Below are 130,350 nucleotides of genomic sequence, written 5' to 3' on the forward strand. Positions count from 1 at the left end.
TCTTCCTCAAATTTCATATGTAGGTTTCCCTCAGTGCCTAGTTATGCATATTGGGACCAATCCGAAAACAACATGGCCGACAGACAGCCATTATCGCTAAATCTTAAATTCTATATATAATAGGTTCCCCTGGTTTGAAAAGTACTAGCTATAGAGGGCTGTTTCTGAATTTACACAGATTAGTAAGACTTAGAGGAAGGGAAAAGTAGAGAAAAGATCAATCTGACATGGAACCTATAAAGATCATTCAATGGTGGGCGCCAAGATCCCTCTGGGATCTCTTGTTCACAACCTCATTTACTTTTTTTGAATTACTATTCGGTTTTCAACAAAATGAGAGTGAAACACATTTTTCGGAGATCAGCACAGTTAATATCTCAAATATATTACCTTTCTGAAGATATGTATTGGGGTTATTCAAAAAGATATTATGATAGCCCGAGTCCCCTATGACGATGACACCTTCACCCGACATCTAGCTGTCAGAATGTCCAAGTCTGGTGTCGGGGCAAGATGAAACTCGGGCTAATATTATGGATGCCTACACAAAACATGCATGTATATACTAGCGTGTCTTGCTTGATGTCGTTTTATTTGCAAAATTTTAACCATATTAAAAACTTGAGTCGACTCTTAAAAGCCGATAATTGAAAATTTACATGAAAGTGCTCCTGGTCATCATCTTAAGTCTCTCATTGTGTAATTTAAACTCAATTCTACATTTATACAAAAATAGATAAACATAATGTGAATCTATAAGGTTTGAAAACCGTTCTTGTCCTTTACTCCAGGATCTATAGCTTACACAACCTATCTACCCAAGCATCCGTTTTGTCTCTGAAATAAAAACACCATAAGATTAGTCTGATCTCCAAATGAGTTCACTTTTTCAGAGTTATGAAATAACAAGGAACCATGAGTTTATATCTGATATTGTATGTTACTTCTAGTCCCTTATGATAACATGATACGTATATCTCGCCAATTCACATATTCAATCACTAATTAACAGAGTTTCCGTTTCTGACATCATTCATTATTAGTGTCAAGTTGAACCAGAATAACATATACATATGAAAAGAAGAAAAGCTATTTACGACTGGTGATGTAAACATTAACTAAAAGAAGAAATACATCTGGACAGTGTAACATTTAGTTCAAATTTCTCCTTTTTCGGTAACAACTTTGTGCTTAAAATAATAGTATGAACATTTCTTGAATTATAAGATTTTGAAAAGTGTAGTCTTCTTAAAAAAAAAATCGAAAAATTTGATTAGTTTATCGTTTAACATTTTAGGTGATTATATGGATTTTACTTAAAAGGTAAATATTAATTGGAAATTATAAAAATCCACTGTTCCACTTACTGAATCTCACTCTTTGATATCTTTAGACCTTTGGCCATTGCTTCGGCGGCTTGGGACACTAAGGGGTCAGAGTTCAAACTTGCTACTGCCACGACGTCCTCGCCCCTAAAATGGAAAAAAAACCGTTGTATTTCTCACCAACATATAGCTAGTAACATCCTGGAGACATATGACTTACATCATTAACCAGTAAATGACAATTGAGAGCAAGGATATTTCTTACAAAGTTTAACGATATACTAAGCGCTGTACTATCCGTAAGCGCCAGGACCCATGAGCGTCAGGAGGGTGGGTTACCGACGATGGTTAAAACGAGAAACTATTTCAAATTATGTTAAAGAATCTTTTTCTTTTCATTGTCTATAAGACAATTTGTTATCAGAAGGCCATGTTCCAGACAGTTAACTAATGTTTACATGCTACTGTATCAATACTACTCGGATTATAACAGACTGAAACAAAAAAGGCGAAAAACAACAAAACATTCAAAATTCCGCAAAAGGGCGTGACCAAGAAGTCTTGCCAAATCCAGGAAAGCAAGTCATAAGAACGATCTTGGACATCGTTATAGGGGCGTTATATATGATAGGAAATAGGGTAAAAAGCAGAAAGCACAGAAAATCGTACATTAATACAGACTAAGATGGAGTGAATTACTAACAATGTATCAGAAAAAGCCGGAATGTTACTATTGAGAAAATGGACGTTAATGATTCTGAAATAAAGCCGTTTCATTTGTTACTTTCGAGCAGCTATGTGATTAGACATTGCTTTGGATAATGACGGCGAATAAAACTCTTAATCACGGGTAAACTGTAAAAGGGCTGCATTCCTTACAATTGTTTCCTCTCCGTCTGCCCGTCTGTCATTCCGTCTACTCAGTTTTCCGCAGTCTGCCATGCTTCAAGGTATGTTGGTGAAAGTTTGTATGTTTTGGGTCAATATCAAGGTAACTGTTACTATTTTTAACGGGGGTCGGTAGGGACATGTATTGCTCAAGTAATACCATAGGAATACTTGTTTGTATATGAATGTATTCATTATGTACGTCAGAGTGGCGGCGAAAGTTCTCAAAGTTGGTGTGTAATAATGCAACATGTCTCATTAACAGTATCTACCATTCCAACATGACCACAGGCATACCTGGTATAAAAGGCGACACATTTCATGTTTTCTTCATCCCAGTGGACGATGACGTCATCGTAGCCGACACCATAGCCTGTTCGAGACATTGTATTGATGAGAGATAACAAACATGTGTGAAACGATGTTGGATAGAACATTTGACTTTAACTATGTCGTTTTCTTTGTGACCAAATTATGCAAATAATGATACATTAATTGTTTAGAATATCATTGCATGTCATATTTTATCCTGATTTGTCCTTATCAAGTTCTCGGAATTAAGTTTTGTTTATATTAAAGTAACAAGAACAGAACATTGCTGATACAGACAATTTTTGTATTCTATAATACTAGTTAATCTGTCCTTACCTGAGTAAGTGATCCACTGTGTTCTTACTTGTGTAAGTGACACTCTGCCCTTACCTGTGTAAGTGATACCCTGTGTTCTTACTTGTGTAAGTGACACACTGCTCTTACCTTTGTAAGTGACACTCTGCCCTTACCTGAGTAAGTTATTTAAAGCATGCTTACCTGTGTAAGTAACACACTGTCCTTACCTGTGTAAGTGACACCTTATCCTTACCTGAGTAAGTGATCTGCTGTATTCTTACCTGTGTATCGGATACTTTTTCCATACATTACTGTCCAGAAGTACGGAACACTAGAAATCTCTGTCTTTTTACCGACAATACTCAAAGCTGCCGTCCGTCCTGTGGAATGAATTGATAGATATAACAATATTAAAACGTCATGAACAAGATATATTAAATCTAAATTTATACCAAAACAGCGATTAAAGCTCATGCGGACACGAACAAAAGGGAAGCGAAACATGCAAACCGAGGACACTCTAAAAGAGATGAACCATTTTGAAAATTATAGTTTTATCTCTTTGCTAATGTATATCTGAACGTAATCTTTATTTTCGCTCCTAATTAGAGATCAGTTGTTAACCCTTCAACTAATTACTCACCATGCGCATGCGCCATTTGCCAGTGCTGCACATTAACGATTTTATCCCCTTCAGTAAATAGAGGGAACTCCACAATGTCTCCGGCAGCATACACACCAGACTGACCAGTCTCCATAAACTGAAGCAATACAGTATTGTTATGACAGTTATTTAAGCAATGAACAGTGGTTTTAATGTTGTTATAGTCGATATGGCAGTATAAACTGAAACAATACAGTATTGTTATGATAGTTATTACCAAATAATCTTATCATGTCTCAGTTTTTTCTTCTTAACATTTTGCCTATTGTCGACCAGGTGTCAGTCTCCGATGATGTAACAGAATTGATTATATTTGGTCATTTTTCTACTCTGTTAAGTACAATTAACAATCTGGGCCCAGTTGTTCAAAAGATGATTAGGCTAATCACATTTTAACAACATTTTTCAAATCCTGATATAATAATTTCTGGTAGAACTAGTTTGTCAAAACTTTATGAAATTCTGTAATTCTTAATTCTCTTCCAACTGGCATGATTCAAAGATGATATACTCACAGGTTTTGCAACAAATGAGAAATGAAAATTTCACTAATCAAGTGATTAAGCTAATCACCTTTTGAACAACTGGGCCCTGCTGGTTACTATACTATATTACTATAACTACTATGAAGACACACTACTGCTGCAGACGAGCACTATCTATTGCTGCTTAATCCAAATATCAGCTGTTAGATTTCTTTCTGCTAAAGCCAACCTTATGTAACAGTAAATAACTTTAATGAATAAAGGTATACAGTTGTACAACACTGATTACAACACACATACTAACGTTTCGCATGCAATACATTAAGGAAAAGGTCCGAAGAACCAAAATGAATGGAACTGCACCATGCAGCTGTTTCTAGGACAGGTATGTAGTGCTCAGGACCTAAAGTGTTGATACTTAGCAGTCGACCAAAAAAAAGTTCGAAAAAAATGCTAAACTTCGAATGGGAAGGTACAATTCCATCTGTAAATCATAATGTATATTGTCAAAATATTCCATAACACCATATGTTTAGACTGTCGAGTGATATGTTGAATCGCCGTGAAGATGATGTATTTAGGCAGCTCAATATGAAATTGATTTTGTATTTGGGATGAATTGGTTTGGTAGCTATGTGTGTCTTACCTTGTTGACGGGTATGAAGCCCCTGTTCATTGTAAGCCCGGATGACTTAAGGAAATCTGTTGCTGGAACGACACCTGTCAACACGATTTACAAGTATTTTATTTCCAAGGCAGAAACATAGAAACAGAGGTCAATATTCTATATCATGCACTCACCAAGGAGCATCCCATATGCTTAAGTTTGATAGCCTAAAGAGTTCTTCATATTGCGTTAGCAATTCAATAACTCAAAAATACAATAGAAGTGTTTACTTCGGCTTCAGGTTTGTTTTTACCAAACGAGTTCCAAATGCATTTGTTGAAATACAATAAAATGTACATGGTAACAAGTACTATTGTTCAAAAACCCAAATGACAGATTCGGAAAGCTACACAAGCTATATAGGCAAATAATGTTCCAGTAGAAATACTTATCTTAAATAATGCTATTAATATTGTGAAAGAGAAGTGACCAAAAGTGGACAAACTTCTCGTTCAACAGGGTTACTCTTGACAAAAGTAAAGATTTAAACCAAAACCACTGGGGAAAACCAGTTGTCCCGGAAGAGTAAGCGGTTTTTGCTTCATAAACGACACCAAAATTTTTAAAAAAATCTAAAGCTCACCCACTCCGAGAATACAGAGGTCTGCGGGCAATCTGGTGTCATCGGAGAGTACAGCTTCAGTAACGTGACCATCATTTCCGGAGAACTCTTTGATACCTCTCTCTAGGAAAAACTTGACGCCGTTGTCCTCATGCATCTGTTGATATGCGTACATATACTTGCCTTTTTAACATACTGATCAACTGTATTGTATTGGTTTCTATTAATAAATAATCTACCTTAGTTGAACATTTTGATAAAATTGTCATAGAAGTGTTACATTTGCATTTAATAAAGAACATATTTGACTAAATAGACATCAATGAGAAAACGCCATTTGATATAAGGAAACAACCTTTAAAGTCAGTACCACATGGCAGGCACGACTTTTATTGTTGTGTTACCTTGAGAAGGAAAGATCCAATTTTTTGGCCTAGCACATTCTCAAAAGGGACACATCCTCTCACGACTACAGTCACAGAGCGCGCGACTTTCACCAAACTTGCGGCCACTTCCATTCCTGGTTGGTAAACATCTCATTGTCAACATCAAATTCAGATTCGTGTATATTCAAAACCTCCCATCCAGACTTATGTGAAGATGTTTAGTAAAAAAAAATGCACTAACAATTCTAATGTTTATTTAAGATTCCTATATTGACTATACAGTGCTTTTGTGCTTCAACAAAAAGCAGAGAAAAAGCAAAACCCAATAATCTATATCACCCAAAATAGTTTCGTGGGTATCCATGGTTACACAGAGGAAAATGAGCAAGCATGCGTCATGCAGGAGATTGTAGATACTAGACAAAAATGTTATCAAATATAATACACGTGAATAGTAAGATCAGAGTGGTACACACCTTACTGACCCTTATCAGCTATCAATTATGCTTGAATTGAGATTATCCTTATTATATCACAGCTGGAAGAGAAGTACGTACGCGTTTGTTTAATCTAAATACAGAATTGTATTTGTCTTCACCATGTTTTCTTGTTTAGTTTTTTGTTACATGTACTTCGCTGTAGATTACAAAGAAGGATCTGGCACTGCATGGAATTATTGTTTCATTTTCTGTATGCATTTGACAATTAATCTGGCTCAAAATGTAACAAAAGATTATCGAGTCATTCCTTATTAATCCTTTTAATGTCCAAGTACAACCACTATGATAAGTTTGGATTCCAGAGTATTAGGTATAAAACACTACACGCCGTATGTTATTCGTAACGTACCATTTACCAATATGTATATATACGCCAAATCATGTCAATACAGCACCAAAGGTCTCGATCAATTCAGAGCTAAGATGGCCATATTGGAATATATAATAATAAAAAGAAAAAGAAAACCTTTAACATCTAAGTAAATTTTGCTGGAAAATATTGCTAAAATAAAACAAAAAATATAGCCATGCAATGTCTATGACAATCGGAAAGAATGGTCGGCGGCAACATTTAGGGATACTCTCAATGTGGATTAAGGGTCATCTATATAGCAGAATAATGTTGAATTTCAAACAGGAATAAATAGCTTAAAAATTGCACAAAAATAGTCATGTGATATACCAAAATGTTTGTTTTGACATGTAGTGTCTTAAAATTACAAATAAATTGATGTAGATGCTAACAATTTCTTCCATAAAGTTACTTTGTGGTAAGTTGTAGCATGGAATAATTCTAAGCCACAAAATAACCAAACCTGAAAAATAGCCCAGATGTCATGCTCACAGGTGTCTATAGCACAGGGTAGGAGCATTTGTTTGACCGGATTTGACTTTATGTAGGTATAAACACATATTTAGTTTTGACCTTGAAATGCAAATGGCGGCTGTGGATGATATTACACAAATATGGCATAAAGGGAGGCATTTCAGCCATTAAAAATGCTCCTATATAATACATTTAAGACATCTGATTATAGTAAGAATGACCATTTTAAGACAAATTGTCAAACTGGTGAGTTTTGGGCCTTTTTCAGAAATATATATCTTTTACCCCAAACTCAACGGATGAACATTTTTTCCTAAAAACAGTCTTCCTGCCATGTCTAGAGTTCTCTATAGTATCTAATATGAGCATTTTTGACGTTTGAAATACCTTCTTATATGCCATAATTGTCTGATCTTATTCACAACCGCCATTTGCATTTCAAGGTCTAAATAAAATCAGTGTTAATACATATCATAAAGTCCAATCTAGTCAAACCAATGCTCCTATTTTGTGCTTTAGACCCTTGTAAGCAAAACGACATGACTGTTTTGCACAATAAATGAGATACAAATGCCTTAATTATGTCCCCCAGAAACATGCATTTTTCTCATGTTTTGTTGAAATTTACGAACTACTGAACAAATTGAATGTCAACAGTAAGGCCCACAGTTTGACATGATACATATCAAAATTTTATCAAGTTATTTCTATTAAATAACACCCTAGTAGGGATGTATAGCCTTGTAAAATATCAACTGTTTTGGCTGGATTTGCTGTTTAGATGCCCCTTAACTAGCGTAGGCTATCCGTTAAAAGTAATTGATAATCGTAAACGTTATACAACTGTCATTCCATCATAGCATCACTGATTTCATTCTATTATCATACACCATCAATCTACACACCTACTTTCATACGCTATCAATAAAAATCTACCGACATGTTCTTTCCATTATGAATGATATATAAACTATTTTACTGATGTAAGGTAACCACATTTAGGTGCATGTAAGTTTCACATGATGCAAATAATGTTTTATCGGTATATGTATTACATAAAACTAATCATAACCAATCGCACTCAAACAGCCGCCTACAACCTACATACACGTAACCAATCACACTCAAATAACCTTCAACCTACATACACGTAACTAATCATAATTAAATAGCCTACAACCTATATACACGCAACCAATCACAGTCAAATAACCTACATACACGTAACCAATCACACTCAAATAACCTACAACCTACACAGACGTAACCAATCACACTAAAATAACCTACAACCTACACACACGTAACCAATCAGTCAAATAACCTACATACACGTAACCAATTACACTCAAATAACCTACAACCTACACACACGTAACCAATCACACTCAAATAGCCTAAAACCTACATACACGTAACCAATCACACTCAAATAGCCTACAACCTACATACACGTAACCAATCACACTCAAATAGTCTACAACCTACATACACGTAACCAATCACACTCAAATAGCCTACAACCTACATACACGTAACCAATCACACTCAAATAACGTACAACCTACACACACGTAACCAATCACACTCAAATAGCCAACACAGACGTAACCAAACACGTTCAAATAACCTTAATACGTAAACAATTGTGACACAATCGCATATCACACATATGAAAATAAATAGTTATATTCCAATAACAAAACAGCCTAAAGCAAATACAAGGAAAAGACGACACTACGATCGACACTTACACCACAATATCTCACAGTCATCGCACCACTACACAGCCGACGCATACGTGACAAATTGGAGTTGTCAGACGCCTTCAACCTTTACCTGTTTAAGCAGTTCGCCTACTTTCTCTCCCAAGACAAGTTGGAATGGTGTTTTTATGATGTCTACAACGGAAACGCTTGCTGCTTTGTCTGCCAAGTAAGCCGCTACCTCCATGCCTGGGTACAGAGCATTACTCTAGACATTTTATCATAAAATGTGCTGATACTATTCATTTATATTTATACCAGTACCATATCTAAGGGCACAATCACCTAGAAAATTGTACCGTTGTTCAAGCTATTGAACCAATGTCGCAATAAGGCTTAAAAATACATGTGTTTCCGCTAACCCTCCCGACCTGTATTTTTGTGCCTACCCTGAAGTTGTTTTTCACCATTTCCAAGGAAGGACTATTAAAGTCCGGATTTCTTGTGTATATACTCTTAGTAAAAACTATTTAAAAAAAAATCCCTATCTACCTTATTTTGTTTCCCTGGCATGTTAGCGGAAACACATGTATATTTCTTAAACTCTGATAATCTCATTCTGTAAGAAGTTCTGTCATGAAATCTATTTCCCGTAATAGAAATAACTAAGTTAGCTAAGACAGCAGAGAGAAAGTGCACACACATTGGTAGCATTCCTACTTTCTACTCATGCATGTGTATTACACATTAAAGCCGGAAATGGACCAAGATATTAAATACGATATAAAAGCAAGTCCAGGGCTGTTTGATAAAATTGAAGAATATGTTGAAATGTTCGCTTGGCAAGAAGGAAACGCAGAGAAGAAATATGAAAAATAACTTCTAAAACATTGTAAAATATGGATTAAAACTAAAGCTATAGGCGACGTGTTATGTAATACTGGTAAGTGTCAGACTAAGATTACACTACGTAATATGATATTAAAGATACACATTATGGATGAAATTGTAAGATACATCAGGATTAAGACATGGTGTATACTATTTATCAACATAAGAATAATTTTACCAGGTTTTCAATGTAGGGGTAAATGTATATGGGTATCAAACATACCATACAATGTATCAATAAACGTTTTCTGCAAATGTAAACAGCGTTTACTGTACCGCCAACATATTGCTTAAAACTACAAATCCTTTAGACAATGATTCTTTAGGGAATATGAATGCATATTTCTTTTTCTTTTCTTTTTTATTATCTATTTATTTATTATTATTATTATCATTTTATTTTCAGTTTCAATAAAACTCCAAAGACCGCTTGTGAACTCATATGGTACGTCTAAACCCAACAGACACTTATAATAATCCTAGGAAAGGATACATGGATTTTCTATTGTTCATTCATTCAAGAAATCGTAAAATGATATACAATGGCGTACATTTGCAGTAGACTTATATCGTATTTTGTTGCACATTTGCACATATTGAATAAGTAAAAAAGGACACCACGATGTGCCTTAGACGACTTAGGAAACTAGTAATGCATTATAATATATGTAAATATATCATTTGAGGTCAATAGGAAGTTTATGTTTTAACTTGGTTGACATATAATGTTTATATTTTAACTTGGTTTGCATACAAAGTTTATATTTTAACTTGGTTTACATAAAGAATTTATATCATGTACATACCAATGAACGAGGACCCTATAATCACGACGTTTTTGCCTTCAGCCTTTTCAGCTATAAAGTTGGCATCGGATGGTGTTCGGAGCATTCTTACGTTCTCGAGATCTATGCCAGGGATAGGCAGGACTCTGGGACTAGTAAAGAGAGCGGTGACATTGTTATTAAGCAGGAGGACCAACACAGATAATACCAATCACAATACAGCTTTAAAGATAGAACAATAAAACTAAAGCTTCGGAGTTAGAAAAAAAAACAATCAAAATAAAGCTTAAAGAGGTAGATTAACCAATTAAAAAGAGCTTTAGAGGTAAAATAACCAATCAAAATAAACTTTCTGAGATAAAATAACCAAGCAAAATAAAAGCTTTAGAGATAGAATAGGTAGAATAATTCCAATTGGATAAACGTACCTTCCTCCTGTGGCCAATACAAGAGACCCGTATGTCTGTGTGCTTCCATCTTTGAATTTAACAGATTTGTTCTCCGTGTCTACTGCTTCAGCCTAAAATTTACAACATGAATTATCTCAAATCATATCCCATGCTTATATTGTCACGTGATCAACTAAAGAAACATAACATGCGCAGTATTATTTTCAGAAGTAACAAACTAGGCTCACTTCGATTACAGTAAAATGTCTCTGAACAGATATTTCTGATGAGATTCGTCCTCCTAAATAGTACACAACAAACACAGAGTTTCAGACATGCCTACGGTATTCATACACGAAACAGGGAAATCCCCAACCTAGTTATGAATGTCTATCATTATAATGTTATAGTTAACACCACATTACACCTAGGTTTGAATCCAGTGAACGGATTTATATCGTTATTTCCGCCTACCTCTTTTTGTGTAAGAATGTCAATGTCCGCATTCTTGTAGAAATCTTCTCCGCGGAGTGTGATGGCCGCTGGCTTGACATCCATGGCCTTCAATAAGAAATATTGTATTACGCTACATACGTTTTTATGCCTGCTTGAACGTATTACATGCATGTTGTGATGGTAATAAATTGAAAATAGGTCGAAAGGTCATATTTGATGTCAGGGTTGGAGGTCTTCAGCTCGATCTTATTACAACCGTTTACACCTCGATGCGACGAATATAAAGTTAAATTTCCATCGATTTTGCAATTATTGGATTTAGTTTATTATTCTTATTGATCCAAAATACAAATGCACTTTATCAATTGAGCACTTTAAATCTTAGATGTTTTGCATGAAAAATGTTTTCGTAATTCAATATCAACCATATTATACATTGGTGAATAAACACTTGCATATCATACATTTCTTGGATTTGATTATCAGTAGGGAAACTTTTGATTACTATAAACGTACATATTTTAGCGGTAATCTTATTTTCGCCCTGGAACATTGTGCTAAATCATGATTGCCCTAATTGTAGTTGATCTTCATTGGTTTCTATGGCAATCATTGTTGATGAGCTAATTCATCATTCCGCTAATATGTTTTAATTTATTTTTGCGCTAAAATTTGAGCTCGCCAAAGTAAGTACGTTTACAGTATTCAATAAGATACGTAATGAACGATTCCCTGTTAAATACATTTTAGCATTACATATATATGTATACTGGCATGCAAGTGGTATGATGACCCTACCTTACTCAGTTTAATTCTATCGTATGGTAAATGTTCTTCTTTGGTTGCTATGGTAACCTGTCCGGTAAATCCCTCCTGACGAAGGGTTTCCGCACATACCACCGAGGCTGGACCTGTAACTCGCATAAATATCATACAACGTCATGATGATCCTTATTGGTGTATAAGATTATACAAAAATTGGATAAAAGGCTTCGTACATGAGTTTTCCTGGTTTTTTTTTACACAAATTTGGTGGACGATACATTTATAAACATCATAGGCATTTACATATTTAAGCGAATATCAAGTTGTGTTTTGTTACTCTTACCTCCTCCGATGATAAGAACGCTGTCAGTGTTATCTCCCTTTGCCTTACACATGCTACGTTGGCGACGGAAAGTTTTTAATGCTGACCTATTGGCTTTGACCTTGACCTTTCCATCAGCTACTGATACCTATTAGCAATAAAGCTTGCGTCATTATCATATGTAACGGAAGCAATAAAAGTGTCTTTGAGGAAAAACAAAATTAGATTTGTGAGGAAAAATTAGACTTTCTCAAAGCAAACAAGACTGTAATCCACTATAGCTTTACTCCCACCTGTGAACATTGAAAATGTAATGATCCTGTTTAATTCTTCACATTTTAGTACATGAATGTACTAAGAAAATATGTTTTCACAAAGCATGCATGTTTCTATCTTTAAACCTTACATCAAATTTGTGAATACTGTCCAATCCTGGGTAATCTTCGATATCTCCAGTTTCCACGTCAAAGCACGCGCCGTGCCAGGGGCAACGCACACGGCCCTTGCAGTATGCACCTACGAAGCGTAGAAAAACATTCGAAGCTTTAGAGGTTTTTGACTACCTACGGTATTTTTCCTTGATTTAATTAGCATTAACGGACAACAGGTCTTTCTAACAGTAACAGCTTTGCATTGATAATTTACTTTACAAACATAAACTAAAAAAGCAGAAAATACCTGTATAACAAGGAAAATATCATCAAGTAACGATAAACCTAGGAAGAATGCGAACAAGATATGAAACATGAAGTCACTTGGCAAGATAATAAGACAAGGTTTCCCCGGAGGGTACGTGTAATGTGTGTCTTCTGCTTCTTCGGCGACTCTCGTCAGTACCCTTTACATGACAAGATCTGAACTCACCCAATCCAAGCAGTATGCGACTATGATAATTAAACCAACTTGGTACTGACCTTTGACTAGAGGGGCCCCGTAGTGAGTACATTGCGCTCCTAAAGCATGGATATCGCTTCCCTCCTTCACCAAGAGGACTTTTCCATCGCCTAGAGCCACCTCTTTCATTCTATATGACGAAAGGTAACCAAAGGGTTAATACTTAATTACTTATCTCTACAATCTTGTTTACACACTATAAATCACCAGTAGCCAACTATTTTTCATTAACTATGACAACTATTCAAACATTCAAACCATATATGTTGGGAGACATTGTGTACATCATTTGACAATGCAGGATTTGCTTTGAAGAATGCATCAGATATAATCATGATAAATTAATTCGTTTTTATTGCAAAATCTGAACGGAATTGTCGCTCTTCGCTGGATGTTTCCTAAATACAAAAAAGATATGCAGTAGCGAAGGCAAACTAAACATGTTTGAATGCTGTTATATATTGTATATATAGACATTACGACGACTGCTCACCCCATTTCTTCAAAATAAAACGAGGCAAATCAGAAGGAAATATCACTACGGATTTACTTGTTGACATGATCAACCAAGAATTGAATCTAAAATCTAACAGTGATGATTTTTTTCGTCAGCTTCATTAAAATAACAAAAAATAGAACCCGGAAATGCAAATGGATCTCTTCATCTACAATGCAACATTTGATTATCTATTTCATTCAAAATATCAAAGCTTATGTGACGTTCCTCAATGATATTTCTGTATTGATGTTGCCTTCATGAGGATCAGGAAGTTTATTTTGGCGTGAAATAACTTACACATGGAAGATAGTTTTCTACACTATCATTCTACGTTTTGCGGAAACATTTAAGGCTAAATTCGATTGGTTGTTGCGCGCTGCCAATCAGCCAATTATCTCTACTCGGGCACTTTCACAGAAATGACTTAATCAATTATTATGTTTTATCGCGGACCTTGTTTTTGTCATGAAATCTTTTGGCAATTTTGGAAAATGTTCCGGAGCCCCTGTATAAATCATGTGGATTCTATATTCTGCACCCCCCCCCCCCCCCCCCCCCCTCCCAAAAAAACCAAACAAAAACAAAACAAAACAAAAAAACAACAAAAAACAATGTCGTTATGCTTTAGTGCATATAGGATGCAAAAAACGTTAATTGTTTCGCCAGCTATGTCTCTATAAAAGCTTACACTTGGACTTAGTTGGGAATCTTTAAATGCCAATGACGGTTGTGAAAAGTATTAGACAAATATGGAAATTTAAGAGGCAATTCCGTCATCGTAAATGCTCCAATTGGATACCACCGATGTACATTTTAGGAAGACCCGTTTTAAAGACAAATTGTTAAACTATGCATTTATCTCTCTCTCTCCTTATGTGCTATAACTGTATGTTATCATTCACAATCGCCATTTGTATTTCAAGGTTAAAAGATATCCGGTCAAATAAATACCCCCTAATGCATTTTACGACACTGATGAGCATAATAAAATGGTTATTTCGCGCAAAATGTGAACCATACAAGCTGCACATGATATTAAAGAAAATATGCCCCCCTTTCCAATGTTTTGTAAACAAACAGCTTAGCAAATTGCCAATCTGCTTAAAATCATATTTTGAAGCAGAGTGTAGTTTTTGGAACGGGAGCGGCGACCAAGCTATGATGAAAATCTGATTGAGTAAATATAATGTAAAAGTGAAGTCCATGGTTAGCCATGCTACATACTAACAATTGATCAAGATACTTCTGTTAAATTGTACCAAAGTAGTGAATTTGCTGTTTAACATGCCGCTTAACATGCTGGTTAAAGGACATTCCAGAAGAGGTTAAACAATTTATTGGATTTAACAATTGAGTTCTACTATAATAAATTATTTGCAATAGGAGTATGGAAAAGAACATGTGAAATTATTCATTATTCCATGTTGGTATCAACACGTTATGCTGTTTCGAACTATATATATGTACGTATGACAGCCATTCTACTGGATTTACTAAAAAAATAACAGTATTTACTAAATAACAAACCTGACAAAAACAAAAACATGCATATTTGATATTCTGAAGTACATGGCATATGTTGCCATACATGTACAATATAAGATATATATATAGCAAAACAGATCAAATTAGCCTGATTTGAATAAATGTAAGATAGATCTAATTTATTACCTTGCTAAATTTAGAGTAACACATCTCGTATAATGATTAAGTATTATTTTAAAGGAACAGAATATGTATAATTTATCCATTCTCGAGTTAATAATTTTGAAGTCAGGTGCTATATTTGTATGAAATAGACGGACCGTTGACGGTGGATCTATTAGAATCCTCTACTACGCTCATATTCCCCTTAAATGTTTACATGAACAGGCAGCATGCTCCATCAGAGTTAAATCCCCCCCCCCCCCCCCCCCCCCCTCCGCCCTTAAAATAAGTATTACATGTAATGCATTTTATTTTCAAAACAATTTTGTAAAGCATTGTATTTTCATTTTTACAAAAACAAAAGCCGCGTTCTTCCTTTCACGGAAATGTTTATTATTTACCGCTTAACGCCAAAAGAGTCTTCTGTGTATTTGTCTATATAACAGCTTACCATTGATATTAATTTGGTGTGGTATATTTCAGAAAATGTGGGATTAAAGCATATAGAGAGAGCAGCAGATTATCAAAGAAACGCTTACACTCCATCCTGGAGATCGTCTGCATCGCAAACAACAGCCTCTACGACCTCACTGTCCGACATGTCGTTCTCTAGTTCAGCAGCGTCTTCGGCAGTTTGGGGCGATACTTGAGCAACGACTATTTCAGAGTTAGGGCCTTTTTGCTCTGTGACGGTGACCACAGTGGAATCCTCTTCAACAGGAGATTGGGTTTGTGGAGTACCGTTCGGAGTGTTGTCGTCAGGAGACTGGGATTGTTGAGTACCGTTCGGAGTGTTGTCGTCAGTCAACGTTGGAGTCCAGTCCCATGGATTTTTTCCAGTTTTGTATTTAGACACGGGTTTCACTGGGCAGCTGTTGGATTGCTTAACAACACTCTTTTCCGGTTGTTTGATGACTTGTTTTTCCACAGGTTTGACCTCCTCTCTGATCACTCTCTCTCTAGTGTGGTACTCTGGTGAGCTGTTCGCATTGGCTGTAATTCAAAGTGAAACACGACCTATTAACACACAGTACTCTATATTAATGGTCAACTACAATAAGACATGTGACCAAACGTACCTGACATCAGGCCGTACAATATATATACCACGATTGAAATAGTCTATCAACCACTGGCCGAATGTCTAGGTTGCTATGGGTGACAAAGTGCGCAAATATCGTATAAATCACCATATAAGCATCGAAACATCCAAACGAAGAAGCAGAAGAGATTTATGACCTGGCCGATTTATTGCTCAATGATTTTACAAACACTTCAGAAAATGAATTTACTGCTCATACAAATTTATAGAATTATTTCTAAGTGCTATCCAGTGGTAAACTAGACTTGAAAATTGCATGATTCTGAATTTTCTTAGTGTTCTTAACGATGGGCAATTTGAAATTGAAAATTATTTTAACATTTACGTAAACAATTTTAAACAAGTGTAGCATTAGGAACTCCCAGTGTTCACATGGGAAACACTGTAATGTATTTCCTTTTCCTGTATAAAGTATATGTTGTATTTATGTGAATGTTAACACGCGGACAGCCATAAAGTACATGTATGTGAGGACAATGTGCATATAGGTGTTCTGGGCCATCAATAATACAGTACAGTCGACGGCTATACACAACCCAGTACATATATATCCATACCAGCATATTTTCCATATGGCTAATGTATGTATACACATGTGGAGTTTGATTTATCAGGCTTGATAACGATAACAAATCGGCGAAAACTCGTTTTAACAGGTATAGATAACAGAGCGACTCAGGTACAGTTCAGCCAAAAGCAACCTTCTATTTCATAGCTTTTTAATACTAGAAATACATACATCTCGCTTTCATACGATGGCCGATATCAGCCGTCACGTTACTCGAATTTATGTGATGCGAGTAACCTGACATAGTAAAAATCACATGACGGGTTACTAGCATGTGATGCGAGTAACCTGACATAGTAAAAATCACATGACGGGTTACTAGCATGTGATGCGAGTAACCTGACATAGTAAAAATCACATGACGGGTTACTAGCATGTGATGCGAGTAACCTGACATAGTAAAAATCACATGACGGGTTACTAGCATGTGATGCGAGTAACTGTACACAGTCGCAAAGGAGATGACTGTACACTTACAAAACCCATTAACATTCAAGAGTATAGTTTTACTAGACCTTTCAAAAGAGGTTATCATGGCGACTGTAGAAATGGTTTTATAAGCCAAGGTGTGGCATGTCTATACAATGGAGCTCTTGTAGTCTTGTCAATTCATTATTTGACCACAGACTAATTGCAACAGATTTTTTTGATTTTTCCTGTAGATTGGTATATTTATGTAATAGAAAAAAAATGCCCTAAAATCTAAATTGGGGGAAATGGTTTTATTCACCAAATAGAATTGAGGAAATAAGAGAAATTGACCAATATTATACACTTGAGTGACATTGGACGAGAGATTTTGTATGCAACACAAATAGACTAAAATAGTCAATTGGAACCATATGTACTATAATGTACAAAGCCACCTGTCATGTGATTTTTACTATGTCAGGTTACTCGCATCACATGCTAGTAACCTGTCATGTGATTTTTACTATGCCAGGTTACTCGCATCACATGCTAGTAACCTGTCATGTGATTTTTACTATGTCAGGTTACTCGCATCACATGCTAGTAACCCGTCATGTGATTTTTACTATGTCAGGTTACTCGCATCACATGCTAGTAACCCGTCATGTGATTTTTACTATGTCAGGTTACTCGCATCACATAAATGCGAGTAACGTGACGGCTGATATCGGCCATCGTACTTTCAGCGGGGATGAGACAGTTCACTCCCTTGGGAATGAGATAGGGGGGTCTCACGCTGAGGGGATATTCTTAAGTTGACAGGTACGCGTCATTTTGACTGGCAACTTAAGAATCCTTCCCAGGGGTAAATATCCCCGATATCTCACTCAAGGATGATGAAGGATTACGTTTCCTTACCCTGTTAGACCCTGTTCGCATATTCTATAGTGGTGTTACCTCATTGCAGGAAATGTTGACGTGACGTTATTCGAACTATTTGCGTGACGTCATTGCATTGTTGCTGTGACGTCTCACAAAATATATATCATGGAATCGCCCGTCTAAACCCCCATACATGTGAGACAAAGCGACTTTCACAATTTTTGTAACGCGGAATCTCCTGTCTTATACCTCAGTTGAGAGGAGAGAATTTCACACCAGTAAAATATACGAGGCACAGACGGATATAATGTGTCTCGTTCCTGTCGCACCTATAGAAGGAATATCCCCGTCAACTATATATATATTTATCAGGTAACGAACATACACGTGACAGGACAGAGGAAAAGGAAACGGAACATGTAAGTCTCGTGGATGAGATGAAGGAGCTCTCCTCGGCAATATATACACCCCCTTCTCCACTCCAAAGTGGTAATACCCACAAAAAAGGGAATAACTGAGTGCATATCCAAGCGTTCCACAAAAGATCCAAATATCAAATATGTACTTTGAAAGACACAAGTAAATATGCATAAAACGAGACTGTAGATCTAAAGCATTTATATAAAACCGAGAAAGTATATTGCTATGACGATCGAATTTTGTTTACCCTATAATGCTTTTAACGCCTATAATACATGTCATTTTCATTTTTTATCTTTCGATTGCAAATGTGTATCGACCGGCGACTATACCCTCGGGTCCCACAAATATATGCAATTTGTGTAAGAATAACTTTACATGCTTTAGAAACGACATCTGTAAGTCAAAGGGTCAGTAACCGTATATATCTAACTTCAGTCTTACCTCGCAAGTTGTGTGCACTGGTCAGGTGGTAAACTCCCTACAGCAATGTGACATCTAATGCATATATAATTGAGGAACTGTGATATTGACAGTATGTGCTAGTATATCAGCCACAGGATGGGACTGTGTACTAAGTATTACACTACGATGAGTGATAGTACAATCACTGATGGGGTCAATACAAACGTTATTAGTTTAGAGAATAACATGAGAGTTTATTAAAAGTTTCACTGAAAATAAAAATGATATGAACATTTAATCCTGTCGTATAAGGTCACTATCGTGTTATTTCATTGGTCGGAACATTGTGTAGTGTCGTGGAAATAAGACCAGTAACCCGGAAATTTAAATGATTAACACTTAGTTTAAAGTTATATCTAAGCAATATTGCCGTCTCATACTTGTTCACAATTATTATCCGATGTAATTGGGACTTTACAAGTCAGCCAATGTCTTATCTCAACTCCATGGGGAGCTTAAAACGGAGCTGCCATTTCCGCGCCAACAGCTTGCATACGACATTTCTTGCACCACCCTATCACGTCATTTACAGCCGAGTCGACTGGAATATAATATGATAAAGTGTCAATCTAGCTAGTTCAAATGCAGTTCTCAAAAAATGAATCGGCGTAGCGTAAAACGGAATCACCAGGAATTGTATCAATCAAGATTTGAACTAGATTGACAAGGCGCAAGTAATCGATAAGGTACAAGTCCTTTACCCTCCTTGTGCACACGGTCTTTCATCTCGGTGTAATTTCAATTCTCTTCTTGCTCATGTTCAAATTGATTTGTAATTATGGCTTCATTCACGCGTTGATATTCTGTCATTTTTACTATCGGCGGTTACAAAATGCCGAGGTTTTGTTGTTTTCGTCCACGATTAACGATTAAATGTACTATAGTTCGTGTTGTTACCATGAGAACTACACAGGTACTATAGTTTGTGTTGTTACCATGAAAACTAAACATGTGCTATAGTTCGTGTTGTTATCATGAGAACTACACAGGTAGTTTGTCTTGTTATTCCACAATTATGGACTACATATTGTTTTTCTCTTTTTTTTTCGACGTGGACGACCAACGATGGCGGTTTTTGCTATAACTGTCAACCATGTTGGATGTTAATTGATATTATCCACGACTACGAATGGCAGGTTATAACTTGATTATTACAAAGGAATGCATTGGATATATAGAAATGTACTACTGTTAACGAACAAACGGCATAACTTCCTTCTCGGTCGAGACCTGTACTTTTTATTTAATTCAAGAGAAACAGTATATATTTTCTCTGGTATATTTAAGCGGCAACTAAACTTTGTTTATAATCGTTTTGATGAATTGATGATAATATTTGTTTGGGTTACATAAAAAAATCCAGGAAATGTGTTGATTATATCCTAGACTATGGCCAGTAGAGCTTGTAGGTAGGTAGGTAGGTAGGTAAAGTGGACTCAAGAAGGTCTGCTCTTACTTGTAGTATCCTAACCGACATGTTATCGTTGACAATAGCATACATTACTCACATACATGTACTTGAGAAAGTGTCTATGTATACATACTCGTGGCTACACCTGACTGTATCACTTCTCATCTATTCTACAAATGTCTCGATTTGTCCTAACACGGTTATCAGTGTAACATACATATGAGGTAAACATCGATGTATATGTACACTTGCTTGGCGAATTATAAACGTTTATATTTACAAAATTGATAAATTTATCCGGTTGGTGCACATGTCTCCTCACTGCCACTAACTGATACGAGTCCTAGATTTATGAAAACAGCTGTATACATAAGATTTAACATCTATATGAGTTACATGTACGTGTCATTCGCAGTCCTTTGTATTGTATTGTAACGTGCTTCATGTTGTATTTTATTTTTTATTGTATTATATTTTGAATTGTATTGTATTTTTACATGTATTATATTTTGCATTGCATTTTGTATTGAACTGTATTGTATTTTATTTTGTATTGTATTCTGTATTGAACTGTATTGTATTTTATTTTGTATTGTATTCTGTATTGAACTGTATTGTATTTTATTTGGCATTGTATTATAAAGGTGATTACCATAGTATAGTATCCTCGGAAGTGAGAATGATAAAGATGTCCTAAATTATGACTGAATTCTGGTGTTGTTGACTTGAGAGCAAAACACAACTTTACCTGTTCTAACTATTTTTCCTTCACTCACGTTCAAGGTCACACGGATACGCAGTTTATGTTTACAAACTTCACTATTTTGTCAATTTTTCGATTCGGACATTGACTACCAGTCTACAAACATACCTCACCTCCCACACCTCACGAACAGCTAGTATTTTACTGTATACACTAGATTGTCGACACAGATATCACATGTATATGTTTGTATATGGTAATACTATACTTAAACCTGCCTCAGCGGCCACCTCAATTAAGCGACTCCCTCTCATATGTGACCGTATTTTCCCTCCCAACATGATTTACTTTACTAACTACCATCAATATTGTGCCCCAAACACCGAAATGCAACCTTTTGAGATTTAACATGAAAGTACAAGTCACAATCAAGACGAAATCGGACGGATCAACGCTTTTAAAGATTAAAAGGTGCATGCAAAAGATATCTTATTGAGTCTCAAAAAATGCCATGCATTCCGATTTTCGCCCTGATAGCACCAAAGTGCAATGAAACACTACATTATTTGTGAAAAAGGAGAGAGGAATCGGGGATGGGGCGAAAAGATGATCTAGCTAAATTACAAAACGTGTCGTAATATGCTTTGCTATATACGCACTATTTTTAAAAAAATCAAAAATATTTAGATTAAAGCCTATTGAATTGAATTAATAAAAAAACTTTAATCACTTTAGTATAAATGTTGCTGAATAATTATGAACTTTCCATTTAGCGACATTTTCCTTGAAACTGGATTAAGAGACCACCTGTCATATTTCTTCTTTTTTATTGGCTCCAATGGAAGGTCACATATGACAGGTTTGACTGTGAATTACTTTGGTCGTTTGAACCAATTTCATTGACAACCAAAAGTGGTATCCAAACTGTAACAACTCCTCCTTGGCACCGCCCGAAGTCATATTTGTCACGTCTTCTTCCCTCTTTATCACCGCCCAAACTCCTATTTGTCACCTCCCAAACTCCTCTTTGTCTCCTTCCAAACTCCTATTTGTCACCTCCCAAACTCCTCTTTCTCTCCTTCCAAACTCCTATTTGTCATCTCCCAAAACCCTTCTTTATCAACTCCCAAACTCCTGTTTCTCTCCTTCCAAACTCCTATTTGTCACCTCCCAAACTCCTCTTTCTCTCATCCTAAATCCTTTTTTTCACCTCCCAAACCCCTCTTTGTCATTTCCCGAACCCCTCCTTTTCATCTCCCAAGCCCCCCTTGGTCACCTCCCAAACCCCTCTTTGTCATTTCCCGAACCCCTCCTTTTCATCTCCCAATCCCCCCTTGGTCACCTCCAAAACCCCTCTTTGCCATTTCCCGACCCGCTCTTTTTCACCTCCCAAGCCCTTCTTTGTCATCTCCCAAAACCCGTTGCATCTTCCAAACCCCCTTGGTCACTTTCACAACCCCTCTTTATCATCTCCCAAACCCCACTTGTTTACCTCCCAAACCCCTTTGTCACCTTCCAAACCCCTTTTTGTCATAATTACTTAGACAAATGTGCCCTGACTGATATTGTCACAGATAATCTCACGGGGTGACTTTTAAGAATTATTCCTTGGGACTGCAATACGGAGAAATATAATGGATACTTACAATTTAAACACTATACAAAAGATAAAGATTCTATACTTTACTGAGGCCAACATTAAGTCAACAGTAACTGAAAAGTAGAATCTAAACCATTTATTTCTGCATATACCATACTGTGGTAATATCGTTCTGATGATCAGGATACCACCGCGGGGGTTTTAATATAGACAGGCTGGAACTAGTATTATTCACTAAAGCCTGACGGCGGTGCAGTTGATAGTATGCATATTTTTCGCACGACTTGAAACCGTGTGTGAAATCTGTTTATTTTCACCGATTATGATCAGTACGAATCATGTCGTTATTTTTATCCAATGCATTTGATCTGATATCCTTACAAAAATGGCGACGAATTGTGAAATATAACACAACTGATCAGTTTTAATTGTGATAAGTTTAATGGGACAGCTGATGATTGTCAATATATCAAAATATGTTGATATAAAGGTTTATTATGGTATGACTTTACATAACTACGTTACACGACTACACGACAGCCTTACAGTCAACTATTTATTGTTGGCTGTTTATTATTTACTTTTTATGGGTTAGTTCTAATGTTATAGACTAGCTATACAATGCTGTTTGATATGACGACTTGTTTATTTATTACTGTTTGATATGACGACTTGTTTATTTATTACTTTTTGATATGACGACTTGTTTATTTATTACTGTTTGATATGACGACTTGTTTAGTTATTACTGTTTAATATGACGACTTGTTTAGTTATTTAAGTTTGATATGACGACTTGTTTATTTATTACTGTTTAATATGACGACTTGTTTATTTATTACTGTTTAATATGACGACTTGTTAATTCATTACTGTTTAATATGACGACTTGTTTAGTTATTTAAGTTTGATATGACGACTTTTTATTTATTACTGTTTAATATGACGACTTGTTTATTTATTACTGTTTAATATGACGACTTGTTTAGTTATTTAAGTTTGATATGACGACTTGTTTATTTATTACTGTTTAATATGACGACTTGTTTATTTATTACTGTTTAATATGACGACTTGTTTATTTATTACTGTTTAATATGACGACTTGTTTATTTATTACTGTTTGATATGACGACTTGTTTAGTTATTTAAGTTTGATATGACGACTTGTTTATTTATTACTGTTTAATATGACAACTTGTTTATTTATTACTGTTTAATATGACGACTTGTTTATCTATTACTGTTTGATATGACGACTTGTTTATTTATTACTGTTTGATATGAGGACTTGTTTATTTATTACTGTTTGATATGACGACTTGTTTATTTATCACTGTTTGATATGACGACTTGTTTATTTATTAATGTTTGATATGACGACTTGTGTATTTATTACTGTTTGATATGACGACTTTTTATTTATAACTGTTTAATATGACGACTTGTTTATTTATTACTGTTTAATATGACGACTTGTTTAGTTATTTAAGTTTGATATGACGACTTGTTTATTTATTACTGTTTAATATGACGACTTGTTTATTTATTACTGTTTGATATGACAACTTGTTTATTTATTACTGTTTGATATGACGACTTGATTAGTTATTACTGTTTGATATGACGACTTGTTTATTTATTACTGTTTAATATGACGACTTGTTTATTTATTACTGTTTGATATGACGACTTGTTTAGTTATTTAAGTTTGATATGACGACTTGTTTAGTTATTTAAGTTTGATATGACGACTTGTTTATTTATTACTGTTTAATATGACGACTTGTTTATCTATTACTGTTTGATATGACAACTTGTTTATTTATTACTGTTTGATATGGCGACTTGTTTATTTATTACTGTTTGATATGACGACTTGTTTATTTATTACTGTTTGATATGACGACTTGTTTAGTTATTACTGTTTGATATGACGACTTGTTTATTTATTACTGTTTGATATGGCGACTTGTTTATTTATTACTGTTTGATATGGCGACTTGTTTATTTATTACTGTTTGATATGACGACTTGTTTAGTTATTACTGTTTGATATGACGACTTTTTTTAGTTATTACTGTTTGATATGACGACTTGTTTATTTATTACTGTTTGATATGACGACTTGTTTAGTTATTACTGTTTGATATGACGACTTGTTTATGTATTACTGTTTGAAATGGCGACTTGTTTAGTTATTACTGTTTAATATGACGACTTGTTTATTTATTACTGTTTGATATGACAACTTGTTTATTTATTACTGTTTGATATGGCGACTTGTTTATTTATTACTGTTTGATATGACGACTTGTTTATTTATTACTGTTTGATATGACGACTTGTTTAGTTATTACTGTTTGATATGACGACTTGTTTATTTATTACTGTTTGATATGGCGACTTGTTTATTTATTACTGTTTGATATGGCGACTTGTTTATTTATTACTGTTTGATATGACGACTTGTTTAGTTATTACTGTTTGATATGACGACTTTTTTTAGTTATTACTGTTTGATATGACGACTTGTTTATTTATTACTGTTTGATATGACGACTTGTTTAGTTATTACTGTTTGATATGACGACTTGTTTATGTATTACTGTTTGAAATGGCGACTTGTTTAGTTATTACTGTTTGATATGACGACTTGTTTATTTATTACTGTTTAATATGACGACTTGTTTATTTATTACTGTTTGATATGACGACTTGTTTATTTATTACTGTTTGATATGACGACTTGTTTATTTATTTATGTTTGATATGACGACTTGTTTAGTTATTTAAGTTTGATATGACGACTTGTTTATTTATTACTGTTTGGTATGACGACTTGTTTATTTATTACTGTTTAATATGACGACTTGTTTAGTTATTTAAGTTTGATATGACGACTTGTTTATTTATTACTGTTTGATATGACGACTTGTTTATTTATTACTGTTTAATATGACGACTTATTTATTCATTACTGTTTGATATGACGACTTGTTTATTCATTACTGTTTGATATGACGACTTGTTTATTTATTACTGTTTGATATGACGACTTGTTTATTCATTACTGTTTGATATGACGACTTGTTTATTTATTACTGTTTGATATGGCGACTTGTTTATTTATTACTGTTTGATATGACGACTTGTTTATTTATTACTGTTTAATATGACGACTTGTTTATTCATTACTGTTTGATATGACGGCTTGTTTATTTATTACTGTTTAATATGACGACTTGTTTATTCATTACTGTTTGATATGACGACTTGTTTATTTATTACTGTTTGATATGACGACTTGTTTATTTATTACTGTTTAATATGACGACTTGATTATCTATTACTGTTTGATATGATCTCTCAAACCTTCCGTGTGAAACTTTGTTGTTTTACACACACGATAAATACTAACTACTACAATTTATATCTAAATGGTAGGTAGGTACACACTTCAATACTTCTAGAAGTCTATATCAAATGAAAAATGAAAATAGAAAGATTTGTTTAGTTATTACGACCTGTTTAGTTATTGCTGTTTAATTTACGTTCTTTATTATTAGACGACTCAAAACCTTCACCCCAAGTTCAGAAGGTAAAATAACAAAGATAAGAAAAATTCAGTACATCAGAATCAATTAGAAATTCCAATTCCAAAACAAAGAATAAGACACAGGATTGACAGTTGAAGCCAACCTAAAACAAAGTCGAAATTAAAGGTAACAATTTGCATATTGTGTTCCCAAATATTTAATAATATTAATATTGTATTGCCTGACTAAGCTGTAATGATGAATATAGTATGGAGGTGTTGTTTCTGCGGTACTGGTTTATACTAAATCATCACATCTTTTTTTCACATTAGCGGTGATGACAGATAAAGACCAAAGTACTGTTACAGTAATGAGATACAATTCGTTTTTTATACGGGCTATGAGTACGACGTCCCCTACAGTCGATAAACCTCAACCAACGACAGTATCCGTTCTGCCTGAAAATATTTCAACCACAAAATGAGAATCCATGTTGTTTAATATATATATATAAGGAACAACTCCCTGTCGCCTCAGATGGAAATGTGTATATATCTTAATATAAAATAAATGTTTTTCTACCAGTAATTTTCTGGTAAGCTTGATTTAGAAAATGATGAATAACACATTTATGGTCTAATGGGGTTATAGTAAAGTAAATAGTTCATATGCATGTTAGAGTATTAGCATATATCATCAGTTAAAAGGTACAACTTAACAAGAAAATCCTAATGGTTTATTCTAAAGAAGCTAATTTATCTGGAACTTGAAAGATAATAAAACACCTGTTGGGATTATATACTGTATATACAATTTGTCAAGGTAAATGCGTACTAGCTGTATAGAAATAAACGTATTCAGGAAAATGCAAATACAATCAAATGAGACGGAGACCTCTAATTACAAAGGGCATCTAGATATATTTTACAAGTATCACAATGTATATAGGGAAGCATCACAGGTAACACAGGGCTCACAGAATTTCAGGTAATACGGGCCACGCAGAATTACAGGTAACACGGGATTACAGTAACATGGTGTAATTATAGGTAACACAATTACCCAGACAACTATAGGTAACACAATTACACAGACAACTACAGGTAACACAATTACACAGACAACTACAGGTAACACAATTACAAAGACAACTACAGGTAACACAATTAAACAGACAACTACAGGTAACACAATTACAGGTAACTTAATTGCACAGACTAATTACAGGAAATGTAATGAACATATGATTACAAGACATCAGGATTACAGATAAAAATGACAAAATTACAGTTACATAATGATGCAAACAAGTACAGGTAACATAATGATACAAAATAATTACAGGACATACAATGAACTTGAGATTACAAGACAATCAGGGCTATGGATGTAAAGGACAAAGTTACTGGTAAAATAATGACACAGATAATTACAGGTAAAATAATGACACAGATAATTAAGGTTAAATAATGACACAGATAATTAAGGTAAAATAATGACACAGATAATTACAGGTAAAATAATGACACAGATAATTACAGGTAAAATAATGACACAGATAATTACAGGTAAAATAATGACACAGATAATTACAGGTAAAATAATGACACAGATAATTAAGGGTAAAATAATGACACAGATAATTACAGGTAACGCACGTGACACAGGATTACTAGTACATTATTACACAGCGTAAGTAGAATTACAGGTAACACAAACCAAATACCATAACAGGTAGGATAACAGGTAACACAAGTCAACTATCATTTCAGGTAGGATTACAGGTAACACAAGTTAACAATCAGTACAGGTAACGCACGTCACACAGGATTACTAGTACATTATTACACAGCGTAAGTAGAATTACAGGTAACACAAACCAAATATCATTACAGGTAGGATAACAGGTAACACAAGTCAAATATCATTACAGGTTGGATTACAGGACACACAAGTCAACTATCATTTCAGGTAGAAATTCAGGTAACAGGCCAAATATCATTACAGGTAGAATTACAGGTAACACAAGTCAAATATAATAACAGGTAGGATACAGGTAACAGGCCAACAATCATTGCAGGTAGGATTACAGGTAATACAATGATTCAGATGTACGTCAATAAACATTATCAATATAATTTATTTCCGACGATATTATTCATTTTATTTATCACATGCATTCGTGCTTACATATACTTACCTAAGTCGTAGGACCTTGACTGCGTTTTCCCCATGATGAAAACAACAGTTTTAAAACTTCTTCAAAAATAGTTTAAGAACACTCTCTTCCTTGCTGTGTCCGATCGGAGACTTGCTCTTTCGTCCAAAATAATAAATTCAGCTTTTGGTCCAGAGCTTTCCTAGGTAGAAGACAAAGAAAGACGTAATATAATCTATCTTCCACATTTTATGTAGAAAATACTTGAGAGCAACAGATTTTAATCTATGATGTGTTAAGATAGTGAAGGAGACAGTTCTATCGGTAACAGTGAAACCTGGATAGCATCACGACCTGGACTTCCTTCTCACACATTTGTAATATACAACACATGTAGGTGATATAAGAGTGTAATACTTACCCTCTCCTGTAGCTCTACAGAACGACAAATTCTGACTAGTGCATGTTAATCACGACGACGTTGATTTCGAGTAACAAATGACATCCCAGTGCAAAATAGCATACAAGATGACATCAGGTTTAGATATCAAACCAGTTTCATGAACGTTGAATGATATGCACATGATTCATCACAGGTTAGCGCTCACAAGCCGAGACATAAGTTATATACGTTTTGTAGACAATTTAAGACAAACGAGGTTACGTAATACCTGGACTACTATACTGTGTCTAACGATTTAGGATCGGAAAGAAAGATAAGTTTTACAGTAGTACAGGTACGTTAACAACCACAAGGAAATACTGTGTTGCTAATGAACGATATATAACATAAATATACAATTTAGGTCAGAGTGGATGTTTTATGTATATTCTAAATATTCAACTATCTTGTCGATAATAAATGAATTATATGTCTTTAAATATGATAACCTATTATCGTCTTGGTTTTTACCAATTATACTTACCGACAACCAGAATGACCTTCTCCGCCGTTTAATTTCACGAGCATGTTACACACCCACTCGCCTACCTCGAACAGGGCACGAATAATCACAGGAAAACTTGGACTAGACACAAATTCTGGAGGAACGTATTGCCCTGACTAAGCATTCATATCATATTTGATAGACATAGACAAGTATCAAATAACACATCGAAATAATAAAAACAAAGAATGAAAAAACGTTATTTGCCAATGACATCCCATCAAGAAATGCATGATAATACTAGATAAATGTTATAATAAGAATTGCTTTGTTAGTACTTACAAACATAGTAACACATCCTAATGATGTTATTCCACAACTTACTTGCTAAATAATTTCCCGTTGAATTTTCCGGACGATTAACTCAAAAAGATCATTGATATTCCATAGATGTAAACCTTTAGAAATATATCTACCAACCTGATTGAAATTTTTGTGAAAAGACTGTTGACTAAGAGTCACATAGATAAATAACGACTTTGAATAAGAATACAGTAATATATACATAGGGTGTCGAATATTGAATATAGATCTGCATCGAATAGCCGTTACGTTTTTCTGAATAGTTGTCATTGCTATTGCTAACGTGCTAACATGTTCTTTTGATGAAAAAGTCTCTTTGAATTTGTCTTAGTCCTGTCCATTGATCTCCATACGTATACCGTTTTTGTTTCTTCGATAGTTGATACTTTCGCGGTTTTACCAAAAGCAATATCATTCAGGGGATAATTTTTAATCTTAAGTTTTATATTCAGTGTGTTACTGTAGAGTTTGTAATACTCGCGAAGGATTTAATTCTGCTATATTCACGGTCATTAAAGATAGCGGGAAAATGACTACCTCACAAATAATCAAATAATAGAATATAAATATGAATACGCAATTCATGATTACGCGACATTTAAATACCGCGAGCTAGGAAAGGAAAAAAATCGAAAAGGAAAGTCGCGAAATATCATCGCCATGAAAGTAACAACTTTACTGATTGTTTCCGTGTTTTATCCTATTCTCGAAATCACACGTTAGAGTATTCATCTAAAATACAACAACATCACTCACCTTCCGTCAGGCAGTCAACTAGGATGTAAGTAAGCCTGCATTACAAGTCCACTCCACCTTTCCCATATCACAATAGACATGCGACAATGACAAGTCTCAGGTAAACAATTAGTGGCGTTAGGTCACCCACAGAGACATATATCACTGGTAAGGTAAGGTCTTACTGTCTGTCTGCTATTATGTACGATCGAGCATTTAGTTTGCCAGCAGGTTAATAACATACAATTCGAAAAAAACAATCTCGCATAATCATTAATGTGTCACAGATTATCTCGGTCTATGTTAATATGGACGATCCATGATCCAATCTCTCCAACTAAGAGCAGATTTAAAAACGTTTTGGCCACCTGCATCACTGCTAATATGTCTTAGAATGACAAAACAGCTGTGTTATGTTATTCTGCAACATGTTTATTTATTAATAAAAAAAAGTGCTCGCATCTGTGTCCTGTAATGATGATGTTAACAAAACTATAACGTGGCTCTATTTTTAACAAGTCACAAAAACCAACTAAAACTGTAAAAAAATAACTGTCATATTTATTGATATCGTATGTCAAATAAGCAAACAACATTTGGGACCAAACATTTAATTGTATCATAAGGCCGTCGCGTCCGTCTAGAAAAAGTCAGTGATGCCAAGGGCATAATGTAATGATTCCTAGGTGACGATTAAAGAACTCAATATAAGGTCGAAAGAAATGTCAAAATCCGGATAGGGAGAAGCGTAATTTAATAAATCATAATTTTACATTATGGACTTCAAAAGAACGTCATGCACATGTGTCTATCCCGAACCGTGTCACTATTAAATTGAATTGAAAATGTAACATGCAGATTGCGGCAAGTATAGCCTACCAGCAAATAACATGCAGATTGCGGCAAAAACGGCTGCCAGTAAAGTCTACTGCCTGCAAGCCTGAAATCTTTAATGATTGAACAAAAGACATACAAAAAATACACGTAACCAGGCCAGCTTGTACAGCACCAAAGATGAATTAAACCATAGTCCAGGTTTAGACAACAGGCTCGAAGTTTGAAATTGTGCTAAATATTAAAACAGTATGGTAATTGTGAACCAAAAAGGTCTTCCGAGTATTTTTTTATGGAACGAGACCTGTTTACATTTCTAAAAATCTCGGAAGCGAATGCTTTCTGTATAGAAATAAAATAGGCCGGTGATTAATAAAGAAAGTTTTGTATGCATTTTTCCATTCTTGTCGGAATGTGGTTTAGATAAGTTTTACAGTGACAACGTTGATAAAAAGTAAAGAATTGATTGACTGACATCAGGCTAGTTCTCGACAACTCTGAAATACTTTGAGAGACTATACACCCTTCCAGATTAATCAGATTTCATCTCCATTTTCAAGAACATACTATCTTAAAAGTACGAATACGCCTCTTCTGGATATTCATTTTCTAACCGGTGTCAAGTTAGTGCTTCAATATTTTTTTTACATCTGTATTACAAAGAAAATTCGAAGATGTGAAAACATTTTAACATATCATTCATAAACCGTACCTATTTCATTCATCAGTTGTGTCAGGTAGTTATTTAAAGTTCTAGATTTCTACCCTAGAGTTTAAACAAAGGTTACAATGTCACACTGACCGACTGCCACAAGGTCAGGCTGGAATTGATATCCACGTAGCGTTATAATACCCAAGCAGATTATGTAACTTCCCACGTGCACAGATTAAAGTGAGAGGCTGTTGACCTCGAATCTTTGTTTTGGGTCACGTCGGTTGACATGAACCATCACAGAACCATATTTGTACCATTGGTCAGTTTCAAAGCCTTCACCAGATTTGTAAAACGGAGGAAATTTAATGTTTTTGCTATAAGGATCTGTCAGCCAGTCCAACTCTTCAGTTAGAAGCTGAATATAGAGCTGTTTGAACTTTTTTGAAGGTAAGAGCTCTGCATTTGATTTAGTATTGTAACATAGTGTTAATGTACATAGTAAACAAGTAAACAAGTAAACTAGTAATTGTGTATCGACAATAAAGCATTGTTTTCAATATCAATTATTAAGCTAAATGTTAAATTGTATAAGCCTTATGGAGATATTTTACAATCGTCGATAACTCCATTGATCAATAACTGACGTTCTAAGTATTGTGCCAAAGTTTATAGAATATGTAATTATTACAGTTATTGCAACAAATTGCGTTCAATAAAAATTAAATCATATTAACTTAGTAATTTGTTAATCTTATGTATTTTGTAATGTTGTGTATTTAATATGAGTTAGAAGCTGTCTACAGAGCTGTTTGTACTCTTTGAAGGTACCAATCCAAGTGAAGCAATTTCATTAATTGAGTCATCGCGAGCTAACAATTCACCTAGTGATAGCTGAATGCTCGGACAATAACATTGATATCCTCAACACGAATCTCCAGGATAATTGTTCTGTGCAATAGAATGGTTAATGAAGGAAAGTTAAACATTTAATATATCCCATATTTCATCCAAAATATTCGAAAACAAATCGGGTACCTGTCGCATATCTAAACCGTGCTTATCATTAAATTCAAAATTTGCGTTCCTTCTGTTGCAGTATAATTTTAACCTTGTATGAGAAGGTAATTTTCAGGAGATATATACTGACAGCATGCCTTTTTAATGATATAATTCTATATCGAAAAAGGCGAAGTTTGCCCCCACAAACGACTATGTAAATGAGTAAAAATTTGTACTGTGTACTCGTAGACTTTTAGTTGCAAATTTAGAGAGGGTATATGAACAATGGCTTTATGAAAGTGTAATTTCTATGAATTGAAGAAACATAACCATATCACATCTGATTAATTTTAATAGCAATATAATAACTATTCTAATATACATACATTACATCAATCTTCTATATATAATACATTGATTTTTACAACAAAATCTCAATCTGTTATACAATGTCTTTAGTATTTACAAGTTGGCCTTCAGAAAATCTACTAAATCGTCCATTGCTCGTATCCCTACTTGAAATGGCATAGGACCTTTAAAGAAAAATATCATCCCATGGAACCCTTCAGGATAGTGTGCGAGACGAACTTTTACTCCCGCTTGTTTTAACCGCTGATAGTATATCAGTCCGTCATCACGTAACACGTCATATCCGGCTGTTAACACATAAGTAAAAGGCAAATCCGTATTTTCTTTGTCATCCACCATCAATGGTGAAAAATATGGATCTAAAATTGTCTTTTCTAGGCTTGCTGACAATTCTTCGTCTCCAAAGTCAGTCGGCTGATCTGCATTGTAAAGATCCTGATTTCTTATATGCTCCTTCATCAGCCATTGTTTACCGATATACTTAGCATATTTCGACTTTTTAAGCGCTGGGGATGTATGCTGATTGGTTAAGATCTTCTCAAGATGGTCGTAACTGATGTTCCCATAGTTTAGCCAGTAGGTCAACATAGATACATCATTCAACATTCCCGGAATGTAGTTCTTATTTTCAATATAAGATGGTGTCTTCATATCAAACAGCTGAAGGCATGGATATATTGGAATTTGAATTTTGATTTTCTTTTTCAGGCGGAGTGCTACCGCGGCGGTGAGGTGTCCACCTGCACTGTCACCGGAAATAGATACGCGTGATGCATCAATTCCTAGCTGTTTACCATTGTTCAGGACGTGTTCTGTAACTGCTAGACAATCGTGAAATGGTATCGGGTGAGGGTGCTCCGGGGATTGTCTGTATCTGAGAAAACATACAAACATATTAAAGAAAATGTAAAAATTTTTTTTAAAAAAAATACAAAAGGCATATAGGCATGAATGCTGAAAAAGGATGTAATATCTTTGCCTCGACCCTTTTCTGAAAATGTGAAGCCTGTTCCATAAACAATAAAGTATCGAATTCATACAATTTTACTATAGTTACGAAAATTTAGAAATACTTACGCAACAGAAACTACCACCATTCCAACCCTTTTTGCCAACTCTCGTGTTGCTTGGTCATACACATCTGAAATGATAATGGGGATTTAGGTTACAATGGCAAATTATATCCTTATAATTCAACAAGAGATTTTAGTGTTTTTATTATTTGGATATCATTGTCAAGACACATTTGACTGAATACACACGTACTCTCACACAATTCACTTTCAATTAAAAGCCATTTTTACCGACATACTTAGGATAATTGTACTTTTTAAGAGCTGAGAATGCATGCTGATTGGTTACATTAACAAAAGAAAGAAAAAGATAAGAAAAATCAAGATGTATCATGAATACAGGGTCAGTTCAAATAATTAATCAACTGAATGAATTTTCAATCTGCCTTCATTGATAGGAACTGATCAGAAGCACGATCACAGTGGTCCCGGCTGGACCCGAGACGTACCAATTGACAGCCAGGACCAGCCTCCACCATGATAGTATATCAGAGCACGACGAGACGTGTGGGGACCTTTCGTTGGCTCGTAAACTCGGACCCCAACACCAGCATACTCTGTATCGTATATCTGAAACAAAGCAACGGGTTTATACCTTTACAAACTACACAATGGGCTGGAACTGTGTTTGACGTCCTCGCAACAGCCAGGAATAATGGGTCATTGGAGGAGGTCAAGAAGAAGAGCAGAAAGACAGATCAGTGAGGAAAGAAAGGAATGGTTCAAGATCTCGAGTGTTGCATTGGGGACAGAAGATCAATTTTGGTCTCTTCAATGTTTTCTGAATACCTGTAAGACATGGAATAAAATCACTGATTCCTCAGGGGCCGTTCTAAGGTCAGCGTACAGTGGTATCCAACGGGTCTTACTCATTGAGGAAGTAAAACTTCACAAACTAAATCACGGATATGGAAAAACGAAGGGAAGGAAAACGTACGCAACCTTTACAAACAACACGGAGGCCATGAAACAGCATGGACCGAAACTACAATGACGGAGAAAGAAACGCAAAATTTACATATAACACAGCGAGGATGGATACGCAATCTCCACAAATAGCATACCAAACAACGGAGAATAGTGGCTGTGAACCAACCATGTGGAATTGGTTACAAACTATATCGTAGAGCTTTAGACAGTGTAGTTGTTGGACCATACAGAGCCATTACAGCCAAAGATACTTGCAGTTCTATATGAAAATAAATATATCGAGGAGGGCGAGAACCACCACACGGAAGCAGCTTCTATAACTCTTTCAGTACTTAGAAGGGAGAACCTTATTCGGGTGAGTTTGTTGAGGCTGGGGATAACATCCATGCAAAATCCAAGTCCACGTGATACTACAGCAGGATAACACAAAAAGATATGATGACATTTATTACAAGAGTTGTCGATTGCAAGGATGTTTTAAATCAGGCCCCGCCTTCATCAACCATCCCTAGCTGGAGGATTTTTTTTTACTAAAACATTCCGATAGGAAATCATTATTGGATTTAAAGGTAAAATCATAGAACTATATAAGGAACTTTCCTTAAATTATGTAATGCATTCCTATGGGAAATTTTAATTATGGAATTATCTTAAGTTAATGAATATTGATGAAACTGGGAGCAGGGCAATTTTATATCATACCTTCAATTCGGGATCTGATCCTAGTCCAAGCGGACTTCCGGTGATCATGGTTGTCAGGACAACATCCACAAGTTTCCTGGTGTACCAACTGACTCCACCAGTAATACCAAAGTTGTGAAGACTCAATATCTACAGATAAAGCTTCTAAATGAAATGTAAATACCAAAATGCTGGTGGGTTATACCATTAAATTGTATACGTTCGAGTCTGGTTTCAGAATCGTTATCATTTGAGCTCAGTTTATATATTCACATTTACATCAGAGAGGTCGAAAACTGGATTGGCCAGAATCGAAGAAAAGAAACGTATTCCTGATATACCAGTTAGCACGTACGCCGTTTGACTGGAAACAATGCCATTATGCAACTACGGGAAAAAATAATACAGTGTCGGGAAACCATCACTAAATAATAATTGGTGAGACTGCTAGACCATGGTACGTTTCGGAGATACACACCGCCTTGCCGTTAAACCTGAGTGCGGTGTCCAGTATACGCGCACTCCAAACCTCGGTGACTCCTTCAGGGACCTGAGTGTCCATATACTGGAACAGTCCGAATGACAGGAAAGCTGTGATAACAGCTGTCACTATGACCTTTAAAAGACTCAGTCCTCGTCTCTCTGACTGGAATAAATATGTTACGGTTAGAGTGAAATCCATCAATTTTTATGACATGTGATTAGTGGATGGCTAATGAATGATTAGTTGGTTGCGATATTTTGCTTGGTTGTTGATAGGCGCGTCCTGGTGTTTTTTCTAATAGCGAGTTGGTTGCTTGTGATACTTTTTGAAGAATGATTTCTGTGTTGTGATGTTTTGGGACAGCTGATTGGTGGGCCGCTGTGTCTTTGTGTAATCATGGCTGGTTAGTTTATATAACGATTATTCAATACTCAAAATGGCTTGTTGGATGTAATGTTTTGTGAAGTTGTTGATTTGTTGGTGGGTTATGGTGTCTATCCGATTGCTAATCGATTGTTTGTGATTTGTTTTTTGTGGGGAAGGTTGATTCCTTGGTTGTGATATTTTGCAGTAGCTGATTGGTGGGTGTCTTTGCTATGGCTGATAAGTTAATTGGTTGTGATATTTTGCGTGGTTGGTGATTGGTTGGTCGTGGTGTCTTTGCGATAACTGATTGGTTGATTGCAATACTTTGTGGCAGCTGATTGGTGGGTCGTTGCGTTTTTGATGCCCAAATCGTTGGTCCATGGGAATAATAACGTTACACAGACTGATGATTTACCAGCGAGTTTTGTTCATTTACAACATAGTATGTTCTGTTGAACTAAGAACAACGGAGACCCACTAAGTCAACCACATTAAACTGAGGATGTATAAAAAGTGCTGTACGAGATTTTAACAAAACAGTATGTTCACACCTTGACCGTGTGTTCGGTTAGGAACTTCCCCATTGCCGTCGCATCCTTCTTCTTAGCTCCCTTATGTACGTGTACCATGGCTGTCCAGTCAGCAAAGCTGAGGTAATGTCGTACGGTTCACACGGCGTAGATTACGGTTATCTATTTTGTAATGCAGGAGAAACAAATGGTTATCAGATCTCTATTGAAATAAACGCGATAGAGCAAATCAAATGTAATCATGTTATATTTAGGAAGTATAAAGTATCCGGTCTCCGTGATTTCGTGTACGCCGTACCCGGACCCGGCCCGATCCCCGTACCATGAATATTGATATTCTTATTATTTTCTTAACAACGACTCAATGAATAAATATCTCTTTTTTTGATAAATTTATATTAATAATTGAGAATATGACAGCTTAAATTGAAAGAAAGCAATCCCTAAAACTTTAGTAATCGTTGATTTACATTTTGCAGAGGGTGATTTTTGTGAACGCCGCACTAAACCGTGAAAAAATACGGTTTTTGGCTATTTATCCGTAAAAAAAAGTTTATTTTTGTGATATTTTCGATTCCACTTTTCATGTAAACCTAGATGTTAATACAAATATAAGTTTTGATTACAAAAAGGACTAATTTCATTTCAAATCTTGCCTTTTTTGAGATCGCGGCGATGATCACAGGTTTTTTTTTTTTTTTACGCCCGGTCCAGTAACAATTAAGGGCACACTACTCCCGATCCACCGCCGCGTGCTTAGACTAATGGTTGTGTAGCGTGTATTCATGGTATTGCCTGCATGTATACTTTTAATGACTTTTCTTCCAGATACATTATCAATTATATCAGACAATATTTTTGTGATGTAATATAATTAAACAAGTTTATTGTTGTTGTTTTAAGGTGGGGTTTTTTGTTTTTTCCCCCCCATTTTGTTGGTCACGCGGTGAAATCCATATCAGGCTAGATTTACTCAAGTCTCACTATGGATTTTAATTGTTTTGTTTGGATTTTGGAGGATGATCTTGACATAATTTACAACAGAAAATCATTAACATTTAAATAACGTGAATGTTTTGTGTACGTTTTAAGATCTTGATAATTTGATAAATATTTCGAATCACAGATTCATATAGATCTATAATGTTAATGCAAAACAATTGTTAGTCATCTATGTCTCTGCACGATGTCAAATCGCTTTCAATATAAATTTTGTTAATTTTGGAAAAAATCCGACCGATGGTGGCACGGTTAATATTGTTTTCCAAATATGTAACGGAAATGGCGTGGGTAACGGGGGAATGCATGCGACGGATCAAGAATACATTTTACGTGTATATATGATGTTATTGAAAGAAAAAATATCCATTTTTTCAACGTTCACAACTACTCCACCAATGTTAGAGGTTTTACACGGCGAGATACTTTTGACAGGCGTCGCAGTCGGCAAAATCATATCCGATAGAAAAAGAGCCAACCAGCGGCCTCTTATGTTATAGGAGTACGATCACAACCACATTTCTTCATCAAGAAACGTAGGTGGGGTCGATTTTTTGTCACAGGGTGCTTTCCTCCCTAATAATTATGAACACCGGGGGTGTCATTTTTACCGAATTTTAATCTAGCCCCCTAAAACGTCTCAAAATGGGCTATATACACCGGGGAAGGTTCAAATACATGTTGACTGTAACAAATTCTCAAGTCCCTGTGATTAAGATTAGAACCAAGGCGGATTAATTATCCGAAACAAATAAAATCAGCAATGGAAGGGATATAACTCTTAACGAAATAGTAAAAATGTCGAGCAATGTGTTACTTTTTCACTGTCCGGATAACAATTTTAATGGTCTTCAGTTAACAATATTCGGATTAATAATCTACACGTATGAACTAATATATAGCAATATCCGGATTAACAAGGTAATACACTTTAACGCATCAGAAACAAGCATTATACTGTAGTTTACAGCTTGAGGACTGTAACAATACCTTGTTTATAGTGACCGGACTATTTAACTAAATGCAGTTTAAAATACACACAGTAACTGGAACAGGCTATATACGTGAATATATATTTATACATATTGAGTATGAGCATACAAGTTACCAAAAACAAATTATATTATAAAAAAAAATATTTAAAAAAACTTTGACATCTGTTGTAAATATTTAGATAGCAACTATACAAAGATAGCATAATCGAAAATTTTCTCGAACATGTAAATAAAACGCCTTACCTGTGCTGCCCGCGCACGTGCGTACGGTGAACAAGAGCTAGAATGACCAAATGTGGATTGTCCGTTCAATAATGTCCAGATGCAGACTGTCTGGTCAACGGATAGCCAGATGTGGAGGGTCCAGATAATCGCATGAGAATGAAGCATGTGTCAAGGGTTATGGTTCAATGTCGACGAGATAAGCGATTCCGCTAAGTCCTTGACGGAACAGTAATCTGTTGTAGGGTGATATTAATGATAACTTGGCATAACCATCAGGTTATCTTCCAACAAATTATCTGTTTTCTGTGCGTGGTCATTTCTTGAGCCTTTCAGATAAGTTTCCCCTCATGTATACGATCGATTTACGTGCCGTCTACATTATATAACTATTTAACAAATTAAATTCAAACACCCAAATAAGGAAATTGTAACGCGACAGCAAATATAAACGCAATGTTTATTCAATAGACTATGTACGTATTTTTTATTTGAATTCTACATTGAACGGCCTTCCACGGACACCCAATCGTTCATGTAACGTAGTGAAAATGACCATCTAGATTTCAATTCGATTGACGGACACCGACACATTTGACGAACTTGTCGGGGGACAAAGCGGGAGGTTGTGGATGGTCTATAACTCCTTTTCTTGACTGTTCAGAAAGTTATCCACTGCATGTATGACGTCATCATCGGACTAAAAGTGGGTGCCTGAAATAGCTGTTTTCAGTTTTGGAAATAGATGAAAGACAGATGGAGTGAGAGCAGGTGAATAAGGCGGATGCTCAATCAATCTAAAGCCAAAATCGTGAATGGAATTTAGCCATGGAAATGAGAGACTTGATAACACCTTTAGCGAGCTTTCCGCGGCGCTTAAGTTAAATATTTTCTTGTGACTGCCTCAGAAGTGAAGCATAGTATGTGCCATTGATTGTTTGTCCCTTTTGGAGATAATCTATCAGCAGAAAACCATCTGCATCCCAGAAAACCGAGGCCATGACCTTCCCAGCTAACGGAACAGTCTTCGCCTTCTTTGGCGGGGGAGAGCCAGGGTGCTTCCATTGTTTCGACTGTTGTTTGGCCTCTGGGGTAAAATGATGGACCCATGTTTCATCCATAGTGACAAATCTCTGAAGAATTTGGCAGGATCTTCCTCAAAAAGGTTAAGATTAGCACGCGATAATGTGCGCCTAGTGTGCTTCTGGTCAACTGTCAGAAGTCTTGGTACCCATCGGGCCGAAAGGTTTCTCATTGCAAGATCCTCGGTCAGAATGGAATGTACTCTCTCCTGTGAAATGCCAACTCTACTGGCTATACATCGGTGTACCTAATGAGTGACCAGGGAGTGTCCAGGGACATTTTGCACGCCCAGGAATTCGTTAATGAAGATTTTTTAATAATTTTTTCTGTAACATACTTATGAGGCCATTATCTAACACCATGCAAAATTTCACTTCGATCGAATGATTACATAATATGGAAATGCACCTCTGAAGTTGCAGTGCAGCGTGCACTCGGTTGTCGGGCGCGCCCAGGAATTCGTTAATGAAGATTTAAAAAAAAAAAATTCTGTAACATATTAATAACATCATTATCTAACACCATGCAAAATTTCACTTCGATCAAATGATTTTATAATACGGAAATGCACCACTGAAGGTGCATTAAAGCGTGCATTTGAGTGTCCGGGGCGTATTTGACACGCCCAGGAAGCCGTTATTGAAGATTTTTTTATTTTTTTGTCGGTAACATACAGATTATACCTATATCTAACATCGTGTAAAATTTCACTTCGATCAGACGATCGCATAATACGAAATTTTACCATTAAATCTTACGAAGTTAGGATGAAGTTGCCCTGTTTACGGCTGCGGTCGGCACATGAGTGTCCGTGGAGGTTTTTACAAGCCCAGGAAGTCGTTGATTTATATTTTTTGATTATTTTTTCTGTAACATACAGATTATACTTTTATCTAACATCATGCAAAATTTCACTTCGATCAGGCGATTGCATACTACTAAATTTTGCCATTAAATCTTACGAAGTTACGATGAAGATGGCCTGTATTACGGCTGCGGTTGGCACATGAGTGTCCAGGGAGGTTTTTACACGCCCAGGAAGCCGTTAATTTATATTGTTTGATTATTTTTTCTGTAACATACATATTATACCTTTATCTAACATCATGCAAAATTTCACTTCGATCAGACGAGTGCATAATACTAATTTTTACCATTAAATCTTACGAAGTTACATGGAAGTTGCCCTGTATTACGGCTGCGGTTGGCACACGAGTGTCCAGGGAGGTTTTTACACGCCCAGGAAGCCGTTAATTTATATTTCTTTATTATTTTTTCTGTAACATACAGATTATATATTTATCTAACACCATGCAAAATTTCACTTCGATCGGACGAGTGTATATTATTGTATTTTGTTACTGAATCCAGCCTTAGGTGATCACTTCATTGTCCAGGCCATTATATCTACCTGTGATCTGACAAATTAATCCCGTAGCGCCGCCCACCTGCGGTGTGACCGGTAATTGTATTGGTTTACATAACAACTTGACATGTCCCTGTTAATTGATATATAACATATTGCAACCCGGAATAAAATACAAATAAAAACTTACTATTTCATCAGTTACGATTATTCCTTCAGTTACAGTTTCAGTTCCGTAATTAGAACGTTTAATAACATCGTAAACTTTGAATACGAAAATCATACATTCCAAGTTAAATACTAACATTATTTTTTACAATATAAATAGTTTTAATGAGTGACAAACCCGCGTGTTCGGCTAATCTAGCTAGACACTCGCTAGATAACGTACAATCAGAGGCAAAAATATATTGTTTTAGTATTCTAGTACAGTTAACGACTTAAAAATAAATATAGCAATTATTTATCAATCTCCTGCAAATCAAATAGAATATAACGCATTATGACAGAATTAATTGTAACGTTATAACTCTGTTGCCATACCTGATAAATGTATTAAAATCGGCTATGGACTTATTTAACATGCCCGTATTCTGGTTCGCCCAATAGGAGAAAGTCGGAGGTTTGATTTTTGCGGAAAGGTTATAACAATGTAAATTGTAAATAGAAAAACAACCAAGGACCTTTAGGGTCGTTCAAGGATTACCACACATATAATCAGGAGAATTAATTTTAAAATTTGCTCTGAAAAGGTCATAGTTAAGAGAGCTAGCACGGTTCTTCAAACGGCTATGCAGTATTTTTAACAGGAGGGAGCCACACATCAAGATGCCTTTATTATTGGACACTTCCTAGGTATATTTCTTTTAATGAACTTCTAAGTAGACGAATCCTTTAATATCTGGATCGTTCCAGTTTGATGGACGACGGAAAGAAGGAAATACGCATATTTTCTAATCGACAGTTAGGTTGTCTCAGATGATGGGAATCTAAAATATTACGGATTTCTGCTAATCTTTCTGGCATGATGTCACAAAGAATATTTATATCTATACCATTTTTGGTAGAGAAGAATAAAGACATTCTCTGCGTTTCTTCTATAAATCGGCAAAAGTTCCATCCTATCACAAGGAGACTTAACACGAACACACCGCAGCCTCCCAAAACACACATACGCAATCACCACACGCATGTATGTCGCACGCACGGGAGGCTGTCCTTAAATGACCTTAGCTGTTAATAGGACGTTAAACAAAATAAATCAAACCAAATTATGTACACGTCTCTAATATGTCAATTTGTCAGCCCAATATGGTCGGATAAAAAATAAAATCGGTGGCCTTTTTATATTGGATATAAGGGACTTAAGATTTTTAATTGATCTGTCCTTGGTTAAACAAATGTAGGAGTATAGTATGTCCCTGCATGTACAAACTTGTACACATTTATCTTCCCGAAATGGCACGAATTATCACCTTTTATTTCAGTTAAAAACCATCGACCGTTTTTTCTATTATTTGATACGAATCTCGTATCATGATTCACAATTTGGTTGCAGACTCTAACTTTGAAATACTGCAATACATTTTGACAGATTATAATATTTTTTACACGCGGACTCCTCTGTACACTCTATGTAAAACATTTATTTCATACAGTTTTCGATGCCATTTCACATTCTTATCCCATATGCACGTTCTTTTTATCATTATATCAACAAGTTTTTATCAGTATTTCATTTCGAGTTTCAAACTTTGAAATAGATTTTGAAGAACTGTTTATTGGATATAGGACAGTTTCCAATGCCAGTTGACTGTTTTATTTGTATTTCATTTCAGATTTCAAACTCTCTAATTTATATGATTATAATATAGACCCATTTCAAAAGAATCATTTGTTAGATATGACTTTTTTTCTTCCTTTAATTTCTCTTAAAACTCTGTTGTCTAATACCTTTATTTAATACATTAATGTATCATTTTCTATGTTATACTACTTGTACTTATACTTCCTTGCTGTGTTAACAATCAATGTTTGAAATGAGAAAATAAATAAATAATATACTTACACGAAAGAAACATCTACATATGTGTACATGTATTTGTTTCAATTTACTTGTATACTTTAATTCTTACAACGTTGAAACAGAATCCCATTTTTTAGGCAAATATATCTTTTATAACCAAGAACATCAAAAACTTTATAATCATGACAAAACAGTGAATGCTGACTTTCTAAATTACTGTTATGATTCTAAATTTTATTTCTTAATAACAAAGGAGGAAGTACAGCCGGTTTTAGCTAGCACAATATTTAACCTTTTAAAGAAGAGACAGGACAGGAAAAAGGGTAAGAAATGCCAAGACAACTGCCAAAAAAATGAAAGTTTAGGATACTCTAAAAGTAAAATTTGTTTTTTTCAAAAGGTTTCATACAAAGTTTAAACACTCTAAAGGGAATATTGCAATAGAAAAAATATATACAAAATAAATTGATTGTAAGCTCTTATAAGATTTGTAATTATACTGTTAAAAGAAATAATGCTGCATATTAAAAACAAAAATCACACTGTACATAGCATTATTATCAGGCAATCCTGTCAGAATTTTTCACATCAGAATAGTTTTATAGCAGTTTATTAAAAAATGTAATTATATAAATATCCAATTGAACAATTTATCAATAACTAAGTAACTAACAACAACAAAAATTAACTAAAAGTCTAAAACAGTTAGTATATATAACTCATGTAAAGGCATTCAATAAATAAATATCATAAAAAATAATACATTAATAAAGATGAATAGATCATGACTTACAATAATTACTATGCAAATTAAAATGCATGAATTGGTTAAGATATTAAGTTATTATCAAACATTTAATAAATAGATATCATAAAAAATAATACATGAATATAGATGAATCAATTATGAGTTACAACAATAACTATTATGCAAAGTACAATGCAGAAATTGGTTAAGATATTAAATCATCATCAAACATTGTGACATTATTCAGTAAAAAATACACATAATATAAGTTTTATAATAAATTACATCTTCATCTATAATCAAATAAATAATGTTTTAATGCAAAGTGAGGAAATTATTCCAAATAGTATATTCTGATTTTATACTTGAAAAACTTTATCATAAACAATATCTTAGTGTTAAGAAATAAAATAAAATTATGGAGAGTCAAAAAAAATAAAGTAAATGTGTTACATATAGCCAATATATTAGTTATACTCGTTATAAAATAAATAAATAATGGACTCTTTGTAGAACCGCGTCCTCATCGCAGTCTGGTAACATTCTTGTTTTAACAATAGAGTTACTTCCCTTCCAATCTTTGGAGTACACTACTTCGTAAGATTTAATGGTAAAATTTAGTATTATGCACTCGTCCGATCGCAATGACATTTTGCATGGTGTTAGATAAAGGTATAATCTGTATTTTACAGAAATAATAATAAAAAAATATAAATCAACGGCTTCCTGGGCGTGTAAAAACCTCCCTGGACACTCATGTGCCAACCGCAGCCGTAATACAGGGCAACTTCATCGTAACATCGTAAGATTTAATGGTAAAATTTAGTATTATGCACTCGTCCGATCGAAGTTAAATTTTGCAAGATGTTAGATAAAGGTATAATATGTATGTTTCAGAAAAAATAATCAAAAAATATAAATCGACGACTTCCTGGGCGTGAAAAATACGCCCTGGACACTCACGTGCTGACCGCAGCCGAAATACAGGGCAATTTCATCGTAACTTCGTAAGATTAATGGTAACATTTAGTATTATGCACACGTCCGATCGAAGTGAAATTTTGCATGATGTTAGATAAAGGTTTAATCTGTATGTTTCAGAAAAAATAATCAAAAAATTTCAATCAACGACTTCCTGGGCGAGTAAAATACGCCCGGGACACCCGAGTGCACGCTGCACTGCAACTTCATCGGTGCATTTTAATAATATGCACTAGTCCGATCGAAGTGAGATTTTGCATGGTGGTAGATAATGGGACAATATGTACGTTACAGAAAAAAAATTCAAAAAATCTTCATTAACGAATTCCTGGGCGTGGAAAGTATCTCCCTGGACACTCATTACTCCCTGGTCACTCATTAGGTACACCCCTATACATGTGTATCTTTCTGTGACTCGTCTGTCAGTCATAACAATATCATGAACTTTATTGGCAAAATAACAGGACTTGCAGAACGGAGGTCATCCTCAAGGTTGAGCCGGTCGCACTTAAATTCCGCCACCCACTTTTTAATTGTAGCATATGTAGGAGCATCTTTCCTTAGTGTTGCTACCATATCATTATGGATATCCTTAGGCGTTAACCTTTTTTTATGCAAATATTGGATCACTGCTCTTTCACCGATTTTGTCCATTTTGCAAAAGCCGCGTGTTTTGTTTACTTTAGAGTGCTATCTCGTCGCTATAAACTAACCAAATGAGACAAGTCCTTCGATACACGGTCCTATATAGTCAGAGAATAGTAGAACTTAAAAAGAACATCCATGAATACTTCATTCAATACGAGGCTCACAACACACCAATCGTGCCTCGTACTTACATGTAGTTTAAACATATTACTGTTAACTCCGAATTCAACTTTTTATCAATTATTTCATATATTTAATTTATGCCCAAATTTGGAATCGCTTACAACCACGACAACAACTACATTCATTCCTTTGAGATATGTTGCTACATTTATTCCTATAAGACTTGGAGGTTCCTATTGTGATTTTCAACATCAATTCCTTTAATAAAAGACTTTTGAAGGTTCCTATTGTGATTTTCAACATTTATTCCTATAATAGAAGACTTTTGAAGGTTCATATCGTGATTTTAAACATTTATTCCTTTAATAAAAGATTTTGAAGGTTCATATCGTGATTTTAAACATTTATTCCTATAATAGAAGACTTTTGAAGTTTCAAACCGTGATTTTTACCATTTATCCCTATAATTTATTATGAAGTTTAAACTTTTGTCTAATACTTACAATTTCAACGAAGTCTGAATAATTTCTAACTGAATACAGATGTATCCAAAAGTGTCACTTCTTAATCTCCAACAATGAACTATGGTAAAGCTAACACCTTCCACGGGTTGGGAGAAGGGATTGGAGTTACATGTTTTGACCATTGAATCTTTGAAGAATATTCGATTCTACACTACATGTATCTTGTAATCTTGGTTAAGTTTTTTTTTAAAAATCTGTTTCGACTCATTCTGGCCTCAATAATCTCCCCACATGGTAGGCAATGATTAAAATAGTCATACCATCAAAATGCTATGTCCTGTTTATAATTCCAACTGGAATATCCCTCTTTGTTTTCAATAACACTTCAAACCACTTTTGAATTCCAAATTCCATAACAGTATGTCTGACTGTATGTAGATGAAAATGTGTGGTGAAAATAAGTCAGAAATATGTATCAATTTTTGTTGAGGTCATGCTCATTTCTTTATATATTACACAACCACACATACATCACAAAACAGCAAGTGTGTTACTTGTATGTCTACCACAATACCCTGTGTTATTCAATTCACAGATCATCAGTTAATCATTACAGCTGTTGATTAACAATCTGTTTATACCACATGTGGTATAAACTCTGTACGCATTTTGATTGGCCCAACTTTGACCCAAGCTGCAATTGTTATTGACGTCATCAATAATCTAATGACGTCACATCACCGGGTCCCGGACGTCACCGGTACACTTTATTTGCATACGCAAAATTATACTTGGCCACGATTCCCTTTGATTCAAGCTGGTATTATTATGGTAGAAACAGGTCACACGACTCGAAATTGTTGGATATGGAATTTATTTCACACTCGTAAGTTATTTTTTAAAAGTTGCCAAAAACACTCGCTAAAGCTGGTGTCTTTTGTAACTTTTAAAAAATAACTTACTTGTGTGAAATAAATTCCATATCCAACAACCTCTCGTTGTGTAACCTCTATGTACAGTATGATATATATCTGAAGAAAAATATTCTGAAAGTTTATCCAATTTTACATCTGCTTATTTGTGGATCACTTTTCATATGTTTACAGTGGGACAATGGACAATCGTGGTCAAAAGGTCGTCACATAAGGTCACTTGAGACTTTTTCTCGGATGGCCTAAAAGGTCTGTGTAGCAGAGGTGAACCAACCCCCTAAATATATTGACCTTTGACCTATCACTTAGTTTTGAGGCCTGAATCACAACAAAGTGAGCCATTAAATGAGTTCATGGATGTGAACAAAACAAGAGTATCATGATACAAGTGTTTATTTATATTATTGTTACATAATAACAAGACCTGATTATTCTCTGTGTCACCATAAACTGGCCGTTCCTGTTTTAGGACACAGGAACTAAGTCGTATTGGTGAACATGTTAACCAGACATTTTCAGAAATAAAATTTCAATAACGACTTATTGCTATTTTTCTGTTCTTTATAAAAATATATCATTATAAGTGAATTTACTTGACAGAAAGCAAAATAACATAAATATGTATACATTGTACATGTATATCAACTACTTTGTAAATTCATTTCCAGACCAAAAACAAAATACAGCATACATACATGTATTTATGTGGATGTATTAAAAGCCATTCATATTTTTATTTTCAAATAGGATTCAAGGAATTTATTTCATTGTTAAACCATTCAAGGATATTTTATTATGGAAACCAGTTTGTTATTTTACAAAAACCAAAACAGTATGTAAATAATGTATGATTTAGAGTTATACATTGTACTACATTGTATGTATACCACATTTATCCTGAAATAAGCCCAGTGGTCAATGCATAATCTTTGACTCAATGTAGGGTTGGGCTACTCTGCAATTTAGTGATTAAAATGTATGAGATTTAAGAGATTACATTTTTGTACTTTTAAAAATGCTTACATACACATTTTACTCTTCAGTGAAAAGTAAAAAGAGTTTATTAAAGGTAATTAATTTTGATACGTAATACACCAATTTGAAAATCTACGCCAATCTGAAATCTATAAGTACGTGTAATGTGAAACCCAAATTGCACTGCCTGTGGATACCTGTCGCAATTAAACTAAGGTATACACATTAATAGTCACTGTAGCATGACATTTCAGCATTATAGCTTTCAATGTCTGTATCACAGTATAAAGTATGTAATGTATCTGGAAATAAAAAAGGTAAAGTTGGGCTTATTGCAGGACGATGATACAGCCCCTATTAGTATCTTTAGTATATCCCACTATATACAACGGGCTTATTACCCGTCATGGACTTATCGATGGATCAATGTACTAATAATATTAACAATGTAAATTACATGCACCACAGGGGTTTGACACATACAGATACCCACTGATGATTACATTTATTTCAATTAAAAATAATTTATTCATTATTTTATACGACTTAGGAACCTTTCAGTTCGACTCTGGAAATGCAGTCCTTGACGCGGTCATCAAACCTTTAATTTTATGTTACGTCTTCAACAGGTTTACTTTAACAATATTACTTTGAAAATGACACTTCCTTCTCATATTACCAACAAGTTCATCACTTTAAAACACATTTGCACAGGTTTCAATGAGCAAATAATCTTGGACAACATAAAAGTATTTAGCAATAAATGACACCACAGGTTCAAATGACCTTGATGAGAACAACCAGTAAAGGTCATCAGCAAAAATTCAGATTAAGTTTTCGGGCCTCAACATCATACTAATGTTTTAAGGTGAAATGGAAAGAATTTAGAATTTAAATTGAACTTTTGAACCACAAGTCTGCTATTGTGAACAACAGTATTTGATACCATTGTTCCATCAAATTGCCAAAGCATTCTCTTATTATCCTTGCTGTTGTATCTTGTCAGTTTGACCATGCTTCCATGAGCTACTCCTTGGCACCGCCCCCCGTTTGACTGAGATGACGTATTATGTCAACCCAGTCATGGCCCCGCGGACGATCTCCTTGGGAATTCAGTTTTTCATACAGTCTGCGTTTTTGGTTTTTAGTGAGTTGTTCTTTCTTTTCTTTCTTTTTGGACGTCTCAACTATACTAATACCATTAGACTCTGTCCTGTCTTCACTCTGTCAAAAGTAAATTAAAAAAACTTATATATATTTATATACTAAGTAAGTGAAGTAACGTATGAAAGCTTCTCAAACTATTTCATTGCCAATTACAATGTTTCAAATTTGTTTAAAGTGACAAGGTTTTTAATAATTAGATAGTTCAGTAGATTATATTGACTTCATACTTTCCAAGGCCATCTAAATTGGAGATTATCAGTTACTTCAGATAGAATATTTCTCAATCCCTTTAATCATCTTCTTTATAGCAACATCATGTATTGTGATGTTAGTTTTAGTAAGGATAAAATAGATTTGATACAAGTAAGAATAATAATATTTTGCTATTTTTTCTCGCACAAAAATTCAGTAAGATATTAATCTGGAGAGAGCAAGTTTAATGATTGAAACATCACAGTATTTCAAACTACATCACAAAAATGATTTTCATTTCTTGGTCCAAACAAGTTCTCCTGAAATTTCGTGATTCTTGACTATGCCTAGCAACATCCACCAAAAATTGTGTGAACCCAGACAGGCTAGAAAGTAAAGATAAGTTGAAGTTTATAAGTACCTGTATGTTAGGCTGTGAATCTGGCTGATCTGCTACCAGGTCATCATAGTTTTCCTTAACCCATTCAAACAGTGTGAAAGACATAGCACATCCCAGTAAATCTGGTACCTAAAACATCAAAAACGGGACTGTACAACCACAGGAGTTTCACATACAGCATCATTACACACATCTTCGCTAACCAAGGGTTACTCTACGCTAAGCTCCATTTCTGTGAAATGGAGCTTAGCGTAGAGAAACTTTGGTTAGCAAAGATGCATTACACAGGATATACAATACATGTATACTCTTTCTGTGAAATGGCGCTTAGCATAAATTAACCCTTGGTTAGCAAAGATGCATTATACAGGATATACAATATATGTATACTCTTTCTATATACTACCAATGTACACACACTAAATCAGCTTTATGATTCAATATAATAGTAAGGGAGGGAATTTAGATTTTCTCCCACTCCGTCGGTCAATTGTCCACTCAGTTTTCCGTACTTTTCTTAGCCATGCTTCAAGGTATATTGGTGAAGGTTGGAATAAAACTTCAGTATTAGAAGCTACAAATCAAGTATGTGTTTCAGGGTTTTTGAGTCAAGGTCAAGGTCACTGCTACTATATTTAGCGGGGGCTGGTAGGGGGCCCAGTCTGCTAGTTGTAATAGTTACACATATCTGACCATTCAGAAGACATAGCTTTTGTTATACAGATATCAAATCTGTAACTTCGATGAGGGTACACAAGTGATGTTATTTCATAACAATAGGGACACATATAATATTAGTATGAGGGATACATTAAAGGAGTTTAGATGATTGAAAAGTCTGGAAGCAGGGTGTTCTGCTGTCAAATGGAGGCAATTACCTCAAGGCCTGTAGTATTAAATAAAATATGTATATACTAAGAAAGATGACTATAAGATAAATACTTTTATTGCATTTTTGCCAGTGAAATATAGAAAATTATAAAAACTAATAAAATTTATATTTTCACTGCAGCGATGAACAGTGAAAATAAAAGATTTTGCGGTGAAAATATAAGTTTATCGTCTTTGATCAATCAGAGCGAACCTTTGTCCGGATAATCACCTCGTATAACAGAATATTTCAATATTTTTCACTTGTGCTATGCACTCGTGAAAATATTGATATTCTGTCATACTCGTGAAATATATGTTATATAAATGGGAAACCAATCAATATCCTCTATTTATTTTACTAATTTTCCTCACCCCAGATTTAAACAAGAGGCCCATGGGGCCTGTATCGCTCACCTGGTTGAATTAGACCAAATGTCAAAATAATGTTCATATTCAATTTGTTTTATTTGTAAATCTCAAACAATGCTATATATGGTTATAGTGTGGGAATCGGAACTGCTATAAAGATTAATGAAGTCCAGACTATCTAAGGTATGAAAGTCCTCAAGAATTGTTTTTAGAGCATGCATTCATCACTTTATTACTAGTAGCAATTTAAAGGAATTACCTCTATTTCCCCTATGGGGCCCCGCCCCTTTGGCCCCTTTGGGGTCAGAGTCACCATTTATGCAAAATCTGTTCCCCTTCCTCCAAGGATGTTTCTGACCAAATTGGGTTCAAATCCATTCATAACTTAATAACTAGTAGCGATTTAAAGGAATTACCTCTATTTCCCCTATTGGGCCCCTCGGGGGTCAGAGTCACCATTTATGCAAAATCTGTTCCCCTCCCCCCAAGCATGTTTCTGACCAAATTGGGTTCAAATCCATTCATAACTTTATGACTAGTAGCGATTCAAAGGAATTACCTCTATTTCCTGTATTGGGCCCCGCCCCTTTGGCCCCTCTGGGGTCAGAGCCACCATTTATGCAAAATCTGTTCCCCTTCTGCCAGGATGTTTCTGACCAAATTGGGTTAAATCCATTCATAACTTTATGACTAGTAGCGATTTCAAGGAATTACCTCTATTTCCCCTATTGGGCCCCGCCCCTTTGGCCCCTCGGGGGTCAGAGTCACCATTTATGCAAAAACTGTTCCCCTTCCCCAAAGGAAGTTTCTGACCATTTTGGGTTCAAATCCATTCATAACTTAATAACTAGTAGCGATTTATATGAATTACCTCCATTTCCCATATTGGGCCCAGCCCCTTTGGCCCCTCGGGGGTCAGAGTCACCATTTATGCAAAATCTGTTCCCCTTCCCCCAAGGATGTTTCAGACCAAATTGGGTTCAAATCCATTCATAACTTAATAACTAGTAGCGATTTAAATGAATTACCTCCATTTCCCATATTGGGCCCCGCCCCTTTGGCCCCTTGGGGGTCAGAGCCACCATTTATGCAAAATCTGTTCCACTTCCCCCAAGGATGTTTCTCACCAAATTGGGTTCAAATCCATTCATAACTTAATGACTAGTAGCGATTTAAAGGAATTACCTCTATTTCCCATATTGGGCCCTGCCCCTTTGGCCCCTCGAGGGTCAGAGTCACCATTTATGCAAAATCTGTTCCCCTTCCCCCCAAGGACATTTCTGACTAAATTTGGCTCAAATCCATTCATAACTTAATGACTAGTAGCGATTTAAAGGAATTACCTCTATTTCCCCTATTGGGCCCCACCCCTTTGGCCCCTCAGGGGTCAGAGTCACCATTTATGCAAAATCTGTTCCCCTTCCCCCAAGGATGTTTCAGACCAAATTGGGTTCAAATCCATTCATAACTTTATGACAAGTAGCGATTTAAAGGAATTACCTCTATTTCCCCTATTGAGCCCAGCCCCTTTGGCCCCTCGGGGGTCAGAGTCACCATTTATGCAAAATCTGTTCCCCTTCCCCCAAGGATGTTTCAGACCAAATTGGGTTCAAATCCATTCATAACTTAATAACTAGTAGCGATTTAAAGGAATTACCTCTATTTCCCATATTGGGCCCCGCCCCTTTGGCCCCTCGGGGGTCAGAGCCACCATTTATGCAAAATATGTTCCCCCTTCCCAAAAGGAAGTTTCTCACCAAATTGGGTTCAAATCCATTCATAACTTTATGACTAGTAGCGATTTAAAGGAATTACCTCTATTTCCCATATTGGGCCCCGCCCCTTTGGCCCCTCGGGGGTCAGAGCCACCATTTATGCAAAATATGTTCCCCTTCCCCAAAGGAAGTTTCTCACCAAATTGGGTTCAAATCCATTCATAACTTTATGACAAGTAGCGATTTAAAGGAATTACCTCTATTTCCCCTATTGGGCCCTGCCCCTTTGGCCCCTCGGGGGTCAGAGTCACCATTTATGCAAAATCTGTTCCCCTTCTGCCAAGGATGTTTCTGGCCAAATTTGGTCAAAATCCAATAAGAACTTTTTGACTAGTAGTGATTTGAAGCAAATGTTGACGGACGACGGACGGACGGACGGACGGACGACGGACGGACGACGGACGCTGCGCCATGACATAAGCTCACCGGACCTTCGGTCCAGGTGAGCTAAAAAAATGGAAAATAACAGAAACACATATTAGCCCCAACAACTACTAACCTATAGAATAGATACCGTTATTTATAGTGGAACAGTCCAAGTTCACCTTACCTGTTCCTTAAGGCCACATAGTATTTTGTCCTTTACTTCATCAAGTCTGAAAAAATGTCCAGATTTAATAAAATCATTAATATTCAAACACATGTATAGGACAACTAATCAAGTTTCACAGGACAGATGAAATGGAGATTCAAGAGTCATTTTTTTTTGACAGCATGATTCTTTCAGATTAACAAGAAACAAATTGAAAGCTTCTAACTTTTTGTATTTCAATGTCATTAAACTTTGATTTATTTAAAAACAGGAAATTTAATTTCAAAACAAACATAACACAGATGTTTGGTGTAGTCAGTGTCGATACTACCACATCAAAATCAGGATAATTCCAATAAATAGCTGTTAATTTGATAGTATAGTTGCATGAACAGCCGGTGTCATTTAGAGGTGAGCTTTCCTTGTAGTAGGTGCTGAACAACTCTTACATGCCATCTAGAGCAAGTAGGGTAAAGTGTCTTGCCCAAGGACATGACCAACAGCACGTACAGACAGACCTGTTTCTCAGCTTCCCAAGGAACACAAGCCAACAAGGGTAGGGATTGTCAAACAATGCACCTGGTATCTTCACCTGAGGTTATGTGGCCGGCGCTCTAACCGACTGAGCTAACACGGCCCCCTCACGTATTGCTCTACCATCTGATAGAGTGGAACAAAAGGAAGTAACTCTGGTAGATTAAACTTCAAGTTTTGTATTATTTGTAATGAATACATACATATGTTTATTGTAGAAAGTATCCAGGTTGATGGCCGGACTTTCCTCAGGATAATCATCCCCCCAAATAATTTCGACATTAAACGCCTTGTAGCTACCTTCCTCTCCATACTACAAAATAACACAACAAAGATATGGAAAACTGGATACAGGGATAAATATGATTTCCTCTCGGTACTAGTAACATAACAAGGCCAATTAGCATTACCTACTACAGGGAGAAAGACAAAGGAAATTCAACATAGATAATTATATAAACAAATGAACAGCAGTGAGTTAAGTGGTAGAATAAAATTGGGCTTAAAAACAAAAATCAGGTAAAATAACACCTCTCAGAATTAATTTTTAAAATCATTCTCTATCTTTAGGCAATTTTTCTTTCTTGATCAAACACTGGAAATTGAAATCATATTAATTTATATCATTTTTAGCCCTTTCACTAAATTCTTTGTGATTTCAACTTCTTTGAACTGTTGTTTTCTTTCAGTCTGTTTACCTTGTATTGAAATGTTGTAGGGTTCACTTCCTTAAATAACTCATCTCCCTCATAGATGGAATGTAGTACCTCCAATTCCTCCTGAAAGTACAGAAAAAGTGTGAATATGGGGCACTGTATGAAAAATAACTGTACATATTGAATTTGACCAGGTGATAAAAGGGTTCAAAATTTATTGAAGCTAAGTTACTGTATCTTTGATTCCAACAACAAAATTCTTAAGGTTATAATGGAAACAATTTAATTTATTTTCTCCAGACTATTCCATGCTGGCTAGCTTTATAAAATATTCATAGAGGACATTATATTATATTGGCTTATTTTCTTTGGTGTAAGAAAGGTGCATTTTTTTTTTTTTTTATCCTATCCAGCGAAACTAATACACTTTGCCTTAAAAACTTCATATTTGAAGCTGTTCTTTCTTGTGCTTTACAGATAAATTATTCCAAAGTTAATTTGGGCAAACAAATGAAATTCTCACACTTAAACCGGGGATTTGAAATATATATTCAAGGTATGTATCGTAGCTGGATGTTATTACCTCTTGCTGTTCTTCACAACTCATCCTGATGTTGTCCAAGCTTGTTTAGCTGTAGCAATAGTCTTATCCAGCATTTACATCATCTCATATTTACCTCAGTGTTGCTGAAAGTAAAAAAACATGTTGACAATAAACTACTGTGTTTATCCTGGCCAGAGAACAAATGGTAACAATCTCATTCTTAGAGTAGGAGTTGTTGGCTTTCAGGGCTTTTTCTGAGGGCTTTTTGGGGCCTTTAATGGGCTCCATTCCCGATTGGAATTATTTCATTTTAAAGCCAAATTCCCAAAATTTGCATTTTACTAAGGAAAAAATCTTTCCCAATTAATTCACAAATTTTCTTCCCAAAATGAGTCAAAAATGCTCTTCCCAAACCAGTAAGTAAAAGCCCTTGCTTTGTCTTATTACAGGAGAGTGAAGTAGTGAGAACTGGTACACCTACTAACAGTAAAAAATATGATGATCTTTATCAGTTTTTATCAAGCATAGCCTTATATTTGTGAAAGAATGTGAAAAACACATTCCTGCAGTGTCCTGACAGGAATCAAACACAGGTCTCTGGTATGATAATCCATGGCTCTACATTGGCCTCCTGAGCCAAAGAAGCATGCACTGCAGTGATTGCTCCATCAGCAAAGTGACAGAGACTGTAAAAATCACGCTTGTTGGCACAGATTGAAGCATGCGAGTGGTCTTAATGTGGGAAGACTTGTTAACAATCTTTTTACACTAATCCCCTTGCTTATTCCAATTTCCTGTCACAATTCCAAATACCTGTGAATGATCTATCCAAATTAATTAAGAACTGTCAATTGAAGAAGAATACATATGGTTAGGATGAAGTGTACTTTTCCCGTATCGCTATGATAAAGTTATCGGGTATGAAGTATAGTACGTATACATTGTCATCTGAATGTAACGTTAATATAGATCTAATACGTCACTTTGTTTCATTAATAATATGTTTAGTTGTCTTTGTCACACAAAGGTTAATGGGACTAAAAGTGTATACTTGATAAGTGCATATTAACTTAACATAGAAAAAACGTCGCCCCTACAACACATAATACTATTCTAAGCATACAAAGTATATGTACAAATAATCTGGTACTTACTCATGCCACATCATGGGCGCAGACATCTTGGTTTTCACCTAATATTAGAAACGAATTCCGGATTGAAATTGTATTTTTTAATATGCAATAAAAATGGTCTAAAACAATTTCCATCAAAGCTTTGATATCACAGAAAGTCATATAATCAAGGTATTATTTTATCACTACAAGTATTATAAAGATTCGATAAATAATTTACGGATTCTATTTCTTGTTCGGTTTTGTAGTTTACAAATGTATATCCACTTCCTGTAAGACGCCTATGAAATTTCTACGAAATGTCAAGGGAAAATATTTATTGCATTTGATATTGACAGCGTAATAGTCATCTATGTAAGTATATTATTATTTAGAAAGATATTAGTCTCTTTCAGCAAACGAAGCTTCAAGAATTGCATAGAACATTGATGTTGTGTATACGTATCTACCACGAATGTGTGCAGAGGTTAATCTAGATTGATTTTACCTGTTTACTACAGGAATTGGGTAGTATTCCCCACTGATGAATTTATGCTTCCCCCGTTGAATAAAAACAAATTCCCCATCAAAAAAATCCCATAAAACAGAAGAAAATTCTCCAAAACAAGGGAAATCCCCCAAATTTTAATGAAATATGTAAGAATTTTAGCTGTAAAATGTCAAACGTTTAAAGAATAATTCAAGACACTGTGGTCCTTCATTTCCCCTAAATTTCATAATGGGTAGTAATCCCCAAATCCTAGATTAACCCTTAATGTGGTGTGGGTTTTCCTCCCTAAAATAAGCATTAGCCATTACACTCTGCTGGTACAGCCTTTACAAATGTTAAACATCTAGAGTCGACTAATATTATAATTATAACTCATGATATAAGATAAATTGTAAGTTTATTTTACAAAATCAACAGGAATCCCTTTTAAAAGTTCAATTCTGAATGAGCTGCTTTATATCTGGCAACTCACTGGTATTACTTTTATATGAAATCTCTCTATGGTATTAATTATAATTAGCTATTTTTATGTTTTTCAGATGAAAGAAACCACCAGCTAACCCTAATATGGCCTGGGCAAGTAATCTTCCACAAGAACTTCTTTGTCGTCCAACTGCCTTGGTGTCCCTCACCGGACTAGACGTAACATACAATGCTATCCATAAACTAATCTGGGACTCCTTCTTCAATAACCGTCGATCTGATCGTGTCCCACTACAGTTCAAGGTCACTGCTGGAGATCACGAGTACCCAAAGTGTAGAACTAATAAGGTGTGTTTAGATCAGTAATGTTAATAACTAATCTATAGTATATATATATGCATCAGTGAAACAAGATATGCAGTTCCACCACACCTGTAATTGTGGGGAGTATAGCTATAGGTCACCTTACTAACTCAGGCTAGTGGAAATATCCCTTTAACCTTGTGGTAGGATGTTTGCCTTGAAAGTGAAAGGTCAATATTTCAAGCCCCAGTGTGGCCAGAATTACTCCTGTCCATTACAGATTCGGTACTGTTGACCACCTGAATTGATTGAGATTCAGATGCTTCCTTAGAGCTAAAGAACAGGGTTGTGGTTGTCTTTGGGGGTGAAGACTTTGTGGACAACGGATTAATGTAAAAGTGGAGAGTATAGGTCACTTTACTAGCTCAGGCTAGCGGGAATTTCCCTTCAGCCTATCTGTACGGGATAGTAGTAGGATATTTGCCTTGAGAGCGAAAGGTTGCTAGATCAAGCTCCAGTGTGAGCAGGATGTTTTTCAGTACTCCTCCTTCCTATGACATAGCCAGCTATAACTTTTCAGATTTTGTGTTGGGGTTATAATAGTAGGTATACTTTCAAAGATTCTCTCTCTATTCTGATATTGGTTTCTCTTTAGCCCAAGTTTCCTCTGGCCCTGACATCATGTCAGATTGTCTGGTGTAGGACATGGTGTCAGCTTGTTTCTTTTAAGCGGTATGAATTGATTGACAATGTACATTGCACTATTCTTATATTCTTACATATTATAATTAAAATAAGAATCCCTGTTTCTCCCACAGCGCCAGTCTTATGAGTGGTACATTCCCAAAGGTGCACTGAAGAAGTCATGGATGAACAAACACTTAAATCAAGTCCCTGCTGTTGTTGTTATTTTCTTTGACCTAGACTGGGATGAACACCTCTGGAAGGAGAAGCAGATGGAGTGTGCCACACGTGTGGAAATTGTTAGGTAAACATAAAGGATGTATATACTGTACATTTATATACATATGTATCCAGTTGACCCTTGATTTATAGCTATTTTAGAATCACAGTCCAAACACTATTTTTCAGGAATCTGAAGGATCAAAACAAAGTCAAGATCTATAAATGTTCTTACATGTATAATATATGGAAAATTTTATGTCACACAAAATGATAATTATAATAATAATTTGGAATTGTGTGGCAATTGTCAGGTATTAAATATTGTGTATGTACATGTATTATCACTCATGTGAATATTGTCTGGTAAACATTGAGTGTGTGTAGGCAACTCATGTAGAAAACATCATGTTAACATTCAGTGTGTGTGCCACATGTGTGGAAATTGTCCGGTAAACATTGAGTATGTGTACTACTTATGTACAATGTATAGTCTGATAAGTGATTCAAGTAACTATAAGAGGGGCTTCACCAAATATTTCTGCATAAATTATTGTAATTGCAACATTCATACTGCATAATTAACTGAATCTTTGTTTATATTTTTGTTCTCAGAATAAACTGTTTTTATTGATAGTAAATCATGTATTTTAATTCTTATAATCTCAAATCACAGGAACAGCCTTCTCAACAGAGGGACAAAGGTGGCTGTGGTACTTATCCAGAAAAATGCTCCCCTGCCCCCTGGGGAGGATGTAGTGGCTGCAGAGAGGGCCGCCTCACTGTGTAGTGCATGTGATCTGTCTGCCAAGCAGCTGTATGTTCTACCCCACACTGACCATCTCATTGGCTACACCATTAGGTATGACATATCTAATTGGGTCTTATTTCTACACTCAGAGGCCTAGGATGTTACCTGTCATCAGTGATAAGATCATTGAGATATCATCTAGAAACTTTTTGATTCAACTTGAAGAAAAAGGATACATTGTAGTTACAAAAACTGATCCAACTTCTTCTTCTTCTTCTTCTTCTTCTCTTCTTCTTCTTAAGTTCTAGTACTGACAGAAGGGAATGTGGATTTCCGTTTCATATGTCTGTCAGTCAGTTTTAATAACTTTTAGATGGTGAAGTGGCACTTTTGAGTATTATCTCTTTGTACAGTTTGACTACCAATATAGACACTGAGTTTCTTGTGATGGTTCCCTTTATCATGTATATTTGTGATAGGGTTAGTTATTTCAGTTTTGAATTAGTTCATATGTCTTCTATATCTAAATCAGGTCATATTATATGCATAGCTAGTTACATTAGTTTATTTCAAATTGTTGATCTTATTGAACATTATAGGTGATGATCACCTAGCTTTTTGAGTATGACCTGATTTAAATTAATATAAAACATTCAGATTAAGATAGACACATGTTTATTTCATGAGTACAATTCTTTCAGATTGGAGAATGCATTTTATGAGTTGGCTCAGAGCTACTATCATGGAGAGGCTAGGAAAGTCAAGGCACACAGAGACTTCCTTAACAAAACGACCCACCAGGTGAGAAGTACAACAACGGTCAGACAGCAGTGTAGACTCAGTCAGAGTCAGTGGCATAACTTCACTAACTGGTATATACTATGTGTCAGTTGTTTAACCACGGTCAATAGACTGAGTCTGTAGTCAGTGGCATAACCTCACTAACTGGTATACTTTGTGTCAGTAGTTTAACCATGGTCGATAGACTCTCTCCGTAGTCAGTGGCATAACCTCACTAAGTGGTATACTCTGTGTCAGGGGTTTAACCACGGTCAATAGACTGAGTCCTTAGTCAGTGGCATAACCTCACTAACTGGTATAATCTGTGTCAGTGGTTTAACCACGGTCGATAGACTCTCTCTGTAGTCAGTGGCATAACCTCACTAACTGGTATACTCTGTGTCAGTGGTTTAGACATGGTCGATAGACTCTGATTGTAGTTAGTGGCATAACCTCACTAACTGGTATACTCTGTGTCAGGGGTTTAACCACGGTCAATAGACTCTGTCCGTAGTCAGTGGCATAACCTAACTGGTATAATCTTTGTCACTGGTTTAACCACGGTCAATAGACTGAGTCCGTAGTCAGTGGCATAACCTAACTGGTATAATCTTTGTCACCGGTTTAACAACGGTCAATAGACTATATCCGTAGTCAGTGGCATAACCTCACTAACTGGTATACTCTGTGTCACCGGTTTAACAACGGTCAATAGACTCTGTCCTAGTCAGTGGCATAACCTCACTAACTGGTATAATCTTTGTCACTGGTTTAACCACGGTCATTAGTAAAGCCCTGTATTACCTCTGTCATTGGTCAACTATGTCTCTGGTGATGTGTTAATATACCTCGGTAATGTATCAATCTGACCAATCAAAGCTGTGCAAATTGAAAGAAAATTGACTATTTTTGTGATAATATAATATTACTTGTTCAACCTTAGACTTTCTATATTCTTTTCCAGCTTTTGTTTGTTCGGCATCAGTTTAAGATAGCGTTCTTCAGTGAACTAAAGCAGGACAGCCACACAGCATTGAAGTAAGTCTTTTATGTCAGGTGAAAGTCCCAATCCCAACATACTTTTATATTCCCAGATGTAAATATTACAATAAGTTATAAAACGAGAAAAAAAAATTATTTCAATATTATATGTACCATTTAGACTCTCTAAACTTCCAGCACACACTTGACATTGTTTGAGAAAAGTGTATTATTCAAGAAAGGCAGTGTATAGCATGTTTTAATTTCATATCACCTAGAAAATTACTCAAGGTCCTGGATCACATTCCATGAATATATCTTCACATTACAAGTCTATTGATGTTTGTATAATATCTAAATTATCGACAGGACTTCAATTAGTAGTTTGTCTGTACATGGTAGAGACATTTGTAGTAAGTGTAGATAATATCTGTGTTGTATGTAGATGTCTGTAGGAGCTGGGAATAATACTATGCATGCAATACAATGTATTTGAATGTACAGACATGATCACATACTAATATAACCACTTCAGATGGTGACATGATATATAATATTGATCTACAGTCGTCCTGTATTAATCCAGAGATTGTTATTCTAGAAAACTTAAAAAATCTTAACAGGAATGTTAGAGAAAATATATTGCTTTAATTCTATGAAATGCAGTAGTCGGAAAAATATCAATTTTCTGGGCCATTATTAAATAGTGGAAGTTGATTACTTGTAAATGTCTTGCCTATATAGACATTACAAAATTTAAAAGCAAATGGACATCTTTTACAGCTGTAATGTAACTTACCTGTATTGTCCGGCATTGTCCGGCATTGTCTCTCTTTATTTAGGCATTACAAACAGGCATACGGACATCTACTAGAATTGAGGATGCATGATACCAACCTTCTGGAGATTAAGTCTATAGCTGGTTTTATTAACTACAAGGTAAGTTCACACTGGATTATAGTACATTGGATATATATAGTCAACTGTATCTCGGATCTTTTGGGTATTGTTCAACAAGTGCAGGCAAATAGTCCTCTCTTGTAGTATATCCAAATTTCACTGTTAAGCATGACATACTAACCTTACAGTTGTGAAATTTTATTTGAAGCCTTTTTATGCCCCTGCCATGAAAATGGGGGGGGACCATATAGTGTTACCCATGTCCGTCCTGTCCCGTCCCGTCCCGTCCCGATGCAATGTAATTAGCTAATCTCAGGAACTGCTGAGGTTTTGGGGTGTCAAGTGGCAGCTGGGGCATTAATGTCTTACAGACATTTTCTAGTTTTTTTTAAATGTATTCGTTTTGTGTGAGTGTAGTTATGATATTTAGGCTTTTGTTCTATTTCCTATATTTTTAGTACATTGAGATGATTCACCTATGTATAACATATTTTTTTTGCGGGCAGATTTGTCGACTCTCATTCCAACACAATGCACCTCTGGACTCCATTGCTCAGTTCAGGAAGCACATTGACTTTTTCAAAAGTAAAGTTGGAATAGCTGAGCTTGCTTTTGAACACAGTGCCTGGATGTCGAAACAGTAAGTATACTTCTGTTATATGGGGAATTTTGATGTACAACTTTGACTGGATTAATTAATGCTGCTTTGCGAAATATTTTTTTTCATGCTTTTTTAGTAAATAAGAATATTGCATCCTTGTAGTAGCAAAGGTCTTAAAATGAAGACTAGTACACTTGAACTATTGATGCCATTTTGTGTGAATTATAGCTTCATGTTAACATATTAAGAATGGTATAATATTGTACAGTCAGACCTTGTTGTCTCAAAGTTAATGGGATCACGAGAAAACTTTGAGATATCTTAAGTATATTCTATACAGAAATTAACTGTGACAGTCAGAGCTGAATTTTTGCATCTGAGTAATCAGATAATTAGATATATAAGAGTTTGAGATAAAGTTTGGGTGTATATATGTATACACATGATTAAGAATCTGCCAGGTTCCAGATGGTTGGTGACCTCCCAGGTAACAACGTGTCTGACAATGCCTATTACTAACAATATTATTGTACTTAAGAGAATTGTGTAACGACCAGGTTTCAGGTATTTGGAGATCTGTTTGATGAGGCTATCAAGCTAGGTCTAACGGCTATTCAGACCCAACACCCTGGCTTTTACTATCAACAGGCTGCTAATCACGCTGTCAACAGGAAACAGCTCTGTCGCAGATTCTGTAAGGTAATAGCAATGTTTTAAGTTTGTAGATTTTACTTCAAGAAAAGCAATAAAAATGTTTTAAATACCGATATAAAAGTAACATAATTTGGTTATCTAAATATTTGTAATTTTGATTATTTATACATTGATATTGGTCTGATATCAGCTGTCTATCAAATTTAATTAGATATGTAATTGAGTAAGTAATATATACGAAAATTGAAAAGTAATATATTCTCAATAATAATTTTTCCAGCCCCTGACACAGTTGGTCCACCCAGATCCTCTAGAGTTTTTGGACAACTTGGATTTTTATGGCCAAAGGCCATGGCGTCAAGGACACCAGAGTAAGCTCCCTTGTTTAACTTGATCTCAATATTGGGTCAGATAGTACTTATAAACCTAACTATGTACTAAGCTTTATTCAGAATGCACTTAGTTTATGCTGACTGGGCTTTCAATATGCAAAGAATTTTGACAACCAAAATATAATTTGATATCAATTTTAAGTTAAAGACATTACTATGAATGCTTTGCCTGCTTTATTGATTAAAAAATCTGCTTTGTGTTTACCTTGCAGGCTTCATTGCTTTTCTTGATGCAAATTTTATTTAAATTTATTAAAACAGTATTTAATTACAGATGCATGCTCTAATTCATATTATTTTAAAGAAATTCAATAAAATTTGCAATTTGGTTCCTGCTCTTTAAGTTTGTTTCTCGGTGATTTATAAATCAAGAATAATTATTACATCTGAGTATAGTTGTGTTGAAGAAAATATCGTTTTTGTGTTATGCACAGTTCATAAACCATGGTTGAAAAATAACAATACAGAATTGTTTTCTTAATTTTCCATTATTTCAGCTGGTAAGTCCATGTTGTTTTATAATGTAACTCCATGTTTCAGTATCATCCAAAACCACTATACTTAGTTTAACACAATACATTACACAGATACAAAGTATATCACTATACATTACTTAGATACAAAGTATTACACTACACATTACACAGATACAAAGTATAACAATACATTACTCAGACACAAAGTATAACACTAACATTACATAGATACAAAGTATAACACTACACATTACACAGATACAAAGTATAACACTGTACATTACACAGATACAAAGTATAACACTACACATTACACAGATACAAAGTATAACACTAACATTACACAGATACAAAGTATAACACTATACATTACACAGATACAAAGTATAAACTATACATTACACAGATACAAAGTATAAACTATACATTACACAGATACAAAGTATAACAATACATTACACAGATACAAAGTATAACACTATACATTACACAGATACAAAGTATAACACTATATATTACACAGATACAAAGTATAACACTATATATTACACAGATACAAAGTATAAACTATACATTACACAGATACAAAGTATAAACTATACATTACACAGATACAAAGTATAACAATACATTACACAGATACAAAGTATAACACTATACATTACACAGATACAAAGTATAACACTATACATTACACAGATACAAAGTATTACACTATACATTACACAGATACAAAGTATAACACTATACATTACACATATACAAAGTATAACACTAACATTACACAGATACAAAGTATAACACTACACATTACACAGATACAAAGTATAACACTATACATTACACATATACAAAGTATAACACTAACATTACACAGATACAAAGTATAACACTATACATTACACAGATACAAAGTATAACACTACACATTACACAGATACAAAGTATAACATTACACAGATACAAAGTATAACACTATACATTACACAGATACAAAGTATAAACTATACATTACACATATACAAAGTATAAACTATACATTACACAGATACAAAGTATAACACTACATTACACAGATATACAGTATAACACTATACATTACACAGATACAAAGTATAAACTATACATTACACAGATACAAAGTATAACACTATACATTACACAGATACAAAGTATAAACTATACATTACACAGATACAAAGTATAACACTGCATTACTTAGATACAAAGTATAAACTATACATTACACAGATACAAAGTATAAACTATACATTACACAGATACAAAGTATAACACTACATTACACAGATACAAAGTATAAACTATACATTACACAGATACAAAGTATAACACTACATTACACAGATACAAAGTATAAACTATACATTACACAGATACAAAGTATAACACTACATTACACAGATATACAGTATAACACTATACATTACACAGATACAAAGTATAAACTATACATTACACAGATACAAAGTATAACACTACATTACACAGATACAAAGTATAACACAATACATTACACAGATACAAAGTATAACACTACATTACACAGATACAAAGTATAACACTATACATTACACAGATACAAAGTATAAACTATACATTACACAGATACAAAGTATAAACTATACATTACACAGATACAAAGTATAACACTACACATTACACAGATACAAAGTATAAACTACACAATACACAGATACAAAGTATAACACTACACATTACACAGATACAAAGTATAACACTACACATTACACAGATACAAAGTATAAACTATACATTACACAGATACAAAGTATAACACTGTACATTACACAGATACAAAGTATAACACTACACATTACACAGATACAAAGTATAAACTACACAATACACAGATACAAAGTATAACACTACACATTACACAGATACAAAGTATAACACTATACATTACACAGATACAAAGTATAACACTACATTACACAGATACAAAGTATAACACTATACATTACACAGATACAAAGTATAACACTAACATTACACAGATACAAAGTATAACACTCTACATTACACAGATACAAAGTATAACACTATACATTACACAGATACAAAGTATAAACTATACATTACACAGATACAAAGTATAAACAATACATTACACAGATACAAAGTATAACACTATACATTACACAGATACAAAGTATAAACTATACATTACACAGATACAAAGTATAAACAATACATTACACAGATACAAAGTATAACACTATACATTACACAGATACAAAGTATAACACTAACATTACACAGATACAAAGTATAACACTCTACATTACACAGATACAAAGTATAACACTATACATTACACAGATACAAAGTATAAACTACACAATACACAGATACAAAGTATAACACTCTACAATACACAGATACAAAGTATAACACTACACATTACACAGATACAAAGTATAACACTACACATTACACAGATACAAAGTATTATATAACACTAACATTGCACAGATACAAAGTATAACACAATACATTACACAGATACAAAGTATAACACTGTACATTACACAGATACAAAGTATAACACTAACATTACACAGATACAAAGTATAACACTGTACATTACACAGATACAAAGTATAACACTCTACAATACACAGATACAAAGTATAACACTCTACAATACACAGATACAAAGTATAACACTCTACAATACACAGATACAAAGTATAACACTCTACAATACACAGATACAAAGTGTAACACTCTACAATACACAGATACAAAGTATAACACTATACATTACACAGACACAAAGTATAACACTATACAATACACAGATACAAAGTATAACACTAACATTACACAGACACAAAGTATAACACTACACATTACACAGATACAAAGTATAACACTATACATTACTTAGATACAAAGTATTACACGTCTATATATTACACAGAAACAAAGTATTACACTACACATTACACATAAGAGAGTTACAGTATATAACATCCACACACTTCAGCTGTGCCATGGAGTTACATTGTTTGTGTTTTATTGTTGTTTGTTGTAAACATATTCAAATTGTAAAAACTTGATTTTATACCGATCAATCCTACATCCATGTGTACCTGGTATTGAAATAATTCTTTTTCTTCTTACCTTTCATCAAGAATGGTTTGAATAAAAGGTTTATATATAGCTGTTATCAGCTAATTTCTGCTGATACACGTTTCATGATAAAGCTATATTTACCAATTAAGATTCATGAGGAATGTTAAAATGAAGAAGAGTCTTCAAAAATCTTGTGCAGGATTTTATATTATGATCATGTTTATTAGAGTATAATTCTACCCTGTAGTATTAATGTTTTAAGTCGTGTGTTTTTATTTATGTACCTTGTTTATAATATTGTTTGTTTTTACACTTACAATCACTTTACAAGATGGTGTAATTTAACAATCATACAATGTAGCTTAGATAGTGTCTGTCACATCAAACCTTTCACGGATTGTCTGTTACCGACTGTTTTCTATCTAGAAATGGAAAATTAACAATAGGGAAAAAAGTGTTGGAGAATTAAGGCAGGCTGGAATGCTTCTATCTGGAAATGGAAAATAAACAATAGGGAAAAAGGTGTTGGAGAATTAAGGCAGGCTGGAATGCTTCTATCTAGAAATGGAAAATAAACAATAGGGAAAAAGGTGTTGGAGAATTAAGGTGGGCTGGAATGCTTCTATCTAGAAATGGAACATTAACAATATGGTAAAATAGGATGGAGAATTAAGGTGGGCTGGGATGTTTATATCTAGAAATGGAAAATTAACAATATGGAAAAATAGTTTGGAGAATTAAGGTGGGCTGGGATGTTTATATCTAGAAATGGAAAATTAACAATATGGAAAAATACTTTGGAGAATTAATGTGGGCTGGGATGTTTATATCTAGAAATGGAAAATTAACAATAGGGAAAAATATGTTGTAGAATTAAGGTGGGCTGGGATGTTTATATCTAGAAATGGAAAATTAACAATAGGGAAAAATATGTTGTAGAATTAAGGTAGGCTGCGATGCTTCTATCTAGAAATGGAATTTGCTTCACAGGATGTTCTGTTAATGTTTAAAGTTACGAAAGGGTAGCTGTTGTTGCAATTCTGTCTGTTTAAATAAAAATCATGTTTAATGGAATTTATTCTGTAATATTGTCGTGTTTAGTATGCCAAGTGCAACATTTTGTGTGATACTTTAAATGGACCATTAAATTGTACGAAAAATTACAAGAGTGTTAAATGAGAGGTGTACATATGTGTCAACCAGGTTGTCAACTTCTTTTCTTAAACAGAAAAAAAAATCGAGAATACACTTTAAAACCAAAGGAAGAACAATTTTCTTTTTTAAAGTCATACAATCTTATCTTATCAGATGATGAAATTCATTGATATTGTTTTAACTTATTCTAATGAAGATGATAATTGAATGATTTTGTTATTAATTCTTCATAGAGGGTGACATAACCAACCCCTACATTTGCATCTCCAATGAATATACTTGAATGTAATGTAACTGATTTTGCATATTAATGTGCAAATAATATTTCATTAAGAATAGTTTTAATTACCATAATTGATTTTGATTCTCATCTTGTTATATAAATTCAATTAAAAAAATTACCTCTTCATCAACTTAGCCTATGATGCTGCTAAATTACAACAGCTGTGAATTAATTATTCAGGCATTGATCCACCTGACATGCAAAGGGAAAGAGATGGAATCGCTGCTCTTCAGAACATGGAGATACAAGTTGATCACTCTGTGAGTTTTTACTGCAGTGTACTCTCATGTTCTTGATAACAATTGTTTGATAGACATGTATCTCCTAAACTCATTAAGATATCTGTTAGCTATACATTGTACATAAAGATGGAAATTTATTGTTCTATTTTTTTCAATTGCTCAAAGTATTGTGGTTTTACTAAAAATTTGAAGCAAAAAATGTGCATATTTTGAAGAAATTGTGAAAAATACTTTTATTTATCATCAATATTTCTTCTTTCAATGTACATATATCTATTTCCTTCTATCTTAGAAAGATATTAGGAAATGAATCTGAATTAATAGCACTTAAAAATAAGACCCTTATTAGGAATAACATGTACCTTATCAAAGATCTTGGAATAATTATTACTGTAACTGAGAGATCTGTCTTCTCCAAAATAAGGACATATAATTATACACATGTCTTTGTTTATTTAGTGGATCATCATCCCCCTATTGAACAGTGCTGTAGCTCAGTTTAAGAAATACAAGTCACCAAGGATGAAGCGATACCTAAGTAAGGTTTTCTTTAATATCACATCATCTATAATTAATTTTTATCCTCATCAAAATAAATCAAAATTAATAATTGTAGCTGACCTCAGCTGTAAGCATCTTTAATACAAATAGGTTTACATTAATACATGATAAATGTTGTATAGAAATTTGAAAGTCAATAAAATCATTTATATAGAGTTTACAAATGTGAAATAATACCAAGTATGAATTATAGTAGAAAGATAAGGAATTTAAACAAATCTCTTACCAAGACTGTTTGCACCAACAAAATAGTACTAAATTTAAACTCACTGCAAAGTATTTAGATTTTTTTCTCTCTTAAATATAACACCAGGTGGTTGTTTGAGTAGATTGGTTAAAGCTTATCATTGGTAATATGTTTCAGTGGTACAGATGGGGGAGGAATATTTCCATGCCAAAGATTACAACAAAGCTCTCATGTAAGTATTTGCTGGTATACCTGGTAAATTGTCAGTGAGCAGGGATGCACATAAAAGCCTTATTCCAAAAATGAAGGGCTTCACTACTTCAGCCTTTGGTACATTGATATTTTACCTTTAAGTCCATATTCCATGTGTTTCCATATATATAAGCTACATTCAAGCATGCATTCTCCAACTGATCGGTATTCCGTATTTTATATGCACATAACGTAAACACATGTGCCTTTAGCAGAAAAACGTTAACGTAAGTGTGCATTGTACTTTTGTTTTATCTATAAGCCGGGATATAAGTGCTTTGTAACATATACATAGTTTGTTTAATTAAAAAATGCTAAGGTATAATTGATGAAAAGTATTTTTATTTTGTTGGGTTTGGGGTAAATTAACTAAACATTTCGATGTGAGCCTGACAGGCGACGATCAACACGAAGACACCGAGGACATATAACGTTAACAGATATGGTCATTATCAAGAAAACATTGATCTATTGTTAACCATGAATAATTCGAAGTCCCGCTGTTTCGAAGTTTTTCTGTTAGTCCCTTGAACTTCGAAACATCGAAGTTTGACTGTACTAAGTAACAAGATAATTATCTCATATTATTAATAACTATTTATGTAATATTTAACTGTTATTCAGGCTACTAAACAAGGTGATGTGGGATTACCGAGGGGAGCGATGGTGGCACCTGTTGGATTCGATATTGGATATCTCCCTTAAGTGTGCCTATCTGACATGCAAACTCCAGGAGTATGTCTCAGTCTGTTTGGAGCTTATTGGTAGCTGTATCCTTGGCTTTTATCAGTTTCTATTTATATTGCTTCTGGAATTTCTGAAACTATAAATGTTCAAGTATTTTATCATGAGCATGATTGAAGTAGGGAAAAACATTATGTGTGTTAAAAATGACCATTGTGTATTCAGAAATTAAAGCTTCAGCTTTAACTGAATCAAAATATTAATGGAGTCAATTTATGTTTGGAAAAAACTAACAATTGCAATGATTGAAACCAAATGATTTATTCTGGTAAAATTAGGATATTTCTGTCTTATTAATATATTCTGTATGCAAATAACTTATAAATGTATTTTGATAAACCTTCCCAAGGGCTTTTTCCCATGAAGCTGAATGTAAAAAAAATATTGTTAGATAGAAAGTCCTCTTTTAAAATATATTTATTTTAATTTTATTGTCGTTAGTGTAAGATTTAGTTTGAAGTCTGTTGCACCTTGACTTAGTGTTAGACAGCATGCGTTCACCCGAGGAGAAGACAAGGATACAAATGAATCTAATAAGAGTCATATCAGTAAGTATTTGTGTTCTGTCTCTAAGTGACTTACCCTATAAATATTGTACATGTAATGTAAGTATCATCAATTTATAGAGGGTTAGATAAAAACCATTTTACATATTGATTTAACGGTAAATTTTACAATTCTTCTGCTGTATCCATCATGTCAAAATATTGATTTTGTCCATCAGAAAGCATTGAAAATATGTACTTTATACTACAAATTGTCAAAATGATGTTGTCATTACAATGTAGAAATGGCTCATGTCTGACTCTACTGTGTGTGAGTACCATAAGTTTAAACTATTGTAGTAGGAGAGGATTTCAGGGACTGATTAAAACTAAGCATCGTAAAAACAACGTACAGTATTAGATATTATATTATTTTGTTACCAGTCAGCTGGATAGGTAGCAGAGGGGTACGTAAGCTTAGGCAGGGTCATAATGTTAGGTGGCGCGAGAGTCAAGCTCCTGTAAGATCATGACCAAGGGAGGGGTCCGTGGGCGGATATAATGTATATAGTTATTTGTGTGTGAGCGTATTTTCATCTGTACATAATTCATCGACCCTTATTAAATATCCTTAACTTTAAAATGATGTAGTTTGTTATCTCTTCAATCTCCGACAAGTGTTAGAACCTAACCGAACCTGGGTTGATAACACTAGGCGATGCGGGACTTCGGGACATACTAATAGCCGGAGCGGTGTGTGTTACGCCCGGAGCCCCGACTCGTCCTACTACACTATTACAGTTATACAACAGTTGTGTACATAAAGTGAATAATCATTTTTTTCTGTACATATCATGTAAAGTACAAATACATACAATATGTAACAGGAAAAAGTTCAGCTTGATTCCAAAGAGTAAACAGTAATACCTGCATATGTTGTAAACAGAACGACTCTCCGGAACCAGAGCCAGGTTTAGACCCTATATGTGTAGACAATGCTCGACGCCTGTGGATCAGCTGCTCTACAGAACCCTGTGTATTCAGTATAGACATGCAAAATATTGTCCCATTTGGTAAGTAGGAAAGTTTGAAACGAAAAAGTTAAATTGATTCGTAAATACATCTCCAACCATTATTATTATATAAAATCTAGGTCACTGTGACCATTATTTTCTGGTTCATTGAATTTGGATTTAGATCTGTTTCTATAGTTGTTAAGATTAAGCACCACTTCTTTGGCATATGTATGTTTCATATCCATTTTCTGATAAAGTCATATGTAAGATAAAAAACATATTGATGTATGTTGCATAATGGCATGTAAAACAAATTATCATGTAAGCATCACTTCATTATGACAGTTGAGTGTAAGGCCTGCTTCAGTACAGAAACAGTAGCTGCTGATACAGAGGTACAACTGGAAGTCTTCATAAGGTAGGTATGCTGAAAATGTACCTATGTAATAGGAGTGGAAAAATGCACGGCCAGACCGGGGTTCGAACCCGGGACCTCCGAACACTAGCCGGATGCTCTACCGATTGAGCTACCTGGTCGCCGATGATCGACCCGGTCCAGTTCCGCTACACCTACACAAACGTATAACTAGTGGTTGATATTTGTTGATAGATGATAGATGTTCGATCTCTATTTGTTTCTGACATATTTTGTTCGGTTTATTCCAGAGTGAACTGTCCATTTCCTGTGAGGTTCAGCAAGCTGTCGGTGTTCCTGAATAACCAGGTATCTGATTCTTTGTTCAGCTCGTATCTCTATATGTCTACTATTGCCTAGATACATCCAAATTTGGTTTGTTTTTGTTTTTGTTTAACGTCCTATTAACAGCCAGGGTCATTTAAGGACGTGCCAGGTTTTGGAGGTGGAGGAAAGCCGGAGTACCCGGAGAAAAATCACCGGCCTACGGTCAGTACCTGGCAACTGCCCCACATAGGTTTCGAACTCGCAACCCAGAGGTGGAGGGCTAGTGTTAAAGTATCCGGACACCTTAGATACATCCACAGTGTGTTGTGTGCTTAACAAGGGGTATATCCAGAACCATGTTGCCTACAAGTAGATTTGAGTTGAAAATACCATATCATTGGTTTAAATTAAACTAGCACCCACCTTACATATCAAATAGGCACATTTACTCGTGTTGCCATCATACATCTCCATTAATATTGAAAGAATCATGGTCTTTGATTTATACAGCCTATTAGAGTCTTATACAGTCTCCTCATGTACAGTACTGGTATATTAAAGAGAAATTTCTATGAAACTTAACACACATCTTTATAGTTACATCAAATATAACCTTTTATATTTCAGTTTAAAATTAGTTTCAACATACTTTTAAAAGAGTTATGTTCATTTATGCTGTATGTTTTAATGCATAAACAATCTTCATACTAATATGTGTTATTTAAATAAATGAAATTCTAATAAGTATAACAATTACTTGATCAATATACTCCATATATATATTATATAAATATATCCTTATCAACCTGAAACAGAGAGTGAAGACATTATTACCAGTCTAAGACTTATGGTCAAGGAAAGCCTATCATAGGTGCTTTTTTAGTCCATGTCTTAGAATACTAAAATTAGTAAATTCTTAATTTATAAACAATAACAACACAGATAATGAAATTAAAATGATGTATTAACAAAAGACAGGATATCAACATCATACAACAATAATACTCTAACTCTACAATACACAGGTAAAACATATAGTAATATATCTAAACACTATAATAAAACAAACAAATTGCATTTAGGGCTGTCTTGGCTGCTGCATATGCTAACACAATTACCCGCATGAAATTCCTACTAGGAGTAAGGCCTTATCCAGTAACAGGAAAGAGCCGTCCTAGTATAGGGAAACAGGGTAATTAAGTATATAGAATTTAGCTGGCACGTTTTTGTATGAGATAATATAGAATAGGAAGATCAGGTTGTTGCCAGGCGAAATCCTGAGTCCTATTGGAGAACCAGGCGAAGGTCCTATACAACAAAGACTGCTATCATACGTAGTTGGGTTACAATGACAGGCGAGTCCTGAGCCCTACTGAAGAGCCAGGCGAAATGGTCCTGTACAATGTTGACTGTGTATGACGTGACATGAAATCATAATAAAATGAATGAAACCCTGATGACTTTGGGGCTAATGGACCAAGTTGATAATGCGCAGCATGAGAAAGCCCCAAATTAGTTAATTCTTAATAAATGTTCAATGCATAAAGTAAAACAGATAGTTTGAATACTGATGTTTAATTCCTTTGAATTACATTCATATATTTACAAACAATCACAAGTATTGATCTTTGTTGCACCGCAGACACACATGTTCAGCACACAAAATATCTACACCTAGAGGTACTTTTGGGAATCACTTATACACCTAGAGGTACTTTTGGGAATCACTTATACACCTAGAGGTACTTTTGGGAATCACTTATACACCTAGAGGTACTTTTGGGAATCACTTAAACCCAGAATTTTATCAGAATTTTTATATTTTCAACTTGGTGTAAGCCTTGTTTACTATATAATGAGTGGTAGCAGCACACATGTACTGTTTGGAAAGGTTAACACAGATGCTCTCAGCAGTCATAAAGCAACATAGATCTAAAGGTCCATAAATATCACAATGTTTGCATCTGCATGAAGATAAAAGTTTCATATAGCTCTGAGGAATTTGTTAACATTGAAAAATGTGGAAATTACTATGGATTGATCTAGAACCTGTTTCTCAGATCTCCCTTGCTCTCTGGAGTCAATTTCAAGTCCTGTTGTTAGTGTACTGTAAAATTTTTACGTGAATGCGACCCTCTGGCTGTCCAAATGCTACCCATAGTGTGTTTTCACTCCCTATTCCTAGCGCCCATATGTCCATACGATCTGTGTGGATGATTTGTAGGAATTGACCACAACTGTTGATAAGATGGAGCTGACTGTTCAAACAATCCCCGATCACAACGTTTCCTTTACTGTCATATTGGGCGTCGATTGGACTAAAAGGAAACCTGTTCATTTTGATAGTTTCTCCATGCTTCTGCTGTCTATCTCCTTCGTAACGAATAATTTCGTTTAACCATTTATCCATTATCAACACACAGCCTTTATCTTCCCCACCATCTTCCGATAGATTCCAGTCAACCATGGCAATATTCCCAGTGATACTACACTCTGTGATTTTGTATGGGGTGTTTAATGGTCCTGACTGGGAAGGTTTGGTTGTGAGAATAATTTCTCCATCTGTGTTGAATTTTGTGACATTTCTATTCATCCCGACGATGATCTGTTCTTCCCTTGTGACACAGAGACAGTTGGGTTTGATCTTGGTGTGAAATCTGACAACAGGCTTTCCTGATGATTTGAAATGTTCTGTGATGCTGAAGTCCTCATCGGAACACGTCCACACATTGTTGGTATTGGGGGACATGCTGATATCTCTGATCTCAGTTTGGTACTCAACGCTGTGTTGTACCTGGCCGATGGGGTCTAGCAAGGTGACTGTGTTACTGAGGACATCACTCACCCAGACTTCACTACCAGGGGCAGGGCATATACTGCTGATCTCACAGGGGCACTGAAACTCTGTTACAACCTCACACTGGGGCAGAAAATCATACTGAAGAGACAATGTTGAGCTCACAAGTTCAGAATCAGAAGGATCAGTTGTGATAATATCTGTTTCTGGTAAATCCAAGTCAAAAGACTCTTGAATAATTTGATCAGTGTCATTGAATGTTTGACATTGTTGTTGATGTTTAGTCTTTTTGCTGAAACCAAACAGTTTCTCTAGGTCTGCCTGTGTACATTTATTCACTTTAAAACTTGATACAGTGTTCATAGTAGGTTTAGTTGGCATTTCTTTGACGCTTGCTCGAATTTCTTTCTCAATATCAAAAATTTTGACATCTGATCCTCCTTCCTGCAGAAGGGTTTTACATTCCTTATAGTATGATTTCAGATTTCCAAGTTTGATTTGAAGGTCCTTTGTATAAGTTGCCATCATCTTGACATTTTCCTCTTGGAGTTGTTGGTAAAGATGTGAATACTTCTCCATCAATTCGTTTGTTATTTCTTTCATTTCCTCCCCTTGGTATTTTACTTTTTTGATCTGATTTACAAACATTTCTGAGTTTTCCTCCAGTTCTTTGTCTGCAGCTGTCCGCTCCTTCCGGATTGTATTTTTATATTTTCCAAACTCATCAACATATTTCTGGAGCTTTGTTTTCCTGTCTGGTGTAATATCATTCATGTCACAAATGTCATGACCTGAATGTACACTAGAACGACACTTAGAGCAAACCAGCTCATCACAGGATGTACAAAACAACTTCACTTTCTTTCTCTGATGATGTACACATGTCACTTGGCCTTTAACCCTGACAGGAACTGGTTTCTGCAAGGAGGCCATATTTCCTGTTGGAATAAGTCGGTTTATGCGTCCTTATGTGACTAGGTCCTATAGAGTGTGATACCCTTGCATGTGACTATATAAGATAACAGCTATTTTGATAAGAAAGCTGCCTCTGTGTTTCGATTAAAGCACAAATACAGATTTCAAAATGTTGCAGGGCTGCACATGCAAATTATGAATTTCAAGTTTTGTTCAAAATGACAAAATTGAACTTCTAAAAGGCATACAAGGTGTATTCTTCATGTAACAAAACGAATGAAATTGATTGTTAATTAAATACTAAACAAGTTGGCTGGTAAAAGCATGGATGAAGCTGAGGAATGAGGAAACTTTGATTAGCCTGAGGACACAAGTCAGTTAGGTGTTAGGGCCGTACTGATTAGACGTTATTGTGCTGTTCTGGACAGTAAAAGCCTGAGTTCTGTTCTTCGATTAGTTCCTTTATTTCAATTTCCATTTTATGTCACACAAACCTCCAAGTTGAGTTGAGGGTAGAGACCTACAATGAGAAATTACAAAATCTCAACTATTGCCTAAAGCAGAAGAAATTGCCTAAAATTGCCAACATTTGCCTTAAAATTGCCAACATTTGCCAAGAAATGCCAACTATACAATTGCCAATAAATTGCCAATTAACAAAATTGTCAAGTATGCAACCACTTCGATAATAAACCCCATGCCAAAGTCTTGGAAGAATCGACCAATCAAATTGGTTTAACTTTTGATTTCCGTAATCTTGCAGTTACCTCCCTTACAACAGTAAATACGTTCCAAGTATCGCCTACAACAAGCAACCCCGCGCACATAACAAGATATTATCATTTGCATTTGATTTATTGGTCATTTTCGTCAAAGGAAAATGGTATTTGGAAATTGATGACAACGTTAACGCTATGACCAGTCGCCCTGACCACAAATGCCACCTAATATGTACAGTTCTTTCTCGCAAACACGTACAGTAGCCTATGTATGATACAATGTATCGTCTCGTATGCCGTTATTGATATATTTCTTTCTCTAAAGTATAGAAATACACACCTAGTTGATAATGATGTAACATTCTAGAATATATATTTTACACATTTAAGTAAATCGCGGACATATTTGCAGACCTATGCTATAATGTCATCCATTTTGGAATGAACACGGAAGAGCAAAACTTTCTAAACATTCGGAGACGAATGCGCCTGCGCAATAGTTGTTTACATAAATATGTTGACCTGGAGTTATGCGCAAAGTTCAGGTTCATTTAGTCTTCACATTTCGCTAGCGTTATGCATTTCTCAAATCATATGCATCTTGAAAACATCTTTTGCAAGTATATTATTTGAAGCGTAAGGCAATGGGGCAGCCATATTTCATTGAAACAGACAGTAGATGGCATATTGGTGAATGTGGTTACCAAATATGGTCATATTTCTCAGTCCAGTTCTTGATTGCAATAACCGAACATTAATGTTCGTTTAAATCAAAGTACTGGAAGTACTGTAAACGAACATTATTGTTTAATGCAAAATCAGTAATCTTCTTAGTTTTAAGTTGATAAATTTACTGATATCGGTTTAGGAATTAATTGCAAATAATTTGAAATGTTTGCAGCTGTTCTGATTTGATTGTACACATGCATGTTTCTGTAAGGTCCTAATTGAAATTGGAAGTTTGTTGATCTATCTTGGATCGATGAAAATAAAATGTGTCTTCTTTCTTTCGGGAAGGCATCATCAGTTATAATACAGCCAGGACTCTGTGACCTTATTGATGCCAACTTCTAATATGAACTAAATTTAGGCTAGTTCCATCGTTAGTTTGGCATACATAGTTGTATTTCAACTTAATATGATGAAACACACATAAAAAAATTACTGAAAACCAAAACCAGAGCTGCTAGTCAAGGCCCGAATTAGGATTGTATCCTATTGAAACTGTACTCAAGCATTTATGGTACTTCAAAACAAAAAACTTGACTCCTTTTGTTCAGGAATCATTTGATGTTAATAAATCTGTATATGAGAAGATAAACTTCTGGTATAATTACAGGATGGTAAACAATGTGATAAAGAATAACAACCAGATAAAGACTATCTTCATCGAATAATTCAGCAAACAGGAAAAGAAAACTTGAAGATTCATTTTCAACTTCAAACCTGATCACAAAGATTACAGTCCATTCGATGGGACGACACATTCCCTATTTATTGTCCTTTTCCAATGTTGATCATCCAATCATACTGAACCACACAATTCAGCAATGTAATTGCACAAATCACACCTTTATGTGGTGAGAACATTTTTGGGGGTGTTATAAGATTCCATAACTGTATGCTAATTGTGAAGCATTCCATTTCTATAACTATATATATATATATATACAGTACGTGTATATATTTACACATATCAAAATTGGAATGACACAGGAGATTTGCAAGTTTAAGTTTACCATCAGTCATGGGAGGTTTATGTAAAATGTTATATTTACCGGGGTAATTAGTAATTTTGAGAATATATTTATGAAGCTCTATTCTGTACATTCTACCAGTGCTTAGAGAATGGACACAATTTTATGTTCTCCAATGTCAAAATTAATCATATGTAAAATATTAGGGGCTTATTCGCCATTCTAGGCCTGATTGCCGTCATAGTAAAATTACCAAAATGGACTTGAAATCAATATTTTTAAGAGAATGATCTATGACTTGAATATTTCATAAAAATAATGTAATACATCGTTTATTCACTTCATTCAGATCTTCAGACACCACATAATTTGTGAAGTCATATATAGAAATATATGAACCATTTTGTTATTGATTTATTCACACAAGTAAGCACTAGATGTAAGCAGTAAGTATATGTACCGCTATCTACTGGCATGACTTTGAGTACAGTAAACTACACTCGCTTTGTGGATATTGACAGGATAACATATATTTACATACTAATTCAATTTTAGAATTGTAACTGAAATCTTGTAACAGCATGGCACAAATAGTCATCTGAACATGTGTTGTATATTGAAAAATTATTTAAGGTAAATTTTCAGTTTATCAATTCATTGATTACTCCGTGTTTGAAGTATGGTGTAGTGAGAATTTCAAGTCCTGATCATGACTTGATGAAAATTTTAAATTAACAAATTATTAAAATGAATTTGTTGAAAAATAACACAAGTTCCACAGCAATATTATATAGAGAATCAATCACAATATATCAAAAGTTATAAAACTACAAATAATAATTAACGGCTGAATATCAAATTAAGTGAATATCACAAGTCTTTTTGCATTTGTTTTTAGATAATCCGGATTTCCGTTTTCCAGCTTTAACAAAAAAACGAGAAGTATTTTAATAGCCGTTATAGTTGAATTACCAAAATGGACCTGAAATCAGTACTTTTAAAAAAAGAATGATCTATGACTTGAATATTTCATAAAAATAATTTAATACATCGTTTATTCACTTCATTCAGATCTTCAGACACCGCATAATTTGTGAAGTCATATATAGAAATATATGAACCATTTTTGTTATTGATTTATAGTTCACACAAGTAAGCACGAGATGTAAGCAGTACGTATATGTACCGCTATCTACGGCATGACCGAGTACAGTAGACTACACTCGCTTTGTGGATATTGACAGTATAACATATATTTACATACTGATTCAATTTTAGAATTATAACTGAAATCTTGTAACAGCATGGCACAAATAGCCATCTGAACATGTGTTGTATATTGAAAAATTATTTAGGTAAATATTAACTCATTTGCTTGACTTCAATTTTCAATTGATCAATTCATTGATTACTGTGTTGGAAGTATGGTGTAGCGAGAATTTCAAGTCTTGAACATGACTTGATGAACGTTCTAAATTAAAAAATTATCAAAATGAATTTGTTTGAAAAATAACACAAGTTCCACAGCAATATTATATAGAGAATCGATCACACTATTTCAGAAGTTATAAAACTACAAATAACAATTAATGGCTGAATGTTAAATTAAGTGAATATCACAAGTCTTTTTGCATTTGTTTTTAGATAATCCGGATTTCCGTTTTCCGTCTTTGAAAAAAAATACGTAGGCGTATTGCATAGTAAACGTAGCCATGTGTACATATGTAACAGCTGATTTCAATCAGATTGACTTAACATGAACTTAACACCGTCTCAGTAGTTCGTCACAATCGAAAATTTGATCGTGAATTCGGTATTTTGCAAATTCTTTCAAAATACTTCCAGGTAAAGGAAAAAAATGCATATGGTCTCTATACACACACCAAAGATTAATAGATCCTATATTGGGTCCATTCTCTCGTAAAAAAATCGATTTGGGTCCACTATCGGCCATTTCGGTAATTCAACTCTAACGACAATCGGACCGCGATTCGCAAATGAAAAATTAATTTAAAATTCGTAAACCTCTAATATTTTACATATGATACAATTAGGCATTGAAAAACATATATGTGGGTCAATTCTCTGAAAATAATGCCAATTTATATTATAATTGAGCCCCATTTTTCTTCGTTTCGGTATTTCCAAGTCTGCTTCACCTGTGGTCCGTTTCAGTAAATATTCTCGACTTTGCCGAAATAAAAACAAGCTATATAATTGTTCATTTTAAACATGACAACTGCCGACCACACGTATCTAAAAGTGTTATTGTTGATATCATCTGAATATATTGCCGTAGTTATCTGTCACTTCGATTGTAAACCCCCTGCCAAAGTCATGGAAGAATCGACCAATCAAATTAGTTTAACGTTTGATTTCCGTAATCTTGCAGTTACCTCCCTTACAACAGTAAATACGTTCCAAGTATCGCCTACAACAACCAATCCCGTGCACATGGCAAACAAGTTATTATCATTTGCATTTGATTTATTGGTCGTTTTCGTCAAAGGAAAATGGAATATGGAAATCGATGACAATGTTAACGCTATGACCAGTCACCCTGACCACAAATGCCACCTAGTATCTACCTTTCTCGCAAACATGTACTGCGCAGTACAGTAACCTATAGTATGATACAATGTATCGTCTCGTATGCCGTTATTGATATATTTCTTTCTCTAAATTATAGAAATATTCATCTAGTTGATAATGATGTTACATTCTAGAATATATATAATACACATTTAAGTAAATCGCGGACATATTTGCAGACCGATGCTATAATGTCAGCCGTTTTGGAATGAACACGGAAGAGCAAAACTGTCTAAACATCCGGAGACGAATGCGCCTGCGCAATATTTGTTTACATAAATATATTGACCTGGAGTTATTCGTAAAGTTCAGGTTCATTTAGTCTTCACATTTCGCTAGCGTTATGCATTTCTCAAATCGTATGCATCTTGAAAACATCTACTGAATACATTTCAACATTTTCGGTAAAACTACTACATAAAACGAAGATGTTTTTGCAAGTAAATTATTTGAAGCGTAAGGCAATGGGGGCAGCCATATTTCATTGAAACAGACAGTAGATGGCGTATTGGTGAATGTGGCTACCAAATATGGTCATATTTCTCAGTCCAGTTCTTGATGGCAATAACCGAACATTAATGTAAAGGGTTGTCAAATGAAATTACAACATTTTTTAAACCATGTGCTTTCAGCGAAAAATAGCATGATTCTAGTTCAATGTGTATGACATCAAAATATCAGCATCATTTCACCTCTAGAAACTTTACAAACATGGATCGATATACATATTATCATAATACAAATGAATACAGTATGGGAAAGGGAAAGAACTTACACTATGGGGGACCTTTCCTTATATTGATTCCTGACGAAGCATTTGCGTCTGGTTGACATGTTGTTTTTCACTTTGGGTAATTCCAAGGATCGAAACCGAAAGTAAAAACAATGAGAACGACAATGGGTAATTCCAAGGATCGAAACCGAAAGTAAAAACAATGAGAACGACAACACTACGTCGCAGTACCAAGCGAGGTAACTCTTAATGCTGACGTTGACTTTTTACATTAAAAGTATATGGAAGAAAAAAAAAAGACAAATATCATAATCTACCAATAACCGAAGGGTAACAGAACATTCCCCGTCTGATTTTAAACCAAAAATCACTTCCTATATAAAAAAAAACTTCAGTATTATACGACCTAGGCTACTGGCCTACAAATCCTATCAACCTCATCAGAACATCTACAAGTTCCACAATATGGTTACATATTTGCATAATAAAATTGTTTCAACACATTTACAGTTCATCACAATAGACTTGATATCATTATCACTGACTGTTCTTCAGTATTGTCTGTCACTCGCAATCGGAGAACAAATACACCAACTGAGTAATTGGTCGAGTGTACTTTACCGATTTACCGTCTTTGATCACTCGGACTGTGACCTTTCGGACAAGTCCGTCAGAGCTGGGATACACTTGTTCAACAACTCCTACTGGCCAGGAATTTCGCGGTAGGCTAGAATCAACCATGATTACAACGTCATTTTCTTCCATGTTCCGTTGTTGGTTGACCCACTTCCTTCTTGTTTGTAGATTCTGTAAGTATTGACAGTTCCATTGCTTCCAGAATTGGTCTGCTAGTAATTGCACTTGATGCCATTGTTTTTTATACATATCTTTCGTAGAAAGATTTCCAAATGGTTCCACATCAGCATTAAGTTTCTGTGTTAGAAGAGCACTGGGAGAAAGCACCGTTGGGAAATCTGCGTCATTTGAGACCGACACTATAGGCCTGCTATTTACAATGGCACACATTTCTGCCATTAAGGTTACTAGTACCTCATGTGTCAGGTTTCTGGTTAATTCACTAAACATCCTGTCAAGGACACGCCTCACTAGCCCAATCATCCGCTCCCATGATCGGCTCATGTGAGAGGCATGAGGGGGGTTGAACTTCCAAATTGTTCTGTGTTGAAGCAGAAGCTTACTAACATCGCCATCTTCCATGTTTATGGAGCCTACACCCAGATCCTCAGTTGCACCTATAAAATTTGTCCCACGATCTGACCTAAATTCCTTAACTGGGCCTCGAAGTGAGATGAACCTACGGAGTGCATTGATGAATGATGAAGATGAAAGTTCCTCAGCAACTTCCACATGTATTGCACGAGTACTTAAACATGAGAATATGATTGCCCACCTCTTAGAGTTGGAAGCTCCACCTCGCGTACGAGTTTCTACCGACCATGGCCCAAACGCATCAACCCCAACGTAGGTAAATAGAGGACTCGGCGTAAGCCGATCTGAGGGCAGATCTGACATCTTCTGATGTTGTACCCTCCTACGTAACTTGGCACATATTACACATTCATGCAAAACAGAGTTAATGAGTCTCTTTCCTCCAACGATCCAATAACCGGCCGATCTAACAGCTCCTTCCGTCAAATGGCGTCCTTGGTGTTTGACGTTGGTATGGTAATGGTGGACCAACAGGACCGCGATGTGATTCTTAGCAGGAATGATGACAGGAGTTTTCTCACCACTGGGTAACTTAGCACGAGACAGTCTTCCTCCAGCCCGAAGAATACCGTTTTCATTTAGCACAGGACACAAGCCGAGAATACAACTGTCCTTAGGTAAACACTCACCCTGCTGTGAACAGGTTACCTCCCTGCCAAAGTGTTCTTCCTGCACTTCCTTGAGAATGTGCCTCTCTGCGTCCACACAGAGCTCGACATCTGACCTCAAGTCTTTAGAGCTTTGGCCAAATTTGCAGTGCAATGCAGCAGCTGCCCGTTTCAGCCAAGCTAACCCCGATACAAGACCTGACCATGTTGAGAACCTCCTAAACCGACTCGAACCTAAATGACGACTGACATATGTCTTGCATGTCCCTATTTCTGGACGCACTTCATTATCTTCTTCTGGCTCGATAACAAATTCGCTAGAATTAAGTATTCTGTCTTGTGCATCTAGGAAGTCTTTAGGTCCTTGTAGCCAAGAACAGTCTTTATACCCCCGCAACGAAGTTGGGGGGGGGGGGGGGGGGGGGGGGGGGGGGTATACTGGAATAAGGTTGTCTGTCTGTCCATCCGTCCGTCCGTCTGTCTGTAGACGCATTTTGTCCGGACAACTTCTCCTAAACCGATGGGCCAATTCCGATGAAACTTCACAAATATTAATGATCATGTTAAGATGTGCATGCCACTTTTTCTCAAAATTATGGTTGCTATGGCAACTGGTCACTATAAACAGGTTTTCCGATAAGAACCATAACTTTAAGTTTGTCTGGGCAACTCCTAAATTAAATGGCCAATTTCAATGAAACTTCACACAAATATAGAGGACCATGTGTATATGTGCATGCCACTTAATTTTTTTCAAAATTATGGTTGCTATGGGAACTGGTCACTATAAACAGGTTTTCTGATAAGAACCATAACTTTAAGTTTGTCCGGACAACTCCTCCTAAACCGAAGGGCCGATTTCAATGAAACTTCACATTAATATAGAGGACCATGTGTAGATGTGCATGCCACTTTATTTTTCACAAAATTATGGTTGTTATGGCAACTGGTCACTATATTACTGGGTTATCTTAGTTAGCCTCTAATTAACAGTTCCAATACACCATTGACTCGTGCAGATTGCGGGGGTATTAGTCAGCCATCCTGGCGACAGTTCTAGATGATCTTGTGTGCGTTAACTGGCCTAGTGCATGATCTGCTGGGTTCTGACCTGTTGGAACGTAATACCATTGTGATTTTGTTGATGACTTGAGAATCTTGTCAACACGATTTCCGACATATACGTAAAACCGGCGGGTTTCGTTGTTTATATATACTAACACTACCTGACTGTCTGTATAGAAAAAGGTAGATGCAATCTCCATGGCTAAGTGTTTGTGAATAAAGTTTGACAGTTCAGTTGCCATTACCGAAGCACACAACTCCAACCTGGGAATAGTATGTCCATGTGCAGGGGCCACTTTTGATTTACCCAGCACGAATCCCAGTTGTGAGTTTCCACAATCATCATACTGTTTTAGATAAGCAACGACTCCGATTGCCTCCCTTGACGCGTCCGAAAAGATATGCAGTTCGCTACGTGTCTTCTGTGACAAAGTAGACGACATGATACGAGGTATCTCGAGGGATTCAAAACCTTGAATAGATTGCTTCCAAGCATCCCAGTTGAGTCTAACCTTTTCTGGCAGTGGCTCGTCCCATCCAATCCTATTCTCCTGAATAGCCTCCCTTAGCAGTAAACGACCACCAAGTACTACTGGCGCAACAAACCCAAGGGGGTCAAATGTTGAGTTGACGACCGACAAAAAGCCGCGTTTTGTGAACGGGTTTTCTTCTTGCGAGACCTGATATGTAAACGAATCCTTCAGGACATTCCAACAGAGGCCTAAACTTCTCTGAATAGTAGGTTCACTGGTATTAAAGTCTATTTCCTCAAAGTTCTTTGCCAGGTCACTTGGCGGAAAGTTTCCAAGTACATCTACATCATTCGATACCATTTTATGTAAACGAATATTTCCGCCATCTTTAAGCCTCTGTTGTGCGTGTTTCACTAGACTAACTGCTTCTGTAGAACTTGGTAGCGATGTCAAAGCATCGTCGACGTAGAAATTGTTATTCACATAATCACAAACATTGTCACAGACATGTTCTATGTCTTCCCGGTTGCATGCTGACTTGCGCAAGCCATACGTGGCCACTGACGGAGACGGTGAGTTGCCAAACACATGCACTCGCATCCTGTATTCAACAAGTTCCTTTGATGGGTCGTTGTCCTTAAACCACAAAAATCTTAGTAGATTTCTATCCTGTTCGTGGACTTCAAAGTTGAAGAACATCTGTTCTACATCGGAGGTAATGGCGACCTTTTCTTCGCGAAACTTCAGTAGCACACCCACCAAGTTGTTGGTCAAATCTGGGCCGGTAAGAAGAATGTCATTCAAAGATAAGCCCTGAAATTTTGCTGAAGAGTCAAAGACGACTCTTATTTTGGAGGGTTTCTTAGGATGATACACCCCAAAAATTGGTAAATACCACGCTTCTTCTCCTTTATCCAGTTGCTGAGCCTCCTCAGCATGATCGTTTTGAAGGATTTTGTCCATGAAATCAATAAAGTGCCTTTGTATCTCGGGATTGCGTTTCAAGTTCCTTACCAGAGCCTGCGTTCTACATATGTATCCCTGGCTTGTGAGTAATTGTTCGGTAACCGTGGTCTGTTTTTCCTGTACGGCAATGGAAAACTCCAGCGTCCATTGGGAGATTTGCTGGCTCCATCCTGCATGAGTTGAAGGAAGTCTCGGTCTTCCTGTGAAAAACCCAATTCATCATCATCTTTGGTCCTTTCAAAAACATCACTTCCCACAGTAGTGTGTGTAGGTGTGTCCTTTAATATAAATCTGGTACGACATGGTTCAAGTATTGATTCACGTGCACCATGTACGACATGGGTTTTCAACACAGTCACAGAATTTGACGCATGAATCTTTCCAAGACAGGTTTCCACAATTATCACCCAGCCCAGTCTGAGTCGTTGCGCGTATGGTTCGTTTCCCTGTCCAATACGCTGGTCGAGGACATGATGTGAGGCGATCATGTCTCTACCAATCAGAAGCATGATCTCCGCATCTGGATCATACTCGGATATGTATGATGCGATGTCCCTAAGATGTTCATAATGTGTTGCGACCGTGCGTGTGGGAATTTCCTGTCTAAGATTGCATTCGATGAGTGGAGGACAGTTTTCACTGAAAGTACCATCTAGAGACTCGATGACATAACCCGAGGCGCACCTACCGGACATAGTTACCTTGCCGGCACAAGACGATAGTACATATTCCATTTTCCCGGCGTGATAGTCAAAATGTTCAAAGAATTGTGAGCGTGCCAAAGACCGGTTACTTTGGTCGTCAATAACGGCGTAAACCTTAAGGGCCTCTTCCGGACGCCCTTCCGGATAAACTTTTACCAGCAATGTCTTGCCACATGACTTTCCCTTCAAGGATGTAGAACCACATATCTGTGTACATTTCGCAGCGACATTTTCACCTGATGATGGTTTTTCCCCGCCATGCTTCCCTGTAACTTCTCGATCAACGTGAAAAGTGGCACAGTGGGAAGAGCTTCCACATTTTCACATTTTATGTTTTCTTTACAGTCCTTGGAAAGATGCTTTCCTACACAGCATTTGAAGCAAATTCCATGTTTCTTAATAATCTGCTTTTTCTCTGACTGGGGCTTCAAATGAAAAGTACGACAGTCTTTCAGAGAGTGTTTGGCTTCCGTTCCATGCAGCGGGCAGTGCACTTGAACTACATCAGTTTTCTTTGCAGACAGAGCGACTTTGTAACTTGACTGAGTACTACCAATGGCATTGCTGAATTTCCTAGGTGTAGGATTACTACCTGTGGGCGTTTTTGTTGTTACAGTGGGACTTGCTTCAAACCGGAAGCTGGGGTCATTCACCCTGTCAGCCATATCTCTTATGAACTCTGCAAACTTACTAAACGGTGGGTAAATGACACCCTTGTTCCTTTTATACCTTATGGCTACATCAGTCTACTTTGTCTGAATCCAATGTGGAAATTTACCTATGATCGCATTGACACCAGATGACGAGTCCTGTAGGAATGCTAGAGACGATGCATAAATAATGTTCTCCTTCAACGAATCTAACTCGGTGAGCATGTCAGATAGTTCATAGATTTTCACATCTTTTGTGCCGAGTTTTGGAAACTTCTGAAGTCTGTCATTGAATGACTGTACTACCAATTCTGGTGCACCATATCGCATATCTAACCTGTCCCAGATTTTTAGCCCACCATCATCAGATGGTGGGCTATTCAAATCGCCCTGCGTCCGTGGTCCGTGGTCCGTCCCTCCGTCCCTCCGTCCGTAAACAATTCTTGTTATCGCTATTTCTCAGAAAGTGCTGAAGGGATCTTTCTCAAATTTCATATACATATAGGTTCCCCTTGGTGCCTAGTTATGCATATTGCATTTTGAGACCTATCGGAAAACAACATGGCCGACAGGCAGCCATCTTGGATTTTGACAATTGAAGTTTGTTATCGCTATTTCTCAGAAACTAATGAAGGGATCTTTGTAAAATTTCATATGTAGGTTCCCCTCGGCGCCTAGTTATGCATATTGCATTTTGAGACCAATCGGAAAACAACATGGCCGACAGGCAGCCATCTTGGACTTTGACAATTGAAGTTTGTTATCTCTATTTCTCAGAAAATGATGAAGGGATCTTTCTGAAATTTCATATGTAGGTTCCTCTCGGTGCCTGGTTATGCATAATGCATTTTGAGACTAATCGGAAAGCAACATGGCCGACAGGCAGCCATCTTGAATTTTGACAATTGAAGTTTGTTATCGCTATTTCTCAGAAAGCACTGAAGGGATCTTTCTCAAATTTTATATATAGGTTCCCCTTGGTGCTTACTTATGCATATTGCATTTTGAGACCAATCGGAAAACAACATGGCCGACAGGCAGCCATCTTGGATTTTGACAATTGAAGTTTGTTATCGCTATTTCTCAGCAAATAATGAAGGGATCTTTCTCAAATTTCATATGTAGGTTCCACTCGGTGCCTAGTGATGCATAATGCATTTTGAGACTAATCGGAAAACAACATGGCCGACAGGCAGCCATCTTGGATTTTGGCAATTGAAGTTTGTTATCGCTATTTCTAAGAAAGTGCTGAAGGGATCTTTCTCAAATTTCATATGTAGGTTGCCCTCGGTGCCTAGTTATGCATATTGCATTTTGAGACCAATCGGAAAACAACATGGCCGACAGGCAGCCATCTTTGATTTTGACAATTGAAGTTTGTTATCGCTATTTTTCAGAAAGTACTGAAGGGGTCTTTCTCAAACTTTTTTGTAAGTTCCCCTTGGTCTGTAGTTCTGCATATTGCATCTTGGGACCAATAGGAAAACAACATGGCCAACAGGCAGCCATCTTGGATTTTGACAATTGAAGTTTGTTATCGCTATTTGTCAGAAATTGCTGAAAGGATCTTTCTGAAATTTCATTTGTAGGTTGCCCTCTGTGCCTAGTTATGCATATTGGATTTTGAGACCAGTCAGAAAACAACCTGGCTGACAGGCAGCCATCTTGTATTTTGACAATTGGAATTTGTTATCGCTATTTCTCAGAAAGCACTGAAGGGATCTTTCTCAAATTTCATATGTAGGTTCCCCTTGGTCCCTGGTGTTGCATTTTGAGACCAATCTGAAAACAACATGGCCGACAGACAGCCATTATCACTAAATCTTAAATTTTATATATAGGTTCCCCTTGTTTGAAATGTACTAGAGGGCTGTTTCTGAATTTACACAGATTAGTAAGACTTAGAGGAAGGGAAAAGTAGAGAAAAGATCAATCTGACATGGAACCTATAAAGATCATTCAATGGTGGGCGCCAAGATCCCTCTGGGATCTCTTGTCTTTAATGCACTGGCTTCATCTAGACAATTGGCTGCCCTTAAACTATCAGCTTGCTTGGAGGACTCTGGGCCCAACCATCTACACAGAAGATCTAGCTCTTCTCTCGGTGGCACATCTAGCTCCGTAATTATACCTTTGAAGCTTGATTTCCAAACAAAATATCTCTCTGGTTTGTCATTGAACTGAGAAAACCTATTTAAAGTTATGTCCTTTTTCATAATGTATTTAGTAAGATCCGTCATTCCTTGTGTTACCACTTGAGAATTAGTATCCGTTTGAAGCTTAACAGACTTATCCTGTTGAAGACTTGAGCGAATAGGAGAAAACTCTGGTGCATCTGGCCTTAATTGATGTTGAATATTAGCTACTACAGGTGTACTGTGAAGTCTGACGTGCGTGGTAGGCGGTGTAGGATGACACAACTCTTCTCTGATATAACCGTTCGTAGGATCATGCCTATAAGGAAGGGTTTCCACATACATTGTACTGCTGGGTCCTTTCTCTGGTCACTTCAGACAAATCCAAGTTCAGTTCATGATCATTGCATTCCTCCATAGCTGCACAAAGGTCAGCTTGAGACTCCTTCACGTCCCTCTCAGACTCCAACATCCAGAGCCCTGCAACAATGTAAGCTGTGTGGCGTATGTGAGTAGCTTCCTGTTCTGCCTTTTCCTTTAATAGCTCAGCTTCCTTCTTGGCGAACTCCAGTCTGACCTTTGCAGCCTCATGTTTTGCCTTAAGTCTGGCTGTACTTGTACTGCTAACTTGAGAAAGTGACTTCTCTACAGAGTTGTGAAGTGTTGTGGCCTTTTCTAGAAATACTGGCCTTAATGGTGACTTCAGGACCTCTACCTTTGGTTCAAGATGCGAAGCTGTCTTTACCGATGGCTGCACGTGTATATCTTCAACATTAGGTTTAACGTCCAAATCTGTAGAGTCTATATGACGACGAAACTGATCCTTAACCTCCAGTTTTCCTGTAACATCTGCCACCTGTTCTGTAATACTTTGTTGGATTTTAACCAAAGCCATTTCCACTTTTGAAATAACACTTTGTAAGATAACTGTGCGTCCTTGAAGTTCATTCAAGCTCTCTCGTGTACGTACTCCTTGTAGATACCTGCTAAACTCTGAGTACAATGTACTGTAATTTTTGAAGTGTCGCATAACATGATAAGTTTATCTTTGAAATCCTCGTTTTCAACACCTGAGGCAAGAAATTCCAAAACCTGATCCACATTCTGCCTAATTATCATGAGCCTCTGATTGTAATCCTGAACACATATCTCATAGCTGTTTCCGCCTTTTTGGAAAGTATCCTTATCCGTTTTCCTATTGCCTCACCTATTTCTGCCATTTTGGTCCTATTAAGTGTCTCTACTGTGCTGTTCTGGACAGTAAAAGCCTAAGTTCTGTTTTTCGATTAGTTCCTTTATTTCAATTTCCATTTTATGTCACACAAACACACACCTCCAAGTTGAGTTGAGGGTAGAGACCTACAATGAGAAATTACAAAATCTCAACTATTGCCGAAAGCACAAGAAATTGCCTAAAATTGCCAACATTTGCCTTAAAATTGCCAACATTTCCCAAGAAATGCCAACTATACAATTGCCAATAAATTGCCAAGTATGTAAAAAAATTGCCAATACATGGAAAATTGCCTATACAAGTTCAGGACTTGCCTATATATGCCTATAAAACATGTTAATTAATAAGGATTTTAATCTACAATATGCATGTTATCAAATTTATTCTAATTTGATTTAAATTGAAATTGAATATAGCAAAATTGTTTACATGGTTTGATGTAAACACAGACATAATAATAAAATGACTAAAGAGATTCTGTTTTCACAAATCACAACAAGAAGAAATTTGAATATCTTACAATGAAATGTGCCTGGCCACACATGCCTGACAAATAGGTTGTTTTATTTATATATATACATTGTGATAAACATAACATGTGACCTAACCTGACTGTAAATTAATACCATTTCACAGACTATAAATTTATTCTATATGACTAGAAATGTTTCTATTTATCTCGAGCCAAGTATGAAGAGACCCGAAAAAAAAAAAAATTGAGTCATTAACTGTCATAGAGGTGTAACAAAGTACAAAAAAGGGTTGTCAAATGAAATTACAACATTTTTTAAACCATGTGCTTCCAGTGAAAAATAGCATGATTCTAGTTCAATGTGTATGACATCAAAATATCAGCATCATTTCACCTCTAGAAACTTTACAAACATGGATCGATATACATATATAATCAGAATACAAATGAATACAGTATGGGAAAGGGAAAGAACTTACACTATGGGGGACCTTTCCTTATATTGATTCCTGACGAAGCATGTGCGTCTGGTTGACATGTTGTTTTTCACCTTGGAATTATGGGTAATTCCAAGGATCAAAGCCGAAAGTAAAAACAATGAGAACGACAACACTACGTCGCAGTACCAAGCGAGGTAACTCTTAATGCTGACATTGACTTTTTACATTAAAAGTATATGGAAGAAAAAAAAGACCAATATCATAATCTACCAATAACCGAAGGGTAACAGAACAGTTATCTTTCACTGACAGGTAAATCACACGTTAGATTAGACACTTATGTATGGTAGGCTTACCTGTATCATTTCAAATTCTATTGTCTTCCTGTATATGTTTATAATGTCATTGGGAAGATAGCTGATGGAAGTTTTCCACTTCGCTGTAAGAGGTAATTGTAATGTGATGATATTACGATATAGTTTTTTGTACATTAATATGTAGCTGGTTATGGATGTCATACATTTACATGAGTGTAGATGATATACCAATAGCTTTGCATGTGATATATTGTAGATTTCAATATGTACATGTAATACAGTATTATCATTTAAGCATTGATGTCATTTTTTTTTAGTTTCATCAGGGTATGAAACAAAATTTTGTTTGCAAACTGTATGAATCCGCATAGCGGATTCTTACAGAAGTTTGCAAACAAAATTTGCGATGAAACTAAAAAACAATTGACATCAACGCTAATAATTAATTTTTGAAAATGATTTTCTAATTTAAAACATGTTTTATGTACAATTTTACTGGTTTTAAATGGGATTCTTTTTCTCAAATCAATACGCAACGTCAATTGTCGTATTGTGACATCACATTTTTCGCGCCATTCTTGGAATTTGTTTCATAGAAGAATGAAATTTTTTTTTCGACCAATCACATTTGAGTATTTACCATGAAAACAAAGAAAATTAATTATTACATAATGAAGCCATGAACATGATGGGTACATATTCATTCATAAAGCTTAATTGTACATGATAACATTGGTACATGATATTGATTTTGAACAGTTTTCATCCTTTTCATAGCCTATGTTTAACATTGATTTACTTACAGCAGTATAACCAGTACTGCCAGGTGGTTGACGGCCATGAGGTATCGGCCGGGTCTGAAGCAGACTCAAGGGGTGGAGACCTGTACCTGGTGCCTGGCCAGACAAGGCTCTACACATTCAACTTCCTCCCAGTGAAGGACGATGTGGAAACACAACTTGAGGTAAAACCTTGCTGTATATTTGTTAGCTGATTATCAGCTTATCAAGGACATGATGAACATATGCCACGGAGGGGTGGGGCAATAAGAAGTAATCAATTTGACCATGTTACTACAAGGAACTTCTCTTCGACTGAAATATGGATATCAGCCATGTAGTGTTGGAAACATACTCTGCTTTGTGTATTCCAAATTATCTATACATGTAGTTACGAAATGAAGGGGCTGACCCCATGTTTATGGGGATGAAGGGAAGGGACCATTTAGGCCAGTGTCTGAACTCCTGATATTTGGTTCCTGGGTCCTAATGCATACAGACCTGAGTGTTTTAGGTGTATGGTATTTTACTACTGTTGATAGTAGTATTTTCCTGCCCCCTGGGGACATTGTCCAAATGGCATAGCATGGAAATTGGCTCACCACTAGTACTTTCAATATCTTTATATGTAAGATTGCTTGCATGAAGAAACAAATAGTCATATGCTACTTTTAATGCCTTGATTGATTCTCAGGTATGGCTCTCTTCTAAATGATTCTCAGGTATGGCTCTCTTCTAAATGATTCTCAGGTATGGCTCTCTTCTAAATGATTCTCAGGTATGGCTCTCTTCTAAATGATTCTCAGGTATGACGCTCTTCTTAATAATTCACAGGTACGATTCTCTTCTAAATGATTCTCAGGTACGATTCTCTTCTAAATGATTATCAGGTATGGCTCTCTTCTAAATGATTATCAGGTATGGCTCTCTTCTAAATGATTATCAGGTATGGCTCTCTTCTAAATGATTCTCAGGTATGACGCTCTTCTTAATAATTCACAGGTACGATTCTCTTCTAAATGATTCTCAGGTATGACTCTTCTAGAGTTCTGCTTTCAATTTTACTTTCAGTGTACTTATTTTGCTACCCATGATGCTTCAGAATTCATTATTTTGAACATGTCCTGTGGACCTCTTCCTAGGGGAGAGTGACTATTGTTTGTTGTAATATTGATGACATACTATGCTTGCTGAAGGATTTAACAGTGATATTTATACATAAGTAATGTGAGTATTTGTACATTGTTCTATACCAATGATATAACAGTACAGTAAAACATGGTTGTAACAAATCCCAGGGGACCAACTGAATCAGTTCGTTATATTGATAGTTCATGTTACATGTATTACAAATTTTATTGTTTTTTTCCTAAAAACTTCGCTGTATGAAAATATTAAAATAAAATACAAGTAAGTACAAATTAAAAGCGATGCAATTATTTTAAGTTAGTTATAACATTCTGCCGAAACTTTTCGCGCGTGGCAAGTGTGTACAAAGTACTTAAATCATCTGAGGTATCATTTTGAGACTCCAGAAAACAGCTTATCTCATGTAAATAATCACTCACCGTAGCACCTCTGATTACGGAATGTTCCTCCTCTGTCTCTATTTTCTCCTCGTCTTCACTGTCTGACACTTTCATAACGCCTTTTACAACATCTGCATCATGCAGTCATCACCGTAGTATTACTGACGAAATCGGTGGCGGTGACTTTTACCCCGGAAGCCTCGTTTTCACTAGCTCTCAGTCGCTTGATTATAAAGCCATTGTGAAACATACATGACATCTAAGAATGGATTAACAACTGGACATAAACATCGATAAAACAACTCACTTTATTCAGAAGTCATCAAAAACAACTCATCGATTCAATAGCTGTACAAATATATACCCTGAAATGTGCCCGAGGGCACCTCTCAGTGACATGGTGATGATCAACAGGGCATGACTTACCTACTTCGGAAGATGGGTTCGTACTATAGTGTTAAAATAACACAGATTTTCAGCCGACGGGACTGCTAAATTGGTTCTTATAGACAATATTTCGCTATGTAAAATTCGCAATATAATTACAGAATTACATAGAAGTAAGAGGGAGAATAGCTGGGGAATCGAAATCAGTTTGCAATATCCATAAAATCGCTATTAGCGTGTTCGTACTTAATGTGTTTTACTGTATAGATAACAAGTATATACTGTCATATTTTTTAGGTTAACCATAGAAATAGCCAGGTTTTATTTTCACTGGTTTGGAATGGTTCCATTTTGTCTCATTTTGGGAAGAAATTTTAAATTAGTGAATTCGGAAGAAAATTCAGGAGTAAATTGCACTTTTGTGGAATTAGCTTAAATGTGAAAAAGATTATCTAAGGAATGGGGCTCATTATCAGTTCCAAAAGCCCCCAGAAAAAGCCCTGACAACAATTATGTTTCTCTTTTTGTGTAGATTTCTTCACTGGTACTGGAGCTTGGAACAGAGGCTGGACGATGTGCTATGTTACAGTGGATGGGAGCTGGAGGACCGGCAGTATCTCCAGTACAAACAGCACAGTTGCTGTTACCAAGGAAACCAGTCTTACCTGGCTGTCCAATAGATTGGGATGCTGTAGATGTAAGAGCGACCACAAGGTTGGTTCATCAAAATACATCTATACATACTCTTACTACAAGATTATTTGCTTCCTTTTTCAGAGATGGAAAATTATTCCAAACACAACAGACTCTGTACTTTACTATGAAACATTCTTTATTGCCACAAATATTTGGCTAATTGTTAACTCTAAAAATATGTGAACTTTCATCATTGAATTATATAAATGCAAGGGTAAAAGATAAGCCACATATATGATCATTATACAACAGTAATATATAATTATCAATTAGCTTTAGTGTGTAATTCTTAATTATTTGTTATCATTTTATTCTGTTGAAAGAAAATTTTGGTTGTGATGAACTTTTATTATTGATATAAAACCATGTTTTCAGAATTGTTCCACGAAAAGCCAAGTTAGATGTTCTTATCCAACATGAACCACCTTGTCTACTCAACGAGTTTTACCTGTTGAGACTGGAGATGACTAACAAGGAGGACACGGACATTGAGGACATTAGGTAGGTGCTACTTAGATAGGGGCTACAAAGGTCAAGGTTAAAGGGTCAAAGGTTATGCATGACTACTTTTGAATAAAAAGTTTGCATCAAAGATATCTTATAAATCACTGAACAGATTTAGTTAATATTCACACCAAAAATATAACATCAAGTTCTGTACCTGATCACTTTTTGTGTTATGATTCAAAGTTTTCGTCACAGATCACATTTGATCACTTGTGAAAAAACATAATTACATACACCTGGTGGAGAGCATAGAATGGGGTACGCCTAGGTCATTAATGCGAGCCCTGGTGAGTCTCTTTGCTTTTATTAATAATGTACTCCACAAAGTTTTCAGTTTTCTAGATGCAGGTGATATGTTGATGTAAATCAGCTGACTGTACTGTGTACATGACTTGTCAAAGGCTGTAAGGATGTAGCAGACGTAAAATCTGTTGAATAAATAACTAGAATAAATAACTAAATAGGAATCACCCAGCATTGTTGAAAGTTCAGTATTCGCTGTCACTCTCTTTATAAGGGAGAAAACTGCACCCAAGTTATAAAGCAAACCCATCGTCCATAACTTCAGTATGGATGTAAATAAATGTAATTCAAATATTGCAATTTTGAGTGAAAATGAAGAAAACTGTCCCTAACCTTCTGAAAAAAATGAGAGATGATCATGAAAGGTCTGGTGATTCTATGCCTTTCAGATCTAATTCAATGACAAGTAAATGATTCCTAAAGGTGACGACACTTACCAGCTAGGTAATGCAACATAAGCCACCATGTTAACATAGAATGCTGAAATGATCCCATGGATTTTGGAAAAAAATATTCCTTCTATAGATCAATTACCAAGTGTTTATACTACAAGAATTCAAAATGGCAGCAAACATGAGCTTATAATATAGAAATAATACTTTATACAATGTCAGATATCCTCAAATCTGTAAGTCAATGCAGCATGAAATTTTATCCCCCCCCCCCCCCCCCCCCCCCCCCACACACACACAAGATTGACCTAAAAAAAACTATATTATCTACAGTGTATAGCTTATTTTTGTATATAAGCCTTGATGTATTTTGGTTTATCATTGACAGGTTATCCTTTGGTATCCAGGGAGACGAGACAGCTAGGGAATCAGAGCAGACTTGTATGTTTCTGTTTTATTGTAACTTCATGATTGTGTGTAACTTTATTATTGTGTGAAGCTTCATTATTGTGGTTACTTCATTATTGTGTGTAACTTCATTATTGTGTCTAACTTAATTATTTTGTGTAACTTAATTATTGTGTGTAACTTCATTATTGTGTGTTACTTCATTTTTGTGTGTAACTTCATTATTGTGTGTAACTTCATTTTTGTGTGTAACTTCAATTTTGTGTGTAACTTCATTATTGTGTGTAACTTCATTATTGTGTAGCTTCATTATTGTGTGTAACTTCATTATTGTGTGTAACTTCATTATTGTGTAACTTCATTATTGTGTAACTTCATTATTGTTTATAACTTCATTATTGTGTGTAACTTCATTATTGTGTGTAACTTCATTATTGTGTGTAACTTCATTATTGTGTAACTTCATTATTGTGTAACTTCATTATTGTTTATAACTTCATTATTGTGTGTAACTTCATTATTGTGTATATCTTCATTATTGTGTGTAACTTCATTATTGTATAACTTCATTATTGTATGTAACTTAATTATTGTGTGTAACTTCATTATTGTGTGTAACTTCATTATTGTGTGTAACTTCATTATTATGTGCTCTGTTTTAATTTCAAATCTATTTAATACTTAAACTGTTATGATTTTAGAGTAACTTTGGCATCAAGGCTACAATTTTATCAAGAAAAAAATAGTAGGACCGATACTCTTTACTGCTGATAAAGTACCTGGTATAATGTATATAACCCTGAGATATGAAAGATTTTGTTTCTTGTTTGTAATTTAATAGTTTGATACCTTTGTTATTTGTATGGCAGCACATGTGTGTTTGGAGACCCCTGAGTTTGACAATGTGGTGGAGTATTGCAGAAAAGATGTGGCCCTCAATAAACTGGAAACAGGCAAAAAGGTATGAGGGAATTGTGTTAAGTCATTCACTAGGCATTCTGCTTAAACTGTATCAGTTTTACTGTGGGAATTGACATTGCTGTAGAAGTGAATGTTTACTGTAATTAACCATAATTCCACTGATCAGAATTAGAACCAATGAATGAAATGTTGTTGAAAAAATTTTCATTTCTTGAAAAGCATTTTAAAATTTATTAATTTTTTTTTTTTTTTTCATTCCAGCTTTCTCGCTGTTTATTTGTCAAGAACATGCAGACTGGTGTTAAGGTCCTATTTGTCAAGGTATTTACCCTATAATAATTATCTGGATAGTTTAGGACACATCTAATTTGTCAATACTTTACACAAGGAAACATTACCCATTTTCACCCTCTCAGAAGAGACCAAAATCATGTTGAAAGTTCCACTACTGTCTGTTATAAACATCTGGCACACATTCAGGACAAATTTTAAAATGGGGTTAAAGTATCTTGGGGCTTTGTTTTGTTTTGTTTTGTTTAACGTCCTATTAACAGCCAGGGTCATTTAAGGACGTGCCAGGTTTTGGAGGTTGAGGAAAGCCGGAGTACCCGGAGAAAAACCCCCGGCCTACGGTCAGTACCTGGCAACTGCCCCACCTAGGTTTTGAACTCGCAACCCAGTGGTGGAGGGATAGTGATAAAGTGTCGGTACACCTTAACCACTTGGCCACCGCGGCCCCCGACTTGGTGCAAAAGTTTCCTAGAAATAAGACTAGTATAGATATTCGTTGTCAGGGTGTGGGAGGAGAGGGGAGTATTGGATTCTGTCCTTCTGTATTTTAGCTTGTCCAGACTCTATCTCATACTCTAGTTGTCACTGGAAATTCATGATTGAGGCATGAGTTCACCTAGGTTACGGGTTGTGTAGTGTACCTAAAATGGGTCACTCTGATATAAATTATTTATGACATAATAAAAGTATTATTACGCATGTCTTTTGCTATTTTTTGATGTAGCTGCATGACATCATAGGGGCCGCGGTGGTCGAGTGGTTAAGGTGTACCGACACTTTAACACTAGCCCTCCACCACTGGGTTGCGAGTTCGAAACCTACGTGGGGCAGTTGCCAGGTACTGACCGTAGGCCGGTGGATTTTCTCCGGGTACTCCGGCTTTCCTCCACCTCCAAAACCTGGCACGTCCTTAAATGACCCTGGCTGTTAATAGGATGTTAAACAAAACAAAACAAAACAAAGCATGACATCATATGAAGGGTCAGTTATATGATAAATAGATATTCTCACAGAGGATTAATAAAAGTAGAATTTCCAATATCTACTCTACGCGGCAGGCTTGTCGGCAAATGAAGTATTTGTGTCTGTGTTGTTTAATGGAAGTATATAGAGGAGTTTTATACCAGAAGAATTTCCACTAATTTGTATGTTATGTATGACTGTTTACAGCTGGTATATACGGTGGCTGTGTCTAAGAAACAGCAGATCATCACCTGTACCTGTGAACACGAAGAGACCATCACCTTGACAACAGCGACACCCTTTGAAGTGTCAGTAAAACTCAACTCCTTAAAGGTAGGCAGTACGGCTATTTATCTGTCAAACTTGAATAACTGAAGTTAGGCAGTAGAATGGTTATTTATCTGTAAAACTTGACTAACTGAAGTTAGGGAGAGTTTCAATTATTTATGATGTTAATGAGAAGAAATCAAATTTTTTTCATTTTACAAAACCTCTGAATTTAGTTAATTTCTTTGGCATCATGAATGATGTTTAACTGACTACATGGCGATCACCATCATTGGTTGAACTTTCTATTAAATGTATCCAGCATGTTGTTGTGGGGATGTTTCTAAGAAAGAATGTCATAGTTCATGGAGAGGATTGCTGATGAAAGAACAATACATGAATTGAAATTGAAAAAAAGTTACTTCTATTGTTGAAACATCATGTGTAAAACTAAAACATGAATGTTATTAATGTTAACATAATGTAAACTTATGTCATTTATAAACAACATTGTTGACTAACTTTTGCTAACCAGAGTAACAAGAGAAAGTCCTTGTGGTAGGGTAGGTATCCCCACAGGTGCCTGACTCGCTTTATAAAATAATAACATATAAGAGTACATATATGTACTCTTATATGTTATTATTTTATAAAACGAGTTTTATATCACATCCCAATGTATCCCCATACGTTTCCATCTTTATGAAAGGCAAGTGTGTTACCACTATGCTTGCCATCCACGAAAAAGTAAATGTTGTGTCACTTTTAGTTTGAGCAGATAGAAGCTATTCAGATTGAGGAGCCATTCCTGTTGCTCCCCGAACTCAAATGTACCTCTCCCTGGCCAGTGGAACTGCAGTCAAGTCAACTCCAAATGGTAGGTTTATAGTTGATCTGAAGTCATGTGATGGTATACTTTTAACAGGTTTACCACAAGTGTCGGGTACGACTCAGAGTTTACATCAAATATCTGGTAACATAATTTTAATGCCTCCAACAACACACAGGTTACGTCATATACACATAATTTACCTAAGATATGTTACTAGGCTCACAGCTTACCTGAAATATTGAGCATATGCAATTCAAACCTGCAAATACAGGAATTGTTCGAAAATTTAATTACAGTTACATTTATAATTTAACTAATTGATTAGTTGTATGTGTTACATTACAATTACATTTAAGCATTGATGTCAATTTTTTTAGTTTCATCGGGGTATGAAAAAAATTTGTTTGCAAACTGTATGAATCCGCATATCGGATTCTTACAGAAGTTTGCAAACAAAATTTACAACAATGAAACTAAAAAATAATTGACATCAACGCTTATAATTAATTTTTGAAAATAATTTTCTAATTTAAAACATGGTTTTATGTACAATTTTACTGGTTTTATATGGGATTCTTTTTTCTCAACTCAATACACAACGTCAATTGTCGTAATTTGACGTCACATTTATCGTGCCATTCTCGGAATTTTTTTCATAGTGGTATGAAAAAAAAATCTCAACCAATCAGAAAGCTGCATTCTGCGTACAAACAATGGAGAATTGATTATATATCATTTAACTAATTGATTAGTTGTATGTGTGACATTTCTGTTCTGTCTTTTGCAGTCTCCCTTTGTACAGAGTGCTGATGAGGATGCACCATCACAACTACAGGGAGGTAGGAATTCAAGCTCTAGTAAAGCTATGTTCAGGATTTTAAAGGACAAATACATAAATTGTCTAAATGTTACAGATTTTCATGTATGAGACAATCTCATAATAAGGATTTAGATGACCATGTTGAAAATATAAAAATTTGAATCATTGTTAATAGTGATCTTACCAAAATTGTTTAATTACTGATAAAAATATTCGTCAATTTAAACATAGAATATTTATCATTTATTGATGATTTGTTCTTTAGTGTGTTTGAAGAAGTCTGAGTGTGCTGCAGAGTGTATTTGTCTACAGACCATCCACTGCCTTCAGCCTTCTATCTCCCTGGGGACGTACACAGTATACTGGAGAAGGTATGATACCACACTATATTGTATGGGTGGTCGGGGCCGTGGACATACACAGTATACTGGAGAAGGTATGATACCCCACTATATTGTATGGGTGGTCGGGGCTAGGGACATACACAGTATACTGTAGAAGGTATGATACCATATACTATATTGTATGGGTGGTCGGGGCCGGGGACATACACAGTATACTGGAGAAGGTATGATACCACACTATATTGTATGGGTGGTCGGGGCCGGGGACATACACAGTATACTGGAGAAGGTATGATACCACACTATATTGTATGGGTGGTCGGGGCCGGGGACATACACAGTATACTGTAGAAGGTATGATACCACACTATATTGTATGGGTGGTCGGGGCCGGGGACATACACAGTATACTGGAGAAGGTATGATACCACACTATATTGTATGGGTGGTCGGGGCCGGGGACATACAAAGTATACTGGAGAAGGTATGATACCACACTATATTGTATGGGTGGTTGGGGCCGGGGACATACACAGTATACTGGAGAAGGTATGATACCACACTATATTGTATGGGTGGTCGGGGCCGGGGACATACACAGTATACTGGAGAAGGTATGACACCACACTATATTGTATGGGTGGTCGGGGCCGGGGACATACACAGTATACTGGAGACGGTATGATACCACACTATATTGTATGGGTGGTCGGGGCCGGGGACATACACAGTATACTGGAGACGGTATGATACCACACTATATTGTATGGGTGGTCGGGGCCGGGGACATACACAGTATACTGGAGAAGGTATGATACCACACTATATTGTATGGGTGGTCGGGGCCGGGGACATACACAGTATACTGGAGAAGGTATGATACCACACTATATTGTATGGGTGGTCGGGGCCGGGGACATACACAGTATACTGGAGAAGGTATGATACCACACTATATTGTATGGGTGGTCGGGGCCGGGGACATACACATCAAGGTATGATACCACACTATATTGTATGGGTGGTCGGGGCCGGGGACATACACAGTATACTGGAGAAGGTATGATACCACACTATATTGTATGGGTGGTTGGGGCCGGGGACATACACAGTATACTGGAGAAGGTATGATACCACACTATATTGTATGGGTGGTCGGGGACATACACAGTATACTGGAGAAGGTATGTTACCACACTATATTGTATGGGTGGTCGGGGCCGGGGACCTACACAGTATACTGTAGAAGGTATGATACCACACTATATTGTATGGGTGGTCGGGGCCGGGGACATACACAGTATACTGGAGAAGGTATGATACCACACTATATTGTATGGGTGGTCGGGGCCGGGGACATACACAGTATACTGGAGAAGGTATGATACCAAACTATATTGTATGGGTGGTCGGGGCCGGGGACATACACAGTATACTGGAGAAGGTATGATACCACACTATATTGTATGGGTGGTCGGGGCCGGGGACATACACAGTATACTGGAGACGGTATGATACCACACTATATTGTATGGGTGGTCGGGGCCGGGGACATACACAGTATACTGGAGAAGGTATGATACCACACTATATTGTATGGGTGGTCGGGGCCGGGGACATACACAATATACTGGAGAAGGTATAAACCATACTATATATTGTATGGGTGGTCGGGGCCGGGGACATACACAGTATACTGGAGAAGGTATGACACCACACTATATTGTATGGGTGGTCGGGGCCGGGGACATACACAGTATACTGGAGACGGTATGACACCACACTATATTGTATGGGTGGTCGGGGCCGGGGACATACACAGTATACTGGAGACGGTATGATACCACACTATATTGTATGGGTGGTCGGGGCCGGGGACATACACAGTATACTGGAGAAGGTATGATACCACACTATATTGTATGGGTGGTCGGGGCCGGGGACATACACAGTATACTGGAGAAGGTATGATACCACACTATATTGTATGGGTGGTCGGGGCCGGGGACATACACAGTATACTGGAGAAGGTATGATACCACACTATATTGTATGGGTGGTCGGGGCCGGGGACATGCACAGTATACTGTAGAAGGTATGATACCACACTATATTGTATGGGTGGTCGGGGCCGGGGACATACACAGTATACTGGAGAAGGTATGATACCACACTATATTGTATGGGTGGTTGGGGCCGGGGACATACACAGTATACTGGAGAAGGTATGATACCAAACTATATTGTATGGGTGGTCGGGGCCGGGGACATACACAGTATACTGGAGAAGGTATGATACCACACTATATTGTATGGGTGGTCGGGGCCGGGGACATACACAGTATACTGGAGACGGTATGATACCACACTATATTGTATTGGTGGTCGGGGCCGGGGACATACACAGTATACTGGAGAAGGTATGATACCACACTATATTGTATGGGTGGTCGGGGCCGGGGACATACACAGTATACTGGAGAAGGTATGATACCACACTATATTGTATGGGTGGTCGGGGCCGGGGACATACACAATATACTGGAGAAGGTATAAACCATACTATATATTGTATGGGTGGTCGGGGCCGGGGACATACACAGTATACTAGAGAAGGTATGATACCACACTATATTGTATGGGTGGTTGGGGCCGGGGACATACACAGTATACTGGAGTAGGTATGATACCACACTATATTGTAAGGGTGGTCGGGGCCGGGGACATACACAGTATACTGTAGATGGTATGATACCACACTATATTGTATGGGTGGTCAGGGCCGGGGACATACACAGTATACTGGAGAAGGTATGATACCACACTATATTGTATGGGTGGTCGGGGCCGGGGACATACACAGTATACTGGAGAAGGTATAATACCACACTATATTGTATGGGTGGTCCGGGCCGGGGACTTACACAGTATACTGGAGAAGGTATGATACCACACTATATTGTATGGGTGGTCGGGGCCGGGGACTTACACAGTATACTGGAGAAGGTATAATACCACACTATATTGTATGGGTGGTCGGGGCCGGGGACTTACACAGTATACTGTAGAAGGTATGATACCACACTATATTGTATGGGTGGTCGGGGCCAGGGACATACACAGTATACTGGAGAAGGTATGATACCACACTATATTGTATGGGTGGTCGGGGCCGGGGACATACACAGTATACTAGAGAAGGTATGATACCACACTATATTGTATGGGTGGTCGGGGCCGGGGACCTACACAGTATGATACCTAACTATATTGTATGGGTGGTCGGTCCCGGGGACATACACATTAAGGTATGATACCATACTATATTGTATGGGTGGTCGGGGCCGGGGACATACACAGTATGATACCTAACTATATTGTATGGGTGGTCGGTCCCGGGGACATACACATTAAGGTATGATACCATACTATATTGTATGGGTGGTCGGGGCCGGGGACATACACAGTATACTGGAGAAGGTATGATACCACACTATATTGTAAGGGTCGGACATGAAAAGGTTTTGGGTCACCTACCTGACCACATAGGTTTTCCCTGGGTACTCTTGTTTCCTCCCACAATAATCGTGATTAACATAAGTTAATATAACTTGTTTGGCAGTTGTTATGAAATAAATAAACTTTACATATTCTATATTGAAGTCTGCTGCAAGTGTCATGTAGAGCTGTGCTATTCAATAATTTACCTTGATTTTAAAATTAAGGAGTAACATTTTGTGTTTCACAATTGTCATAAATGTAAAGGTGTTTAGCCAGCCATTTAAGTATCATCAGATCATCAGATTGTGGGCGATTCTCATGTCAACTATTTCTAGGTGTTTCTAGACCTGTAAACCAATTTTTGTTAATTTTTATTTTACTGTACAGGAAGGGTCTTTCTCAAATTTTCTGTATAGGTACCCTTTGCCCTTTAATTAGTTGTTCATGTTTATTTAAGACATAAAATCACGGAGAGAGGTTGATTTGGCTGATAGTTATATGACCGGTAATATCTGGTTGGTTGGTGCTACAATAACATTTGTATGAAAATTAATTAATTTGAATACTGATGGTTGAAATATGAAGATTTGACTTTTAAACCTAAAAAGTTTTGTTTTTATTCGAGAAAAAACATATGATAGAATTCATCAATTATTTTTTCAGACATACTGATGAGAGTAAAGATCTACCCTTTGTGACAACATCTTTCCCTTTACCCATTGTAAACACTGAGCACATTCCGATCTCTATGGAGTTGCGTCTTCCGGCATATGGAAGTGTAAAGAACCTGCTGCCACTCTCTTACATCATAAATAACCGCACCCCCTATCCTCAGGAGATGGAAGTAACTATGGAGGCCAACGATAGTTTCATGTTTTCTGGTAATAAACAGGTAAGGCTTTGTGGAAGCGGAAATGATCTGTTTATGCACGAGGCTAGACACGTTCCTACGACCAAGAATGAATTACAATTGAACACTAGACTTTGTTATCTCAAACATTGATAACTTGAAGACTGAGTACCAGCAACCTAAAGTAAAAATTCAGGCCTGACAGAAATAATGCTATAAGAAATATACAGGTTACCTCGGGATATCTCAAAGTCTTTATGACCCTCATTGAGATAATGAGGGTCAACTGTATTTTATCCCAGGGTCCAACCCCAATATCACTTACAATCGGAACCTTGACCAGGGGTTGAATATTTCATTCTGGGTCATTGGTACGTGGCTAGCCCCAGTGGGTTTATGTATGACTTTGAACCTTTTTGAGGTTTCTGCTGAATCTGGATAAGGTGTTTTTAATTGTGATAGAAATTATTGTGAAAAAGAAGAGGTCCATCCTGAAACTGAATGTAATATAGGATCTGTAGCAAAATCTTGTTAGTGGAATCTATATAAGGAAAATGGTTGAATATTACATAATTTTGATTAGGAAGTCACTTTAAGCTAAATGTTGGGTAAGGGTGCCAGATATATCAGAAAAGAGAAAATCTAAAACATTTTGCTCCCAAGTTTGTAATTCAGTATCATGTGTTAGCCAAATAAGCTTATTACAGGATAGATATGGTACATTATTCAGTTATTCAATTAGTTGATATTAAGTACATCTATGAAATTTTATTTTAGGGAAAAATATATAACTTTTGTATTATTTTCAAGAATACTTAATATTTAAAAAGTTTTGATACTTTGTACATTGCAGTTTCATTTCCGAATCCTACCAAGCAAAGCCTACAATCTAACATATAACCTGTTTCCACTGGTCGCAGGTCATGTAGCATTGCCCAAACTTCATGTTAACATGCTACGTTACCAGGGCAACATAGATCTCATCACACAGAAGATGATTCCCACTCACGTCTTCATCAAGGTTGGTAAAATAGATACTTTCAACTGTTGTTAGCTCACCTGCCCAAAGGACAAATGAGCTTATTTGGTTGTGCTGCATCTGTCGTCCGTCGTCCGACAACTTTTCCATTTAAACAACTTCTCAATAATCAAGAGACCCAGAAACCTAATATTAGGCCTGTAGCATGCTAAGGTGAAGGGCTGCCAAGTTTGTTCAAATGAATGACCTTGACCTACATTCAAGGTCACAGGGGTGAAAAAGGCTAAAATACTTTTTAAATTATTTCTTCTCATTAACCAAGAGGCCCAGGGACGTGATATTGGGTCTGTAGTAAGCTTGGATGCTTGGATAAAAGGCTACCAAGTTTGTTCAAATTAATATCCTTGACCTAAATTCAAGGTCACAGGGGTCAATTAGGCTAAAATCTTTAAATAACTTCTCAATAGCCAAGAGACTCAGGAACTTGATATTGGGCCAGTGGCATGCTTTGATAAAGGGCTACCAAGTTAGTTCAAATGAATGACAATGACTTACATTCAATGTCAAGGGGGTGAAATAGGCTTAAATCTTTTAACAATGATTCCTCAATAGCCAAAAGGACCAAAGACCTGATATTAGGCCTATAGAAGACTGGAATGAAGGATTAGAAAATGTATTGACTTGAATAAACTATTAAATTAATGTTTTAAAGGTTGATACAATGTAAAGCTTCAATTAATGTTTTAAACGTCGGTACAATGCATCGCTTCAATTAATATTTTAAAGGTTGGTATAATGTTTAGCTACAATTAATGTTTTAAAGGTTGGTACAACGTATAACTTCAATCAATGTTTTGAAGGTTTGTACATGTACAATGTATAGTTTCAACTAATGTTTACAATGTATAGCTTCAACTAATGTTTACAATGTATAGCTTCAACTAATGTTTACAATGTATAGCTTCAATTTATGTTTTAAAGGTCGGTTAAATGTATAGCTTCCACCAATGTTTTAAGCGTTGGTATAATTTCAAGCTTCAATTAATAATTCAAAGATTGGTACAATGTGTAGCTCCAATTAATGTTTTAAATGTTGCTACAATGTGTAGCTTCATTCACTTTTATGAAGGTTGGCACAATGCATAGCTTCAATTAATGTTTTCAAGGTTAGTGCAATTTCTAGCTTCAATTTATTTATAATTCAAATGTTGCTACAATGTGTAGCTTCATTCACTTTTATGAAGGTCAGCACAATGCAAAGCTTCAAATAATGTTTTCAAAGTTAGTGCAATATCTAGCTTCAACTTATAATTTAAAGATTGGTACAATGTATACATTGTAGCTTGAAATAATGTTTTAAAGGTTGTTACTATGTATAGCTCCAATTCACGTGTTTATAGTTGGTATAATGTTTAATTACAATTAATGTTTTAAACGTTAGTACAATGTATAGCTTCAATTGATATTTTAAAGGTTGGTACAATGTACAGCTTCAATTGATATTTTAAAGGTTGGTACAATGTACAGCTTCAATTGATATTTTAAAGCTTGGTACAATGTACAGCTTCAATTGATATTTTAATGGTCTGGACAATGTATAGCTTTAATAATTTAAAGGTTGGTACAATGTATAGCTTCAATATTATTAAAACGTTTTTAAAATTGGAACAATGTATAGCTTCAATTAATATTTTAAACGTTGTTACAGTGTGTAGCTTCAATTAATGTTTAAATACCATCTTGCCAGGTACTGACCGTAGGCCGGTGGTTTTTCTCCGGGTGCTCCGGCTTTCCTCCACCTCTAAAACCTGGCACGTCCTTAAATGACCCTGGCTGTTAATAGGACGTTAAGCAAAAACAAACCAAACAAACCAAAAATTATAACTTGACATTTAATGTTTTTGCTGTTTCTTTCTAGTAATACCTACAAAATACAAAATGTATTAAAACAAAATGAGACGAGTTAAAATAATCTGACGAAATTATCGACTAATGATTACATTTCACTGCATACCTGACTAAGGTATCAAGCTTTGGATCAGCCTTAAGTTTATTTTGTAAATTTGACAATCTGTTGTGCGAAAGTTTGATCTCAGACTGGAGATTTTTGACAATGAAATCTATCGTTTTTAATTACATTTTATCTAATTTTGTTTATTTTCAAAACTGAGTTTACTATAGTACAAGAGGTTTTAATAAGATTTTTTAACGGCAAATAGATCAAACTTAAGTAACAAACCAAACATTTTTGGTTACTGAAGTGTAAATCACTTATATTTACGCGAGGAAAGATTTACGTGAGGAGAGGCATTGCGAAATCAAAGTCTTTGTACGAACTTAACACCTTAAAACCTTTGGATGGTGACCAAGCTATCACTAACCGACAGGAATTTTGCAGAGTACATGGCTCTAATATCTCATTTACGAAATAAAAGTCGTTTCAAGATAGATTCGTGAAATCATGTATCATGATTTACAGTAGTTTCACATCTAGAGAACTCCTTTTTATCACATTCGGCTCATTGAAGTTATGTGACTGATATAACCGACATACATGTATATAACAAAAGGAATTAAATGGTCTTGAAAATTCATAAAAAAGCCGCAAAAGAATGCATTTTAAAATTACAAAAAATGTACGATTATTGTGCTTGAATTTAGAGCTAATGACATATATATGGGGTTTACCTTATGTTATTATCAGATGCTAATTTCGTCTAGTTTATGTGAGGTCTGTTCCAGTAAAATGTGTACCCAACAGAAGGGTTCCAGGTTTGTCAAACATTGACCACTTATAGAGGTGATGTAATTCAAACGTTACCATATAATACTGGCAAGACGCAATTTCTCCATCATGCACCCTGTATAGAATTCTGTAGCCCTCTCATTGGATATACATTTCACTGGAATAACTCTCATCAAATCTGTTTTTTCATACAAGTAGAATTTATTATTTTTATTTACAGCCCACTGGCAAGACACTGGACTCATCAGGATGAGGTGGAGTGCCTTTGGAGGACAAAACAACAATTAACTAGATAAACTCATAATGTGTTGCAATTTCTTGCCAGCTTTGACTCAGATATAAAGTCATTGGACAAGGCATAGTCTGCATTTTTACATATTCATGTGAAAGATAACGAATATTGCCAGCTTATCCATATCACCACAAAAGCACTTTCTTGTGTAAAAATCACATTGCTTGTGTGATATAAACAGGGAATTACGGTACTGCAATTATCATGCTCTTTGTGTCAATATGAATATTCATTGCTTATGTGATAGATTCTCTAACTCTTAATGATCATGTTTAGCTGATATGATATTTATCATGCTGGAATAATACATTCAATGACATTTTCCCATGAATAATAAAAAAAATATTCAATTTGGTGAAAATAGGATATAAGTATACGAATTAAAATTTTGACAGGAAGCTAGATATTTCAAAAATTGATGTTTAGAATTATCAGTGTGTAAAGTCAATGATGTACTGGGCATGAGAGTATGTTACAGTAGCAGTCTGTTGTAGTAATGTATTATGATTTTGTGATGAAGAGGGACCAGTGCAATACTTGTTTGAGCATCTACATCATGTCTTCAAATGCTAAACATTTGCCTTTTTGTGATAAAAGGCTTGAATGCAGATTATGGTAATTTAAAAACTGCTCGATATGTTGGTTGTCAAGTATTAGTCTGCTTATAATTGAATGTCAAATTTGGAATTCTGTGACCTTATTTTAGTTGTGTACATGTACTAACCCACATAAAATAGATGTGTGATTGGCCTTTATTGTACTAGATAACCATTTCATTCCTGCTGAAATTCATAATCAGCACACATACTAGGAATTCAATCAAGACAATTCAGTGTTATGTGTATTTACATGCAATTGTGCTTATGAAGATATTAGACAGAATATTACAGTTTATTGTTTTTATTTATTTATATTTCTAAGAATTCTGTTGAAAGAATCTGGATTTAAATACCAAGTCTTTATCATTATTACATATGTATAGTGTAGTGATCCTGTGTAATGTTATAAAAAGCAATGCTATCTTTCTTTTTGTCTCCTCCTTTTGTAAACAGAAATTGAAAAAAAAATGTTGACATATATTTGAAGGCAAAAATTTGTATCTATCCATTGATGTCCTAACAATTAAGAACCAAGGTATAAGTTTAAACAGTTGTTTTAAAAGATCCATTCAATATTTTACAAAAGCATAACATGAAAGATAGCATTAATTCCTAAGTGGTCTGTTTGTAATATTGTATAATAGATGCAATTAAAATTCTTCTGTTGTCAATGTCAAATTACAAACAAAATACGAAATAAAGTGATTTCTAATGCTTTGTGTAGATCTATGTGTATATTTCCAGAACATCTAGATGAAATGCTAACAAAGTCGCTGATATTAATTATTCTAAAATCTTGATGATCCTGTATAATCTGGTACATCAACCTACATGTATTAGCTGATCACCTGCCCGAAGGACAAGTGAGTTTATGCCGTGGTGTGCCGTCCGTCGTCCGTCTGTCTGGCAAGATCTTTTTCCTGTGGCAGTTGGGGTGAAGGGCTACAAAGTTTGTTCAAATGAATTACTTTGACCTACATTCATGGCCACAGGGGTCAAATAGACTAAAATCTTTAAACGACTTCTCTATATCCAAGAAGCCCAGGGACTTGATATTGGGTTAGTAGCATGCTTGGGTGAAGGGCAATCCAGTTTGTTCAAACCTACTTGAAGGTCACGGGTCAAATTAATTGAGATTTGGACTACAAAATGTATTTACATGAATAAACCTAGCCTACACTGATATTTGAATGAAGTGGTAATCAGCTTAGTATCTGCATAAATGACGTATATCAATTTCAAAATCTAGAAGCAGGTGAGTGATACAGGCTCATTAGAGCTTAAAAAATTGTTGTTAGTACTGCAAGATATAGTGTTTTAACAATGCCTCTTCGACCTTTTGATCTTATCAGTAATCAGACAAGACCTGTCGTCTTTATGCTATGGGTAACCTTGATGTTTATCCCAAAGCAAAAATAATTATTTTTAGAATAACAATAATCAATAAATTTGAAATTTAACTTATTGGTCAGTGTGATTATGAGAAATTAAACCAAACCGTTTTGAAAGATTAAAAAGTGACGTGAAGTATCCTCAATTTCAATACTTCATTTTGACACGAAGACGAAGAACGTAATCATTGGGGAAAAGGTATCTATTGCAATGGACTATTATAAAGATGTTTTTTTAATATCCTTGCATAGATTTACCGTTGCATTGGTACAGATTAAATTTAATTAAAAAGATATACTGAATCAGAGTTTGAACTTTAATCTAGTTCCCCTTTGAGTGAAACGGACTCTATTTTGTATTCTATATCCATCTGATTATACACTCCCTATCAAATTTGATCAAAACTGTTGTCTGACAAACACAGTTATACGGGAAAAAAAGACATTATATGATAGGGCATTGTCGATCTAAATCTGAGTACTTGCTAATACAATGCACACTGGCTCAAGATTGTTTGCAGTTACCTGTCGTGCTAGCTGTATTCCTCTTTAGAACCTCCATTCTTATATATTTGTAGTCAAAAAGCATTCAAATTCCAAAATTTTACAGTGTCTTCGATTTCACATAATGTCATTCCCTTTCATGCAATCTGGCGCCCTCATCTCGTGCTTTCCAAACTGTTCACACCCACTAAGTCACCTGTCTGAAACATCAATCAGATTGCTCATATAAACATGGAACCACTGGTTGGTTTCTAAGAATGTTAAGTTGTTGTTATGTTGCATTAACCATCGACACGTTAGTTTAGATCTGTTAGAAACGCGTCAACCCTTATACCATTTTACCATTGTCGTTCATCTCCCTTCTTTTCCTGTTCTCTCTCCTCCTTGAATGGCTTTACTTTCTGAAGCTTTCCTACTGAACGTGCTATGCGCCTACCCTCCACAAGATATCGCCTTTGTATTTGTGGTCCGGCACTTGCGACCTAACGAAAAAAATCTGTGGCAAACTTGAACTAGCGTGACAATTCCATTGTGGACTCTGAATAATCTATTCATCGAAGCTTTTGCGATTATTTCTGAGTACCCGACTGTGGAGCTAAAACTTTTGGAATGTCCTCAATACTCCATAGCGGAGTACAATAAAACATAACAAGCTTCTATTTCTGCTATTGTTCCAGTAATTCCCGAGGATGAAAAAGAGCTCCATCGCCAAGTTCAATTGTTAACGGTCATATTCATCGTCTAAATAGCAGTCATGGAAATGAAACACTGAAACTCAATAATTGTATCCTACGTGCTCGCGGCGGCAAAAAGTGTAAAAAATCTAGGGTTTCAATCAACGCCAAGTTATATGGTGACGGCATTCATCCAGGTGAAAAACTGTCAGACATTTGGACACGTTTGATCATAAAAGACGTACACTCCTCCTGTTGCGTGGAAATTGATGATTAAAGCACAGACTGACCAACAGTTGTGACGCCATATGACAAGACACCTCTATATGTTGTGAGTAAAGTCTTTGGTTCTTATATTCTAGTCTCGGCAAAGTGTTTGCCAGACTTTATACATTTTCTTGAAATAACGACACACGCCTGCCACAATTCCAGTTCGGCAAGGAACTTTGCCAACAGGTAATTGCAGCAATTTTGATATGAAATCTTCATAGATTCGGCATAGTTACTTTGCCAATCCTAATGCCAATTATCAGAGTTTCGGCAAGGTACTTTGCCAAACACTTAATTGTCGTTTAATTAGAAATAGCATAATTTTACGTTAAAACCAATTCGGCAAGGTATTTTGCCAATTGTACAGCAATTTCGATATGAAATCTTCATGGATTCGGCATTGTGACTTTGCCTATCCCAATGATCAAAGTTTCGTCAAGATACTTTGACAATCACTAAAGTGTCGTTTAACTAGAAAATAACATTTGATAGTAACCGGTTGTGAATGTAATTTTACGTTAAAACCAATTCGGCAAGGTATTTTGCCAATTGTATTCTGGACGTATATGTTTAAGACTAGTCTCGGCAAGGTTGTTTGCCAGATAAATACAACAGACCATAATTCAAAATGACCAGTGCAAATATACCCGACCCCAAAAGATACAAAGCTGATGACGCAACATCAATCTACTGTAATAAATGTGACGCAATAATCAGCAGCCGGAGATATCTTGACTGTGCTGTTTGACAAATTGCAATACTGTTACGTTTGTACAGGACAAAAAAGGAACGTTCTGTCTCTATTAGAAACGGGCGATTTGGAAGGATTCACTTGGTCTTGTAATTGTTGCAAAGGAACAGAAACAACGCTACTAAGAATAGAGAGTTCCCTCAGTCAACTTAAGCATAACTGAACTCAGATTAAATCAAGTCGAGAACAGAATTACGACAACAGAGGACAGGCAGAACAAATATGAGGAACATGTTCTAACACAGATGGGCAACTTAAAAATGGTCGTAAAAGACGAGTTAGTAAATGACCTGAAGTGTGAGATAACACAAATTGTGGATCTAAGAACTCAAGAGCTACAAGACAGAAAGAACAGAGACTCAAACATAATAATTTTCAATCTTCCAGAGTCACTTAGCGAGAGTACAAATGAGCGAAAAGAAGAGGATCGCCGGAAGTTACAGACAGTTGCTGACTCGATTGGTGTTCCTGAATTAGATAGCATTGCTATGTTTAGACTGGGACGACCTGAACCCAGAAGTAACAAAACAAGACCACTGAAAGTTATCATGAACAATAAAAAGCAAAGGGAAAACCTCCTGGAAAATTCTAGAATTATAAAAGAAAAAGCACCACACGATTGTAAAAAAGTGTTCGTGACATGACCATCGAACAGAGACAAGCCGCAAAAACAAGTATATGGCGAAGAAAAATAATAGTACAGTACCAAAAATACCGGAGACGGAGATGAAAATAGATAACAAAAATGATTCACAGCCAATATCAAACTCGACCAGATCAACCACTGAAATTAGTCCTATAAGACGTCTTTCAACGTGACGTCATACAATCATGACGTATCTTCAGGTGACACGACATTAGTGTACAGCCAGGACACTATCCTTGACGGTCGAGTTCCGGCATCGCCAGAAGTTGAAAGAGTCTTGGATATTAATTTTAAGGAGGCTTTTAATGTAAACTATGATGTCAGTATCACTAGTGGCCAATCACTTTCCCTCGTCATCTTTTATTCAAATGTTGATACCCTCACGCCAAGCAAAATAGCAGAGCTGGAAAAACTTGCTGTCAAAAAATCTCCCGACGTTATATCGCTAACAGAAGTTTACCCGAAAGACACCACAAAAATATATCAAGAACTCTACAATATGCCTGGTTATGATACACACCGAAACGAAGAAGGAAAAAGGGGAGTTCTTATTATGACAAAGAAAAATCTTCAAGCCAATATAGAATCTATTGCAATTGATTTTGACGAACATGTATGGTGCAGCATAAATTTGAAAAACAAAGATAAATTACTTGTTGGAAACATCTACAGAAGCCCGAACAGTGACAACGACAATAACATCAAATTGCAACACCTTTTGACAGAAGCACTGAAACGAAAATGCAGCCATACTCTAATAACTGGAGACTTCGATTACAAGGAGATCAATGAAAAACTGTTCTACATCAGTTACTGAATTTCATCCAGCTTATAGGTTTCTAGAAACAACAAAAGATCTTTTCCTCAGCCAGCACGTTCAGTTACCTACTAGATACAGAGAGGGTCAAACTGCTAATTGCCTAGACTTGGTTTTTACCAACGAAGAGGGAATTAATGGTTGATACAGTTGTACATTTACCTGGACTCGGTCATAGTGATCACTTACTGTTGACTTTTAACCTTAACTTGTATTCCGAATCTACGATTAACAACACTGTGAAAAAGAACTACTTCAAAGGAAACTACGACAACATCAAAGAAGACCTAAAAACAAAGATTGGCATTCATTCCCAGAGGGAAAGAGCGCAGAGGAATCGTGGAAAGCCTTCGCTGAATTTGTATCAATATCAGTAGAAAAAAACGTACCAGTGAGCAAAGGCAATTACGATCAACCAAAGCAATCAGCCCCTTTAGACAAGCTAGCTAGAGACAACATCAAGGACAAACATAAAAAGTGGTTAAAATATCAACACTGCAGAACATCGGAAAATTGGAAAGAATTCAAATTAGCGAGAAACAAGGCGACATCTTCCATTAGAGCGTCTAAATATGACTTTGAACGTAATCTGGCCAATCACATAAAAGACAATCCAAAACAGTTCTGGAAATATATACGGTCTAAAGCCAAAGCAAGACATTCCGTAGGAGAATTCGAATGGGGAAAGATGTAGTGACAACAGAGAAAAGGCTAATATGTTTAATGAATATTTCTCCAGTGTTTTCAAAGTTGAACCAGACGGAGTCTTACCTTCGTTCACGGCTAGAAACTTCGACACTGTGTTGGAAAACGTCATCATAACAAAAGAAAAAATCAAATCAGCAATTTCGAAACTGAATCCAAACAAATCTTCTTGTCCAGACATATTTCACCCTAAATTGATCTTAGAAACATCTATCGAACTAATTGAGCCGCTAGTAATCATATTCAAGAAATCAATAGAGGAAGGATCACTACCATCGGATTGGAAGGTTGCCCATGTAACACCAATACACAAAAGTGGGTCCAGACTTAAAACAGAATATTACCGTCCAATAAGTTTAACGTCGATCCCATGCAAAATACTTCAACGGATTTTGAAAGATGAAATTACTACCCATATGGAATCAAACGGTTTGTTCTCAAATAGCCAGTATGGCTTCATGAAAGGTAAATCATGCGTGACGCAACTTATCGAGGTCACAGATTACATTACCAATGAAATGGACGATGGAAAAAACGTTGACGTCATATACCTCGATTTTAGTAAAGCTTTTGACAGAGTCCCGCATAAAAGATTACTTCTAAAACTGGAAAAATATGGCATCAGAGGTAATGTCCTACAATGGATTAAGAATTTTCTCACTGGAATGAAACAGCAAGTTTGTATTGACGGAGAACTCTCTAACGTAAGTGACGTCACAAGCGGTGTCCCCAATGGGAGTATTCTGGGTCCGATTTTATTTATCATTTTCGTGAACGACATACCGGAAGTGGTGAACACCGTTATCAAAATGTTCGCTGACGACACAAAACTTTTGAAAGGAGTAGGCAACAACGCGGATACAGGGGAGCTCCAGAAAGATGTTGAGAGCATTTACAAATGGACCGAGACCTGGCACATGCAACTAAACGCCAAAAAATATAAACACCTGTGTATTAGCAATTCCAAGGAAAACACTAATATATATAACATTGAAAAATAAGGTCAAAAGAGCGAAATAACCAATACTAAATCCGAAAAAGATTTCTTATATTATCTCGTAACTTTTGATAGCAAAATGAAATTTAGTGAACATGCCTCCATTTGTGTTTCGAAAGCTAACAGATTAACCGGTCTGGTCTTCAAAACTTTCACTATATCGACAGAAAAATGTTCCTAAACTTGTACACGTCATTACTTCGGCCTCATCTGGAATATGCATCTTGCGTTTGGAACCCTATGCTGCTCAAGGATAAAATTGTGATAGAGAATGTCCAGAGGAGAGCCACTAAATGAGTTATTGGATTAACCAACTTATCCTACGAACAATGACTCAGATCCTTAGGATTACCAAGCCTTGGATATCGAAGAAAACGTACAGATATCGTTCAAGTGTTTAAGATTATCAACAACATCGATAGGGTCGACAAAGATAAATTGTTTACAATGTCTCCCATTACCTTCACAAGAGGTCATTCTAAGAAGATCTTGAAGCCAGTGTCCAGACTAGAAGTAACCAAACATCGGTTTAACAGCAGAGTTGTAGATATTTGGAACAGTTTACCAGAAAATGTAGTGTCTGCAAATTCTGTGAACTCTTTTAAATCGCGTCTAAACCAGCACATGCACAATGAACACTCCAAATTCGCTTCTCCTACGTGTTACAGTGTTACCTGATCGATTAATTGATCACTACCAGGATACGCCTCCAGAAGCCAGAAGGGCTTATATTGGTGTTTTAATTACATAATTACATGAAACCACGTGGATTCTACACATGTCCAGTGGGTTGTGTTGACCTTACTGAATCCATCCTTTCACCATATCAAATTAGATTCAAATCATCCATACTCCTAAATATATCAGATTGATTCAGTTGTCAAATATTGATTTAGTTAAGATAAGTTTACCTCAAGAACATCTACATTTGATAATACAAAATTGTGTGGTTGTCATCGAAACTTGAGTTTTCCTCTATACGATAGTCTTGTCTGCATTGGTATTATACAAAAAGATACATAATGAAGGTGATAACAGCTTTCAATACAAAATGAAAGGCACAGTAGAAAAATAATTGAATTAAACAGGAAATTCATTGGGAATCTATATGAAAATGCATAATAATAACTTACTGGAAATTCATGGAGAGTTTGCATCATATCACAGAGGCTTGACACATTCCTTTAACCCATAATAAATTGTAGCCCTATGGTCCGATCTCTAGAGCACTTATTGAAAGTAGTGATCCAGGGAGCGGACAAAAAGCCCCTCCCTGTCCTTCACCCTCCCACAGTACTTACCAATACTAGCTCCTTTCAAATATTATATTCATGGCATTTTCCCGTATTTGGTTTGTCTTTGGTCCATCTTAAGATATACTGTTGGTTGACAAACTTTGTCGTTATCTTCCACGTATTGCCTGATTGAAATAATTTCACTATTATGTGGAGTGATAAATTGGTGTGGGAAGCCTTCAGGTCTTGTTTATGTGCCAACGCTAACTCTTGCCCTTACAATAAAATATATACAATAGCATAGTACAAAAAGTTATTATTTCAAAACAATCGGGCTATATAGATTTCTATATATGTATGTTTACTCTCTCTTCAAAGCTTAAAAGTAAAAATAAAAGTTTCATTTCACTTTGAGTGACATTTATTCCATCTTCTGAGGAAGGATTTCTACAAAAACCACACACGATTTTAAACAAAACGAAATGTTAATTAAGAATTACATACAGAAGAGCCAAAAATAATTAACCTGCACCATATAGCTGGTACGTCCATATTATAGTGTTGGTACCTTTACGTGACTCTTTGCCCTTAACTTCGCAGGAAGGGACTCTGGCTGACGTTTGAACAACCCAGTTAATTTGTAAACCTACGTGGGGCAGTTGCCAGGTACTGACTGTAGGCCGGTGGTTTTTCTCCGGGTACTCCGGCTTTCCTCCACCTCCAAAACCTGGCACGTCCTTAAATGACTCTGGCTGTTAATAGGACGTTAAACAACAACAACAAAAAAACAACAACCCCAAAGTAACAAAATTGTAAATATAATTAGTTCACTCAATAGACCAATCTTCCTTGGATTCTGAATTAGTGATGATTGAAATTCCAACTAAACCAAGAGCATAGTATCAGTTCATCAAATAGATCACACGAATTACATCTTTTTTGTTGTTTACTTTACATTGGAATTAAAAGCCAATATTCCATGTAACTGAATCTGACGGATTTTATTCATGTTTCTGATGGATATATACTGTCCTTATTGAGGAGAACTTTAAAATTAATGATTAAATTAATGATTTTGCGAACTGTTTTTCTTGTTTTTATTTGTAATGCGTCGTTATTTACAAAATTACAACGTGTATTAAATCTCGACACGATATATGAAGCACACATGTAATACGAAAGTTGCTGTACGAATATGCAAACGGAGTGTTTAAACATGTCGTCTGCTCAAATCGTTGGGCGTGTTAGAAAGTGAAGGATCACGGGACGATATACGAACCCACAAGATGCTATGTGTTGCTCTAATAGAATGAGGATATCGCACCAATCGCAGCACACAACACTGCGTCCATGGATGATGTTTAATAGGTTGTGGTTGCTAGCAACTTTCACTAACACAAACTGCTATTCACCAAGCATCATCATCGACCGAAGAAAATTACAGGTAAAAATTGTTCTAATCTTAAGTTTGTACAGGGCATATGCTATTTTTCCTTAATAAGGCGTAGACAGGTTATTATAAGATGTATGTGTGAAATGATTTTATAAAGTTAGGTTAGTAACTTAGCGTTGTGGAATGTAGACTATGTCGATTGAGGACTAAAATGTTTACTGGTTTGTAACTATTGCGTTGTTGTTTACATCTTATTTCAAAAGTTAGATGCAATTGTGTATCGTTAGATTTTGCCTCTGAAACATCAACATAAGAGATCGATATAATGGAATTATAAGACCGGTGTGCCAACTTGAAACCATCTTCTACTCCACAGACAATTTGTACTATTTCTGAAATCATTAACACTCAAACATAGAAATATTAGGTTAAAACCATCGGAATTTGATATTTTACAAAAAACAATACCTAAGAAAACAGGTTGTCTAAATTAGATGTTTTGTTGCCCTACATAAATATGTAATATAGGAGTATATATATATATACATGTATATATAAACAGAACCAACAAAACACAAATATTATATTGAGGTTGTGACAAAATTTGTTGGAATGGAATATACAATATAAATGATATAATTATGCAATATATTCATCATGAACTGGCAATTTTATTTTGAAATAATTTTTCATGGATATATTCCTTTAAAATAATTGGTAAATTTCATTAAATTTCAGTAATCATGACGGAGAGAAAGGCTGTAATCAAGAATGCAGATATGGCTGAAGACATGCAGCAAGATAGTGTTGACTGTGCAACAACAGCTTTAGAGAAATACAACATTGAAAAGGACATTGCAGCCTACATCAAAAAGGAGTTTGACAAAAAGTACAACCCAACCTGGCATTGCATTGTTGGACGTAACTTTGGGAAGTTACGTGACGCACGAGACGAAACACTTTATTTACTTCTATCTTGGACAAGTTGCCATCCTGCTCTTTAAATCTGGTTAGCCTCGGAATTGGACATTGAATTCATATCAAACGTGCTATATATCGCTGCATAATAGACATTTTCATATTGCTTTCATGGACGTATTCATTGAACACTTCAGATGACCTACAGCAGAGTCAGCAGATACTGAAAGGCCTATTGTGATTGCTACACACAACTTTTGCTTGACTGAAATAGTTTTACTGGTAAATCTAGTACTTTACTTTTTGTTATAATTCTATTGCTATGATATTATATAGGATCTTTGTTATTTACTTTTACTACATACCTCTATATTAATAAAAAATATTGTTGAAATACAATTTTACTCAGCAAGTTTTTGTGTTTGATTGACGATTATTTTACGACAATCTACATCTACTGAATCCGGGTTAGTGCATATCCCTCTTTCAAAATTAACGTTCTTTTAGCCTCCACTATCATTAAAAGACGAAATAGCGATATTGAGCAGGTTTTATTCCTTACTTAAGTCGTCTCAATAAGTAAATATACTTGTTATTCGTGTAGTTTTCTTTTATAAACCACCGTATCATTACTCATTTCTTTCGTCACACCTGCTCTTAAGACGATTAGTGTAGTCTGTTTTGAAGCATGGTTTGCTTTGCCATTTTAAATATTAATTATCTTTACATGTATGTATACTCATGAACGATTTAGTTAGGTGCATACTGTTTTACTCCAACTCCCTCCGCACATTTAAGTTTTAGCTCGTTTTTCAAAGACACCATGTTGAGCTATAGCAGTTCTGACTTGGTGGTGTAATATTGAGGTTAGCGAAAAATGGATGAAGTGATTCAGGTTGAATTTTCAATCAACTTCCATGGGCTAATATCATCTACGTTTTTGTGTAATTGAAATCAAATTGATTTCATTCTTGATTCATGGCGCGTATGCTGTTTTTTTCTGTAATTTAATAGACCCACTTGCCAATGGGTTACATTCGCTCACTGCCTGTTGAAATGGAATCGGATGTTTGGGTTCAGTTGATGTTTCAGTTTGGGAAGATGTTGCTTCCCTATCAATTTATTGATAGGCAGTCTGCACTTGTGAAAGACGCTTATATAGGTCAAAACTGTATCCGGTAAAGTGGGTGCTGTACATATTACAACATCAAATTTCTAGTTTGTGTCATAAATTTCTTATATGAAGTATCTAAGGGGAAGTACAGTAGAGATACAGTAAGACAATACCGTATAAGAGTTTTGGAGTTGATGATAGTGTCGGAAAGTGTTTGTAAGATGGCAATATATCGAGGTTTCATTGTATATAAAGGTATTTCAATCATTTCATGCAAGAAAAAGAAATCCTGACAACCATTTGATGACGAGTATACATTTGTATGAAAAGATGAAATAAGTACAGAAAAAAAACTTGGACATTCACGGAATAAATTTGTAGTGTTACACCAATCTAGATTTTAAAAAGCATTTAAATTAAATCTCTTTAGACGTAGAAAATAAATATCGTGGAAGGTATTTCATCCAGGCACATGTCTATATAACCTGTTAAATGTTTTTTTTTATCAAACGAAAGCTGTTTGGTAGACTTAATTGAAAAAAACAAATGTTAATGATAATTAGTAGAAACGTTAATTGTCTAACAAATTTGCCTTAAAAGTGTTGTTTGATCAAAGACATTAAACAGCGCTCACGAATTATGAAATTAGCAAAGATTAAAGATGAACATCAATCTTTACGGTGATTTGTGATAGCTATATTACGAAATGACAGAGGCGTGAAACTAAAATAAATAATATTTATATAGTTACGTAAATCATTTCAACAATGACAGTATACAAACAGCACGTGTGATAAACCTCATGGGGCGCTAACCCAGTTATATCATTCTATATATAGATCATCACGAGGGATTACACTGAGCATATATGGAGCTCCATGCGAAGCGCGTGCCCGAGTGAACGTCGCATGTACTCGCACCGACACCAAATACTATCACTTTACATTGTCCGTGAAAAGTCTCAATTCAATGTTGACATTTCCCGCTGTCTACTCAACACGCCAAAATCACCGGTGCCCGGTTTCTAATAATCCATGTATGATATATATAAAAGTTCCACTCTACTACTACAGAAATAGTCTATTTTTATAGTGGATTTTTTTTTATATATATTAAATGGATTACTAATTTACTAGTATTAGAAACCGGGCACCTGTGGCCCAAACACTCTCGGAACTGCGCCCCCTGGTTTGACAGGTCGCACACCACCATCTCGAGTTCAAAATGTCCATATATTTCAATAGAAGGTTCAGCATTAACTAGATAATATATACTGCAGCTACTGGTACTGTATTTGGTAGACTACTATTTATCGTGACAATCTTCATATGTTGTCAACAATGCAACTACTCTGGTATGACATCTAAAAGTAGCTGAGAAACATTCCTTCCTCTTAGTGCAAATATACACAAGTTGATAAAAGATAAAATTATTTTCTATAACATTCCAAAACACCACTTTGCTCAGTTCTGCGTACGCGCTAAATTTCCACTGATCATGCTAAAGATCATGGTCATTTCATAACAGTACGTATATTGATTTATAATCATTGCAGAATATCCTATTTTGTATTTTACAGCAATATTAAACATGGCAGCTAAGTGTGTTTCATATGTGGCCAACATGGGTATCAGAAATGAATATAAGAACTTAATCATGCCATACCTCTGCATATAGTGGGGCGTAGAAATATACATTTTTTTACTACATAAAATCAGGTATAAATTGAAGTTAGATGTTTAAAAAACTTAAGTTTGAAATCATTAGTGTGTAAAGTTTCTCACCCCTTTATGGATCCGCCTATGAATACTATAGTTTATTAATAGCATACAGTATATAACGTACATTAACAGTATATAACGTACATCAACATTTTAACACACCCTGACTGCAGAAACAAACTTCTATTCCATCTGAGAATGAAGGATTGTACCAAAGGCATACATGATTAAAAACACCTTTAAATACAAATTGAGAATTAGATAGACTAGTTAGGGGAAAGACAAACAAACAAACAAAAAATATGAATTAAACTGCATCACACATCCTGTTTTGTAATTCTAGAGCCTTGGGTGTTGATACCTTGAAGTCTTTGCAGCATATCGTTAACTTCGGGTGAGGAGACAGACACATAGCAGGGTCTCACTTGTAGATACAATGTAGTATTATTTCACATCTCAACACACCAATCAACAAAATATTGTCCAATTTAGTGATCCTGGGATTCTGAATTAGAGCTGATGGAAAATAGGACTGCAATTCCATCAAAAAAGGAATATTATGGTAGACATACCATTGTGTTTCCATTCACCAAATATATTACATGAATCATATTTATCTAATTTACTTTGCTTTGGGTTTAAAAGCCTCTGATTTCGAGGAATTGATATATGAATTAGCATATTAGTTACATTAAAACATACTTTAATGACTTTTGTTCTCATTTCTTATAGGAAATGTCATACTTTGAATATTATTGATTGAGCAAACATGTATTACATACAGTTCGATACTCACCATAAGTTGGCCAAAACTATCGAAGGTGACATTTAATCAACAATGCCATATTACATGTGCGCTTCATTTATGACACGCTATGCTGAGAATACATTTGTTACTTATTGGATAAAAAACACACAAGTGAAACACACAGGTAATACTATGTATGTGTCCAAACATGTCGTCTGCTCAAATCGTTGGAACGTGAAGGATCACGGGACGATATACGAACCCACAAGATGCTATTTATTTCTCTAATAGAAAGAAGATTTCGCACCAATCAAAGCATACAACACTGTGTCCATGGATGAAGTTTTATAGGTTGTGGTTGCTAGCAACTTTCACTACCACAAACTTTGATTCATCAAGCATCATCTGGTGATTGCAGGAAATACAGGTAAAATAGTTCTTAGTTTGTACATGGCATATGTTTTTTCCTTCAGAAGGCGTGGACAGGTAATAAGTTATATTTGTGAAATTATGGGTGTAGTCTAGGTCATTTCATGAAATAGGTTACTAACAAGTGTTGTGGAATGTAGACGATGTTGTAGGATAAATGATTTAATTAAGATTGTAACTTACGGTTCTTTTTTTATATCTTATTTGGAAAGTTATATACTACTTTTCTTTAGATTAGGAATATTACAAAACCACTTGAATATGATATTCTACAAGAAAAAAATATTTTAAACGTTTATTCCTTTCTAAAACACTCATGTATGTTAAAATATATAGATTGTACACCATTTTCGTTAATTAAATGTTTTGTGCTAAAACAATATCATACAAAATGGAAGCCCCCATTGCATGTGTAATGTACATGGTATTTATCATACAAACAGTAAAATCAAAAGAAAAGTTTTCATATTTTTATATAATTTATATAAATATGTATAGTATACATACCAGATACGTGCTACGAATCGAAATGCGGCACACCTTGATGTTATGCGACAAAATTGTTGAAATATCTACATAATTATGTCGTGAATTGGCGGATTAATTTTCTAATACTTTTTCGTGGATATATTCGTTAATAATAGTTTGTAAACTTTATTAAATTTCAGTAATCATGACGGAGAGAAAGGCCGTAATCAAGAATGCAGATATGTCTGAAGACATGCAGCAGGATTGTGTTGACTGTGCAACAACAGCTTTAGAGAAATACAACATTGAAAAGGACATTGCTGCCTACATCAAAAAGGAGTTTGACAAAAAGTACAACCCAACCTGGCATTGCATTGTTGGACGTAACTTTGGGAGTTACGTGACGCACGAGACGAAACACTTTATTTACTTCTATCTTGGACAAGTTGCCATCCTGCTCTTTAAATCTGGTTAGCCTCGGAATTGGACATTGAATTCATATCAAACGTGCTATATATCAGCTGCATAATAGACAATTTCATATTGCTTTCATGGACGTATTCATTGAACACTTCAGATGACCTACAGCGGAGTCGGCAGATATTGAAAGGCCTATTGTGATTGTTACGTCATACACACAACAATTGCTAGAGATAGTTTTTATTGATAAATTTATTACATTGCTTTTTGTTATAATTTTATTACTATGACATAGGATCTTTGTTATTTACTTTTTACTATATATTAATAAAAAATATTGTTGAAATAAACGTTTTTGTGTTATACATAATCATTTAATTGCTGGTTATTTTACGAGAAGCATCTCCCATTTTCAAACCTGAACAGTTGAGTCTCCACCATCATTTAAGGACGAAATAGCGGTGTTCTACAGTTTTTATTCCGTACTAAATCCATTTTAATAGATCTGTGCTATTCATTTGGTTGTCTTAATGATTGATTGATTGATACATTACAATCGGTATTAATGCCATACACCTAACGCCATACTGTGTGCATTTAGTTAGAGCGATACAATGTAGTAAGATTGATAAAAGATAGATTGATACAATGTAGTAAGATTGATAAAAGATAGAGTGATACAATGTAGTAAGATTGATAAAAGTGATACAATGTAGTAAGATTGATAAAAGATAGAGTGATACAATGTAGTAAGATTGATAAAAGATAGAACAATACAATGTAGTAAGATTGATAAAAGATAGATTGATACAATGTAGTAAGATTGATAAAAGATATATTGATAAAATGTAGTAAGATTGATAAAAGATAGAGTGATACAATGTAGTAAGATTGATAAAAGATAGAGTGATACAATGTAGTAAGATTGATAAAAGATAGAGTGATACAATGTAGTAAGATTGATAAAAGATAGATTGATAAAATGTAGTAAGATTGATAAAAGATAGAATAATACAATGTAGTAAGATTGATAAAAGATAGAGTGATACAATGTAGTAAGATTGATAAAATATAGAGTGATACAATGTAGTAAGATTGATAAAAGATAGAGTGATACAATGTAGTAAGATTGATAAAATTGATACAATATGACAGGAACATATACTTTCTTTATCTTGGGACGGGTAGTATAATCATTTTGTGTTTTAATTGTTTGTTTTACCATTTAAATATCAATTCTCTTTATATGTATTGATGATGGGTGTTTTAACCTGCAATCACCGCCTTGTATTCCGGATAAGTGGTCTTATTTAGTTTAGAAAAACTTGCATTTTCATGCATAAAACGTTTTAGTAATAAGTTTGATTTTCATAAATCTTTTTCAATGCAACTTCCAAGGAGATAATATCATCTACTTCTGTTTGAAAAATTGAAATCGAACTGTTTCAGCATATTTTATTCACGGTTCACGACACATATGGTGTTTTTTCTTACAATTCAGTAGGAGAAACTTGTCCGTCGGTTAGATCGTTTCATGAGGAAATACTGAAAAGACGAATGGTCGTTATAGCGGGCGCTAATCTCGTTAATAATGATAAGAAATTAAATTGGTGTCCATAATGTGACGAAAGTTTCCATTGGATAAGGGGAAACTGGAAATCCGTCTAGTATTCCTTTTCTCATCTCGCCTGATCAGAGGGACCGTTCAGCATATGCCGTAGCGGCGTCCGTCGTCCGTTACCTTTTCCTGAAATCGCGTCACAAACACGTGTCCCACTTCCCAGGGTCATTTCGGGCGGGGTCCAATAGGGGAAACTAAAAAAATACTTTAATGAAAGGAGTTGGTCCAAATAGGCGTGAAGCATTCTTGGGCGAATGGAACTCCAATTTTGTATAAACGGGGTATGGCACCCAGGGATCTGAGGGACAGGGTCCAATTGGGGAAATACATAAAATTCTTTTACATACTTCTTCTGTAAAAGTTAAAGGAATCGGTTAAGTTTGGTAAGCATCTTTGTAGGGGACATAAATGACCGATAAAGGACATCCATTTGAAATATACACCCCCCCCCCCCCCCCCCCCCCCCCGGAGTTTGGGCCCAATAATATATAGCGAAAATATGCCTATTAGAAAGAAATTGGATGAAAATAGTGTGCTACTCTTCTGGGCGGGCTGATGTATTTCTATAAGAAAATGTGTGGAGGAAGGAGAAGGAAACACAATGTTATAATGGTGGTTCTGCTTCTCCCCCACCTGCAAGAATCCTTGAATCTAAATTGTTTTATAATGTTGAGTGGCTTTCAACTTCATTTGCTTTCAACCTTTGGAGCCTAGCGTAATAAACCCAGGTATTAAGTTAGCTTCCCTTGACCTGTCTCTATTCTATCGATGTTAGAGTATCTTACAACCTATTTGTATAGTAATGCAACAAAAATGGGACAGATTTATGTCCATAAGCTATTTTTATTAGTTTAAACATATTTTATTGAAATAAAATTACAAGGGTTATAGTAGTAAGTTTTACCAACTTAAATGACTTCTCTCGTAATAATGACATGGTATAGATATACAGTAATCATGTGATGGCAACATATTATATTTTTTATGATGAGAGAGAGAGAATTGTCAGCTGGAGAAATGTTAGGTCACCCTAACAAAGAATATCTACGTGTATAGGACCATACCATAACAACTCAGCAATGAGTGTTCTTCTTAAATTGACATACAAGGGACAGGTTAGGAAAAAATGATAGCAGTCTTCAAAGCGATGCCCACATTGACAATCAGACGAATCTACAAGATTAGCTCCAAAACGATCGTAATTTACGGATCTTGCTCGATTTCTTAGTCGGCTGTGAAGAATATTTAATTTTCTAGCACCATAGGTAATATACTGCTTGTTACATATATCATTTACTGTCATAGATTTGTTTACTTTAGACTTGAAGGAACTTAGAGAAGGCGAGTTTCTAATATCGTTATTCAAGTCGTTCAAAAGTTTTGAAGTAGAAGGAAAGAAAGAGTTTTTTGAGAGTTGTAAACGAAATTGTTATTCTCTAAATAAATGTGCATTTCGCAAATTATAAGGAACTACATTGCCAATATACATTGAGAAAACTGAGAAAAAAGAATAAAATAGAGACAGTTTTCGAGCGTCTCTTCCCTTCGCAAGAGGTAAATTAACCATCCGGTTTCTTCATAGAAGATTTGCTTTTGTAAATATGGCTAGCCCTGTTACTATTCTTGCAGCTTCTGAATTTATTTTTCCTTATAACAATGAATGTGTTGTACCACAGTTGTCCCATGTACTTCGCATGCATATTCAAGTGGAGGTCGTATATAATTTAAGTAAGATACATTTTTTATTGTGAATTTCTATTTAAGATAAATTTTAATTTACGATGGGTAGCTATATATTTAGTCACTTTATTAACTTTGTATTC

The 130,350-nt window shown here is 35.6% G+C and overlaps 5 protein-coding genes, 1 long non-coding RNA gene and 1 pseudogene across 10 annotated transcripts; 3 read left to right on the forward strand and 4 right to left on the reverse strand.

Annotated features, from left to right (window-relative positions):
- Positions 1 to 288: 288 nt before the first annotated feature.
- Positions 289 to 30,482, reverse strand: LOC117332516 (apoptosis-inducing factor 3-like). 3 transcript variants are annotated; one of them, XM_033891458.1, is made up of 18 exons: positions 29,452 to 30,482; positions 28,568 to 28,727; positions 15,806 to 16,259; positions 13,141 to 13,250; positions 12,633 to 12,742; positions 12,248 to 12,374; positions 11,938 to 12,050; positions 11,158 to 11,244; positions 10,723 to 10,814; positions 10,316 to 10,446; positions 5,605 to 5,720; positions 5,222 to 5,357; positions 4,618 to 4,691; positions 3,466 to 3,583; positions 3,104 to 3,202; positions 2,511 to 2,586; positions 1,368 to 1,472; positions 289 to 837 (listed from the first exon to the last, which is right to left on the reverse strand). In XM_033891458.1, exons 2-18 carry the CDS (start codon positions 28,599 to 28,601, stop codon positions 795 to 797), a joined length of 2,025 nt encoding a protein of 674 aa, XP_033747349.1. In that variant the 5' UTR covers positions 28,602 to 28,727; positions 29,452 to 30,482; the 3' UTR covers positions 289 to 794. The 3 variants fall into 3 exon arrangements, with proteins under 3 accessions (XP_033747349.1, XP_033747347.1, XP_033747348.1); XM_033891456.1 differs by lacking the exon at positions 5,605 to 5,720 and adding an exon at positions 8,752 to 8,867 and having other exon boundaries at positions 29,452 to 30,300; XM_033891457.1 differs by lacking the exon at positions 5,605 to 5,720 and adding an exon at positions 8,752 to 8,867 and having other exon boundaries at positions 28,568 to 30,300.
- A 2,850-nt stretch (positions 30,483 to 33,332) lies between these two features.
- Positions 33,333 to 39,803, reverse strand: LOC117333323 (neutral cholesterol ester hydrolase 1-like). Its single transcript, XM_033892565.1, has 7 exons — positions 39,669 to 39,803; positions 37,453 to 37,593; positions 36,530 to 36,697; positions 36,073 to 36,201; positions 34,890 to 35,010; positions 34,445 to 34,508; positions 33,333 to 34,241 (listed from the first exon to the last, which is right to left on the reverse strand). The coding sequence occupies exons 2-7, from the start codon at positions 37,528 to 37,530 to the stop codon at positions 33,461 to 33,463; spliced, it is 1,341 nt and encodes a 446-aa protein (XP_033748456.1). The 5' UTR covers positions 37,531 to 37,593; positions 39,669 to 39,803; the 3' UTR covers positions 33,333 to 33,460.
- Positions 39,804 to 48,393: 8,590 nt separating this feature from the next.
- On the reverse strand, positions 48,394 to 57,237 carry LOC117332517 (RWD domain-containing protein 4-like). The gene is made up of 7 exons (XM_033891459.1): positions 57,190 to 57,237; positions 56,075 to 56,178; positions 55,534 to 55,614; positions 55,039 to 55,148; positions 54,320 to 54,365; positions 50,774 to 50,881; positions 48,394 to 50,217 (listed from the first exon to the last, which is right to left on the reverse strand). The coding sequence occupies exons 2-7, from the start codon at positions 56,096 to 56,098 to the stop codon at positions 50,020 to 50,022; spliced, it is 567 nt and encodes a 188-aa protein (XP_033747350.1). The 5' UTR covers positions 56,099 to 56,178; positions 57,190 to 57,237; the 3' UTR covers positions 48,394 to 50,019.
- Positions 57,238 to 57,424: 187 nt separating this feature from the next.
- Positions 57,425 to 112,422, forward strand: LOC117332518 (trafficking protein particle complex subunit 11-like). 3 transcript variants are annotated; one of them, XM_033891460.1, is made up of 33 exons: positions 57,425 to 57,522; positions 58,198 to 58,429; positions 59,203 to 59,372; positions 59,964 to 60,149; positions 60,740 to 60,839; positions 61,783 to 61,856; positions 62,642 to 62,738; positions 63,206 to 63,339; positions 63,858 to 63,999; positions 64,235 to 64,325; positions 64,844 to 64,846; positions 69,564 to 69,643; positions 70,085 to 70,163; positions 70,551 to 70,605; positions 71,250 to 71,395; positions 71,856 to 71,917; positions 72,801 to 72,927; positions 73,216 to 73,288; positions 73,537 to 73,594; positions 94,105 to 94,263; positions 96,527 to 96,708; positions 97,066 to 97,191; positions 98,281 to 98,333; positions 99,170 to 99,261; positions 99,483 to 99,542; positions 100,683 to 100,808; positions 101,512 to 101,619; positions 102,362 to 102,413; positions 102,660 to 102,765; positions 106,903 to 107,131; positions 107,943 to 108,110; positions 108,892 to 108,928; positions 111,035 to 112,422. In XM_033891460.1, exons 2-33 carry the CDS (start codon positions 58,226 to 58,228, stop codon positions 111,100 to 111,102), a joined length of 3,447 nt encoding a protein of 1,148 aa, XP_033747351.1. In that variant the 5' UTR covers positions 57,425 to 57,522; positions 58,198 to 58,225; the 3' UTR covers positions 111,103 to 112,422. The 3 variants fall into 3 exon arrangements, with proteins under 3 accessions (XP_033747351.1, XP_033747353.1, XP_033747352.1); XM_033891462.1 differs by lacking the exon at positions 108,892 to 108,928; XM_033891461.1 differs by lacking the exon at positions 64,844 to 64,846.
- On the reverse strand, positions 77,713 to 83,141 carry LOC117332520. The gene is made up of 2 exons (XR_004533751.1): positions 83,048 to 83,141; positions 77,713 to 77,784 (listed from the first exon to the last, which is right to left on the reverse strand). It is a non-coding gene; the product is annotated as an uncharacterized LOC117332520 (long non-coding RNA).
- Positions 112,423 to 121,826: 9,404 nt separating the features above from the next.
- Positions 121,827 to 122,418, forward strand: LOC117332521 (annotated as a pseudogene).
- A 3,470-nt stretch (positions 122,419 to 125,888) lies between these two features.
- Positions 125,889 to 127,256, forward strand: LOC117332522 (dynein light chain 2, cytoplasmic-like). The gene is made up of 2 exons (XM_033891464.1): positions 125,889 to 126,016; positions 126,687 to 127,256. The coding sequence occupies exon 2, from the start codon at positions 126,692 to 126,694 to the stop codon at positions 126,959 to 126,961; it is 270 nt and encodes an 89-aa protein (XP_033747355.1). The 5' UTR covers positions 125,889 to 126,016; positions 126,687 to 126,691; the 3' UTR covers positions 126,962 to 127,256.
- Positions 127,257 to 130,350: the final 3,094 nt, after the last annotated feature.

Source organism: Pecten maximus, chromosome 8 (assembly GCF_902652985.1).
Source record: "Pecten maximus chromosome 8, xPecMax1.1, whole genome shotgun sequence".
In the NCBI taxonomy this organism is placed as follows: domain Eukaryota; kingdom Metazoa; phylum Mollusca; class Bivalvia; order Pectinida; family Pectinidae; genus Pecten; species Pecten maximus.

Excerpts from the sequence above, each read along its gene's own strand:
- LOC117332516 (XM_033891458.1), bottom strand. The coding sequence starts at position 28,601 with ATGGGGAAAACGCAGTCAAGGTCCTACGACTTAG. Across the intron at positions 10,815-11,157 it reads ACATTCTTACACAAAAAGAG|GCTGAAGCAGTAGACACGGA; the intron begins GTAGGCGGAAAT and ends TGTAAATTTTAG. Across the intron at positions 10,447-10,722 it reads GTATTGGCCACAGGAGGAAG|TCCCAGAGTCCTGCCTATCC; the intron begins GTACGTTTATCC and ends TCTCTTTACTAG.
- LOC117333323 (XM_033892565.1), bottom strand. The coding sequence starts at position 37,530 with ATGGTACACGTACATAAGGGAGCTAAGAAGAAGGATGCGACGGCAATG. Across the intron at positions 36,202-36,529 it reads TCAGGTTTAACGGCAAGGCG|ATATTGAGTCTTCACAACTT; the intron begins GTGTGTATCTCC and ends CTTTATCTGTAG. Across the intron at positions 34,509-34,889 it reads CTGGTCCTGGCTGTCAATTG|ATGTGTATGACCAAGCAACA; the intron begins GTACGTCTCGGG and ends TTATCATTTCAG.
- LOC117332517 (XM_033891459.1), bottom strand. The coding sequence starts at position 56,098 with ATGAGTTGTGAAGAACAGCAAGAG. Across the intron at positions 50,882-54,319 it reads TATGTGGCCTTAAGGAACAG|GTACCAGATTTACTGGGATG; the intron begins GTAAGGTGAACT and ends TTGATGTTTTAG. Across the intron at positions 50,218-50,773 it reads ATTCACAGCCTAACATACAG|AGTGAAGACAGGACAGAGTC; the intron begins GTACTTATAAAC and ends TACTTTTGACAG.
- LOC117332518 (XM_033891460.1), top strand. The coding sequence starts at position 58,226 with ATGGCCTGGGCAAGTAATCTTCCACAAGAACTTCTTTGTCGTCCAACT. Across the intron at positions 71,396-71,855 it reads TTTGGAGCTTATTGGTAGCT|ACAGCATGCGTTCACCCGAG; the intron begins GTATCCTTGGCT and ends ACTTAGTGTTAG. Across the intron at positions 101,620-102,361 it reads AGTCAAGTCAACTCCAAATG|TCTCCCTTTGTACAGAGTGC; the intron begins GTAGGTTTATAG and ends TGTCTTTTGCAG.
- LOC117332522 (XM_033891464.1), top strand. The coding sequence starts at position 126,692 with ATGACGGAGAGAAAGGCCGTAATCAAGAATGCAGATATGTCTGAAGAC.